Source organism: Thamnophis sirtalis, unplaced genomic scaffold, assembly GCF_051295495.1.
Source record: "Thamnophis sirtalis isolate CommonGarterSnake01/CBP01778 unplaced genomic scaffold, rThaSir2_p1.2 scaffold_2, whole genome shotgun sequence".
NCBI classification, from domain to species: Eukaryota; Metazoa; Chordata; class Lepidosauria; order Squamata; family Natricidae; genus Thamnophis; species Thamnophis sirtalis.
The window spans coordinates 160938528-161082706 of NW_028261382.1; the positions used below are offsets into that span (position 1 = coordinate 160938528).

At 37.3% G+C, this 144179-nt stretch overlaps 5 protein-coding genes across 6 annotated transcripts in view; 2 read left to right on the plus strand and 3 right to left on the minus strand.

Moving 5' to 3' along the window:
- Window positions 1–3541: 3541 nt before the first annotated feature.
- FBXO15 (F-box protein 15) lies at window positions 3542–22378 on the minus strand. The gene is made up of 10 exons (XM_087707322.1): window positions 22084–22378; window positions 18780–18887; window positions 16961–17065; window positions 15698–15943; window positions 15159–15368; window positions 14031–14160; window positions 11298–11377; window positions 8933–9078; window positions 6647–6771; window positions 3542–6099 (listed from the first exon to the last, which is right to left on the minus strand). Exons 1-10 carry the CDS (start codon window positions 22245–22247, stop codon window positions 5830–5832), a joined length of 1584 nt encoding a protein of 527 aa, XP_087563448.1. The 5' UTR covers window positions 22248–22378; the 3' UTR covers window positions 3542–5829.
- A 6868-nt stretch (window positions 22379–29246) lies between these two features.
- TIMM21 (translocase of inner mitochondrial membrane 21) lies at window positions 29247–45511 on the plus strand. Of its 2 annotated transcripts, XR_015695681.1 has the most exons (7): window positions 29247–29609; window positions 32327–32389; window positions 32486–32583; window positions 33690–33763; window positions 34928–35033; window positions 35618–35793; window positions 45177–45511. XR_015695681.1 is itself a non-coding variant. In XM_014065868.2 (6 exons), exons 1-6 carry the CDS (start codon window positions 29315–29317, stop codon window positions 35708–35710), a joined length of 729 nt encoding a protein of 242 aa, XP_013921343.2. In that variant the 5' UTR covers window positions 29247–29314; the 3' UTR covers window positions 35711–38232. The 2 variants fall into 2 exon arrangements, 1 of the variants encoding a protein (XP_013921343.2); XM_014065868.2 differs by lacking the exon at window positions 45177–45511 and having other exon boundaries at window positions 35618–38232.
- A 6461-nt stretch (window positions 45512–51972) lies between these two features.
- Window positions 51973–71772, minus strand: CYB5A (cytochrome b5 type A). Its single transcript, XM_087707323.1, has 6 exons — window positions 71487–71772; window positions 61107–61235; window positions 59771–59800; window positions 57407–57441; window positions 55195–56226; window positions 51973–52695 (listed from the first exon to the last, which is right to left on the minus strand). The coding sequence occupies exons 1-5, from the start codon at window positions 71634–71636 to the stop codon at window positions 56148–56150; spliced, it is 423 nt and encodes a 140-aa protein (XP_087563449.1). The 5' UTR covers window positions 71637–71772; the 3' UTR covers window positions 51973–52695; window positions 55195–56147.
- Window positions 71773–76105: 4333 nt separating this feature from the next.
- Window positions 76106–108146, plus strand: CUNH18orf63 (chromosome unknown C18orf63 homolog). Its single transcript, XM_087707324.1, has 13 exons — window positions 76106–76239; window positions 85010–85088; window positions 89319–89375; window positions 93164–93275; window positions 94242–94283; window positions 94641–94717; window positions 95789–95898; window positions 97005–97101; window positions 97205–97290; window positions 99087–99261; window positions 102665–102743; window positions 102850–103625; window positions 106996–108146. Exons 1-13 carry the CDS (start codon window positions 76106–76108, stop codon window positions 107053–107055), a joined length of 1884 nt encoding a protein of 627 aa, XP_087563450.1. The 3' UTR covers window positions 107056–108146.
- Window positions 108147–143249: 35103 nt separating this feature from the next.
- DIPK1C (divergent protein kinase domain 1C) overlaps window positions 143250–144179 on the minus strand; it is a 20642-nt gene continuing 19712 nt past the window's right edge. Inside the window, exon 4 of the mRNA XM_087707325.1 lies at window positions 143250–143584. Within this exon, the coding sequence (XP_087563451.1) occupies window positions 143330–143584 (255 nt within the window). The 3' untranslated portion in view covers window positions 143250–143329. The remainder of the gene's footprint in view (window positions 143585–144179) is intronic.

Consider the following 144179-nt stretch of genomic DNA (forward strand, 5'->3'; position numbering starts at 1 on the left):
TTCCACACTGCCTTTATATTTCTCTTTTCTTTTCTGTGCCTCTATTTTTGCTATGTATCTTTTCCTCTCAACCATTCACTCCTTGTGAAGGAAAAGCACCTTTTATTCTGCTGCTTTAACCTGTTCATTGGTGACTGCTGCGCCTTCTGAAACACACATCTCCTCCCCCACCTGTTTCAAGGTTGCAGATTTCTTGACACTTCTACCATGTTGACGTAGGGACAAGGCTCAAATCGACAGGGGCGAAGACAGTATCAGGTTCCTGCAATTTTTCTAACCAGCCTGCTATTCCACACGCTTTGTACTGTAAGGTATCATTAGGACAGCTGAGCTTGCCATAGATGGCAGAAAGTGCAGCAGATTTAATAACAAGCTTAGTACAATTTTTCCCAGGTTCCGCTAAAATGCACACAGAGGGCTTGCAGAGAATCTTTAAAAAGAGGCCAAGCCTAGTGATCTTGCTTCCTTCTTGTCACCTGAGAAATTCTCCCTTTCCATTAAAGTGAAAAGCTAGCCATTTTTCTGTTCATCAACCTTACCTGTACAATTCTTCAGGGACAATTGTAAAGTTCTAAAATCTGACTCTGATTTGACAAAGTTACTCATTGCATCTCGTTCTTTGACAAGCTGTGTGATCTTGGGATAACAATTCATTATCTTGCATTTAGCACAACCTGCTGAATCCAAAAGAGCCTTATGTTTTATGTAACACCAAACTCAGTCTGATGGGAGATACTGATTCATCCCCTTAACGTAGGGATGGGGGTAATTCATTATCATAAATCCAGAATAATTAGGAAATTTAAAAACAGGAAAAGGGCTGAGCCTGGGTAGTAAGAAATAAATGTGTTATTTTTATTAATACAAGTGATTTGAAAAGAAGGGGGGGGTGACTCTCAAAAGCAATTAGGCCAAACTACATATGTACAGTGATATGTACAGTAAGTTATAAAAAAAAATAAGTCAATCTCTTAATTAAGAATTTCTGAAAAGCTGTCAGTGGTTAAATAAGATTTTTCAATATGTATAAAAGTTAAAGTTTGTTTTTGAGGTGCTGCTAGAATGCTTTTATGTATGGAAGTCCAGATCATTTTGGTAGCTAACAGTGTCATTGCAGCTGCATTGCTGCAAAATGCTAATACACAATAAACCTTTAAAGCCAAAGCCAAAATGCATTGGAAGCAGATTACCAATAAATTTGTCTATACTTTTAAGATTTGCCTAGGAAGGCATGTGTTCAACTGCTCCATTAAGGTCATTTATTGTAGCAAAAATCAGTGACAGGCTCTTTTCATTTGCAGTCCAGAAGTTACAGAATTTCCTCCTAGAGCAGGGCTGTCAAACTCGCGGCCCGCAACCAGATGTGGGCCAAAACTCACTTGTCTTGGGTAGCAACAGAAATTTTGGGATCAGTTTTTGTGGTAAGTTGAGGACTACCTGTAGTGTGTTTCATAGATGTATATCCCACATTTCACTGAGAGCTCAAGGCAGCATACAAAGTGTTCCCTTCTGTCATCCTTGTTTGGTAGGTTGGGTTGAGAGTGAGTGACTGGCTCAAAAATTACCCAATGATTTTTTTGCAGCTAAGGTTAAACGAGAACCTACTATACATATCCTGATTTCTAGACCAGCATTTTCATGGACCTAGTCCAGACTGTTCATAGATCATCACTTCAATGGATATAGTCCGATTTATCTCTAGGCCAGCTACTTTGCTCTCAAAGACATAACGTAGACATTGTGAAAATCAGTTGCATCCAAAGAAACAATTACATTGAACAATACCATTTTACCAGTGGAACAAATATACAGGCTACCATTGAGGGTTGGGGCATATCTTTTGGAGAATAGATAGAAAATAGAGAGGAGTGATGCGGTGGCCTAGAGGTGGAACTCTCGTCCCACAGTCCGGAGGCTGTGAGATCGATCCTAAGTAGAGGCAGATATTTCTCTCTCTGGGCATTATAAGAATATATCTACTGAATATAACTCTGCATTGGCGACAGGAAGAGCATCAAGCCAGTAAAAACTTTGCTCCATTCACTTGCCCAGACTCAACCCCGCAAGAGATTATGGGGTCATTAAAAGGAGATGATGATGATAGAAGATAAAGAATCCTATTGCATAAATTTAAATGCACTCTCTTAACATTAGATGTGGTTCAATAAATAAAGACAAAATTCTTCTAAAGCAGAAATTTCCAATAGTGAAGGCCAATTAAGTAATCATCAGCTTCTGAAATGGAAATTTATATTATATATATGTGGCTGTAAGAAAGAAGCACACATATAATTAGGCACTCTGTAAAGTCAGAGTCAATCCTTTGAACATCAGGAACACATAATCCATTAACTGGCTTCCAAAAGATGGATGATTCATTTATTTGGCAAATAGTGAAGCCTGAGTTATATGGATGCTCTGTAGGGGATTGTAGTTGAAATGAACTTTTGATTAGTCATAATATCTCAAAGTGAATTTCCCACTTTAAAAAAATTGTACTTGCTGCTTAATAATATCAACAGAGTTGCTATGTTAATTTTTTTTTAAAAAAACAGGAAGGATGCATGGATTTTACTATTGCACATCTAATTGCAAACATGAGCTTAGACTTCCAACTGCCTTACCATACGTTAAGTAGCACAAATGTTGCATACAATGCAAAATAATTACACAAACGTTGTCCAGAAACTCTATTATTATAAACCTGGCTTAGCTGAAGGCTTTCCAGCAACTGCAAAGTAGACATAATTAGAAAACACTTAATTTCATACTCTGCTTAGACTTATGTGAAAATAAAAATCAATTCTCTGAATTTTTGCTTATCTGCCACTGAATGTTATCAGAGCTGTACAAGTAGTCCTCACTTAACAAATAGGGCCAGTAACTCCATCACTAAGTGGTACAGTTGCTGATGAAGTTCGTCCATCTTGTTTGAAGATGACCTTAACATCTAACAGGTTGTGGACTGTCCACAATGTGTTTGTAGGTGGCTGCTAAGGCCTACATGGTCACATGTTGGGCAGACATATGTGGGCATTGTTTTGCAGCATTTGCAGCTCTGGCTTTGCAGAGTGCTCACTTCTCTTGTGATATGGTTGTTATTTTGTCCTCAGATTGGCAGCCTTGGTGAATCAACGTCTAAGCAAGATATCAATGACTTGAGATTTTACTAGCTGCTTCTCCCTTGACGCCACTTGTCAGAAGTCAGCTGTAAAATGCATAAATGGTAATCACATGACCAGGGACACTATGATGAACACACAGGCCCACCAGTTCCAAAACACCTCATAAAATTACAATTTTCAGAGCCATCATAACTTTGAATGTTCAGTAAATAGGGAAGTCATTAAGAGCTACTTGTGCTGATCATATTCACTTAATTGCAAATACTTATTCAGCTGAATTATAGGCCAGCTGATATGGACCTATATTGTCAGATAGAGCTTCTTCATTATCTTGGGTCACTTGGGAAACTGTGATTCATCTTAATATTTGAAGTGCTATGAGGTAATGTGTCTCACAAAGCACGAAAACAGGACAAGTTGGTAATGTGATTTTATTTACTTCTGCCAGCCTTGGCACATTAATAATAGGAAAAGAACAGCATGCTTCAACAGGTAAGTGCAAAAATAATCAGTGTCCTTCCACAGAATTTCAATAGTTCATGGAATACAAGAAATCCTCTACTTTCTTCATGCAGAAAGGAAAACAAATTTATGGTACTCTTCTCTGTATTTCCAACTATAGTATATGCATTTGGCCAATTTCCCAGAAATCTGAGTTGCTGGAATGCATGAGAAAGCTGCCTACCCATGAATAAATATAAATTTTCACATATAAAAGAATGATAGTGGCATGGTACTGAAGTGTAGTGGCCAGGTGCTTTTTTCAAAAGCTGCAATTTGGATTATAGGTTTTGCTTCTATTTGGTCTAAGCAGCAAAAATCAAGATGAGGAACTTTACAGCGAGAGGTAAACTGGCTTATCAACTAACCAGATTTGTTCATAGGAATGACTTGTATAACTGGGAAAATGAAGCCTGTGTTGGAACTGTGAATAATTAAGATTGGGTTTCTCTGATAAGGTTGAATGTGAAATTTTACAGTGCTCCAGATCAATCAGTACGTGAGGTGGTCTCCACAAATGCAGAAAGTTTATCTTCCTGCTCTGCAGAGCTTCAGTATCTAGTGTTTAAAAGCAATTTTGCAATTTACAATTTGTCTTGCACTACAGATGAACTAAGTCAGCCTAATTCAACACTTGTTGTAAAATAGAATATAAATTGAGAGCAAACCCCACTCCCTATTAGCACTGATGATATTACCTAGATTGATGAATGAAACCTCTCCAAGAAAACAACCAAGCTCAGAGAGCACCCCTCATGTTGTAAGATTAGAATTCAACCACTCCTACTGATTTTTCACTAACTTATATGCAATATGATTCATCTTTTTAAAGTCTGTTTCTTAATTAACAATTAAAGCCTAAGGTATACTTCTCCGCCCAAAGCAAGATCATCCTTTCTCTTTCGACAGGGAATTACAGTGAAAACAACTGCTCTGTTGGGATTCCCAGAAGCAGTAGCTTTGAACATTTCTATTTTCATAAATCAAAGTTTAAAGGGTTGAACTAACCATACAAAGACCCAGGACCTTGTTTAGCTTCAGCCACAAAAACCTCCTAATGATTTTGAACTACTTTCTCTCTCAGCACAACCTACTTCATAAGGTTGTCATGATAAAGACAAACAGGAAAAGGAAATGGTGTGTGCTGTATCTTTTTGGTGTTGAAGTTATCTTTTTAGTTTAGTTTTTTTTTAAGTCTGTAAGTTAACATAATGGAATGGGGGGAAGATAGAAGATAACATAGAAACTTGGTAAACGGAGAAATAAGGAACAAATTGACTTTTATACAATACATGTAGTCCCTGACTTTATGACAACTGGGACCAGAATTTCCATTGCTAAGCATGATAGTTGTTAAATGAGTCCCACATGATTTTAAAACCTTTTTCGCCATGGTTGTTAATTGTTAATTGAATCTTTCAGTCATTAAGTGCATTCTCCCACTTTGCTTATTGGAAGCCAGCTTTTCCTTCTCCACACTGTTATACAGCATATCTCCCTTCTTTATGTGGAATATAACACAGAATGAGATTCCCTATGGTTTCAACGTCTGCTTCCATCAAACCTATTATCACACAATACACAAAGAGCTGAACTCCAATACAAAACAAAAGCTATAAATCTAACAAATAAATGTCATAGAAGAGAGATTTATATATAAACATACTCCCTCTATACATAATATAACATTCAAAGTTTATTATATTTTGCTTCATAACCTTCTATAGGTATTATTTTCCAAATAAAATTTTCATAGGGAACCATTTCTTAAATTGTGTGCTATAAGGACAAATAGAACAATTGGTATTAGCTATTTTATCCAGCAATTAATTTTAAACTCTAAATGAATAAATCAGTATATACAGGCATACATACCAGAATACTTGGTTTGTTTAAACACAGTCATATTAATTTCCCTTATATGGCTTCAAAATCTAGAAAATTTCCCTAACACGTGTGTAATGTTTTTAATGCAATGTGAAATTTTTTCAAACAATAACTCAAAGAGAGAACACCATTTATTTTACAACTATAAATAATCAAACTATAAGACTATCCCCAAAATAAAAGCTTTTCTTTTTAGTCAAACACAATGAAGAAAACCAATTTTTTTACAATGGGCATTTCTAACACATATTTTAGGGAGAAAAATAATTTAAAAAAGAATTATTCTTAAGAAAATCAGTAGTGCTAAAAAAAAAAATCAGTAATTTGTGCCAAAACAACTATTAACTTTCTGGGTGCTCAAATAAATGACTAGATTGACTATAAGGTACTCATTTGTTTCTTCCATCCATATTAATTCCATGTACACTTTTCCAGTTGAATCCTTATAATTCATACAATAACAAGGTCCCAGAAACTGATAGAGAGTATATTTTTTGACTGATAATTTCATGTCCACTGGAACACTAATGCACCAAAATGTTTTTTGTGAATCATCCAGAAGAGTCAGATCCATAATGAAACAATTCTGTAATACAGCAGAAAGAAAGAAAGAAAATCAGTATTATTGTCTGTCATTTCCATTCCAATGAAGAATGTAAAATCCTTTCCATAAAATACACCTTTAGCAGTTGTAGAAAATAATCAAAAAAATATCATGCTAGCTTTAAAAAATCTTTGCAACAAAATTATCAGGGAATAAGACAGATATATATATTTTTATAATTATAATTGTTGATTATACAGGACAGTGAAAATGTGAGTCTTATATTCTAGATTAGTAGGAAGTAACATTTTTTTAAAGTAACTATTATCATTCTTATAATGGATTCTTATAATCCATCAAATTTGTTTGCATTTCAAATCTATTCTGTATCAGAAAAATTGTATTCAAAATAACTGTATATTGTGGATTGTTGTTTTTTTAGGGTAATTTTGTAGAACTATAACTTTTATATAGTGTATGATGCATTTATTTACAGTAAAAGTACTGTTTTATACAGTACACTAGCCACATTAAAACTTGTTTTATAAGCAGAATCAACTATTTCCACAATTCAGTAATTGCAAATTACCTTGATAATGCCTTCAAATGCATCTGTCCTCCAAAACAATCCAATGTTTCCATCAAGAGGAAGATGTTGAGCTTCCTTTTTGTAACTGATTACTGTAAGCCTGAGATATCCATTTCTAATATATTCTGAAAATAAATTAAAACATAATTATATCATGTCATGGCTAATAATGATATGTTGAAAGAATATGTCAATTCTTTTTGTCTTTGCTCAGTAAGATTTATGCTACCTATAAATGAATGAGGAATATTTCCTAGGTTACAGTCATGGTCCATTGGAAAATGGAATAAACAGAGATTACAATACTATCAAAGGCAATAACAGTTTTGTTACTTTAATTTTTTTGATTTAATGACTAGCACTTTAAGGTACTACCATATTCTGTTATATGACTTAACGTTCTTGGGCTACCAAACTTTTTTTTTAATGCCATTTCATTTTAATTGTAATATTCTAAATTATTTGTTAGCCCTTTGTACTACTTGCCTTTCGTGACATCTATAGATCAGTAAGCAAATGTTTTTGGAGAACAAATTGTACAAGAAATACCATTAATCAAACCCAGATTGTGGCCAAAAATATCTTTTGTTTGATTTTCAGCAGAGGAAGCATCATACGGATGAGAAATAATAGACAAATATAAATGTGTACCCTATCATGAGATGCTAGAATTTTGTTGAGAAATACATTAAAAAATCAAGAACTGAAGCAGAATATAATTGCTAATGGTTTTGTTATTTACAGTTATTAGAAAGATTTCAGGTGGAGAGGAGTTTATGGTTTTGAACATTAGCTTAATTTTGAAATAGAATTGTGTAGAAATGAAGAGCATATAATTGTTAAAATGTATAAACTTACTGAAACTTTAAACAGAACAAGAAGTGAAAAAATGTATGACAAAGATTTGGTTATAATATACAGGTTGAAAAGTGACAAATGTGTGGCTGAAAGAACTGAAATTTGCACTGTTAAAATCTTAAAGATAATTTTTATAAAATGATGCATCATTGGTATATATAACCAAAGAAATTGTCTAGAATATATGAAGGCATTTCATTTTTTTTCTTGGAAAAATGAACAAGGAAGGGTATTTTATCATGTTTGGTAGATTTATAAAAGCTAGAAAATTTTGGATTCAAATACATACACTGATTTGGAGGATTTTAAAGATTAATATACAATTGAGATCAAGAGTCTGTATTTCAGAATTGATGAACAAACAATAGGGAAAAAATCATAGCATTTTGTTTTTGTACATGAGAACTGCAGTGAAATTGTTGTATGCAGAACGACAGAAATATTCAAAATTACCCACAATAGAGGAATGGTTGGTGAAGATGGGATTTGATGAAAAGGTCAGCTTGACTTCTTTGATTAAAGAAAATATACTATCTACATTTATTGCTGACTGGAAAACCCTTAAGGATTTTTGGCATAAAACAAGACAAAAGTGAATTTATGGTTTTATTATACAAATTATAGAACGAATAAAATCATGCTGTAACCTCAGAATAAGAGGTCAATTTATCATTTTACTTAAAACTACAGTAAACAAGAACAGAAGCCACTTTTTTGTATATTTTACTTTTTCTACGTATGTTTACTTTTTCCCTTTCTTGCACTTTTAGCTTTCTTTGATTTTTCTTTTTATTCTTATTTATATTTGTTTGTGTCAGCTTTTATCTTAATTTTTAAATATATATAAAAGAAATGTCATTAATCAACTTCAATGTGAATACATATTCTTTTTTGTGCTCCTCTACTGTACCTACTCAAAGCTTTAAGTGTCTTTGGCGGGCAATTACACTGAAGACTTTTAGAAGTTAAACTGAATGGTAATAATCATTATTCAAAAAATGTTTTCATAAATAAAGATTTGGCCTTGTACTATCATAGCTGGCTGTAATAGAAATCATAAAATTCTTCAAAATTAGTGCTAAGTTTTGTTAAAGATTTTGTATTTTCTTCTTCCTCATTTTCTTACATGCCATGTCTTTCTAGTTTGTAAGCTTTATCTCAGGAAAAAAATATTCTGTAAGCCAGGTAAACATTTAGACTGAAGACTACAATTAAATAAACAAACACACTTTCCTTTATTGGTTCACTGTATTTAACTCTGTTCTATACTGAAGTAGAAAAATCTAACAAAGAAAATTATTTATAAAAAAATACTGTATCTTTGCTGTAATGAGACTTATTGAGATTGCATGCTTATTTCTCTGAAAAGTAGTTTAAAAGCACTCCCCCCCCAAAGAAACATTAGCAAGTCTGCCGTTCAAGCAGTACCTTTTTTACAAAACAAACTGCGAAATGTACTACATATATAATTATTTCCTCTACTCTGTAAGTCAATATGCAGCTGATAGCCATGCAGGCCATACTCAGGATCAATATCATCTGGAATAGCCTTAATAGGGGCTCCATAATGTCTCCTGGAAAAAAATGGAGAAGATTGCATGTATAGGGCTTATAATGACTACATAAAATGTTAAATCATGAGCTTCACATGGGGAGAAGAGTTTTCAGTCCCATTTCTCAGATCTAGTTTCAGCTCTCAAATATTTTAATTTATATTGGGTTATCATCTGAGTACTCTTTAGCAATTAAACTATTAATTTAATATATAAAAATGAATCTCTTTGGGGGATTTAAAATACGTTTAACTAAAATTGTAAATGTCTTACTGTTTATACAATCTTATCTTATGATATGGTTGTGTAAACAGCTTATATAAACTCTTTATAAAATAGACTTTTGTGTTTCTTATTGACAATTGTTAAAACTTAGGTGGCAGGTGTTTGTTTATTTGAGTCTTAAAGTCCCAGATCACTTTAGTTTCTTCATTTTCTATTACTTTGTCTGTTTTATGATTCCACCAGATCTTTCTCACAGGCAAATGGTATTTCTTGCAGATATTCCTATCCTTGTTGCTAATTTGTCATGCTGTTGTTTATAATTCAGTCTATGTCATCTTCTTGTAGCAGCTAACCAGGTGATCCACTATTTCTTCAGCTTCTTTGCAGAAGCAGGATTTGCTACCTGTTCCTGTCTTCCCAATTCTTTGTATGTATTTGTTCTCAATGATTGATCTTGTGCAGCGAGAATTAAACCTTCTGTCTTTCTTCAACTTTCCTGCTCTTACGCAGTCAGATCATCTAGTTCAGGGGTGTCAAACTGACAGCCCGCGGGGCAGATGTGTCACATGCAGGCCATGCCCACTCCGCAAATGGGGAAAAAAATCACAAAAGATCACATGATGGCAATGGGATGCCATGAGTTTGACACCAGTGATCTAGTTATTTGCTTTTCCTGGTAGATTTTTATGTAATCACCATGAAATATTTTATCTTGCCATGTCTGTTCTGTTCTTCATTTAGTCTTTCATGTAAGCCAATGTCATCTCTCCAGTACTCAGTAAGCCTTCCTGTTGTATTAGCATCTTCTTCACTGTCCTTCAGATATTCTTTCAATACCCTTTTTTTCTTCTTCAACTATCTGCTATATTTGGAACATTTCTATTTCCCTTGGTAAGTAGAGCCTGTCAACATTGCTGTGTGGATGAAGAGCATGAGTCATAGTCATTGTTTTTCTTATCTTCCTATCCAAGGCTTTTAGTTCTGCTTGAACCCAGTCACTATTTCTAGCTGTGTATCTAATGACTGGAATTGCCCAGATGCTAATTGCCTCATTGGTATTTACTCTATTGAGTTTGAACTTTTAAGATATTCACTTTCATGGTGTATTCACTTCTAATCTTCCTCTTAATTTCAATGTTCTTGAAGTCAGTTTAAAGAATACCCAGGTATTTTTAGTGATTGTCTTCATCCAGACTCTTCATGTTATTTCTAGGCTTATTGATTCCTTTAGTTTTTACACACTCTATTGCTATTTATATTTCTGATGATGTTTTTTTCATAAAGCTTCAAATCATCCATGTAAAGGGGGTGGGACAGCCTGACATGTTTTTGATGCTTGATATCTATGGTCTGACTTATTGAGTATTGGTGACAGAAGAATCAGTGCAATGACAAACAGTAGCACTGATAGTAAGACTCTGAAAGATTGCTTCATTGATATTAACTGTTTCCAGTTGATCATCATTGATTAGAAACTGTCTTATTATGCCAATGATGATGATGATGATGATGATGATGATTATGAAGTCATATCTAATTTTGCTTCTCACAACTTAGGATGACTTCACGAGTTACATTAGCATCAGCTGAACAATGTTATTTGTTGTCCCACAATATACGTATATAGATATACACCAGAAAAGAATACAAGAAAACAATTGTTCATTCAAAGAGTAGCATAGCTACTCCAGATTAACACAATCTGAGAAAACCAAGTGGGATCTTAACCTAGCTTTTTTATATTACCACAAAAATACTTTAAGCCTTTGTTTTACATCTGGATACACTTTTTACTCCCATAATATTCCTCTCCACAAAGGTACAAATCTGCTGCTCTAATTTTCTCCAGCCAACAATATCCAAGAAGAGAACTAGTATGATGCTCTTCCAAACACTTGGAAAAGTGATATTACTAAAACAAATATTATTTTTCTTAGAACACATCTTTCTTTTCAGTTTTGAGAAGGATCTCAGATATGAGCATCTCTGTTAAAACAACTAAAATAAGTACTTACATTGTAGCAGAACCAAAAGTGCTTCTTTCAATGAGCTGGTGGTAATGAAGACTTGCCATAACAAAAGCAATCTCACCTTTCTACAAAATAATTACAAATAGCATACCTTTCAAGATTAAAGTATTTACCTTTCTTTAAGGTCTTTGATAAGTAAAATCCTTTTAAGACAACATAAAGGTATTTTAGTTCTAGTGTGATCACAATCTATTTCTGATGTTTTTTTTAAATTATACAACTACAGTATTAAAATAACAGTTTGCAGAGACTACATCATCATTTTAATGATCAGAAGCAAAGTTCCCAAAATAAGCCAGTTTAGTCCAAGTTATTCCATATATAATCAGATTCCACTTGAACCTGGAGTGTAATGAGATTCGAAAAAGTCAGGCTCTGTTGCTCATAGTTTTCAAAAGGATTCAATGAATTTTTTAGCAATATAGAGTTTACGGCAACTGTTTCATCAGCTGAAACAGGTACAGGGATTTTTGAGCTACTCACCTGTATAAATTATTTAAAGTGTTGTTTGGAACTGCAAAAGCTCCTTTTCCAGGAATTACCTATTCCACATTTTAGTCAGAGATGATAATTCCTCTTCCTGAATGCAGTAGGGCCAAATATCATGGTTGTGGTAGCAATGAATGGACTAAACTTTTCCATAAATTAAAGTTAGCTCATACAGCTCAGAGACTATTTAAGACAAGAGATTGGACAACAAGATAATGACATGGAGAATTTACTTAACTAAGGATATTCCTTACCCTGATATAACTAGAAATCCAAAATTTTGAGAGGGACTAATATGATTTGATTGTATCACTATCTCAAAGTTCACAATGATTTGAACCAGATCTTTTCATCACTAAATCAAATTTTACCCCACCTGGCTGTGGTATTTTAAATAAAATGTCAAAGTTTTATTTTTGGTGGAGCCATCAGAAATATAAATTATAGCAAATCAAAGCTAAAAAGTAACAAATAAGAGTCAGAGCTCTGTGGATGCCTACATATATGATTTTGAAGTAATGAAAATCTTTTCTAAAATTGGTGTGCTTCATCTCAAAATGTTGGTTTTGCCTGAATCTAAAATTTTTGTACAAAAAGAAAAATCCTATGAAAGAGAAACAGAAACCACTTTAAAATGATTAATTACTATCTATAAAGAAAAATCAAAATGATAAATACTAATTTTTGCGGTAATTTCCTACTTCTTCTTTAATCTAAATCATACTAAAAATATGAAGTTGTATTCATTATTCTATAATTCCAAAGCAACACAAGAGGGGTGAGCAACTTTATCAATTTTCAATATAAATAATAATTTAAGATTGTCACTGTATTGCAGTGTATCTCCCAGGACCAAAATATAGAAGTGTCCAAATGCTAATATAATGTTAAATTTATCAGTTTATTATCAATTTCTTAGATAATTGAATATTCTATTTCAGCAAATTTCTACTCCCATTACAATTCAGTTATCACTTTCCTTTGCTACATTCCTCACATATTTCATATAGAAGAATCTTAACTTGGCCAGAATTAGTAAATTACTTATAAAGCCAACAGCTGGTAGATCAGTATCTCCATAAAAAGTGACTTTTATATATTCTGATACAGAAATTGAACTGGTTTCATGTGTACAGCTATAATGCCTTCAATACAACAAATTCATAACATCAATTATTAAATGTTAATTGTTCAACTGAGCAGTCTGTTGTTTTTTCCTAGGTTATCACATTTTCAATAAGTTTTCTAAATTTTTAACACAAGCCAGACCTGATACAAATCATCTAGTATTTTATCTACGACATGATGTATTATTGGCCTTGGATCACAAATGAATAGATCTTTTTAGCTGAAAAAGTATCACACAAAACAGAAGTTTGTTTTGCATTCATTCTGATATATAGAATTTCATCCCTATTCATAAGAGGCTGAAAAATAAAGGCTGAAAAATAAAAGAAACATAGAAGCAGGAATATTTAATCAAGAAATAACTATCTACTTGGATGTAAATTAGAGTTTCTCAGGAATCTCAGGCAGTTCAAATCTCACCAGGCTCAAGGTTGACTCAGCTTTCTATCCTTCCAAGGTGGATAAAATGAGGACCCAGATTGTTAGGGGCAATATGCTGACTTTGTAAACCGCTTAGAGAGGGCACGGTGAAGCGGTATATAAGTCCAAGTGCTATTGCTATTACTATTCTGATCAATCCACAATATTTATTTTACATCATTTCTACACCATATCAATTAACTGACTCATGTAAAGCATCAAAAACATGAACTCAATAAATGTATGGCAATAGCATCCCTAAAAATTACGTCCAAAGACCCATCAAATGAGGATTGATTTTACTTTTCTTCTAAATGTTAACAGAAATTGTATTTCTATTTGTGGCAAACCACAGAGAAGGTGAATGTCCAGATCCTTACCCCTTTAGCTTCATTGGAGGAGAGGTACACAGCATGGCTCCCTTACTACCTAAACAAAGTCTACAAATGTATATAAACTCTTCCAAGGAATAAAGCAAGACCTAAATCACTGCTAATCAGCAAAACTAAATAATTAGTCTTATGGTAATTTTAAAAAATAGAACAAGTCAGCAAATATTAGCACAAACAGTTCTGTCATACAACATTTGCTACATTAACATACCAATTTTAATTGCTATGCATAAGCAGTAAAAACAAATACTTCCCCCAAAAAAGTTATTCATTGAAAAAACAATCTTACCTTCCAAAGACCCAGCATGAACCCTTGGTCAAAATGGTAGAGTTCAACAAGTGCATCACAACCAATCATTTTTGCATTTTCAGTCATGTTAGCCACCTTGTATTCAGAAACTAAAGAACGTTGCCATGGGCTTTAAGGATATTAAGTTAGTTAAACACAAAACGCCCAGTTAGTAATTGAAGTTCAACAATATTTCAACTTTTTAATGTGCAATTACTAGCAATAACGTAAACTAAAAGGAGTTGCAAATCCACTGATTTTCAATTAGTTTATAAGACAGGACTATATATTTATTTCTTTACATCCCACCCTCATACCATTCAAGGTGACATACATAACATTCTCTCTCTTTCCATTTTCTAACACAACCATCTTAGGTTATAATGTTGGGCTGAGAGAGAGTAACTGCTCCATAATTGGCCTGAAAATTTCTGAAGCTGAGGATAAACTATTCTAATCACTGTTAATCCAACCATTCTCCAATTCTCCCAAGAGCTTTTTATTAAGGGGCTATTATGGAACGGAAATTAACTTTCTTGTAATTTAAGGTGAGCAGTCTCTCACATCTTTATAAATAGATGTATCTCAATAGTACACTGTCCCAATAGTAAGACAAGAAACACACCAAATCAATAGAACAGAACATTTGTAGCTCAGGTTTCAACAATGGAGTCTTTCGTGCTCACTGAGCTTAGTGGTTTTCTTGCAGATGTTTCATTATCTAACTAGGTAACTTCATTAGGGCTAGAAGACCTTCTATTTCTGATGATATTACAGGTAATGAAAAGTCTTCAAAAAAACAACCAAATTCAGAGTGCACAAAGGATCCCCCAACCTACAGAAATTGATCATTAATAATACTTCCTTGGATATAGAAGGAATCATATTTCTGTCATATGATGCTGCATATGCACATCTTTTTGCTTCCCCTTTTTCTGCCCTAGCCAAAAATAGCAATCATGATGTTAAACAGTCTTAAATAGCATTCCGTTGATTTCCAATCTGATCACTACTTTCACTATTGTGCTGTTCATATAAGTTAAAATGCATCTACAGCATATTACACTAATAAATTAAAATTATATGGACAAAGATATAACTTAAAGAACAACTTTTAAATTAACTTACCCATTATTATTATGTACTTTATCCTCACCCAAAAGTACTGGGGTCACTCCAAATAACTGCAAAGTTGACAAGGTATCTAAGGGAGGCCATTTTTTATTATACCAATATACAGTAACAGACGTTTCATTAAAAGAAATGTCAGCCTGATCCATTTCATGTTCCTTTCCATTTTGATCCTTTAATAAGATTACCCATCTCAGAGCAGAGATTCTGTGATTGGAAAGGAAAAAGAAGCGTTGAAGGCTTTATACCATCCCTTTAATAAAGAAATAGCTTATCCAAATGTTTAACAATTACCACTATGTTTAATATATATACATTATTTCCCCACCAAGATAGGCTCTCTTCAACAAGATTTACATATATCTAACCATCTATATTATTCAACTGTAGGAATTTGTACTTCCGATCTTACAACTAAATATTAATCAGAAATAAATATCTTCCACGTTCCCCTAATTAACAGAAATTTATAAATAAAATATAAAGCTTTTAAATGTAACCTTTTATTAAAATCTTATTTGATTAACACTTCTTACTTGATAGCTTCTTTGGTTTTAAGTGGAAGACCAGTGTAAGTGTTAATTGGCTTAAGAAGCTGAATTACACTGGATCTTTGAGCAGCTATTTTTTTCATAAAGTACTCTCTTTTCCAGCATCTTGACTTGGCATCTTGCAATTCCGGAAAGCTCAGAGATGTGCAGTCTTTTTCCTGGTCAAATTTAGTTCTCCATACTTTTCTTTTAGGTAGAAAAGACTTAGAATATATTTTGAACCAGATAACACTATTGAAAACACACATACAAACATAAATACCATGACAGTTACCAAAATCATTACATAACAAAACTTAAAAATAAGTTAATATTCAGATATACATTCCAGTGATAAATTACTAACAGGATTCAATCATATATTTAAATTTAATGTAGGGAAGATCTCATTTAAGGCTGTGGGTGGGACAAATCCAGTGATATGCTGGAACTGGTTTACACCTACATATAAGAGCTAATTCCAACTTTATGGAATTTCACAAACTGATTGATAGCAGAGGTGACTCTTCCTATCTAGTATACTAATAAGCTGTCCTATGGCTAGCAACAAGGTTACAATAATGAGCCAACTGAGCTACATTAAGAATCCAGGTAATTTTTAAACATTTACCACTATGACACTTTACAAATCCATGTTTTAATTAAACCAATGGCAACATAATAACAATGAGCCAACACTTTTATAAGTATAGCCAATTTCATAATTTCAACTTCTTAGTTTTTTTGGTAAGTGCTGAAAAATTAAATACAATTTCCAAAAGATTTTATATTAACTAATCAATTTTTATCCTATCATTTTTTCTAGAAAAAAATCAATATAGCAAGTTGCTCTTCATACTTTAAAAAATACTTCAAATCTACAAAAACTTGCCTTAGTGAAAATAGGATGTTACTGTTTGCAAAAAGACTACTAATATATATAAAATAACTACAGAACCTCATATGCATATGTTGTTGTATTTATTTACAGTATCATGTTTAATCAAAATGGTCCTCACTGCAGTGAATGCGAAATAATATATAGTTTAAGACATTACACAATCAATTTTTGTTCATATAAACATTAGACAACTTGATTGGATAATGTCTTGAGTTATATATTCTTCTTCATTGCACTGAAACAGTGAAACCCTTTCTTTTTCCCTTATACATATTTCAAAGATTTTTATAATTTACATTATACTGATGTATACTGATTATACATTATGTATACATTATGTAGTAGCCATAGCCCATGCTATACCTTACTTGTCATTGGATAGATCATAAAAAAGCTTGCTCACACAGCCAATACACAGTAGAGATGCAACATCTAAGTAGGATAATATTTTCAGAAGTATTTCTGACGGTATGCTGCAGAAATGAACATGAGAAAATAATGTAGTAATTTGAGTAAAAATAATAGCCAGCAATATGTATTTTAAGGAATGTAATTTACAAATAAAATTGAAGATTCACATTACAACTTCATTAAATCAAACTAAAAATCTCAAAACCCACTAAGTCACCTACAAACATAAACTGAAGAAAACAGTTCTTCAAAGCATAGAAAACTTCTTATGCTCACGATATAAATTACAATATGTAATTTTGAATCATCTATTTAAAGGGCCTTTCTTTCAGCTTTCATAGATTATATCCACAAAGGCTTTGTACATAGATTATTGAATGATATTTTAACAATGATTGTAATAAAGAAAAATAGTTGGTAGGAACCTTGGAAAACACTGTATATGAAACCTGACCAAATTTCACTATACATATAATGCAAATATTCATATAATACGATATTATATAAACAGGTACACTTCTTTACTTCTGGCTAAGTATCATCAAGATGCTTCCTTCAAATATCTCAAGTTGAAATCAAATATCTCATGCTACTAAAGCCATGAACAGAAAAATATTCTGCATTTTGAAATTATTCTGAAAAATCACTATAATTGTATGCTATATAACAGTGATGGCTAATCTTTTTTCTAAAGGCGAGTGAAAACTGTGCACACATGTTATTGCGTGTGTGCCCCACCAACCTACATATGTGCATGTACGTGCGACCATACACACACGGGGGGGGGGGGGGAGTTTTCACCCTCTCCAGACTCCAGAGGCTTTCCTGAACCCTGGGGAGGGTGAAAATGGCCTCCCCGGCCCCCCGGAGGCCCTCTGGAAGCCCATTAGGCTTCTTTTTCACCCTCCCCAGGCTCTGGAGGCTTTCCTGAAGCCTGGGGAAGTCAAAAAACAGCCCAACAGGCCAAGGGGAAGTTTGGGAACAAACTTCTAGTTGGCCCATTGGGGCTGTTTTTTGCCCTCTCTAAGCTCCCGGCCTCCCCCGGCCCACCGGAAGGCCAAAAATCAGCTGAGGGCTGCCGTGCTGGCAAATACGGCTCCATGTGCCACCTGTGGCACATGTGCCATAGGTTTGCCATCACGGCTATATAAAAAGTGTAATGTAATTTCCCATTTTCTACCAAATAATGGTCCTAAAATAAAGAATATTTCAATTCTACTAGCTATATCAATTATTATTTATATTACATCCTATTAATTACAATTGGCATTCTTCCTTTGGATTGAATCAGTTTTGTTTATGGGACAATTTGTCAGTTTAAATCATCCACAATTATTCAAAATTCATCAAAAATAGAATCTTCTACCTTGAAAAAAGATAAATTAAAGATTCTTTCACCGAAACTAAAGCCAAATACTCTATAGTAAATATCAAGAGTTATTGATGAGTCAATGCCTTAAAAACTGATGTAATAAAAATACTGATGCTGCATTTGACATTTTCCTTCTTCTATGATAGAGTTCATGCATTGCACCAAGTCATAAATGAAGCTTTGTTCAGTTTTGGCTTTGTATATAGCTTGTTCATAAGTCTTGTTTTACCATGTTATGTGCCATATAAATTCAATCAATATGGTTTAATGGTATGCACAACCAGACCATCAAAATTACGATAATTATATCTTGGTTTACTTTTATGAGAGAATATAACAAATGAGATTTACATATCTGAGTGAATATTTTTCAGTTACTGCTGTAAAGTAAAAATGCATCTTACCTATCAAAATGTATTACAGATTTTGATTTATTTGGCTTCCTAAATTGCCAACTGCATATCTCTTTCATTTTCGAAAGCTGCATTATTGATGAGTATTCTGACTCAGCACTAGAAAAACAAACAAATACTTAATCTTAAAACTATTCTGACTCAAGTACTGTATAAATACTTACTATGCTTTGAAAAAATATTGGTAGGCCACTGCACATTTGAAAGACCCAAACAGGAACTCTCTTCCTTTGCCAATAACTTAGTCAAGCTTTCCCTACAGAATTATAAACGGTGGATAATTACTAGTTCTATGTGTTACATTGCCATTAAAAGTGAATAAAGGAAAAACCAAAAGAACATACTGTAGCAGTCCCTTATACAGAACATTGCTCATTTAAGGAACACAAAGTATATAAAACTGGAGACTCATTATGCTAAACAATAATATATTTCTTAAATTAATATGCCAATCATCTCACTATTGAGCAACTCTGGGTAACAATATAATTTATTTTGAATATAACTAAATTGAAATTAATGTTTTACTGAATAGTAAATACTGAATAAAATGCCCACTGGGGAAGCTGGATTCGCTTAACCACCATAGTGATTCACTTAATGACTGCTGTAAAAATTGTAGAAATCTGATCCGACTCAATTGACAACAGTCGAGTGGTCCTAAGTTGAGGACTACCTGTATGCAGTTCAACCATAGCTAAAGCAACCATGATTAATACCACATATGAATCCAATTGTACCAAATTCAGGTTTGTCTTGTCATAAACTTAACATTTAAGACATGAGACATCCCTCTGGAATGACCTCCCCGTGGAGATCCGGACCCTCACTACCCTCCCGGCCTTCCGCAAAGCCACCAAGTCCTGGCTGCTCCAGCAGGCCGGGGGGCTTGTGAAACACCCAGCCCCACGGAAACTGTGAATGTTGCATTTTTTAAAGTGTTGTCTTTGTCTAGTTATTTCCCCTTCCCTTGTCTATTGTGAGCCGCCCGGAGTCCTTCAGGAGTGGGCGGCATACAAGACAAATAAATACAAATACAAATATGAGAAATTTATTAAATCAGGATAAATTTCTTATTTGCTACATGGCTAACTTTTCATTTTAACTTATTTTTTCAAATGGTGCTGGTATCTGTCGACCCTTGTACATTAATCTAAATGTAATAATAGATTTATAATTTTAAAATGACACATTTAAACATTATTCAAGAATTTAATTTTCTAAACCAGATAGGAAATATAACTGGATGAGCTAATTCTGCTCATTTCCGTTCTCTCCTTTCACTAACCTGTCTCTTGTACTAATCATGTTGATGTATTATGTTTTTCTTTCTCCTTGTTTATTTTTCAATTATTTTACTTTTGCTTTGTTTAAACTTCCTTTTCATTTGTTTTTTATGGATGTGAAGTAGAGAGTAGAGAAGCCCCATGGCGAGACAGGCAAATAATTTTAATATTAATAACTCCATCAAACAGATAGGATATCTGCCTATCTCAGCTTCATGGACTTAATAACTAGATAGAAATGCCAAAATGGAACATTTGACTCACTATGCAACAAACCATAATAATAATAATTCTATTTTATTGGAAGGCTAACAGAATCTTCCAAGACTGAAGATACAATTTCCTGTCTCCATTTTTAATCACCTAATCAATTTCCATCTCTGGCCATTAAATGAGGGGACTCCTTCCTCTTTTCCCCTTTTCTGGAGGTCATTTCCACCTACTTTTACATTTATCCTTACAATGCTGATAAATCTCCTGGTTACTTACTCTGTCCTTTTTATTCTTAAAAAAAAAAATACAATTAAATCTTTAAAATTGCAGCACACCAGTTTCCAGTAGGGCAACCCTGCTAGCATAGTTACTTTTACAGTAAAGGTTTTCCATTAATTGCTAGTAAGTGTGTATCCCCAATTCAAAATGAAGATTATTACTTTTAGAGTTCTAAATAGTACAGCACTAGAATATAGCAATCAACACCTCACCGCAGCCAAATTTGCTTGTTTGATGCATTCATCTAGAGCAGGGGTGTCACACTTGCAGCCCTTGGGCCAGATGTGCCACACGCTAGCCATGCCCCTGCCTGGTTTAGCAAAGGGGTAAAAGTCATGATACATCATTTGACGATTCCGTGACAACGCGAGTTTGACACCCCTTATCTAGAGAAAGCCTGCTCAAAGTCACCACTCCTTGGGAGATGCATGGAGAGAGGACCAGAGGGCAGGGCTTCTCTGTAGTGGCTCCCATTCTATGGAATACATTCCATACACTCTACACATGCTCCCCTCCGTGTGACTGTGGGCTTCCACATCAAATTGTACATAATTGCACTGTGACCGGCTGTAACTTGAGGGCATATACTGGTCCAGTATCTGATTTTTTTCTCCAGCTAAACGATGCCATGTTTCAATGGTCAATTTGACTAGACTTTGGTCTTTAGGAATATAGATCTTTTTAACATTCATATTTTTCTGTGTTTTTAATCTAGGTGAAATGTAAATGAGGACCCAGATTGTTGGAGGCAATATACTCACCCTGTAAACCTTAGAGAGGGCTGTAAAGCAGTATATAAGTCTAAGTGCTATTGCCAATACATGTTTGCAAGCCCATGTACACTATGACACACACTAAATAAATTTGAAATATATATTTTTCTCCAAAAGTATATTCAGACCTTATTTTCTTGATATTTCAAGGTGGAAAAAAAGACCTAAAAGAGCTTCATTCCCATAAGATTTTGGACCTAGCTGATTCGTTAATATTGAATTTATTTCTGGTTCCAGAAGTAGTTTTTAATTTATATATCTTCTTTTGTGTGCAGGAGACAACCACAGAGGCTTCAGAACGGGTTCAGGCTATATAGTTACATATTTTAGAGGCCAATCTTGGGGACAACCATAGTTTACGTTTCTGGCAGTTTATACCCTTACACAACCAATAAAAGAAGAAAGCCACGAATGGAACCCAGGATCATAGCAATCCAGCGGTTTAAAACTAGCCACAAGCAGAAACTTGAGAGATGAAGTTCTCCACAGGGACGCCAAGAATTAAGGCGGCAATCCTCCACTAACCCAACCGCTCCCATACAGGTAGAGACTGTGTAAGTCTCTTTAACAGAGGCCCACGAAAGGTAGGCAAATTGGCGACAACTGTGGGCGACGGGAGACCTTTCCACAGGGACCGGGAGGCAAGAGCCACAGCGAGCAGCCTAAACGTTGCTCCGCGGTTAAGACCACCTCTTCAACTCGGCTTGCCCCGCCACCCGTCAGAACAAGCGCATTCGGGGTTACCCGTCTCCCGCTGAAGAAGTGACCGCCATGGAACTATCTCCGGCGGGCAGGATAAAGAGAGGTGGCGGTGAGGCGCCAATTCCCCGCCGAGCCTCGGCGGCAACCGACGAGCGCAGGAAGCCTAAGCTGTGCTGCCTCAGAATCCAACCGCGTCCGGTTGCCATAGAGACGGGCCTGCGGGAGGCAAGCTTTGGAAGCCGACGGGGTCGAAAGTGCACCGGCCTCCTCGTGGCCGGGATCTTAAGCCCAAACTTTTCGTCAACTCCCGGACGCGCTTTGCCTGGGAGGCGCTGGCTTTCCCGGCTTGCTTTTGGCCCTGTGGACAAAGGGCGTGGCGAGCAGGCCAAATGGGAAAGGAGCACACGTGATTTTCTTTCTTAAATTTCCACGCTGCTCCCTTCTCGCTCTCCCGATTTTCCGTTTAATTCTGAGGGTTTGCACTGCAGCCACAAAGGCAGAGTGCTTCTAGCAGAAGGAGGCGGGGAGGGGGGGGGGGAATCAGTAGGATCAGTGCATCGTTCTTAATACAGGTAGTCCTCGATTTTACAACGGTTCTTTTAGTTACCCCCCCCCCCCTACACACAAAGTTACAAGGGCACTGGAAAAAATGATTTATGACTGTTTTTCACAGTTTACTACCTTTGTAGTATGCTAGTGTGATCAAAATCCAGATGCTTGGCAACTGGTTCATACTTAGGACTGTTGCTGTGTCCCAAGGTCGTGATCATAGCAATAGCAATAGCTTTTAGACTTATATACCGCTTCATAGGGCGTTCAGCCCTCTCTAAGCAGTTTACAGAGTCAGCATATTGCCCCCAACAACAATCCGGGTCCTCATTTTACCCACCTCGGAAGGATGGAAGGCTGAGTCAACCCTGAGCCGGTGAGATTTGCACAGCCAAACTGCAGAACTGCAGTCAGCTGAAGTAGCCTGCAGTGCTGCATTTAACCACTGCGCCACCTTGCATCTTTTGCAACCTTCTGACAAAGACAACAGGGTAGCCAGATACACTTAACAATCGGGTTACTAACTTATCAACTGCAGTGATTCACTTAACAACTGTGGCAGGAAAGGTGAAACAGGGTGAAACTCACTGAATAAATGTTTCACTTAATAACATAAATTTTGGGCTCGTTTGGGGGCCTAAGTCAAGGACTCCATGTACTGTGATGTTCTGCATCACTCCTCAATTATTTATTTGCTAACCCTATTGCCTATGCCTATCCGCCAAACATGCAATGTATATGCCCTGGCCTGGTAGCATCTTCAGCAGTGCCCCAAGTCCTCCACCAAGAATGTTGCTTTCTGTTCATCCCAATTCTCTAGAGATCCAGCCTGATTGGTCTTCCTCCCCAATGCTGAGTTAAAAAATTATGTTCAATTTGTTTTTCAGCTGACAGAAATTATACTAGTATAAAATGTACTTCCTGGGTGCTGATGCCCACTTCTTGTTCTCAGTCACTGACTTAACAGTAATGAGTAAGTTGAGCAGATTTTATATATCTTGAGTCTGTCCTTGATTGGAATAAGTGAAAAACCACTACAGACACTCCTTACAACCACAGTTGAGACCAAAATTTATGTTGCTGAGGGATTTGTTAACAGAATTTTACCCCTTTTTACAACATTTAACAGTTCTTGAGTGAATCATTGCAGCTATTAACTTAGTAACATGGTTGTTAAGTGAATCTGGCTTCCCCATTGACTTTGCTAGTCAGAAGGTCACAAAAGGTAATCACATGACTCCAAGATACTACAACAGTCATAAATATGTGTCAGTTGCCAAGCATGTGAATTTTGATCACGTAACCATGGGAATGCTGCAATGGTGGTAAGGGTGAGAAATGGTCCTGTCACATTTTTCAGAACCATTGTAACTTCAAACAGTCACTAAATGAACTGTTATAAGTCGAGGACTACCTATATCCCCACATTTCTTAACATCAGCAACTTTAAGATGTGTGCACTTCAACTCCTAGAATTCCCCAGCCACCAGTTCTGGGAGCTGAAATCCATACATCTTAAAAGTTACTGAGGTTAAGAAATAGCAATAGCAATAGCAGTTAGACTTATATACCGCTTCATAGGGCTATCAGCTCTCTCTAAGCGGTTTACAGAGTCATCATATTGCCCCCAACAACAATCCGGGTACTCATTTTACCCACCTCGGAAGGATGGAAGGCTGAGTCAACTCTGAGCCAGTGAGATTTGAACAGCCGAACTGCAGAACTGCAGTCAGCTGAAGTACCCTGCAGTCCTGCATTTAACCACTGCACCACCTCGGCTACTACTCCAGCACTAATATAGCTAAGCAGACCTTAAGCCTCTTTCATGGACAAAGTTGAGAAGAAGATTAGATAACCATCTGTTCAAGATGATATAAAGACTCCTGCCCTGGGGGTTGAGGGGGTGTTAGAGTAGAAACATCAGAGATCCCTTACAACCCTATGATGCTATGAAGATAAAGCCGGGGGAATGGCAAAGCTAGGGGGAAACACCAATCATAGCACTATTTTGGACCCAGTGCAGGTGCCTGTCATGGATCCCTTAAAACAACTCTGCATACATTACTACAGCTGGTTCACGTGACAGCTTTTTTCCAAACATCAAAGGCCCTTTCAAGCAAAGACTGCTTGGAATTATGGGAACCACATTTATATTTATCTTCAATATCTAAAAAGGAACTAATAGACAATTATGCTGCTAACACTACAATATCGTTATTTTCTGATCTTTTGATTTGTCAAGCTCGGAAGAATTTTGAATGAAAAGTATATGACACTAAGGTTATGTGTGAGGAAAAGCTTTGTAAAAAACCGTTCAGGCATGTTATTTTCCCAACTCATGTAGTCCAGTAGAACTCTGTGTTTCTTTTGAAATGGTTCTGTACTTTGTATAGCAAACAAATCCATCTTTAAAGCAATTTAAAAGAACATTGTTAAACCCAAGCTCTCTTTCGTAGAATGAAATGCTGAAATACCACTAATAATGGCTTTACAATTTATGGGAGAAAGGTGATTTTTCTCATTAGTGACTTTAAACTTATAAAAGTCCAAGAAATATGAGCAATAATTATTTCAAATGCCGTTTGTAGGCTAAGATGCATTTCTTTTTAACTTAGGGCTTTCCAATTGCCTTGGACTTCAACCTATGACAATTTCCATACAGCTTAAACTGATAAGGAATCACAATTTAAAGGCTTTTGGGGTCAGGTTTGAAAAAATTTGTACTATAAAGATAATCCCCAGTTAGAACACTATGCCTATATGTGCAGTATTTGATGCTATTCTCTATTTTGAACTTGAATAACGCAAGCTATACAGATCTCAGGATTTTTTTTCTCTTAACCATAATGATCAAATTCCGCCAAAAGCTCCCCCTCTTATCATTTGAGCCCATGAACTGAAAGCTGGAACTTTACTCCTGTCCTATAATGTGTGTCGGCTCTATGGAAAACATCCCGCCTTGCATTTTGGGAATTGAAGTCCTTAATTTGTTTCCTCCGCAAATCATTGAGCCAGATCCGTATCTTCTGCAAACTATGGTACCCACATTCGTTTGCAAAACGTAAATGGTGTGGCGAGTAGCAAGTATCTGGGACTGTAAAGGTCGTGGCCGCCTTTGCTCGAATTCTTTCAACAAGTGAAAGCTGCAAAGAAAAACATGGCAATGGTTTGTTCAATGGCTACAGGCACTTTGCACCAAGAATAAACTGCAGAATGATGCCTCCAGCTGCTTGCATAGGACGCATGGGAGCTGGAATTGATTCCTGAGTGTTCTGCCTCGAGCGTTGTAGGGTTGCTCGGGGCATGCAGTTAACGCCACGCTTAGGAATCTCGTTCAGATCAAGTTTATTATCATGCATTCTTAATAGCAAAACTTACAGTTCAGTGTTAAGATACTTCTGACTTTCCATAATCTGTCCCATCATGTGGTGTAAAAAGATGATGCCAAGGATAGCTGGTATTTTTCTACAGAAAGGTTCTATGCAATTTCATCTTGCGGGCAAAGGTTGCTTTCATTGCTGCTCTGAAGGCTGATCATGTTTATTACTCTGTTTATTCGTGTTTGAGTTGCCTTGAAGTATTGGCTAGAATTCCTTTGCCTCGATGTTGAGGTTGCTATTTGCGGCTATTTGTGTTCCTGTCTCATTAGCTTGTGGGTTTGGTGATTGTCTCTGTTGTATCACATGTTGGCCATCTACATAGGCGTTGACATGTGCGTCTGGGTTTTCTTCTTCTAACTTTATAGGATCGTAGTTGTGGGAGGCACCATTAGCCTCCGCCTGAAGAGCCTTGGCTCGTCCTGTCCTTTCTACACCCTCCTGTTCAAGCTGAAGAAACTTGAGGCTGGCCTGAGCTTTTGCCATCTCTTCCTTTGCATTTGCACCCTTTTTGTCACATCAAGAGTTGCCATGATTACCGCAGCTTTGACTCATTCTTCTGCAGCTCTAGACACTCAGCTCTAGATGCCTGTGACATTTGGCTATGCTGTGAGACACTGGTGCCCGTTCGAGATCGGGTTGGCTTTGGGTAGAGGGATGAGGCCTCTTTGGAGATGTGGGAGGAAGTTGCATGTGACTGCTGAGATGGCACATGTGAACAATGAGACACCTCAGATATGGCCTGTGTATCCTTGGAACTAGATGAGGATGTCTTCTTTGGAGCATGAGATGAGGCTACATGTGACCACTGAGATGGTGCATGCAAACAATGGAACACTTCGGATCCGGCATTTGCTCCTGGTGTGTCTTTGAGACTAGACGAGGATACTTTCTTAGAAACATGAGAGGAAATCACATACAACTGCTGAGATGGTGTCTGCGAACAATGGGACACTTCGGATTCGCCCTTCTTGTCCGGTGCAATGTCCCTCTTCAGACTGGTTTTAATAAAGTCTTTGCTACTTCGAAATTGCCTTTTACGTTCTTTGTTTAACGTCTGAAGGTGCAGCATCTCCTTCTGTAGTTCTTCATCGTCATTTAGTTATAACTGGATGTCATTGAGGCAGTCTTCATAAACTGTCCATTGCATGAAGCGTTCATCCATGTCCTCATCTAATGAACAGAGATATTTGGGGGGTAACTCATCTTCAAGTTTGTTACAGAGTTGCTGCAACTTCTTCCAGCAATTCTCGTGCTTTTGATATAGCCTGACCCAATCCTCCAAGAGGTTCGACCCCTTAATCTGCATAGGCTTTCTATGCTGCCTCAGGTCATAGGCTATCTGAGGTGCTTCTGCCTTTTCTGAGTTTTGGACATCTAATTCTGAGCTTTGGACAACCAACTCTGAGCTTTGGACAGCCAATTCTGAGTCTGTGTTGGGTTCAGACATGGGGTTTGGCATGTCTGACCCTTCTGCCATGGCTGGAGAACATTCTATAACTAGGATTAGCTCAGGAAATTTCTTGAGTGTATTTTGAATTTTTGAGTTCAATTTACTTTTTTGGCAACTAGGGTGTATTGCAAGGCTTTGGAGATGCAGGCGGGGTCCACTTGTCGGCCACTAGGGTGTGTTGCAAAACTGTAGATGCAGGCACAGTCCACTTGTCAGCCACTAGGGTGCGTTGCAAGACTATAGATGCAGGCACAGTTCACTTGTCGGCCACTAGGGCGCGTTGCAAAATTGTGTAGATGCAGGCACAGTCCACTTGTCAGCCACTAAGGTGCTTTGCAAGACTGTGTAGATGCAGGCACAGTTCACTTGTCGGCCACTAGGGTGTGTTGCAAGTGTGTGTAGATGCAGGCGCAGTCCACTTTTCGACCACTAGGGTGCGTTGCATGCATTGGCTCGAAATACTGGACTGCAGTTTGTAGAGAAGCCACCAGAGGGCGCTGTTTGTGAGTAATGTTTGGAGTAACTGTTTTTTTCCCTTGTTGAGGGTTGTAAAGTCTCCAGTTTTGGAATTCCTAAGGGTCTTTACCCGGACTCAGAATCTGTGTTGGACCCTGCTAGCTTTTTGCCTCCTAAGGAGTTTGCCTTTTTCCAATAATTCATAAGCAATAGTCACAAAACAGCAAGATCATAACTTGCAGGCCCTTCAGCTGGACTGCATCTGCCTTGTGGCCATTTGACTACCAGATGGCTTTGCACACACAAAGTAAGCTGATGTTGGGATGGATGGGGACTCTTTATTGCCCCTCGTTCCAGGACAACTTATCAATAAAGTTCAAAGGACTTGGGAGGTCGGATCTGGGTTAGCTGACCTCTTACTTATTAAAATTCTGTTTCCATGCAGACTTTTCCATGAGGCTTTTACAACCACTTAAGGAGTAAGGCTTGGAATTTGCTTCGATTTATTGAAACAGGTTTTTCTTTCTTTGTTAGGCTGCTGCTTGCTTCCAAGCCACATGACTTTGACCTTAACAACAGCAGATTGGACTGGATAGGTTGGGAAGAGGGGGAGAGTGTCTGCTTTATTATGTGATTCTTAAGTCCCCTCTCCTGGAGCTCAATTAAAGGGAAACAAAGTCGATCTTGCTTTCAAACAGGGAGAGAGAGGAAACATGGTTTTCTAACTCTGCAGGATTTGCTTTCTCAGTACACCAGAGGAGAAACAAGAGTCCAGCCTATAAGGATTCTTCCACAAACAAAAACAGGCTTTTCAGAGCAGATTGAGCCAGTTAGATTGTAGAGGCTGTTTTTCTCATGCAACTCTTGGCCCCCTTTTAGCACATTTTCTTAATCACAACAAAGTCCTTCATCTCAGGAGAGTTAATCAGCCTTTCTCACTGAAACAGGATATTTCTCTTTGCTCCAAGAGTGGGTGGGGGAAATCCTGGCAGCTGTTCTCAGTTAAAATGCAGAGTTTGGGATTCAACTTCAACATCCTTTTTACTCGAGAGGAGCTCAAAATAACATCTTTTTACTGTTCTGCCTCCAGCGTTGTAGGCTTGCTCTGGATATGCAGTTAACTCCACGCTTAGGAATCTCATTCAGGTCAAGTTTATTATCAGGCATTCTTAATAGCAAAACTTACAGTTCAATGTTCAGTTCAGGCATTTAAACTGACCGGCTGTAATCGTTGCACACAGGCAGAATGCCCCAGTGGCCAATCAGAGACATAGATGTGATCACATGTCATGGAACTACATTTCCCATAAGGCAGTCTTTGCCTACATTTCCCAGGAGGTAGTTTCTTAAAGGAGACAGTTCTTAATTTCTACACTAGCTATCTACTGCTGGGGCAGCGCGCTGTGTCTTGAGGGGCAGAGACAGCTAGTAAATCATAATGCTTTCCATTTTTGTGCGAGGAATTTGCTGTAGCGACCAGCTCCTGAGATCTGCTGTGAAGCAGGCACTTGCACGACATAGGACAGCATTTCTAAACACTTGGGCATGGTCCAGAGTAGGGCAAGGACTCAGTCACGACCATGTCTTGAGTCCTGAGGTAGGCTATGATGTCATAAAGCGAAGCCTATGGGTCCTCCCGGCTGGACTGAGATCCGAAAAATCAGAGAATAGGAGCACTCAGCTGCCTGTGCAAAGTAGAAAAGGGGACGTTTCACCCTCAGCTGCTCAAAAAGGTAAGGAGGGAGAGAGACATTGCTTCTTACACTGATTAAAACACTCAGGACTGTAAAACTTTCTCTAAACCGCTGCAGCTTTCCGTGCTTCCGAATCTCTCTTTGTTGCTCTGCATGAAGGAAAAATGCGGCCCACCAAACGTTTTAGGAAATGGGAATGGGAGTCTCTTGCTATGGACAAATGGTCTTTGACTTTGGAGATTTCAACAGTTGAAGGGCAAACATTTGCCTGCTTCCTTGAAAAATATCTCCTTGGCCTAATATAGTCTTACAATCTCAGCCTGCAGGGCCAAATATAATAATTGCAGAAATGAACCTTGAGCAATTCTGGAGGGCATCATGTGGTTGCAGCAAACTGTGGAAAAGGGACAGGGATCTCCCAGCCAGTCAGATTTTGCAGAAATAGAAATATTAGTGTTCTTCATTTTGCTGGCATTTGTAGTTCAGCCATTATGCTGGCTGGAAAGTAGGTAAGCAATACTTTGAGGGCCAAAAGTAAAATACCTTGGCAGGCATAAGACCTGTTTCCATTCCTAAGTTGAATGTTTGGCAGAAGACAAAATTTACTGTCTGCACTATCTGTCTATTTCAAGTCACCTTGGGCACCTGATTTATTATCGGAGCAATGGGAAAGCAGCTTAACAGACTTGGATGTTGCTTTTGGATGGTGACAGAATTAGGAGAGGCATAGTAGTTTTATCCTAGTACAAAGGACAATTTAAAGTTAACTCATTTTTAGGCTAGGGACGAGCCTGTGTTCAATTGGCCTCATTCTTTGTCATTCTCCAGTGGTACTTGAGGCATCTCTTCCAGTATTTCATCTCACAGAGCTCCTCTAAAAAGCAAGCAACATTCCAAGTTCAGCAAATAATGAGAGATTTCGTGGAAGCAATGCCACCCAAGGCTGTTGTCCCATCCCAACTCAAGGCTAAGTTCACGATCAAATTGGTCTTTGGGGCAGAATGCTAATAGGTCTTGTCTTCCTAGTGGGAAGGGCAACATCAGCAAACTTTCATAGACCATGAAAACTGGTGATAATGTCCTTGACTACCACATCATGTTACAATTGCCTGAAGATAAAAAACAGATCTAACATCTTCCATGGAGCCTTCATGACAGGTCAAGTCTGTGTGGCCATAGTAGCCATGAATTCCTGAACTGCCGCAGTCTTTATGACATCTGGGACAGTTTGAAGTCACCAAGAACTGTTAACCTCGGCAACTCTGCTTCTAAGTTACCATCAGAGTCCGGCCGTTCAGACAAGAATCTCATTACACAGCAGGCAAGCTTGGTACAACAGTGTCAAATCCAGTATTGACCAGAGAGTCTCACATCCAATATGTGCAAAAGAGAACCTGTGAAAATCAAAGCTGCCCAGATAATAATTGCCACCCACCTTCTCCTCCTCTGGGAGCATGGCTATTGTCAGATTTGACACCCAGGCCTCAGTAATGAATGCCAAATCAGCTGTCTTGTGCACAGCAAGCCTATTGCCAACCTTTTCTTCAAAATAGCAACAATTGGAATCCAGGGCCATGCAGATCCAATGACTTGGAATTGAGATACAGATTAATTCTCAACAGAAGTAAAAACTATTTCTTCCTAATTAAGCAGTATTCCTTGGCATAAAGCTAACTGTTGTACTATTTATAATATATATACTTTACTGAGGGGTCCTTGGTGCTCTCTGAGCTTGCTTGTTTTCTTGAAAACATTTCATTACTTATTGGGTAACATCATCAGAGCTAGTTAGTAACATCAGAAATGATGTTACCTAGTTTGAGTAATGAAACATTTGCAAGAAAACAAGCCAGCTCAGAAAGAACCAAGGACCCTTCATTTCAACCCTGAGCTACAAACACTCTCCTTTATATATGTTTTACTATTTGTAAAATACATCTCACCTTGACTATTCCAGTTTTATATTTATTGGATTTTATTCTGGTTTTTATTGCTGTCACATACTTTGCTTTCTTTTTGTTTTTAGCTGGTCTATGACTTGTAATAGCATATCTCTCTAAATACACAAGCTCAAGAAACATTTTGATGGTCAGATTTAGCTTAGTGTATTTATGAAGTGAAAAACACAACAGTTGAATATTTTTCAATTAGTCAAAAACATGGGCCAAGCTGTGTCGAATTTTTAAAGAATAAACGTAAAGAATCATGCTAATGATGATTTACCTCTGCTGTTTTTAGAACTGTTAACTGGAATAAGTGTTTTCTTCTCCATCTTGTCTCTGTCATGAAAGTAAAGGGAGAAAATAGACATTGGCAGAGATTCAGTCAAAGATTTGACTAATCCAAAAGATTTTGTTGCCCCCATTAGTGGAACAACAAAATCCTTTCTATATAACAAATTAACCAAGAACTGTATCCACAAATCAAAATTAAACAACCATAGAAAGTTCCTGATCAAAAATCCATCGAAACTGATATATTCTTAACATTCTTGTGAAGAGAAAGCTCTTCCTGTCCCTTAGTTCAATAGCAAGATTACATTAAATTCTTAAAGACATGGAGAATGAAACAGCTGTTAATACATGTGATAGAATTAACAGTTTTAATGCTTTTCTTACTGTTCGCAAGATAAAAGCTATTAACATATGATTCTCAGAGGAAGCTCTAAGAGGCATTAATTTTAGACACTGCACTTTTTTATCTGGTACTTTATAGCTATCTTGTTTGTTGATTTCTTCTCTTTTTTTCTCTTTCAGTGAAAGAAGCAGGAAGAGACTTCACTTACTTGATAGTGGTGATCATCGGGATCGGTGTGACAGGTGATTGAAACAGGGAAAAAAATTCTAGTTTACAAGTGCTAATGGCTTTTTAGAAGACTTTTTGATTCATTGGCATCTGGTTTTATTCTCCTTCAGGTGGGTTATTCTATGTGATTTTTAAGGAATTATTCTCTTCTTCCAGTCCCAGTAAAATCTATGGAGACGCCTTGGAGAAATGCAGAGCTCACCCTGAGGTTAGTTTCCAAATTTCAATGAAAAAGATGTTGATTATAGAAAAAACTGCTCTTAATTTTTTTTAAAAAAAAACTTTTAACTGATCCTCAGAATCAATGAAACTTGGTTTGCTCATTATCACGTGAAAGATTCTTAAAGAGTTCTCTTTTCTTAAAGAGAACTCATTCTCAACATCTGAAAGTAGGATTGGCCATTCTTCTTCTGCCATACCAGAAACATTACATCATAGCATTTTCACAACACATCCGATATACATAATCTATCTAAAATGAGCCACAGGTTGTAGAAAGAATTCGTGACCCGTCAAAAGCGCGTTCCACAAAAGCGCGGTCGACGAAATCGCGTATGTGACGTCATCACAACGCGACGAAAAAGATCGAAAAATTGAAATAAAAATTAAATTACAGCAAGCCGATTCACATAAAGGTAAGGGTTAGGTTAGGGTTAGGGTTAGGTTAAGGGTTAGGGTTAGGGTTAGAGCGTTAGCGTTACGTTTAGCGTTAGGTTAAGGGTTAGCGTTAGGTTTTTCATTACGTTAAGGGTTAGGTTTAGGGTTAGGTTAAGGGTTAGGTTTAGGGTTAGGTTTGGGGGGGTTAGGGGAAGGTTTTAGCTTTATTTTTACATTTTTCGATCTTTTTCGTCGCGCTGTGATGACGTCACATACGCGCTTTCGTCGACCGCGATTTTGTCGTCCGCGGTTTTGTGGTAGAACCGAAAGAATTATCTGTGCCAACTGTTCCACTGTTCTTTTTTTCATGAATTGACATTTTCAATATTCTTCATAAATTCCAACATGGCTAATTAAATCATTCAACATCAAATGCAAGGAAACCCAAATTTTATATTTAAAAAATTACAGAGGGAAGACCACAGAAATTATGTAATTGCAATGGCAGGTAATGTTAGGCCAGCTGAAAAGCACAATAAAGCTCTTTCCCCAAAGAAGCATGTCCTCATTTTACTAAAATTTTGAAATCAGTATAGCAAAAAGATAAAAATTATGTCTGAGGGGAGATTATATAGCATTAGTAGTTATTCTGATGAAACTACTCATTAGTCCTGGATAGAAAGTGGATCACTAAACATGTTGTTTTCTTGTAACTAGGTAATAGGAATTTTTGGTGAACCCATAAAAGGCTATGGTGAAGCTACACGCCGTGGGAGAAGACAGTTGGTCAGGTATCTATTAATGGAACCCTTAATATTTCTCTTAAATGTTATTTTCTTGTTACTGTCTTTGATCTTGTTTTTACATTATTCAGCTCACTTGATTTTTCTTGTATTTCACTTGAAAAGTAGTAATTTAGCCTAACCTAAATTTACTCCTAACGAATGTAATAGTAATTAATAACAAATAATTTCTTAAGATAATTTCTTAGCAAGTATGCAAGCATTTGTTTTGTATTAATTATTGTCCATGTCAACTGATGCCGATATATGTCTTATATTGTTATGGTATAGATAGTCTTCAACTTAAGACTACAATTGAGCCCAAAATTTATGTTGCTAAGTGAGAAATTTGTTAAGTGACTTTTGCCCCATTTTACGACTTTTACTTGCCACATTTGTTAAGTGAATCACTTGAATTGTTAAATTAATAATGCAGTTAGTAAGTGAATTTTAACATTGACTAGAAGAGAAAGGGCATACTGAATTTGTGGATTTCCACTGCCTAAAAAAAATGAAATAACTTCATCTCTATATATTATTACTACTATTATTAGAATCTTGCAGGAAACCATTTTGGAACCGAAAAATCAGATTTTGTTTCCTTTTTTCAGTGTAAAAATCTGGTTTTGTTTTTCTTTCTCTTTAAATCGTATTTTATTCCAATTCCATTTTTAACTGTATTTTATCAAATGTCATTTTAAATTTATTTTATCAAATTTTAGTAATAATTTGTTTCTGGAACTTTGCACTTCGGTATGGCCCAAGGGCTAATCAATAAAGACCCAATGTAAAGACTCATTTTTTCTCTTTAAGCCTATTGTTTTCAATAATGCAATTTTTGCCTTAAGTACTTTAGAATGTAAGTTATGTATTTAGGATTTATATAATGACTAGGTAAGCAATTTTCTAGATATCTTAAATCTTAAACTTGTTTACATTGAAAGACAGCTCCAGGTTTACGACATTCCAACAGTGGAATCAAACATGTGTTATAGTATAGCTGAAGGGCAATGAATGACATTTTCAATGTGAAGACACGGAAGATTGCCTGGCAGATCTATTTGTCAGTTTCTTTAAATTAAGACCAAAAAAAATGCCGTATTCAAATTTTTATCCAGTTTGAAGAATTGATTTCTTAAGTTGGAAAAATATTTCTTTTGTGCTTTTCATCAGCCATATTGAGTTTGTAAAAGATGGATTGAAATACATGCGTCTAAAATTCTACATTGAGGGATCTGAAAAAGGAAAACAAGGAACTGTTCATCTTGAAGTCAAAGAGGTACAAAAACTCCAATAAAATATAGACCGTAATTTAATCCTGAATGGAAAGCCTCCAGCTTGTAGAAGTGTAAGTGGCAACTTCAAGCTCTTCCTCAGAGTTGCATACCATATAAACTGGGACATGACAGCATCATGTGTTAGAGTAGATTTACCTTAAAGGTGAAGATAGGGAATGTGAGAACTATTTCTTTTTTTATAAAAGCACTATGAGCGACCAGGATTTTAGCCTTTCAGCCCCTGAAATCCCAAACTCAGATAATCTGACCTTTATGACATGTAAGGATTCAGCCTTTAGGTCAAATTTATTTCCACATCTCTGATTTAATACTGCAGTTCTGCAGTTCGGCTGTTCAAATCTCACCGGCTCAGGGTTGACTCAGCCTTCCATCCTTCCGAGGTGGGTAAAATGAGGACCCGGATTGTTGTTGGGGGCGATATGCTGACTCTGTAAACCGCTTAGAGAGGGCTGAAAGCCCTATGAAGCGGTATATAAGTCTAACTGCTATTGCTATTGCTATTAAATTTCTCACATCTTCTCTTTCTTCTATTTTAACAGAAATTACCCTTCTTCTTTTTTAACAGAATCCTGAAAGTGGAAAATATGAATATCGTTATATATTTGTGGATATTGATAGCTACCCGAGAAGAATGATAATTGTTGAAGACAATAGATAGCGGAATGATTGAAAAAAGTCTTCCATTGCTGGGATACTTATTGATAATATGCAACGAACTGCAGAATAATAAATATGAAAAAGGTAATAAGGCACACTGCATCCTTACAGACTGTCAGTGGAACCAGTGGAACTATATATAATGAAGTTGCATAAATATTGGAAATACAGAATTATAAAAGTAATAGAAATACAAATAATTATGTTATTTTTATACAAAATTGGCAGGAGGTCCTCACTGCAGCAAATGTGTGATTCATCAAATATTGTAAATAAGTGAATTAGTTTTTATATATATGCAATCCAATAAGCAAACATCCATAAACTTCTAAATTTTTGAAATGAATATTTCTGTCTAAACTTGGATTTCATATCAAAGTTATAATAAATAAGATCTAAAATGTATTAAATAGTGTTCTTTTTAATAGTTTGTGTGCAAATGAAGATGATAATGTATTTTCCCCTCAAACATTAATTTAGAATATTAAGTAGCAAAATACTTTATAATAGAATATCTACTGGTTTCTGGTTTGATTTTGTTTCTTGGGAGGAGTTAGATTGAAATTAGCATACTATTAATTTTTTTTTTTGCATATTCCAGAAAAGCAGCCAATAGTGAAATGGCACCATCTTCATTTGCATCTTTGGCCATGGTCTTTCATTTGTTGAATCTTTGTCAGGAATATGTATGATCCTCTCAAATAAGCTATCATACAACAGGTCAATATCTATCTAGACAACAGCATTTACCCTATTTAACATGACAGGGATGATTACTAACTATAATGATAGCATAAAACTAGCTTTGGGTGAAGGATTTTCTCTTGGGTCAGTCATGTTGGTATTTAGGTAGCACTAACAGAATAGCATCCTGCTGTTCCGTTATAGTCATTCCAACTTTCTGTTAAGTTGTAACAAAGTCTCTCATATTCTAAGTTCTTCCAAGACTATATTGGAAATAATCTAATCTTGGTTATTAGATTATAATCTCCTAGAAAGATTATTGCTTTAGCAGTAATCAAATCTATATGGTATTTAGTATACTTACTTGGCTTCATTGAAGGTAAAGAATGTTGCCATCTGGTGGTTTTAAGGGAAATTGCACCAATTAATTTCTTTAACATCCTTTTCCATAGTTTATTTACATGTAGATCTTCCTTACCCAGTTAATGTATGCCTCAGTCATTGCATTGTTCAAAATTTAGAAAATGTTTAAATGTTTGAAAAATATGGGAGGGGGGAGAAGGGAAGGAAGGCTTGTACTTTCACATTAGATAATTAGAAATTTAGCACCTGACATTTTTTTCTGATTTTGTTTGCAATATGGCACTCTGATCACATTTAAAAGCCCTGTGTCCTGTTCTCTCCTCCCCCCCCCACCCCAAAGTCTCAAGGCAGCTTGCTAGTTGCAAAGACAATTTAACACAATTTAACAAAACACAGTTGAGCAGTGTCAAGTCTCAGCAACTGGTTTTTTAAAGCTTCAGGATGCCTATTGACTTCATGTACAGGAATAAAGAATACAATTCCACATGCTGAAATCTGTGATAGGCCCAATTTGAGATATGCAATAAGTTTCTAATTTTCAGGTAGTCTACATAACTGTAGGAAAAACATTTTTTAAAAAATGGAGTGCTCTGCAAAATCAAATACCGATTCAGAATGTAATTTTGCCCACTGACCACTTTGAGAACAATAACTCTTAATCCTAAAATGTAACCAGCCACAAAGGAGATCATAAACAAGTAAGCTGAAAATGTGTTTATAGATTGCCTAGACTAGCTGTTGTGGACAGAGCAGCACATGGAACAGTGGAAACCTGTCTAGTAGAGACTAGATATGTTTGCAGAAACATTCTTTCTCCTAAGCTGGAGGTTTCTTTTGTGTTAGTCAAGGTTTTTTGTTTCTTGCACACCTTTTCTTTCCTTGCCTCTTGCAAAACCACCCAGATTGGAAAAAAAGTCAGTGATGCTTTTGGATAAGGAGAAAAATTTCAGAAAGACTGCTTTCACTAAAGACTGCTTCCTTAAAACTCCCAGCATTTTGTTTCATATAAAGCTTTATAAAATATGCTATCCTGGCATTGTTTTGGGATTTTTATTTCCTTGTTTACATCTGTATAGCAAAATGGAACCCATTTTGAACTGAAACATAATGCCAAGCTATAAAAACAAAACACCATTTCAAAGGATTGGAGTTAATGTAGTTTTATTCACTCATAAAGTGAGAAAACCTGCCACTTCAGCATGTGTTCCTAATTCTACTAATATATGATGTAATATAATTGCAGGATATGATTTCATTACTAAATTGGTTGCCAAGAAACACATCACAATAGAATTAATTAGTTCTACTTTATTGGCATCCATTTCTCTCACACATGTGCATACACACATACGTTTCTGTATTTTTAAAAAGCAGCAGCTGTGTTTTATTAAAAAAGACTGCACAACTCTCAAAATTGTTAATTGGAAGAGTAACAAGCATCAAATAACATATACACATTTTAAAGTGACTAATTCATTTGTATCCATTGAAAAAATCCATTGACTAATAAAAAATAAAAATAAAAAAAATACTATCTTAGAAGACATAGTATTTACTTAGCATTGAAGAGATGAAATTTTCAGCTCCACTAAATTTTTTCATCAATGGGACTGCCAAAAGGCATTGTGATGTTAACCACCATTTCTATTTCCTTATCTTTCCAAAGTGATCTCTGAACACTTTTATTTCTGGCAATTCATAGTTGAAGGGTTTGATTGCAGCTCAGCTATTGTCAGAGACAATGATATATCTATTCAGTTGTGCCCAACTCATGGTGATTCTATGGACCAGGTCTCTCCCCATCTTCCAATCTGGCACTCATTCTATGCTCTGGCTAGTGCCAGCTTTTCAGAGAAAAAGGATACTCAACTATGGAGGAGATGTGAAGCTGTCAAGCAAGCATTCTTCTGCAGACAAAAGAAACTGGAGTCAGGAGGAGAGGTAATACAAGCATTTCTTCTGAAAGGAAATAGATCTCCCCCAAATTTGCCCAAGTCTGGGGTTTACAGCTGAAACCCATTTCTAGGGCAATTCCTCTTGCACCACAGGTAAATCAAAAGGAAAAATCAGTTCAGCTTTTGGAAAGTTTTAACATTTCAACAGAACTGAGACAAATGTGTGAGTGGCACAGCCTTCATGTGGAAGTGCAGTGAGAGGTGGTATTCAGCATTGTACTATAATTTGCTATGTCCAGAACCATGAATAAATGCTTCTTTGTGGGTTAGCGCTGGATTAAGTTTGCTTTTGATTAGTGAATAGAAGGAACATAATTTACTTAAAGTGACAATGTGGATGAATCTCAGATCAGTTTGTTTCTATCCAAGTAAACAACATTTACTTATCTAACATTAAGTCTACCTAAATAACACTGGGGGTGGGGGTGGGGCATTTTTCTATCAAATTCCTGCTTATAAAGTATTCTGCCAGAATAAGAAGAAGCAGCTTTTCATGTTTACGTTTGTTGTGATTGTGTTGTGGGTCAAGGGATGGAAATCTCTTGATTTCATGAAATACTGGCTTACCAATGTATTTTTACACTCAGCTAGAGTAAAGATAGGATTTAAAGATAGGATTTGTCTATCAAATTTATAGAGCTGCCCATCTCGCAGAGCGTGGATCTAGATAGTATCCAGTAAAAAGCAAATCATTTGAAAAGTTATTTTTAAAAAAAACATTCCACAATTCTGAGCTAGATTACTATGTGTGATTGGGGACACTTAAAGCTTATTTCTTCAGGCTAATGCTTTGCAAAATTGCATATTTTCATGCTTTTGAGAATTCTGGTTTGAGTAATAACTTTTTTCTAGGATCGCAGCTTTAGTATATTTTGATTTTCTTATATATTTATTTAGAAGGTAAACCCAAATTCAAAACCTATATGCTAGCTACTGTGATTGTTCTGTACTTGCGAGAAAGCAGATATTTGAAAATACATATGAAAGGCTTCACATACAAAGCTCTTTAATTTCAGTGATTGTAATATACTTCCAGATTCAAAGCTAGATTAACAAAGCTAGATCAAAGGCCAAAAATTATCCCTGGGATCTCACACACTGGAGCAGATTCTTAGGGAGAAAATGTGGCAAGAACAATTTATTGGACTTGCAACGTTCTCTGTTGGTTTCCCCATTGGCTTTGTTTGTGGGATGAAAATGAAAATAACGTGATATAGTCCTCTGAGACAGTATAATCATGATCTGGGCACCCAAAGCAACCATATCAATTTTATATGACTAACGTCACACTAATAACGGCTGGAACTGTGAGGACAATTTGGATATCCACTTCTTCAGCGCAGCCATAATTTTGAGCAGTCACTGAACAAAGGGATTACAGTTTCCTGTATTGTACATGGAGACAAGGAGGTCATATACTGGTAGTCCTCGACTTATGGCCATAGTTGAGCCCAAAATCTCCATTGCCAAGCAAAGATAGTTGTTAAGTGAGCTTTGCCCTATTGCATGATCTTCCTTAGAAGATCATAAATGGAGCAGTGACTAAGACACTGAGCTTGTCGTTCACAAATGTCGGCAGTTCGAATCCCTAGTGCCATGTAATGGAGTGAGCTCCCATTATTGTCCCAGCTTCTACCAACCTAGCAGTTCGAAAGGAAGTAGAAAAAATAGGAACCACCTTTGGTGGGAAGGTAACAGCTTTCTGTGCACCTTCAGCATTTAGTCATGCCAGCCACATGACCACGGAGATGTCTTCAGACAGCGCTGGCTCTTGGGCTTTGAAACAGAGATGAGCACTGCCCCCTAGAGTTAGGAATGACTAGCACATATGTGGGAGGGGAACCTTTGCCTTTATGATCTTCCTTGCCAAAGTTGTTTAGTGAATCACTGCAGATGTTGGTAACACAGTTGTTAAACTGCATGCAGCGGAAGTCTCAAAACCTCATTTTTGCTGGCAGAGGGCTTCAGGAGGCCGTAGCAGCTGAAAACGGCCCAGAAACCTGTTTTCGCTGGCAGAGTGCTCAGGACACCACAGGTGTCCCCGAGATGAGTGATGTCATGCTGGCCATGCCCCCTGCCGTGCCCAATCTGCACCCCTGAGGTCAGGGACAACCTTGATGTGCTCTTCAATGAAATCGAGTTTTTCAATCAATAAATCCACTGCATTTCTGAATTTTGTTATATTGTCTGATTCATTGCACACCGTCCAAATCTTAATTGATTGGCAGGGATGTCAAATAAAATAAATGGTTGGAAACATTCAATTACAACTGCAATTGAACTGCATCCAAATCTGCAGCTTTCCCATCAATACAAGTTGCACTTAGCTGCACCTTCGGCATGCGTTCATTTTGTCCTCATTGTAATCTAGGCCAGATTCTCTCAAGATTCATGATAGCTGCCAGAACACTGGAGAGAAAAAGAAATAAAATAAATCTTAGTAGTAACAAAAAGCATGGCCTAGCCTGTCTCCACGCGCCCATTTTCAGCCATTTGATTGATAGAAGCCATTTCAGCACGAAAACATATTTCACTGTTTCTACCACAATTTTATAGCACCTTACTTTTTACAAGAAGGGCATGCTGATGGACTGTCAGATCTCCTAGTATGGAAAGTCCATCATACACTTTTGGTCTTTCATTTAGGACAAATGTCAACACTTCGCCTGGAGACACTTACATATGGGAATTCATCATAACAACTCTTCGAGGATACTACCTTGGTTAATTTTATTTATTGTTCAAACAAACCTATTATGAAGAAGTGTGTTTTGACACAATCATCAGTCTTTAAGTTTGCTAGTTAGACACAGATTCTTCAGGTATCCCTGCATCACCAGTATTCAGCCAAAGTGCAATTACTTGAACCTTTTAATGATTTTGGGGAGCATTCATACACTCTTGAAGACAAACTAGAGTTGACAACTTGTATTTATGTGATCTATGTATATGTGGTGGTTATTGTGTTCCAAAGTTTTCCAATGGTTACAACCGAGTATAAAGCTAAAATTAATATAGCAATAAATAAATTAATAAATCTTTTTTCAAAGTATTTTGAGGCCTTTCTAAATGCTAAGAACAGTTAGCTCAATTGGACAGGACAGGAGACATATAAATTAGATTTTAATTTAATATCTACATTTGTTTAGCTGTTTTGATCTTGGTTGTGTTGGCAGTTAAAACCCAACCTTCTCCTAGAAAAATGAAATATTTTAGGATATACTAAAAAGGCACAATATTTCCCCTAAAAGAGAAGTAGAATCTCAGAAAAGCAGAAACTTAGCCCCCACCTTTGTCAATGGGCCATTAAGGTCCGAACCATTCTACATAACAAAGATCTACGTACCTCTTTCAGGAGGACCCATCTGGCAAACAGAAACTCACCACATGGCTCCTGGGAAGATTACATCAGCAAGGGTCAAACAAGCTTGGGTCTCAGGACAGCCTACAGAGTTAGCTAAGACCCCCGCCTCCTGGGAGTCTGACAGCCAATGGGATACATTTCTTGAACAGGAACAGGAAGCTTTTAAGGTAGGGTCCAAGAGAGGGCATAAAACCCAGGGACTCTCAGCATCTCTGCCCTTTTCTGTTCAGGAGCTCAAGTCATGTGATCCTGTCCATCATTAAACCATCTTTCCAAGCAGTCTCCATGTTTCCTGTGCCTTTTTCCCCACTTTGAACTGTATCCAGATGGATATTTCTTCCAACAGTTGCAAGGAAAGATTGGGTATAAATCAAATAGTCCTAATATTATGATGAGTAGGCATAACAGGAGTCAGTTTAATGCAGTGGTGGGTTTCAAAAATTGTTCGAACCTACTCTGTGGGTGTGGCCTCCTTTGTGGGAGTGGCTTTCCACCCATGTGACCGGATGGGAGTGGCTTGCCACCCATGTGAACGGATATGAAGATGCCGACGACACTTGTCAGAACCACCTTAAATGACCTCACACACAGCACTGGCATGCATAAGAATAGGATGTAAACTTGTTTTTTAAAAGGCATCTTTGGTTTGCGTTAAAACAACTTCAACACACGCAATGTTCTGATTGCACCACAAACGCAGTAGTCATCCTTACTTTCACAGAGGAACTGAGTTTTATAAATATGAGCATGATAGTGTAGAATAATCATATCCAAGGACCAGTGGTGGGTTTCAAAAAAATTTGGAACCTCTTCTGTAGGTGTGGCCTGCTTTCCGGGTCCACTGGTGGAACCTCTTCTAACCGGTTCGGTAGATTTGACGAACCAGTTCTACCGAATAGGTGCGAACTGGTAGGAACCCACCTCTGGTTTAATGGCTAGAGAACGTGGATTGGGAAAAATTACATTCATGCATTATAGGCCTGTACCTCTTTGTATATAATAGAACATGTTTTTCAACTTCAGCAATTTTTAAGCTGTGTGGACTTCAACTCCCAGAATTCCCCTGAGAGTGGAAGTCCACAGAGCTTAAAATTGCAAAGGCTAAGAAACTATGCGATAGAACCTCCTTCAACTGGATCTTAGAATAGGATGACATTAGTTTTGAAACTCTTAAGTGGGTGAGCCAAATTAATATACCAAGTTAAATGTAACAGGAGAAAATTACAATCCTCAGAGTTGCATTTAAAATTAAAGTCTATTTTAATTATAACTGATATCACAATGAAAAAGCAATATAAATATTTAACAATATGAGGAAATATTTGGTTGGGGTTTTTTAAATTTCAGATTGAAAAAAATCCCCAGGAGCCTCAGCCCGGTTATGTTAATCAAATACATTCTGTAAGTTAATGAGGAAATAATCATTTATGTATTTTAATGCACACCTGTTCCAACACAATATAAAGCAATACAGGTGTTTACACAACATCCCATTTAACTGGAAAGTATTTAAAAATTAATGGAAGCAGCAAACATTAAGGTTGATGAAGTCCTCTGGGAAAACCAGCATTAGCAACAGCTAACAACTAATATCGTTACCTCCTTGCAGTCCCGTGTAAGGAACCAATCTGTATCCCTCCAAGGATAAACAGCATTTCCCATCACTTGTTATCATTATCTCTACTGCCTAATGCAGGGGTGTCAAACTCAAGGCCCATGGACCGGATCTGACCTGTGAGGTGCTTAGATCTGGCCCTTGGGGCCGTCCTGGAAACAGCGAAGGACCGGCCCGCGGTGCCTCTGCCAGCTCCCAAGCTCCATTTCCGGCTGCGATGGCCTTCTGCAACCCTCTGCCAGCGAAAATGGTACTCGGGAGCCTGATTTTGCCTGGGCTATCACAGGCGCCTCCGAAGTGACATCGAGCAGACCATGCCCACTCTGGCCACCCCCACCCCCCTGAGGTCAAACACAACCCTGATGTGGCCTCAATGAAATCAAGTTTGACAGCCCTGGCCTAAGACTTTGGGGAGTTTGAATTCCCCAACTTCCAGTATGATCTGGGCAAACACAAAAGCCTCCCCCACAGCCAAAATAAAATAATTATGCATAAAAACTAGGAAAAATAAAATGTAAATATTGTGCATTGTAAAAAATGAAACAGTATTTCAGTCCCTGCTAAATAACCCTGCACTTTTCAAATGGAAGAGTGTATCAGTTCTACCATCTTGTCTTTGAAATTATCCAGCTTTTTCCTGTAAATATGTCCCAATGTCCATCATATGTCAGTGAAATGTAAGGATGATTGGAGGCACGCCCTTTGTTATGTGCATTCATGCAATGCATGGTAAACAGTTGTGGTTTCAGTCATGCAGCTGTGGACAACAGCTTGACTTTTTTGACAGCAGTCCTCGACTTATGACCACAATTGCACCCGTAATTTATGTTGCTAATCAAGACAATTAATTTTTGCTTCATTTTACAACCTTCCTTGCCACAGCTGTTAAGTGAATCCCTGCAATTGTTAAAATATAGTCACATCTTGTCTTGTTAAGTGAATCTTAATTATCTTGTTAAGTGAATCTGACTTCTGCCTTCCTCATTGACTTTGCTTGTCAGAAGGTCACCAAAGTTGATCATGTTACCTCAGGACACGGCGACTGTCAGTTACCAAGCATCCAAATTTTGATCATGTGTCCCTGGGCATTGTGCAACAGTCATAAAATTTGAAAAACTGTCACTTTTTCAGTGCCATTGTAACTTCAGTCACTAAATGAATAGTTGTGAGTTGAGGAATAGTTGTTGGCTGGGGAATTTTAGGAGTTGAAGCTCACACTTCTTAAACTAGTCAGGGCTGGGGAACACTGCCCCAGAATAAACCAAGTTCTTCCAGACTGAGAACTGCTATTCCTGTCAGTCCTACACAGTTTTGTCTCTGTCACGTTTGTTTGTTTGTTTGTTTTTTTTTTTTTTTTTTAGAAAATGTGCCTCGGTATAAAATATGGATATGCTTAGAGGTGGTTGAAAAAAATATATGAAAACGAGCAGAGATGCATTCATTTCGGATTACTCTTATTTCACAATTTCTGTTTTTCTTCTTTCAGATGAAGAACCACTACTTCCCTCCCCACAAGTCTGCATCTCTCACCATCTTTGGTTTTCATCCTATTTGCACAAAAAAAGACATAACGCCCAGGTGGCAGTAAATAAAGTAAAATCAAGCTGGGAAATTGTGGTGGCAGATGGATAAATTGTAGAAAAGAGACAGCCAGAATTGTGAAGCTGTTGTCAAGGTGTACAGACAGCAGCAAATTGTTTTTATAGCTGCAGATAAGAAAAACGAACTGGTATAAAAGAAAGCAATCGCAGAATTTACATTAAGGTTTAACCAGTTATTCCAGGGGTGTCAAACTCAAGGCCCACAGACTGGATTCAGCCTGTGGGGTGTTTAGATCTGACCCGCGGGGCTGGCCTGGAAACAGTAAAGGACTGGCCTGTGGTGCCTCTACTAGTGAAAATGGAGCTTTGGGGGGGGGGGCGTGCGCAGCGTGGGCAGTTTTCAGCCATGACGGCCTTCTGCAACCCTCCAGCAAAAATGGAGCTCGGATTTTCACTAGCAGTTTGTATGTCATGCCCACCATGGCCATGGCCACACACACACCAATCATGCCCCACCCTCCACACAACCTTCTAGCTCTCTGAGGTCAAACACAATCCTGATACAACCCTCAAAGAAATCAGGAGTTTAACACCCCTGATTTATTCCGTTCTGATAGGAAATATGAGAGCCAGTTTTAACTCTAGTAGTTAAGGCACCAGGCTAGAAAGCAAGAGACCTGGAGTTCAAATGCCTGCTTAGCCATGAAAGGCGCCTGGGTAACTTTGGACCAGCCCCTATCTTTCAGCCCAACCCACTTCAGAAGTTGTAGTTGTGGGGAAAATAAGTCTGATAGATACTACTAAAGTATCTCATACATACTCCAAAAAGGGAAAGATGCTTCTTGAGCAGAAAAATGCTTTTTCCTCCTATGAAGTCATTAACACCATAAACCACCCATTCTGTTCCGGGAATAGCGGGTGGAAGAACTGAGGCAAGACAGGATAATGTTTAGCTAAATCTTTATTAGTTCTAACAGCTCAACTAACAGTGACAGTTCAGCAACAGCTGATTCTCAGTCTGACAGCTCCTTTTATAGTCAGCTGTCAGACGGACAGCAAATCAGAACAAATCTCTCCTCCCGCTCCAATAGTGGACTGGAGTGAAGCCTTAATGCACAACACCACCATTATCTCAGACTACCTTATTTCATAAGATTCTTGTAAGGAGAAAACATAGGTAAACAATGCCAACTTCATTATACAATTATATGGCTGAGGAGGAGCATGGATAAAAGTCCCCAGCTGGGGAAGTTGGGTTGGTAAACACTCTTGAATTTCAAGAACTTGTCATAGACAAAATGCCTGGGTTAGTGACACAAAATCAATATGTAGCCCTGGATACCTCCATCAGAAGTTAATCCTCGATATACAAACATTTAGAGACCATTTGAAGTCACAACAGCACTGAAAAAAGTGACTTATGATCAATCCTCACACTTCTGACTGTTGCAACATCCTCATGGTCATGTGATCAAAATTCGGGCGCTTGGCAACCGGCATATATTTACCACAGTTGTAGCATCCAGGGGTCATATGATCACAATTTGAGGCCTTCCCACAGCAAGGTCAAGGGGGATGTGGGGGTGCATATTTGCTTAATAATGCAATTATTCACTTAGCAATAGCAAAAAAAAAAATAGAACCCATAAAATTGGTCACGATTCATTTAACAATCAAATAATGGAAATTCCAATTCTGGTCCTAAATCAAGTACTACCTTTGTCCTCATCCTGGTAGATCTATTTCACCTCAATTTTTCTTCTTGGTTATTCTTGGAACATAATATCCTTTTCTTGCCATCTGTTCCATTTCCATCCTTTCTTTTCCTACATAAAAGCCTACTATTATGAAAGGCATTGTTTTGTACTGCTAAAATTAGTTTAAAAATCATGTCGGCATAGAATGACAAAGAACTCTATATGACAGCCATTCTAGTCAAATCACAACATGCTTTCAAAATATCACACACTCTAGAGGACTTCTAGTTTACTCTATCACCAGGTTCAATTATTCCAAATTTATTCTCTTAAGGAAGGCATTAGAGACTGACCAGCTGCCATGCCAGTATCAAGGGAATAATAAAAAAAAATCCTTGGTTTTCTAGATTGAAAATGAAACAGTTGCAACTCCAATCATCTTAATTCAGATTCTGAAAGCTGATGTTGGACCAATGTACTGAGAAACTCCCACTTTTAATTCATTTAATTTCTCTGATGATTGCATAATTGTAATTTTGACAAGTATTCTTAGAAATGCTTAGTCTAGCTGGTATTTCAGCTTGATTAGTTAGTTATAAGACTTTTGGATCAGGCTGCAAATTTTTTCTGACTCTGAACTCTTGATACTGTGTTCTTGATCATGAGTTTACATGACACAGAGGATTTTAGTAGAAACTAAGTTTATGAAATTGCTGCTTCGAAGGACAAGTATATTTTGCTGTGGAATTTAATCTAATTAATGCAGCTAAACTAAGCACTTCTAAGAAATACTTGTAAAATTACAATTATTCAATCAGCAGAGAAATTAAATGAATTAAATGTGGGAGTTTTTCAGTACATTGCTCAAGCAGTGACAACGAATTCTGGGAGTTGTATTTCAAAATAATATGGCTTCAGGTTACCTTGATCTGCATTGTACTGCAAGCATATTATTCAAGCAAATCTAACCAGTTAGGACCTGGTGATATTCAATTATCTTCCTCATCAAATGCCCAAGCCTCTAGTCATTTGTAGGACAGAAATGTTCTTAACAATAAATGAATCTATTATTAATGTACTCTCTCACATATTTAAAAACCAATTTCTCAGTTAATACTATTCTTTTAAAAAGTGAAATCACTTTTTCGGTGGGAAGCTATTATTAGACTGTTTCTCTTTTCACCAGAAGATGAATAATCTTATTCTGCAATTATTGCCAAGACACATTTGCAAATATTGTTAAAAGTCTATCTAGAGTTCAGTAAAAAAAGAACTTTCTGCTTTTGAGAGTGCATATTCTTTTATAATTAAGTGTTTTCAAGCTTCATATGACTTTGAAGTGTTGCATATTAAGTATACATTTTGATGAGCTCCACAGTACTTTTCTAGCCTGAATGCAAACTAGAACCTAGTATGCATTCAGGCTAGAATGGCCCTAGTTTCTAGCAAACTAGAAAGTAGGGCCACATTTCTATTCTATCTCATTCTTAGGTTTTGGAAAAATGTTTAATAAAGAGCATCCAAAAATTGAAAACCAAATTTCAGTTCTTCAGCTGCATTTTTTTTAAAAAAGGGAGTCATGAACTGTGAACATATTCATACATCCAAGTAATATTATACCTTAGGCTGGGAATAATTGAGCTGTACATGCAAAACAAATGTTGAAAATTTACTTAAAACTTACTCATGACTATAATAAAAATGCTCTTGCCTTTTCAAAGTTGATTCTCTTCAAATGTGTTCCCAAAGAACTGTAGCTCCGAAAAGAAAGTAGACAAAATAGAGATTGCCTGTGTTTCTTCTTGGAATGTTTTTTATCCCATTACTGCATGTTTAATGGGGTTATGCTTTATGTAGTCAACTTTCTTGTCAAGTTATTTCAGAAAATATAGAATATAAAATATCAAATAAAACTTCTACATCCATTTGTGTAGTCATCCATTTATGTATTTGGCATATTAAAATGTATTTGGCTACGGCAAAGCAACACCATATTTTCCCCAAAATAAGACTTTATTTTAAGTCCCAAAATAAGCATTTATTTTTGGGGTGGTCTTATTTTTTTACACATACAGGAGGTAGCAAGCCCACTGGCCCTACCCTCTCCATCCCACCGCCTGCTTGCATGCTACTTCAATGACCCTTCCACGGTTAAGGGGCCGAGTAGCCATGCTGTAACCAGGGAAGGGGTCCCTTCTGTGCTGGCCATGCCCACCCCCTTCATTAGGGCTTATTTTTGGAGTATGGCACATATTAGGTTTTGTGTATTCCTGAACAAGGAATCACGAGCTGAGGTGGGAGGCAAGTCAACTAGGAAGTGTTTTTTGACAACCAGAAGCAACAGAACAACTCCGGTTTGACCGCTTTTTATATGGCAGCTGTCAAACAGGCAACCAATTAGAACTCGTACTTCTCCCACCCGAACACTCCATGCGTATTAACTAATGAGAGCCCAGATACTGTGCTGATTGACACCTGAGACACAACACTACTTCCCCCCCAAGACCGCACATGTGTAGTCCAAAGGTTATGCTGGCTTGCGCCGGATCCTTTCCAAGCATCGTAGACTAGGCCTGGCGTCGGCTCCGAAGTAGGAGAGGTTGCATTCGTAGTCGAGGATGGCCGGTGGCACTCACCTGGCCCTCCGGAAGAGTCCAATTGGAGCGCAGATGATGGACGTGAGTAGTCCGTTGTGGTGTCGGGTGTAGTGTTTGGCCTAGTGATCGGCGGTGGTGAGGAATTTGACCAGTAGGTGGTGCGCAGCGTGTCGTTCATTCCTCGGTGTTCTGCAGCGGTAGGGCCTGCAGGTGTCAATTCATCGGAGCCTGGATTTTCAGCGGCGTCCATGTCCATTGAAGCTTCTTGGTGGCGCAGCTGATCTATGTGTCGCCGCCATACCCCACCATCGCTCAGTTGGACCCTGTAAGAGCAGGGTCCTGTTATCTCCATTATTTCCCCGGGCACCCATTTTGGGGACCCTCCAAAATTTTGACCGAAAACCCAGTCCCCGATATTCAACCCCCGGGTGTTGTATTCTTTTAACGGGCCTTGACTGGTGACATAATTGGGGTGTATGTGATCCTGAGTTGTGCGGAGTCTCCTGCCCATTAGCAGCTCCGCTGGAGTTTTGTTAGTCAAAAGACAAGGGGTTGTATGTTGCCGTAACAAATAATGTGAAATTTTGTTCTGTAAATTACCTACTCTCATCCTTCCCAATGCTTCCTTGGCCGAGCGGATCGCCCAAGGAGGCTAAAAATGTCTGGAATGTGGCAGCCGTCCACTGTGGTCCATTATCCGTGACCACCATGTCCAGTAACCCATGGCATGCAAATATTTTTTTTAGCATCCTAATAGTAGCGTCTGCCGTGGTGGAGCCCATGGGCACCACCTCCACCCATTTGGAGAACGTGTCTACTACTAAAATCATGGTCCCTTGGATTGGGACAGCAAAATCCAGATGTAACCTGGACCAAGGGCAAGGTGAGGTCTCCCATTCTCTAGGCTCACCTATTGGCAGTACAGGGTGGGTAATTTGACACTGCGGACACTGGCCGACCCATGCCTGGATGGCCTCATCCAACTGTGGCCACCAGACTGCACTGTGGGCCAGTGCTTTCATATGAATTATGCCTGGGTGCCCCTCATGCAATCTCCTCAATATTTGGGTCCGCAGAGCTACCGGCACAACCCAGCTGCCCCATAGCAAACACCCTTTAAGTGCGGACAATTCCATCCACCTGCGATAATAGGGTAGGAAGTCCTCCATTATGTCATCTACAGGCCATCCCCTGCGCACATAGTCAAGGACTAGGGATAGTATCTTGTTGGTGCGATAACAGACTGCAATATCAGTAGCTATGAGCAGTAAGTTAATGTGTTCCATGGCTAGAACGGTGGATGTGGGTCCTGCACAGTGACCAGTGGGCAGCGACTTAACGTGTCAGCATGCCCTAGGCTCTTCCCTGGACGATACTCTAGGCGGTATGAATAAGAAGCTAGGAACTCTGACCAGCGCAACATATGCGGCAAGAGTATCTGTGGCGTCTGTCGGTCACCGGCCATAATGCCCAGAAGGGGCTTATGGTCTGTTACCAACAAGAACCAGCAGCCATACAAGTAATTGTGAAATTTTTTGACTCTCGCCACAGCCGCCAGCGCTTCCTTATCGTAATTACATTCGGTCGTCGACAAGGTATGCGAAAAGTAGGCAATAGGTACCTCAAGTCCATTAGGTAGTATGTGGGCTAAGACAGTGCCGATGCCATAGGGCGATGCATCACAAGTGAAGGTCAGCGGCAGTCGCTCATTATACTGTACGAGGACTGCCAATAACGTGAGAAGGGTCTTTACTGCTGCGAAAGCTTTCACTTCCCTAGCGCCCCAATGCCAACTCGCTGACCCATCCAGCAGACAGTGAAGCGGCTCTGCCACTGAAGCTTTATGGGAAGGAAAACCACGTAAAAGTTAAGCAGACCTAAGAATGCTTGGAGTTCACTCTTAGATTTAGGGGTAGGAGTATTGTGGATGGCATCCACCTTGGACTTGGTAGGATGGATCCCCTCAGCATTAATGCAGAACCCCAAGAACTCTACGGAGGGCACTCTCATGTGGCATTTACTCTTTTTTAAACATAGCCCGGCATTCCTAAAATGCTGTAACACAGCCCTCAATTTGCGGATGAGATCAGCCCCATCCTTTGCAGCCAGTAATGTATCATCAAAATATGGGACTACTCCATCTAGCCCTTGAACAGCCTTTCCATTAAACATTGGAAAATACCCAGGGCAAGTCAACCAGGAAGTATTTATTGACAACCAAAAGCAACAGAACACAACAACTCCGGTTTGACAGCAGTTGTCAAACCGGCAACCAATTAGAACTCGTACTTCTCCTGCCAGAACGCTCCATGTGTATTAACCAATGAAAGCCCAGATACTGTGCTGATTGACATCCGAGACACAATATTAGGACCCCCCCCAATTAGGATTGGGCTTATTTTCAGGGTGGGTCATATTTTTGGGGAAACACCGTATGAATTGTCAACTTCAGCAATGGTATTTCTTTTATTTATATACAGTATCACAGTTATATCCTGCCACAGTCATATACAGACTCTTATTAGCAATATTCTTGGAATTAATAACACCTTTAATTTTCAGAAAGAAAAAGTAATCTGTAAGTAGCAAGAGCAGTCATGATATTACATGATGACATTACAATACTTGAAAAGTTGTCAGTTCATAGCATTATCAAACCTTAAAATAAACCAAGTATTTGTGCCTTTTAAAAGAAGGAAAGTATCCAATTATTTAAATCTAGTTTTATAGAAAAACATTTTCCTTCCATCACTGTTGTTTAACTTTTAGTCCTACAAATTGCAATTTAAAAAAATCCAGATATCTTTTTGTTGCCCAAGATAACAAATTCAGATACTTTCATACAAATTATGGTCATTATAAACTCAAATTTTTAGAACATTTACTAGTGACAAAGTATATTGAATTATACAGAACAATGAAATAAGCAATTCCATGCTGTCTTGAATTACATTTTTAATATTGCTTAAAGCTTTTTAAAATACAATTTCATGGAACTTTGTTTTTATATATAACTAGAGCAAGATTATTTTATGCAGAAAGATGGAAAGATTTGGCAAGCATATTACAGGAGTAGTTGGTGAAGATAACAGAACTTGCTGAAATGGTCAAATTGATCTGTTTGATTAAAGATGTTTATTGATGACTGGAAACTCCTTATGGACTTTTTGCTTTAAAAAGGGGGGGAAATGAACATGTGCTATTGTTTTGACAATTAGATAGGACAGTTATAGAAAGAAGAATCATGATACAACTTTAGAGAAATAAATAAATCTACAATTGTACTTATAACTTATAACTACTGCAAAGATCAGACACCATTTCTATTCTAGTTTTCATCCATCTTTTTTTTCTTTTTGCACTTTAGTTTTCTCTTGTATTTATTCCTTTTTTCCTTCTTAATTTTAGTTTGTATCAATTTTTACTCATTTTTAAAACTGTCAATAACTTTCATTTGTCCTAGTGTCAGGGGACAATCACTTAAATATGAGCCAGGAATGTGCTGTAGCCACCAAAAAAGCCAATGCAGTCCTAGGCTACATTAATAGAGGGATAAAATCAAGATCACGTGAAGTGTTAGTACCACTTTATAATGCCTTAGTAAGACCACACTTGATATTGTATCCAGTTTTTGTTGCCACACTATAAAAAAGATGTTGAATCCAATCTCGCCTGGACTACTGTAATGCTCTCTACATGAGGCTGCCCTTGAAGAGCACCCGGAGACTTGCGCTGGTCCAGAATGCGGCCACATGGGTTGTCATGGGGGTACCTAGGTGCTCCCATGTTACACCCCTTTTAGGCGGACTGCACTGGTTACCGGTTGTTTTCCAGGTGCGATTCAAGGTGTTAATTATGATCTTTAAAGCGCTCCATGGCTTAGGCCCAGGGTACTTGCGAGATCGCCTACTGCCACCGGTAGCCTCCCACCGTCCAGTACGATCCCACAGAGTTGGCCTCCTCAGGGTGCTGGCGGCCAGGCAGTGTCGGCTGGCGGCCCCCAGGAGGAGAGCCTTCTCTGTGGGAGTACCTTCCCTTTGGAATGAGCTGCCCCCGGACCTTTGCATAGCCCCCGATCTCTGATCCTTCTGGCACGCCCTAAAAAGTTGACTTTTTCAGCAAGCCGGCCAGGCCTGAATATAATAAAATAAATTATTAATTTTAAATTGTCAATTTTAATTTAATCCTAAATTTGATGTAAATTGTCAATTGAAGGTTATTGGATTTCCTATTTAATCTTTTTTAACTTTTGTCATATGTGTTTTTATGTTGTATGCCACCCTGAGTCCTTTGGAAGAAGGGCGCCATATAAGTCCAATAAAACCAAACCAAACCAATCTGGGTTGGTCACCTGGATCATAGGTTTAATCTTCTGAGCTTTCAGATAAATGATAGGTTCCAGTAGAGAGAAGTTCCCTGAGGATAGGTTCCAGCAGGAGTCTAAAAGTTTGGAAGACAAAACCTCTGGCCCCAGTGACCGAACCATATTGGATTCTGCAACATTATCCTAGGACACATGTATTTGCCTTAATTCATAAAAGATGTTGAGACTCTATATAGAGTGCAGAGAAGAGCAACAAGATGATTAGGCAACTGGTGGCTAAAACACATGAAGAACGGTGCAGGAATTGGGTATATCTAGTTTAATAAAAAGGAGGACTAGGGTGACATCACAGCAATGTTCTAATCAAGGAGAGAACCAACCTAGAAGTAAGGAGAAATTTCCTGACAGTGAGAACTATTAAACAGTGGAACGGCTTGCCTTTAAAAGTTGTGGTGTTCCATTACTGGAGACTTTTAAGGACAGATTAGACAACCATTTGTCTGAAATGGTATAGGATCTTTTGCTTGAGCAGGGGATTAGACTAGAAGACCTCCAAGATTCCTTCCAACTGTTATTTCAAAACAATTTTACCAGCCTTTAGAAGAACAAATATAATCATTTGTCATTTTCAAAGCCTAATATAATTTATATTTAGTTAATTATAATCTATTCTAATCATAAACTCAAGGCTCTATTGTATGATTTTCTAGATCCATGGTAATTCAGTTTTAGGAATATTATAGAAGAGAACTCATCTTGGTCACCCCATGGGATAACCTGTAGCTGGGTAGGATGGGGAGAATATGACTCTTTTGGTCCTCATTGATCTCCCAGAATCTTTTGATACTATCAACCATGGTTACCTCTTACATAGAGCGGCAGTGCTTAGTTATGGGGATACTGTAAAATGGTGATTCCACTCATACTAGGAAGGCTACTTCCAAAACATGGTCTTCGGAAGTATTCTTCTGTCTCATTGTGGTTGGGTGACATAGTGTGTCCTCCAGGAATCCATGGAATCCTTCATGAATCCATTTTGTTGCCCATGCTCTTTAACACATACATGAAGCCATTGAGAAAAGTAATTCAGGGATGTGGGCTAAACATGGAAATGGGAAATGGGCCTAGGATAAGTGTCAATATTTTTGTAATATAATTATAATATTTTACCAAGGGAGCATGAACAGGTGCTAGAAATTAGGTATTTGCTTTCAGGTACTGAATTCTACAAGGCATGCAAATCTTATAGGAACATCTTACATATCATGAGTTACATAAATATAAGAACTCTAACAACACAGTATGTTTAAGCAGATAACTGAAATCCATACCCAGGGTAACTTACAATAGACTTTCCAAACTTCTTGATGGCAACACAAATAAGATGGAATCATTGGTACTTTTTTTTCTTTGTATACAGACACAAGAAAATGTTTTATTTCTTGCACACGTTTTTGAAGGGACACTATCCTGCTGTTTCATACCTGTACAACAATTTAATAAATCAAAGATCCATAATACAGCCAAGAACCATACAGCATAGTATATAAGCATTTTAAGATGAAGTTATTTAGATCGAGATTTGCTCTTGATTAATGTTCTCTGTGACCTACTGTTTAACGTATATATTTACCTCTATCTGACATTGTTTTCTTTTTTTTCTTCTGAAGTTCAATAGATGTTATATAAACAATGAGGACCACTGAAGATTTTATACCTATTATAAATCCTCTCTATCTTAAATCATTTAAGGATAACTAGTATTTTTTTACACAATGAAATATTTGGATCTACAGCAATATCCTTAACAAAACTGAAATTATTTTGAGTGTTTATCATTTCCATACTGAAAATTCTTTAAAAATGATACAGCTATACATCAAAGAAAATACATCAGAGTATAAACAATGACAAAGATGGAAAAATTTGCACAGACACAAACTTCCATCTAACTTATTTTTGTAAAAGAAGCCTAAATAATTCATTAGAAAGAATCAGACAAATTTTAAATAGTAAGAAACTGAATACTATGTGAGTGTTCTTAATTTTAAGAGAAGCATTTTAGCAACATGCGATTAAATGATAGACATGAAGATATAAAAGAAAAAAATATTAGCATTTGAAAACAAAATAGAAAAAGGCAGCATTATGTATTAAAACCATTTAATTCTGATATAAAGAGGAATGCACTTCTTTAAAGTTGGTTTTAAGATGCTGTCCTGATATGGCGCCCCTAGGTATATATTTCATTTTCTTGCCCAAAACAGAGTGTCCCATCATTACTTCTTACTACCGGGTTTACTCCGACATGTACAAGCGATACATAAGGGCCACAATGATAGCTGCTATTGCTGGAATCAACCAGTTGGTCCATGAACTGGAAAAAAACAAAACCCAAAACATTAGTTTTATACTATACCCACTAGTGATGAAATGTTTCAGAAGATATATTCATTTGCAGGTTGTCCTCATTTAACCACTGGTTGCTTAATGACCATTTTAAGTTACAATAGGCTCAAAACAAGTTACTTACGACCTTCAAAGTTACAACTGCCACACTCCCTCCCGCATTTCAAGTGGTTGGCCTAAGGTTCATTTTATGACTGCAGAATACCATGGTCATTTCTTAATTGCATTTACTTAATGATCAGGTGTTCACTTAATGACCCTGATGATTTGTTTTACAATGATCATAAAACAGTCATAATATCAAGACAGATCACACAGTGACCTGCTTAATGACTGCAATGACTTACAACCCAAATTATGGGCCCAATTGCAGTAGTTAAGCAAGGACTACCTGTATTTTCAATAATGGATTCTGAACACAGAAATAAATTACCTTGCTACCACATGGTTAGGCAAGCAGTGAGGCAATCTGCTTGGTAATAAAATAAATGCTTTATACAACTGAGTAAACATAATTAAGACTGTGTGTGTCCCAAGAAAAGGCAGATTTCTTGAGTTGAACTATATCATGGGTGGAAATGAAATGCAAAATAATAACAGTTTGGGGGTTTTACTTAAAAGTGACCACAAAAATATTCTTAGATATAATCCAATTCAAGAGATGTCTTCTGTTTAACAGTCTGAGCTGTTCAGGAAGATACAAGCCCAATAAATTCTTTTGTACTCTTACAAGTGTATACCTCTCAAAACATATCCAACATATATAGGAGGTCCCAAAAGGATTAGTGAAAGTTTCAGGAGTAATGATCAATATTAATCCCTGGACTGCAGCCATAAAGGCTACTTAAAGCATACTAGTTTTAAGTATCCTTCCTAGTTTTCCGAATATGATGATACATCTTACCTGAAGAGGATATGATATACAAGATAAACCATGGGAACTAACTTACTTACATAATAAAAACAATCATATTTAAGGAATTAATATAAATTACACACAAATTATTATAGACAAATCCCAGTTATAGTAACTTAGCAAAAATCAATCCTGACAACCCATTATTATCCCAATCTATTGTTAATAGAACTCGTGCTAAATTATATTAGAACACAGTACTATCGAATTGCAAATTGAATAAAAAATGTACCTGACGTTAGAGTCAACACTGGTAACATAATGGTCCTGAAAGACAAATACAGTTAGTCACAGACTTAAATGATTTCTAAGTTTCTCCTTTTTAATAGAAAAATACCTCATTTTTCAAATTACCCCAGGTTTACTCTTGTATCTTGTCCTACCTATTTTTAGATATCATTAAATATTGGTGCTCCCTAGTTAGTTAGAATTGTTAGAATTCCAATTAAATGAATTGTACAGCATTTTAAATGGGATCCAAATTAATTGTTTATGTTTTTAGGAGTTCCATTTGGAGCATTTTTACCCATGAAATTGGTCACACAATTCTACAAACATTCAATTTGGTTGCTAAAAACTTGAATCTGTCTGTTGAGTTAGATAAATGATTAACATTAAGTACTACATGTACATTCCATTTTCCTTCATAATGGAAAAAGCTGCTACAAAGAATGCTTGCCAATAAAGATCAATTCACTAACTTTTATTATGAAGTTTAAGCATTCACAGGAAACCAACCAACCAAAAGAACTACCCATTTTTGCTCATAAAATGTAGATAATAAAACAGATTTTTTTTTTGTATAGATGAACATCTTGGAGACTACTCAGTATTGACTGATGGTTACTTTACTGCTAAAAACTGGCAAATGTTTACATTAATTCAAATAATTTGAACATGCCCAATATTACCATATTTTGGTTTGAAATCTCAATTTTCAACTGATGAGTATTTTATTGGTTTTATTAAGGCTTAAGGAATTACGATTCTTCATAGAAACCGACTAGCCAAGTTAATCATACAACATCAATCAATATCTAATTGCAAGAATGGATTGCTCATATATGCTGTTTGCAGACAGATCAATTATTAGTATATCTTTCATTACACGGACTGGATAGAAGAATTTTTTATTCTTATTAAGCTAATTTGATAATACTTCCAGCAAATGCAGTTATTGCTATTTATTGCTATTATTTTTGATTATCTGGAGTTAACAACATCCTTCCTCAAACCTTTTTGCCAGGTCAGAGCTCACTTTTCTGACATTTGCCCAAGCACTTTTTCTGTGACAAGTTCTGTTGTTGTTAATTTAACCTTACTTGAATAAGATTCAGCAAATATACCTTAATATGCACAATATTTTTTTATACTTTGTTCAACATTATTAACTCCAAAAGAGTATATAGTCCAATGGGCAGCTGGCTTTGACTAATTTTTACTGAAACAGTCTACCTAGTCTAATAATATACCTGGTATAATTTAGGGGAGGAAATAGCTTTGACAGTATTACATCTGCAACGTTTAGAGAAGTACAGAAACCAGGAAACTGTGAATTAAGCCCAAATCCAGCTGGGTGACCTTGGATCAATCACTTCATCTTGTCCTTAAGCAGACAAGGACAAGCCATTTCTGAGAAACCTCAGCAGGGACTGCAGGGACCAGTCAAGGCAGTTACCAGGAATCAAAAAAATATTCTGCATTCATAAAGTTTAAGGTTCTATCCGTAATTCCTCCAAATAAATGATTCATGATATAATCTTTGATGGTGCCCTCCTCAAGGATATCTGAGGCTATTAGCTAATAGACCAACTGTAATTAATTCTACACCATCAGGCAATACAAGGCTGACTCACTGAGACAATGTTAAGCCATACGTACCGATTAACAATCTAGTGACTATCCTATAAAGGTAAAGGTTCGCCTCACACATATGTGCTAGTCATTCCCGACTCTAGGGGGCGGTGCTTATCTCCGTTTCAAAGCCGAAGAGCACTGTCTGAAGATGTCTCCGCGGTCATGAGGCCGGCATGACTAAATGCCAAAGGCACACAGAACGCTGTTACCTTCCCACCAAAGGTGGTTTCTATTTTTCTACTTGCATTTTTACATGCTTTCAAACTGCTAGGTTGGCAGAAGCTGGGACAAGTAACAGGAGCTCACCCTGTTACGCGGCGCTAGGGATTCGAACCGCCAAACTGCCAACCTTTCTGATAGACAAGCTCAGCGTCTTAGCCACTGAGCCACCGTGTCCCTCTGACTACATAATTCATTAAAGAATATTTGTTCAACTATTGATCTTCACCTAAACTCTTGGAAAGAATTTCACCACTATAATGAACAGACCTCCTCAATGTATAGAATGCTCCTACTTAAACTTTTGTGCATTCCACCCCAAACCCTCCAAAACAGTGAGATAAAGAGATATTACATTAGAAAACATTTGACTGGGCTGCTATTTGGCAAGGTTGCTGTGTCAACCTCGCCAAAATCTGAGATTCCTATAAGAAAATGTAGCCATAGCTGTATTTAGTATTTATTTAAAATGAAATGAAATGATGAAATGGGATTTGAAATTTGAAAGAGAAATGCTTACCGTTGGTTTTTCAACTTTTTCCCAATCATCCTGAAAGATATAAAACATTTTATTTTGTTAGATATCTAATCATTCATAAATCACTCTTGGTTATCTCTTCAAGAGATAAATCATAATCTTTCCTTTAAAAAAATAGGTAAGTGTTTATAGCACAGTATTGAACATAGTATAACACAGCTAATGCAAAGTGATATTAAAAGAATTAAAAGGTACAAAATCACGATGAAATATAAATTCTGCACAGATTTTCTACTGCCTTTGCAATAGCAAAAGCAGCAGTAACAGATATTATTTTGGAAGGTAAAGTGCTGAGTTATCATTTTAATAGAGACTGTTAAAATTAATTCTTGTACAGAATAAGGCGAGGGCTGTTTATATACTAAAGCTGTACTTTTCCAGAGAGAACCATTAATCAGCAGGAGGGCCCATTTACAAAGAATGTAGAATGAGAAATCAAAATATACATCTGTTTTACATATGTTAATTAATAATTTTATTTACATTTTCATGGGGGAGCCCTGCAATTTTGGAATAAACAGACCACAGTATTAAACCAAAGGATTAATAAACCTAACATAGCATTAGCAATAGAAAGACATTGCTCATTAATAATGTTCTCCTTCCCCCATGTCAGGTTACTCTGTTATTTGAATTTATAATATTTCATAATATATTTTGAATATAAAAGTACAATATAGAAATACGTTATAAAATATAACACTTCAATTATTGCACTTTAGGTAAAATGCATTATCCAACTGTGCCAGTATTTGCATCCAGCAAAATACTTTTGAACAATGATTGTAATTCCTGATAACAGGCTATGTAGTGACTGGGTAGTACAAAAATATCTGGAAGAATCTGGGTTACAGAAGAATGTTTTCAACAATTTTAACTTAGCAACTTTTATTGAAACATGAAAACTACAGATAGTCCTCAGCTTACAACAACAACGGAGCCCAAAATTACTGTTGCTAAGCAATACAGTTCTTAAGTGATTTTTTCAATCTTTCTTGCCACGGTTGTTCAGTGAATCCCTGGAATTGTTAAGTTAGTAACACGGTTGTTAAGTGAATCTGGCCTCCCTACTGACTTTGCTTGTCAGAAGGTTGCAAAAGGTGATCACATGACCCCAGGGCACTGCAACTATCATGCCTATGAATCAGGTGCCAAGTGCCTGAATTTTGATCACATGATCATGCAAAGTCGTAAATCTGAAAAATGGCCATGTTGCTTTTCTCAGTGCCACTGTAAATTTGAACAGTCACTAAATGAACTGTCTTAAGTCAAGGACTATCTGTATAAGAACATGAATATCCATGCTTTTTATACTTACTGGATGAAGCTCCCCTATAATAAACGTTTCTGACAATGCCCGGGCATCTGTAGAATGTCCAACATCTTCAAAACTTTCTGTTGCATCTCCGCCTGCTTGTTCCCTTAGGACTTCTTCTCCACCAGGATGCTGTTAAATAAAAGAAAGCATGAAGATTTCAATATATATATATATACTTTAGACTCAATAAACTTTGCTGTAACGTGCACTAGACAAACTGATCTATTTCGAGCATAATTTAACATTCTAGTATTTTAATGTACAATCTAAGTATAATCTTTATTGTCATTGTACTTAAATACAACAAAATTGGTTTTAACCTCACTAGTACAAAAGTATAACAGAAACAAAAAAAGAAAGAAAAAGAAAAAAAATAGCATGGAGTGATTGTGGTTGTATTTAAAAGCATCACAGTCCAAGGATAGAAACTATCTTTAAACCTGTTTGTTCGGCTATACTTTGATGTCTTCTGCCTGATGATAGAAGTGCAAAGAGACACCGACCACCGATACATCTCTGAGTATCTTCCTTACTCTGCTAAAGCAACGAGATCTGGCGATATCATCCAGTGGTGTCAGAGGGTAAGCAATGGTTTCTTGTGCCGAATTGATCACCCTTTGTAGTGCCTTCCTGTCCGCAGCTTTTAAACCAGCATACCATACTGCAATACATGAGGACACTTTCTATGGTGGACCGATAGAAAGAGGTCATCAGCCGTTGTTCCACCTGATTTTTTCGCAGGACTCTAAGGAAATGAAGTCTCTGTTGGGCCTTTCCAATCATCAGAGACGTGTTGTTTTTGGTGAGATCTTGACTAATAAGCACTCCCAAGAATTTAAAAGAGGAAACCCTCTCCACACAGCCCCCCTCGATATACAGTGGGGCAGGTTCCTCTCTGTGCTTCCGGAAATCTAGCAACATCTCCTTTGTCTTACTAGTATTTAGATGTAAGTTGTTTCTTGAGCACCATGCGGATACCTTCTGGACCTTCTGAAAACCAAGTTTCTTTTTTCCTGTTCAGTAATCAACTTTGATTTTTTTTCATAGTTCAGTACCACAGTATTACAACTCTTATAATTAAATAAAGTTAAATGCCCATTTAACCAAGCCATTATTTAGTCTCCAGATTTATTCATTCAATTTATGTCCACTGCAATTAAGGAGAATCTTGGTGGTTTGCAATTCATCCATAAACAACAGAATAAAATCTCCGCAGTCCCATAAATAAAAATAGCATTAACAAGATAAGGCAACACAATAAAACCTCCATAATACAGAGATAAAATGAAGATAAGCAGACAGCAGTTAATACATAAGCAATTACAAAGCAAATAAATTCAATCACAATACTTCATATTCCTAGTGCTCTATTGAATAATTCTGTTTTAATAACTTGCAGAAAATTAGCAATGTGGAAACTGATAAAATTTTCAGGGTGAAGTTATTCTAGAGCAGGAGCTTCTGTCTCCTTTATTTTAGAGAGAAGTAAATTAGCAATCTCTCATTAACAAATCTTTCCTATCACATATTAGTTAGCTGGCCCCAAACTATACTTGAAGATCATCCTGCAAGTATCTCAGTATCAAGCCACATAGAGCTTAAATGTTAAAACCCAGAGCACAAAATTTACATTCTCGAGCTGACCTTTACCAGCAAACAAATAGATATTACACTGTGGGTCAAAAGTATTTTCCAGATGGGTCTTCAAAGTCAGCCCGATATAAAGTGTAAATAAAATAATTCATAAAATAAAATGTAGTTAAAATATTTACAGAGAAATTATTAAGCAACTCTCACAGTATGATCCACTGTCTGTTTCCAGCATTCATCAAAAATGCATTTGCTGATAACAATATTCCTGGGAGGAAATCAAAATTACATGTTCATAAAAGCTCAACAGAAGAAGAAGAAAAAACCTGTGTTGGCTCAGCAAATGTATATCTGCAGTATAAATTGGAGGCTATTAGCTCAGGGTAGGAATTATTTTCCTATTTTGTATAAATATATTTGAGTTGTTGCTGTATGTAAGAGTTAAGAATTAGTTTCTTAGGGCAGAGATATCAACAACCAATAGTAACCCAGCTACAAAGTCAAAAGAGCAAGGCAAAAAAGCATATTAAACTGTGTGAAAACAAGGAAATTAAGCCAAATGAAAGAAAGACAGCTTAAAATTATAACCAATACATGATCTCTACATTCCATCGTAGTCTAATTTCACCAGCTGGCTAGCTTGTTGTTTTTCTATACTAGTATTACAGAAGCCTCTGGGAACAAAGTCCCCTTTCTTTATGGAAAAACAGTCAAGTGCATAGTATGGATTTTCACCTACAGGTAATCCTCAATTAACCATAATTCAGATTGGAATTTCAGTACTAAACAATAGTTATAGAGGACAATGACATGCAGCTTCATCACTTACTGACCAAAATCACAGCACTCCCCATTGCTGTCGTTAACCAAATACCCCTGTTAAACCCACCCTGATCCAAGTCATTCCCAGCTTGGTCCCTTCCAGCTCAGACTCTCAGTAAAGTTGGAATTTGCTTTTTCTTGACTGTCACTCACCTGCCTATCTCCTCCCCATCTATACCCTTTTGGCTGCTTCCCCCTCCCCCCCTGCCACCACCTTTCTCCACTGTCCAGCCTTGCCCCTTACGCTGCTGTACCAGTTAGAGGCTTCTTGTGCCAATGCAGCAGGGGTTTCTCTTGTGCCTCACCTGGGCTTCTATTTATGCATCATCCCGGGTCTCCTGCGAAAGAAGCTTCGTAAATAAAATATTACCCTGACTAGAAGAGTTCTTCTGCAATCGAGCATCCTGGACATTTTTCCATAATAGGCATCTTTTACAGAAGAAGGGTACAAATATATAGATCCTGGTTGGTACACAGAGGCCCTGGATGGAGCAAGATGCTCCCTATGCACCAGTGTGAATGGAGACCAACAGCTCCAGCTCAACCATAGTGAGACCAAGTGGCACCTGATTTCAGGATCCCCTGCTTCTGAGGACCTTCAATCTCCTGTTATAAAAAAGTTTGCACTGTCACAGACAGATCCTGTGAATTATCTGGGAGTCTTCCCAGACTCATGGCTCCTGTTTAAAGCCTTTGCAGTTTTGCATTGTACTCTGATCACAATAACTCATGCCTTAAATCAGTTCCCAAGTGGATTACTACAATGTGCTCTACATGGGGCTGCCCTTGAAGAGTATTTGGAAGCTTCAGCTGGTGCAAAACGCAGTGGGAGGACAATTTTAGATGACACCTCTGCTCTGTACCTCTCTGTGCTCCAGGCTACAATTTAAACCCTTCATGGTCTGGGACCAGGTTTATGGGACTGTTCATGCCTAGCGATATCTTCTGTTGCATTGTATTTTTCTAGATCATAAGAGGCACCTAGAGGACAAATCTTAAACTACCGTATTTTTGGAGTATAAGACTACCAGAGTATAAGACACACCATGATTTTGAAGAGGTACATTTTTAAAAAAAAAGTTTTTGCACTCTGCATGCCTCCCAAACGCTCTGCACATCTCTGCACAAAGGGGAGGGGCATGCAGAGCTTTGGTGGGCTTGTAGAGTGCTCCTGGGGGCTGGAGGCAAAAACGGCCCCTTTTTTGTTCCTCCCCAGCCCCCAGGAGCACTTTGCAAGCCTCCCAAACCCTCTGCACATCCATTTTTGCAAAGGGGGTGGGGTTTCAGTAGGCAAAAAATGCTGTATTCGGTGTATAAGATGCACCCAGTGTATTCAGTGTATAAGATGCACCCAGATTTTGAAGGGAAAAGGTGCATCTTATATTCTGAAAAATATCGTATATTGTTTACCTGAATTATAGCCTTCCTTCTGCTCCAATGAATCTAAGCCTGCATGAACAATGGCCAAAATGATGGAAAATGCAGTCTAGTATATCAGGACATGTCAGGAGGATAGCTGACATGTCCTGATATATACTCTGGCAAAGCCATGCGAGATCTCACCAATGTCAATCTAGAAGTGGACGATCAAAGGTGGGATACAGATGAGAACTCTTTCAAGGAGATGGGTAGTTCATAAATGCGAAAACAAAGTGTAGTATAAGACCTCTGTATATATCATAATTAAAAGCCTCTCAACTCTCATGAAACCCTACTTGTATTGCCCTCTCCAAATGTTAAGTGCAATCTTTGCCTATCAGAAACCTATTCAGTTCTGAATATTGCCCTAATTCAACTTTCAAGTATAGAAAATCTTGCAACATAGATATTTCAAACTGTCCTGGTCAAAGAATTAACAGTACTTCACATCCATAACAACAATGTACCTTGTTTTTGTTCTGTTCTTAGAGCTTTTTAATGCACTTTATAATTGATAACTAGTTTTATGCATTTATTTATTGATTTAGTTTTGATGTATGCTGCCTATAGTCACTTTTGGTGAGATGGGCAGCTTCATAAATTTAATAAATAAAATAAAATATTCCGTAAAATCTAAAAAAAACATTTTTATTGCTAACAGTAATTAAAATGTGAATTTTCAGATGTTATTTTTTCCCGAAACAAAACATTCAGGTTTAGAAAGTATAAAAAGCTTATGCACAATGACTAAGCAAAAAAGTAGATTAAAGATTATGCTTGGTGACCAATTCAAAAAAGGTTAAGAAAGTGCATCCAAAGAAGTTACACAAGACTGACATGTAAATATGAGAGGCAAATTCTGCCCTTGAATCAGTTCAGATAGTGAAACTCCCAAGAGAATGAAGCAACAGTATTAAGGGTAAATAACAGCCCAATGTGTTAAGATTTACTCTTAAATAACTGAATTTTTTTTTAAAACAAAACCTTAGTCTACTGAAGTTTACTTAAACATTTCGGAACCAAGAGTCATGGATGCCAAACGCTCAATATTTTAACAGAGTTTTGTAGCAGCTACTGCATTAATAATAAACACAAGCTTTTATTTTACTACAAGCCAGAGAAAATAAACTAAGGACTTATTTGCTCCCTATGCAATTTTCTTACACAGGGACTTTTTATTTTTTAAGAAAAAAACCCATTTGTTAAGGGATCTAAAATTAATCCAATTGTGTAATATTTTGCTCTACAAATAAAAGGTAAACATGTACTGTGCTGTTACATTGAACGTAATATCAAAAGTTTAGGTTTAACTTAGCCATTCAGTAGGCTTTAGATCAAGGGTGTCAAACTCAAATTTCATTGAGGGCTGCATCAGGGCTATGGTTGACCTCAGGGGTCCAGATTGGTGTGACTCACTGGGTAGGTGTGGCCAACTTGGTGGGTGGGTGTGGCCAGCTTGATGCCATTCCCCAAACTGCTGGCATGTTTCCTATTCGCATTGGGTAGAACAGGCCAAAGCTACATTGGTCCGATCTCTCCTCTTTGCATTGGGATCCAGGGTGGCCTCATGGGCCAGATCTGACTATATTGTGGGCTGGATGAGGTCTGCAGGCTTTGAGTTTTGACACCCCTGCTTTAGATGGAAATTTCTGGGGCTAAATTTAGAAACCCAAGTGGAATTAATTAAGTTTACAGGGGAATTTTGTCCTCCTTTAGGATTAACTATATACCAGCTTTCCCAAGCTGTATTACCAATGCATCGATTCCAATAAGGCAAAATATCTAGTAAGATCTATGGCGTAACTTTATGTTCGGGGGGGGGGGGGGGGAGTAAGTCATTAAAAACAGCCAAATATATAAATATATAAATTCTCACAAAGAATTGTTGGAAAAAATGTCCTTCTGGGTTCAGTTCCAAGTGGAAAAAAAGATATTGGAAACATGGAGGCTGCTTAGAAAGATGGTTTAATGGTGGACAGGACCATATGATTTGAGGTCCTGAACAGAAAACGTGATCACATGCTTCAAGATGTTGAGTGAAGAAAAAAAGAGAGCGAGATGCTGAAGATTCCTGGCTCGCTCTGGCCTTTGGTCCTGAGTTTGTATTCTGATTGGTTGTCAGAGTCCCATGGGGTCGTGCAGGGGCAACTCTTTAGGTTGGGCTTTGAGTCCAAGTTTGGTTGAGCATTGCTTCTTCCCAGGTGCCCTGTGGTGAGTTTCTGTAGAAGGCTAATCCTACCTGTGTTGTGTAGAATAGACTAATTCAGGCTTTTTAAATTGCCCATTGACAAATGTGGGGGCTATTAAGAGTGATTCCTGCCTAAAAACATGTTTTTCCATTTCTGATCCAGGGAACCATAATATTCTGCCTTTTCCATATTTCCCAGGATATTTCATTTTTCTAGGAGAGGGGTGGGGTTTAACTTCCTGCAGAATAAAAATACAATTAATTATAAGTATAATCTTTATTGTCATTGTACTTAAAAACGAAATTGGTTACTCAAAATATGTTCTACATGCGGTGCTCTGGAATTCAAAATCACTCACTCCATATACTTAGAGATAGCAAAGTATTTTTCTTCATAGGATAAACTATGTTTTCAAAATTAATGCACACATGAGCTATCCATTCATTCCGTACTACAATAGAAAGTTGTACAATTATTGGTTGTGATAAACCGTTGTTAAAAGCAGTAAGAAACGTGGAATCTATCTGACCCTATCTGAACCAGCCTTCTCTGGTTCAATATATGTAGGACAACTGCCAGAACTCCCCAGCCTTGGAAAGAATTTGGAAGTTTTCCCCAGCCTTGAAAGATTAGAAAGCCAACTCTAACATTTTGTTCAGAAAAAAAGCTGACACCAGGTTCAAAGACTGCATTTTGCAGCTGTCCGTCCCCCTCCTCCCCCCAATGCAAACTCCAAAAGTTAGTTCAAAAAGATTCGGAAACTAAGTTGTGGTTTGAATCAAAGATTACATTTTCTCAGGCCACCCTCACATGCAGCCATTAACTCAAGAACCAAATGCAAACTTTGGACTAAAAACACTTGTGCATTCCAGCTTCAAGACATGGTTTGCAATGCAGTACACTCTTTAGAAATGATTTAAGAGAAATGCTTTAATCCTCACACTGGAGTAGGATATCTTATTTGAAAAGTCCTGACTTTAACACTTCTACATCAGCCTAGAAAGAAAGCTATTACTTCCAAGAATTATATTAATTCTGAAGAGTGGATCCCTTAAAGCACCAGTATCTTTCTCTGGGGCTCTGGAAAAGCCTAAAGAAGCTTTAATAAACAAAAAAGACCTGCTGTACTCATCCAAGAATTGAAGTGTTTTCTCTTAATCAGTTGCCTTAATGAACTGCTTACCATAAGTTATTAAAGAAACTACAAAGACTGAGCTCAGATAATATAGTAAATAAAAATCAAGGAACAATGGAGATTAGAACCAATCTACAAATGCTATCATTAATTGTTGGTTTCTTTACTGGCATTTATATACTTCTAACTTCATAGTGATTCATAACAGTTCCCCACCCCCCAAAAAATGTTTTCAAATAACCAATGAATTAAAGTGTGCCTTCAACCCAATCCTGGAATCCAGTTAGGGATTTCATATTGTTCCTCAGGTTTATAGGTTTTGAAATATAATCCAAAGGAGAAGGCAAGATTTATAACCAAGAATAAAAATCCCGGATTTAAATGCAGAAAAGGGTTTTTCTTGAGAGACCTGCTAATGTATATACAGTATAAGCCGTAGGTATAGGAGTGTCAAACTCAAGGCCCGCGGGATGCTTAAATCTGGACCACAGGTCCAGCCTGGAAATAGCAAAGGATCGGCCTGTGGTGCTTCTGGCAGCCAAAATGGGGCACTGGGGAGCTGTGCGCAGCGCCCCCCATGCCCCATTTTGCCCTGCAGGATGCTGCAGGAAGCATCTGTCCAGGCTTCCCCCACTCCCCTGGCCATCCTGTGGAGAACTACAATGCTGATCCGACTCTCGAAGAAATCCAATTTGACACCCTTGTTCTAGGAGGATGCAACCTTGAAAGTTCTTCAAAATTACTATAATATTGTGAATTTTAATATGACAAAAGGAGCAAATGATTAAACACATTGGGGATTAAATGTATTTAAATGCATTTAACATAATTTTATTTTACTCGCAGTTACTGTGCATTAAAATTAAATTGAATTTTTATCCTTGACCTACTCATGATTACTTTGAAAAGCCAAAGGTATAATATTGTCTGACAGGGTCTAAAAGCCAGCAAGATGGCATCCAGTTCAATCCAGTTCTGTATAACTTTTCCTCAAATTCACCCAGCTTGTCCCAACCTTTTCCCTACATATCTTATACCAAATAACAGAGATTTCAAAGGTAAACATTTCTCTTTGGCAACTCTCTAACAACAACAAAAAAACCTAATTATACATGGACTGTATCATCTAAAATCTGCACATAAATATATATGCCAACAGTTTCCAAAGATGCTGATAATTCTATTGTACCTAGGATTTGTGTGGAAGATTTTCAGTATATTAGCACTGCTCACAACGTAGGTCTAGCATACAGGTAGTCTTTGACTTACAACTTCATTTAGTGACTGTTTAAAGTTACAACAGCACTGAAAAAAGTGACTTATGACTGTTTTTCACACTTACGACCATTCCAGCATACCCATAGACACAGGATGAAAATTCAGATGCTTGGCAACTGGTTCATATCTTTGACAGTGGGAGAAATTTGGGGTTATGTGATGACCTTTTGGAACCTTCTGAGAGACAAAGTCAAGGGGAAGCCAGATTTATTTAACAACTGTTTTACTAACTTAACTGCAATGATTCACTTAACAACCATGGAAAGGTCTTAAAATGGGGCAAAACTCACTTAACAAACATCTCACTTAGCAACATAAATTCTGGGCTCAATTGTTGAGGACTACTTGTAATAAGCTACTTGTAATAATCCACATATAAACTGATATATGCAGCTGTGAATTTACAATACATGATGTCAATGCTACAGTCTTTGAAACAAGATTATTCCATTCTTTCTTAACAATGCCATTAAATTGATCCATCTCAGCATGCATTTCTACGTTCTGAGCCTGGGGAGGGTGAAAATGATCTCCCCTGCCCCCCAAGAGGCCAGAAATGGGCCGTTTTCCAACTTCCGGAAGGCCTGTTTTTCGCCCTTCCCAGGTTCCAGAGGCTTTCTAGGAGCCTGAAGGTGGTGAAAAACGGCCCAACACTCAAACCGGAAGTTCAGAAGTTCCCTGAAGCCTCTGGAGGGTGAAAAACAGCCAAAAATCAAGGCCAAAAATCAGCTCGCGTGCCCTCAGAAATGGCTATGCATGCCACCTGTGGCACACATGCCATAGGTTCGCCATCACAGTCCTGTTATATACACCCAGTCCAAGATAAAAGCAAATGAGATAATCCTTTCTCTACTGTGAAATCTATTTCGCCATGATTAGATTTGAAATATGTTAGCAACTGTGTAGGTTTCTATGTATTAACTATTAGATAAGCAACATATATAATGCCACTGGCTTATTAATCTTACATATTTTAAATATGCATATTTGTATTGCAATTTGATAGCTTGAAGAGTATACAAACAAGTTTTAGATCTAACGAATGCAATAGTTCACACCAGGTAAAAAAGGGGAGTCTATTCATGTCCTCTACTTACCCAATAAATATAGTTTAACCTTGTAACTAATGCTGGGTAGGTAGCATAAACAAAAACAACATATTTGCATGTTATCCTGCAGATATTCACACATAGGCAAATACATTTCAGAATGAAACAGCTTGATAGCTACCATATATCTAATCTCAAACTTGTGAACAAATGGTATGTTTTGTCCAGCCTGAGTTTTTTATGCATTTTAGATTCATAATCACAATTATCATTTTCCCAATCTCCATCTTCCAGTATCTCTCTGCTATAATTATTAAAGATTAAATGCTTGTCCATGCATGTATTACTGCAAAATGATGACTTGTCCTTAATCTTCCATTACAAGAAACACATTGCTCAACCATTACCTATGAAGATCTGATAGGTGAGAGGTGCATTACTTAATGGCAGCAAACAAAGGATTTCATTTCATCATAGCCAATCCTAGAACCTTAGCAATCTTGCTTTTCTAAATTATATCAAACTGGTTCTTTCTGTAATTATCACTTTTATTCCACAAATATCCAATTTTAATTTCAATAAACAATATAATCTGTTGTTTAAAAAATACTGTTCTTTTTTACAGCGCACCTTGATGTACTTAAAGCAGCCACCACTAGACTGGTGTAATTTCCCAACTGAAGCTAAAGGTTATGTAAGTTTGAACTTTGGTCCAGGCAAAGCACAATTCTTCGCGAGCACCACTTTTCAGTAACCATGCAGAATCTTGAAAACCTTCCAAACCTAATCAGTTCCACCGTTAATTCTTTCCTACAACTTTAGCAGCACACAATAGCGGCCAGCCATCCTCTCTCCTAATCCCTTCTCCTCGTTTTCCAGCTCTTATATATATACTCACTTCTTCTAAAAACTTTGAGAGATCGTATATACGACGGTGTAAAATAATCCAAGTACTCTGGCTATGGTTGTGTTTCTGGACTTCCTCGAGCTTGTAATAGCAACCCCGCCACGGTTCTTTCTCGGTCTTGTCGCCGCTGGACTTCGTCATCGCCGCTTGGTTCGGTCCCCTTTTCGCCTTTTGCAACGCAAACTCAGACTTCGACGCGAAGCAGCGGCGGCAGCAAGCAGAGCGGCGGAACAGAAATGCGCAGTGACCTATGAGCCTCTCACCTCACGCAAGCGCAGATAAAGTCTTTACGTGAGCAACCTTTAAACTGCACGCACCGCCCTCTGCTCTTGAGGGGAGGGGGAAGATGGGGGCGGGGAAATAGCCTTTGTCGGCTTCTTATTGGTTGACTGGCTGCTGAGGCTGGGTTGGTTTTCTGAATCAACCCTCTGAGATTCCAAGAAACTCTTGCTTTCTTACGCCAGAAGGGGAGGGGCAGAGCAATTGACGAAAGTAATATAGAGATGAAATCTTGAAAAAATAGAAACAGACAGATGGTACAGAAAACGGAACACGGGGATGCGAATTATAAATTGTACTACAGATATTACTTCGACTGGGGAAACAAACTGCTTATTTGTCATCGAATGGCATTGTTAAATTGTTTTATGGTGTTGCAAAAAAAGATTTGCACGTTTGATATAATAATACTGATTGTTCAATGAGCATTTATGGTATATTAAAGTATATCCAAAGCCAGCTGCATTATCCACAAAAGATTATCGCTAATGAAGTAATTTTTGCTGAGATGTGGAATTCTTTGTGTTATTTCTAGTTGGGTATAATTTGGCTGTTCAAAGTTTATGTAAATTTGTGGTTTTATTCTAAACAGACAGATCCTTTCTCATACACCACTAAAACTTTTGTGTCTAGGCTGAACACCCGTGGTGGCATAGAAACACTTTATCATTATCTCTATATTTATTTACTTATTAAATTTATGATTTCCATCTAGTTAACAAGTGACTGGACAGCTTACAACATGATGCTTTCCAACACCACCATTTATATGACAAATATCTCACCATGGCCAGAGTTTTCATGGTTAAATGATAATTTGTTTAAACCAATCTTTCCTGATACTTAATTGCAATGTAAGTAGTAATGTTGAAATGTGGACGAACTATTACAGCACAAAGACTAATACAGTAATGGTTTTAATATCTTCTCAAATACAATTTTTAAAGCAGCAAATTCTCAGATAACAGAATTCAAGAGTAATAAATCAGGGACAAGAAAAAATAAAAGGCAAAAAGATGCAAAATCTGGTTTCACTTGATATTTTGAATGTTTCCCATATCAATTCCACTTTTTTTTGATGGACTAGGTGAATGAAATGGGTTGAGAAAACCCATTTATAAAACCTGAATGTAAATTCAGTGTAACTTCATTGTGGGACAGCAGAAAGTTTACAGTTTCAAACTTTTGGGGACAAATTTATGACATTTTAAAACAATTAACAGAGCTAAAAGTGTCTGCTCACATATAGTTACATTTTTTTGCAAAATACATAGCTTTGTTTAGTCCTTTATTTGAACTGCATAGGACACACAGGTGCAGTTTTGAACTAGAATTACCCATTTTATATATGCTAGAGTTTTCTGAAATCCTGATAATGCAATCAAGCTGAAAAATTAGTGGATTGTCAAAGAAGACATGAGAATATCAAAAATAGCTGTTTTGATTTCTTAAGAGGACCCCCCCCCCAATCTTCTATAGTTGGACAATATATGAGAGAACAAAGTTCAAAATAAACGTCTGAATAGTTAACTGCCCTATCAGTCAGGATGGTCAGAGATTACAGAAATTTTAAAAAATGTTTGAGTTTTTACAGAGACGCCTTATATTTATTTCCTTGTGGCACTAAAACAGCCTGTCCAGCAGTTCGACAGCAATTATGTAATCTACTGTACTGTCAAAATCAGATTTAAGATCTTTTTAAAAGGCTGGGACGTTTTCCCCTATACAAATCAGAAGGGAAAAGGTTGCGTAATTCCGCTTTCTGGCCCCAGCTCTGCCGTGCCTCGAGGCTGCCCCAATTGGGACTGAACGTTATCACGTGCTGGTGAACTTTGGACGGGCAGTTCAGCGGAATCCGGAGCTGCGTTACAAATCAGTGCTGAACTCTTACCCATTTGTACGTGGCACTGAATTGCACCACAGATACTTTTGCTAAATACATACATACATTTCCATACATTCGGTTTTGCTAAATCGCCATTCCTATCCGTGCGTACTTTTCCTCTCTCTTTGAGCGCCTCGGGCCATAACAGAAAAACGTGAAGTGCAAGGAAACAAAAAGAATGCGGAGAAAGGAAGAGTTAAGATCTGTAACTGAGAGAAGCTCCCCCTTTTTTTTTTTAGTCAGAAAGTCAAATCGACGACTTTCCCCGCGTGGTTTTCTCCTTCTCTGCGCCTTCGTCTTTCACTCCTGCCTCTGTCTTCATTGCCCACCTCCATTGTGCGCCATCCCAGGCGTAGCTCTTTCTCTCGCCTCACGACATTTTCCCGCGTTTTTTAAAAAGATAATCTGTTTCTTGTGTACATATTTTTCCCCAGCGCTTTTGGAGCTGGAAATAACGGTACAATAGCTTTCTCCGATTCCTAATTGAGATTGTTCTTCTGCGTTCCTCTGATCAACAAATATATTTTGAAGAAAAGGCGTCCAGCTTATCTTGTAGGAAGGGAAACAAAAGCTATGTGGCTTAGTTCCTGTTTTTCAGGTTTTCCCAGGCTGTCAGGTTTAGTCCTGAAGACAAAAAAAAAAGTTAAAACAAGTCTAAATTAGCAGTTCTAAGGTTACCATATTTTGTAATAATTGTTTGGAGAGAGAGAAGAAGAAAAAGAATTGAGTGCTTTTCATCACGTTTTTCTCTCACACTTCTGAGAAACAAAGATTCTTTCTGACATTCTAAGTATTTTGTTAACTTTTTAGATGAAATAATTATTTTAACAGAGTCAAATAAACTTTGCTTCAGTTTTTAAAATCTGTGTGGTAAGATCTACAGTTGAAACTTACGACTGAAAATGATAGTCATAAATATAGCGACTTCAACAGAAGCTATTTTTTATTTATTTATTTGTCCTCATGTTCTCCATCCAGCTGGCATAGCATGATCAAATATTGTTCAGTTTTTCAGATATCTAACTTGCTATCTCTTCCTGAGCATCCTTTGTCCTTGGTGCAGCACTTTCCTAATAAGTGTTGGGCTAGTTAACAAACTCAGCTTTGTGACCTTAATTAAATGATTAGTACTTTCCAGCCAATTGCACTACTGCCTGAAATTATAGGATCTTAATAAGTTATACCCTGAAGACTTTTGTTTCTTAAGAGGCCCTAACACATTTCTGTAATTGAAAAAACAGTCCTTTGTAGAACCTGGGGGCATTTACAACCATTTGCATGTTTACAACTGGCTTTCAACAAGCAGAGTCAATGAAGAAGCCAGCAGTAAAATTGCAACTCGGAGTCATGTGATGCTTAATAACCACAGCAGAACTGATGTCATAAAACCGAAATAATCACATGATGTCTCACTTAACCATGTTGCATGTGATGCAGTTGTTGCAATTGTGATTGTTAAGTGAAGACTACTTATACCTACACAGTACTGGTAGACTTTGACTTACAACAGGAATTGAGATTGGAATTTTCATCACTTAGTGTCACTATTATAAACTATGATGGCATCACTTAGCAACAGCAGTCCCTGCAGGCCCAGTTACCATTGTTAACCACAATGGTCATTAAGCAAGGCAACCTCCTGCTGGCTTCCCACAACCAAATCAATGGGTTACCATTAGTACTAGCTTTATGAATTGAAAAATAGGAGTTGCTTCTGAATAGTTAAAATATACTTTGAGCCATTTGCAAATAATTTCAAAATATCATATACTGAAGTACTAAATGAATTTATTAAAATGATCCAATTTAGGCATAGAATAAGATAACAAGAATATTTTGATCTGATTTTGATTTGGTTTGACTGATTAATTGAAGATAGAACATTTACATTTACTTTCATTTTATTTAAAATTCTCAATTAAAAGTACAGTGACAAAGTATTCTTCATAATTATATTTCATAGTGACATTCAAGTGAGAATGCATTCAAAAGCCATAATTTATTTACATTATAAGAATATACTTATAAGTACTCAGCCAATTTGGACAAGTATCTTGAATAGTTTTATTTAGAAAGTAAGAGAAATGAAGAAAACAGTAAATTGGAGTTACATTTCTGTGTTATATGCTGATGGGTCATTCTGGAGAGAAGGAAAAGAAAGTAGCATTTGGGATATTTTCTTTCATTTCATCTGAAATAACCTTCCGAGTTTAAAGAGGGAAGTTAATACAATTATACGTATGTTCCAGATATATAGACATCTTATGCTTTGAACATCATGTTTCATATTGATAACTACTACACTCAAACATCCAACTTCACTATCAAAGAGAATGACATTAAAATAACTTTCTAATAGTTTGAATTGTATCATATCTTTACAGCTTTTTATAATCATATTTTTATATTACAGATTGGATTACTTTCTCATGGTTAGCAAAACAAAATGAATGATGTTAGACGTCAGTCACTGTTTTTCAGTAGTCTGCCTGACCTGCAGAAGCTTTATGCTGTGAAGATTACATTGAGTTCTCAACTGGCAGCAACTGAAATTAGAACAGAACAATGGAAGATGTGCAAGTAAAATTCATAATAGATTCAGGTTTTTTTAAAATGTAAAATAGAGGATGACACATTGCTTATGTTTACCATACTTTGATTGAAAGCATTGTCAGCACAGAATCTGACTTAATTACACCCTTCTTCCTGAAATCTGACAGACATCTACCAGATGTCAGGCAGACCAGTGATGGTGAAACTATGACCCATGTGTCAAAGGTGACATGCCATGACACACCAGATTCACCAACACTTGAAAACAACTGTTTTTGAAAGCGTGCCCCTTTCTGTTATGGGGGTGATGCTGTGGAGGCCACATGAGAATGGGGTATACTCTTGTGCAGCCTCTAAACTCTCTGAAAATGAGTTTGTTTTACATATATTTAATTTTTATAATTATTGGACATTTCTTTATACAATACATAGTAACTCACATCATTGGTGTGTTTTTAATTAATATAAATTTTTTAAAAATGTTTCTCTTTTGTTTGGGATACATGTATGGGTGAGACAAGCCAGCAGAGTGAAGTTAGGCATTTTCCAAATACTTGACAAACCAAGTGCAAAAGATTCGCCATCACTGTCCTGAGAAGCCTTGAAAAGCTGGTTTTCACACAAGCACTGAAGTAGAGTGAGACTGAAGCCAATAAAGTTTTTGTTAAAGGGTGGGAGAAGTGTCACGTTCTGAGCATGCGCTAAAATAAAGAGTTTAAGCGGGAAGCGCTCGACACCCGATTGGCTGATCGTTTGACAGCTCCTGTATAAAAAGGGAGCTGTCCAAACAAGCAGCGCGCATTCCTGTCTATGAGCCGGTTCTGAAAGTCAGCCTGTTATTGTTAGGGAATAAAATTTGTTAGCCTTTATTCCCGTCTCCGCCTCAGTTCTTCTGGCTACCCACGGTCCTTTGGTACACACCACTGGTGACGAGGATGGGATTTGCCAACTGAGGTGTGAGTAGCTGAAGTCACTCGCTGAGTCACTAGAACCACGCTTTTCTTTCTAACCTGCCGCGACGAGACGTTGCTGATTCCCTGACAGGAATGGCCACGTTAAACTTCGCGCCATTCAATTATGGATCCGAGACGTGGGAGTCATACACCGCCCGTTTCGAATGCTTCCTGGTCGCTCACAACCTTACCGAGTTGACGGATGAGAGGAAATGCGCATTTTTCCTGTCAGTCTGCAGAACGGACTTGTTCCACACCGCCAGGGCTCTCACAGCCCCTGAACCTATCAAGGCCGTGCCATGGCCCGTCCTGATGGCAAAGCTGACGAGCCATTACGCACCGTCCCTGTCCAAAATAGCCCGTCGGCACACATTCCATCAACGCAGCCAAGCCGAGGGAGAGTCAGTCAGCGCCTATGTCGCCACCCTGAGATCGGCCGCCCTCCACTGCGAGTTCCGGGATCTTGATGAAGCCCTCCTCGACCGCCTGGTGTGTGGCCTCAGAGATCTCAAACTACAAAAGCGGTTGTTGACCAAGGCAGACCTCTCCTTCCAATCGGCATTCGATGAAGTTCGAGCTTCCGAAATGGCCACAGCATCCCTAGCTACCATTGCGAAGAGCCGGTCTACCTCGACCGCACAAACCGCCAATACCTTCAATACAGCTGCCGGTCTACCTGATACAGAGAGCGAGGAATCGGACGCTGAAGGACAAGAGGAGGACATTAACCGCCTTTATGAGGCGAACAGAAAGAGCTTACCACGCCGGAAGGGCGACCCTAAATCTGCATGCAGTGGGTGCGCAGGCAACCACGAGAGAGCTGAGTGCAGATTTAGGCAAGCCCTCTGCCAGCGGTGTGGCAGGAAGGGCTACATCGCTAGGTGTGCCGAGCCGCGCAGCCCATGTCCTCCTTCTCCTCAGAGTTCCAGGCCGATCGGTCCCGACAACCTCGAAACCGGACGGAGGGGCCCAAGAAGGCTAGGATGGACTGCCATGCCATCCTCCGGAACGCTAACCAGGGTCTCTCATGCCACAATCTTCAGAAAAAGATTCAGCTGACAGTCAACCTGGAAGGGAGGCCCTGCGAAATGGAGCTGGACACCGGCTCCGCAACATCCATAGTGTCTTGGAGCACGATTAAGCGCCTTTTGCCCCAACTGTCAAAGCGCCAATTACAAGACTGTAACCTGACATTACGGGACTATCAGGGCAACCTGATTCCAGTAATTGGCATGCGCAAGGTCAGGGTGCAGTTTAAGGGGTTCGATGGCCGGTTACCCCTCATCATAGTCGAGGGGCGGTTGCCCAGCCTTCTCGGCCTTGACTGGTTCCAGTCCCTCGGCCTTCAGATCAGCGGCATCCACCATCTAAGCACGTCGGCCCTAGACTGCCTGGTCAACGAGTTCCCTGCCGTGTTTGATGGCACATTAGGCAAATACACTGGCACACCCGTGTCATTCAACCTCGACCCGTCCGTGCAACCGGTGCGAATGAAGCCACGCTGAGTACCCATTGCACTCAAGCCGAAGGTGGACGCCGAGCTGGATAAGCTCGTGGCTCAAGGCGTCCTAGAGCCAGTGGACCATGCACGATGGGAAACACCCATCGTGTTACCAATCAAACCAGACGGCAGCGTGAGGATTTGCGCAGACTACCGCTGTTCTATCAACTGCGCTCTGCCCTCCAACGCGTACCCGGTACCAGTGGTTCAGCACCTTCTCCACACCTTGGGCGAGGGGTCTATCTTCGCAAAGCTCAACCTCGCCCTAGCGTACCAACAGCTAGTAGTGGACGATGAGGCAGCTGAGGCGCAGACAATCGTCACGCACCGGGGCGCATTCCGTTGCCGCAGATTGCAGTTTGGGGTTAGCATCGCCCCAGGACTTTTCCAAAGTTTGATGGAGTGGCTGCTCCAAGGATTCCGAGGCATCGTCCCCTCTTTTGACGACGTCCTCGTATCCGCAGCATCCCTTGATGAGCTCATGGCCCGCCTGCGAGAGGTTCTCCGGAAATTTCAACAAGTGGGGCTCAAAGTCAAAAGAGACAAGTGCCAGATCGTGGTGCCCCAGATAGAGTTCCTAGGGTTTTTCATTGATGGCCGCGGCATTCACCCCACGGCTGCCGTGGGGGAGAAGGAGGAGGCTCGCTCTTTGCTGTAGACCTGGGCGCTTGGCAGCTCCCATGATGCAAAGTGCCTCGCCACTCCCGATGCTGCCGCCCGCCAGCTGCCCCGGCCTGCTTCTCCAGGCTCCGCCGCTGGAAGTCCCGGATCGCCTCTGGGGGAAGGCTGGGTGAGAAGCGGAGCGAAGCGGCTTCCAGGGCGGGACCTTGCTGATGGCGGTGGCTTAATGAGCTGCCCCCGGGTTCCTGGCTGCGTTATCTGCCTAAATACCTGGTAGATAAACTCATTCTTCAGGCAAAGAAGATGAGAGAGAGATCCAGCTGGCAAGAGCTTTTCTTTGAAGTTTGCAGCTTTTTTCTTTGCTGCGAACGGAAGGGGGCGCTACCGAAGGCTGAATCACACCTCCGAGCCAGGAACTTCTGCCGTAACCACCACGGCGCAAAGTAAGGAACCCCCGCTTAGGACAATTTTTGATATATCTATTTCAGATTAATAGAAGCAGAGTCCGTACCCGAGAACTTTATCTGTCCCCCTTTTTTAAAAAAAAGGAAAAAAAAGAAAGAGCTTTCTTTGTGCATCGGGTTTCTAAAAAAATAAGCTCCTAAAATGGCGGATGCCACATTCTTAACTGTCCGACAGAGAGAAAGATCAAAGGAACAGCCAGATGGCATTCTCTGACTAATTAGTTTTGTTTCTTTGAAGACTTACCAAGATTTTTTTTTCTTATCAACTTTTAAAAGCTGTAAAAGCCTCCTTGTTAATATAGAGACATTCTAAACAGAGATGAATATGAATTGTTTCATTACAATGCTAAACTTTTGAAACTTGCTTTGTTACAATGCTCTTTTCTGAAACCTTTTGAAAAACTTCTAAGAACAAATAAGGGGGGGACCTAATACTTTCTTCTCTCGCAAACTACACAACGGGCCAGCAGAGTTTGAATAATTGTTGAATAATTGTTTGAAGAAAAGAAATAATGGCATCAAAATCGAAGTCGGGGAGACGTCCTTTTAGGAATACACCTCACGCACTTGGCACAAAGTTGCAGCTCTCACCCTCTATGCCCCCTACTGGAGATTTACTAACGAAAGAATTTTTTTTGAGACTCTTAGAGAATTTAGAGAGGAGATAAAGAAACTTAATGCAGACTTATGTGATAAGCTTGATACTAGGATTGCCAAAACAAAGGACGATATGGTGGGACTTGTAATTGTATTGACAGAATATGTTGCTGGAATGGAAGATAAGCTAGAGGTTCTTGAGGAAGCCAACACTAACTTGACATCCAAAATTGAAGTGATGCAACAAAAAGTTGAGAACGCAGAAAAACAAATTGTTATGATACACTACAAACAGATGGAGCTTGCATTAAGAGTCAGGGGGCTGCGTGAAAACGAACAGGAGAACTTGAAGCAGATTTTCTCAGAGGCCTTTAATCGTCTGGTGGGAAGACCGGGGATCAACTTTGACTGGCAGATCGAAAAAATTTATTGCATTAACTCTTGGGCGGCAAAAGAGCGACAACTTCCTCGAGATGTAATTATATATTTTACTACAAGAGAGTCTAGAAACGTGATACTACAAGAGTCTTATAATACCAGGCTACAAATTGGCGGACAGGACTTGATTGTTTTGAAAGAAATACCATCCCAAATGCTAAGAGCCAGGAGAGATTATGCTTTTCTAGTGGAAGAACTCAGAAACCGTCAGATACAGTATAGATGGGATGTGCCATTTGGCATTATAATTACATTTGATAAGCAAAAATATCGTCTCAACTCTGTATGGGAAGCCCAAGATTTTTATCACAAGACCCTGAAGGTGGGACACCCTGAATCATCTGGATCTGGAGAAAGATTACGAGAAGGACAAGATAAACAGCAAATCACACAACTAGCAGACAGAAAGCACCATTTCCTCCTTCCGGAAGGGCAAGGGACCAGAGAACAAGGACCTAGCCGTACGACTACCAGACAAATGGGAAAACAAGGCAGATTGCAACAACCTCAATAATCATCGGCCATTGATCAAGGAGTTATGTCTGAACTCTTTACAGAAGAGAAAGAAAATATTTTACTATTTCAAACAGTTCAAGAACGATATAACTTGTCTGCAAGAAATTCATATTAAATTAACTGATCCAAAATATCTGTTCAACCTCGAACTTGGTCAATATTTTGTGACCTCTGCTACGCAAAAGAAAAATGGTATAGTTGTATACTTAGGAAAAGACATTAAGGCTGAGTGAACTGAAGCAGATCCCTTTGGAAGATATATCGCATTAGACCTAATTCTAGAAGGGAAAAAGACTTGATGGACAACTTTGAATTTTATACAAATCACTAATGATTTATCTTCTAGGGTGAAGAAGACAAAGATTGCGGCGAGGGTTCTCTTGGATCATAACCCAGTCTGGACGGAATTGGGAAGGGTAGTGCAGGCAAGAAGGTCTTGGAAGTCGAATGGGAGTTTATTTTGATATGAAAAGTATATTAATGATTGTAAAAAGTTGCTATCTGAATACTTTGTTCTGAATATGAATAAGGGTATATTCAGGGAATTTGTAGGAGATGTAAGTAAAGCATATATGAGAGGAGTACTGATGAATACAAAAAATATATATAGACAGAAACAAGGGTAAAAACGAAAAGAGTTGGAAGAGGATACCAAAAGAAAAATTTGAAATGTATCTAAATTGTGTTATAGAGGAAGGAGGCACAAAGGGGACAAAATTAAGGGTTTAGAAACAGACAGATACTTAGATAAAGAGATAAGGCCCCTAGCTAGAGAAGAGTACAGGCAAAAGCTGAATCAACAAATAACTTCTGGGGAAAACCTGCAGGTAATTAAACAATTAAGATTAGGAACAATGTAAACTGCTTAAAGTTTGTGTAATGGTAAGAAGCTGAGTTCTACGCAGAGATTTTACTGACTTTTTTTCTTCTCTTTCTTTTTTCTTTTCTCCCTTTTTTTTTCTTTATTATTTTTCCCCCCCAACTTTCTTGGTTTTAATACATCTTAGACTGTGTTTGATAAAAAGCTATACCGTGTACGGGCTCTGGGAAGTCGGGAGGGGGGAAGGGAGGTGGGGTCATAGGGGGGAGGGAGGGAGGGGGGAAATATAGTATGTGCCAGATTTTAAAGTAACATGATTGCACTTGTATACTGTTGCTTTTTTTAATTTTAGTATAAAAATAAGCTGAATACATCGATAGATAGTAGAAATACACCAAAGCGAGGAGCAGAGGGAAAGAAGAGGGAGGGGTAGAGAGGGTGGGAGAGAGGATCGGAAGGAGGGTGAGATGGAAGGGAGGGGGAGAAAGGAGTGACAGAGGGGGAGGGGAAGTAGGAGAGGGGAATGTTGGAGGGGAGAAAGGAAAGTTGGAGGGGGGAGTAAGAAAGGGTGTATGGAGGGTTGAAGTGGTATATTGGTTTTGTATTTTGGGGAGTACAAGGATGGCTGTGTTTATTGCCCAATGTTATATGGCCCCAATCATGCACAGTATATATGTGACTGTATGAAATGAAAATGAAAAAATGAAAATAAAACATTTGAATAATGAGAAGCGGAGCGAAGCTTCTCCGCGGCCTCCTGGTGCTGCGCAGAGGCTCTCGCAGGAGCACGTGCCAGCGGCCGGCAGCCCGGAGCGGCCCCGGCTGCGAGACAAGGCAGCGCTTAAAGCAGCCACTGCCGCCACCACCACCCCTCCTTCGCCCGGCCCGCCTTTCAGTAGGTTCAGCATTAAACCTGGCTAATTGATTTACACTATATGCTATGTCGGGCCTTGACCAATTACTCAGATAAGATAAACTACCAATTAATGATTGATAAATACCCTTATCAAACACAGGGATTTTTACATCATCATGGCTAAATTCTAGTCCCATTGGAATTTTAGCTGGTTTACATAGTTCCATCCGAAACATTCTGAGTAGCTGGTTAATCTTCTTGGTTTGTGAGATTTTGTATCCTCCCCTAGTTTTATCTATCTTTAACCCAAGATATTGCCTAATCTCACAGAAAAAAATGCTAATGTCTATTTAGCTATGTCTACTTTGGCTATGTCTAGCAATGCACCAGTAAACCATGATTTGTGGGTTGTTGATAGTGGAGCATCACAGTGCATTGCTAGAGATAAAAAAAAAGGTTTGTAAAAATGACCACAAGCAAGGAACATTGTTGGCAAATGGATGGAAGGTGAAGGCGTCTGGTGAAAGTAATGCATGTTGTTCATTCCTAAATGAGCAGTTACCAATGCTATATGTACCTAACCTGAAATTCAACTTACTATCAGTTAGGGCTCTGGTTAACATTGGCTATGTGATAACCTTTAAGGGAGATATCTGTATAATTGAAAAGGAGGGTAACAGGGTTACTGCTACTTTAAAAAACGGTTTGTATGTTACACTGGATGGCCAGATGGCTAACACAGCTTATCATAATGTTAAACCCAGAGGTGGGTTCCTACCAGTTCGCACCTATTTGGTAGAACAGGTTCGTCAAATCTACTGAACCGGTTAGAAGAGGTTCTACCAGTGGACCCGGAAAGCAGGCCACACCTATAGAAGAGGTTACAAAAATTTTTGAAACCCACCACTGGTTAAACCCATGACGAAACCTCATGACGAATGCATACATTTACTACATAGAAGCATGGGGCACGTTAATTTCAAGATGCTGCAACAAACTGTTAAGTTAGCAGAAGGAATAATAGCAATAGCAATAGCAGTTAGACTTATATACCGCTTCATAGGGCTTTCAGCCCTCTCTAAGCGGTTTACAGAGTCAGCATATTGCCCCCAACAACAATCCGGGTCCTCATTTTACCCACCTCGGAAGGATGGAAGGCTGAGTCAACCCTGAGCCGGTGAGATTTGAACAGCCGAACTGCAGAACTGCAGTCAGCTGAAGTAGCCTGCAGTGCTGCATTTAACCACTGCGCCACCTCGGCTCCTACTAAAATAAAACTAAAACCATACTTAAACTGCAATGTTTGCAATCAGGAGAAAAGCAAAGTTACTCCAGAAAACAGACTGAATGGTTTTAAAACAAGGGAACCTCTGGAAGTTGTTTTTGCTGATATAATAGGACTTAAGAAACCCAGTTTGGGAGGTGCCTGTTATGTTTTGAGTATCATGGATCATTATTCCCAATATGGTTTCTGTTACTTAATGAAAAACAGTATGCTTTAAAGAAATAGGTACAACATTGTTACATGATTTATATATTGCCAACCCAACCATTAGATTATATTCCTAACATTTTTTTTTTTTTACTTTTGCTTATTTTCTATGTCTCATGATGTTTGCTTTCATTATTAGAAGATGTTTAAGCTGTTAAAGTTTTTTTTTAACTCTACTAAAAGGGTGTAGGTTTTTATCCTTTCAGAGATAAAACTTTGAGGACTGGAATGCTATCATTGTGATTATTAATTTGGCAGGCCAAGGGCCATTGATTTTAATGCTTGTGGAAGCATTCCAAACTTAAGAGGGTCAAGAAAAAAAGGTAGGCCAAATTAGTTTAATAGTAAATTAGTAAATAGTAAATTTAATATTTTGAATGATTATGTGTTTATTTTTATCACTTTCCTCTGTTGTCAAAGAAAAAATTGTTAGCAAGTTTTAAAAGAATCCGTTGAAGGTTTTGTGTCTTATATATACATCTTAATTAAAAAGTATATAATTATTAAGATTAGTGACAAGCTTTTAATATTTTACTTAGGCAACTCCTGCTGCTGTGTCAAGGTATAATTTCTTCGCCTGTTCCTGGAACATTGAATCAAATTTCAGTGATTATGACGGTCAGAAATACTTAATGTTATTAATTTAAAATAATAAGAGTTTCAGTTTATGCAGCTTAAAAATTTAAAGTCAATAGGAAGTTCTCACATACTCACATATGTCTCACATAGAGTGCTTTGTTTCAAAAATCATTTTTCCCCTTTTAGCCTACTGAAGGCAAGCAGATATATATATTTCACACCCTCAATTTATACTAAATTGATAAAAAGGGATCTAAGAACTTAACTATATTGATCATAACATATTTCATCTATTATAAAATACCCCTGATCAGCCTTTTGTTTTTCTTTATTCATCAACAGCAAACAATACTATTTTTGTTCTTCATCTGCCCTTTTAGTCTTCTCCCTTGTGTGTTAAATGTCTCCTGAATTTCATCTTGTTCTCTGTAAGTGAACAAAATGACTGGGTGGATTGATTTTATGTTAGTTTTATTTCTCAAATGCTGATTGCAGAAACATTTTGCTCAACTTCTGCAATTTAACCTATTAAGGAAAGAATATGTCTAACTTTGTCATGAAACCCAATCTTAATGTTTCTGATTGATTTCATAATCCCTGTTAATGTTAGGTTTGATTTCATCTAAAAATTGCATTACTCTTTTTATAGTAATGATATTAAGATTATAAACTTAATATTACTGTACTAATTATACTTTATAAGATTATACCGTAAAAACTAATACAAACTTGAAAAAAGGAAAAAAGAGCCAAAGATGCAAAAAAGAAAGGAAAATAGCGAAAGAGAAAAGGAAAATAAGACTATAGTAAAGGTAAAGAAAAGAAATATATAAAGAAGTGACTTCTCATCTATTCTCACAATAAATAAAAACAATTTTAGCAACTTATCGCCTCCTCTTAAAATACAACAGATGAGCTTTTCTTCCCATATTCCATCCCTTATCTATAAACAAATTCACAAAGCATGGTTATTTCAGTCTTGATGCCGGCTAAAGTCTATTAAGGGTTAGCGGAAAAAATAAAATCTATTTTAACTTTGATCAGATAAACCAACTTTATATTCCTTCCATTTCTTCTAACCATATTACTCTGTGTCCATTCAAATAATGTTGTAGAATTTGATATCTTCATTTTTTTCTTTGTTCTTATGAGTTTCTTCTAAACTTTAACAAACTGTTTTGTAAAACCAAATGTGTTCTTCCTCCATAACATATTTTACACATAAAGTTTCTGGCAGGCAGATATCACTTAACACCAGAGTCAATTTTTTTTTAAATATCCTTCATTATGTCCAATGTTAAAATATATTGCGTCATTCTGTAATTACTGGTCAACTTTGTGTTGTCCTTTAATTGTAATCTTTGGCTCCCTCTAGAGTCCAATTGTTTAAATCTTCTGTTTTTAAAAAATTCAAAACAAAAGCATTTTTCTATGGCAAGAATTCTTTATAATTAATTCAAAAAATAAATTTAGGGTACAAGGGTAATATTGGTACCCTTAGCTATTCGTAACTTTCTAAAATCAAAGTTTTAATTTCCTTTTTACTGTTCATTTGCTGTTTAAAAAAGTTTTTTTTTCAAAAACACTATTTTATTATATCACATTTTTTTTTGCAATCCATTGTTTTTATTTTTACAGTAAAAAAACCAATATTAACAAAAGTGATCTCATCCATTACATACAGCATGTCGTTTGATTACAAGTGTTTTTGCATCCATATTCTCAATTATATTTACAATCACAGATTTTTTATCTAGTATAACTAAATACCTCACTTCCATTGTACAATGTATATTCAATTACAATTAATATTTTTCCAATAAACCTAATTCCCTTACATTCTTGATTGTTTATATAGTAACAGTATACCTTTATATAATCACAGATCCCAATATGAAAGAGATTTACCAACCATTTATATTTGTATATCACAGTTTTCAATTATGTATAATTCCACCAATCAAGTATGCTTATGTTCATTATTGTCTTTGTACATCATACATTCAAACAAACATGTTATTCCTTCATTTTTCAATACGGTATTCTAAATAGTCACTTCATATATAGCATCCTGTAAATACTTTTTAACTCCTCCCTCTTCCACCTTCTCTTGTTCATAGAGCTTAGCATAGTAATCTTGTATATATATATATATATATATATATATATTCTCAGTGTTTCCATACTGAATTTGTCCTTGTTCATCTCTTAATTGGAATATTTGCTTCTCTTTTTTCAGTTTATATGCCAGCCATCTACCTGGTTTGTTTGCATTTTCAAAGTAATTCTGTTTAGCACCTCTAATTTTTTGTGCCAGTTCTTCCTTTTCCAGTAGATCCATTTTATATTTAATTATATCCATTTTTATTTTAACATCTTTTTTTTTGTGGTGATCTCTGTAACTCTCTTTCGAGTATTTTGTAGTCATTATCTAAAGCTTTATGCATTTGTCTTTTCTTTAAATTTCTCTTCCTTGTATAGTCTATTATCAGACCTCTAGTGACAGTCTTCATTGTATCCCAAAGATTCTGCATTGATGTATTTTCTTTCCTATTTTCTTTAAAGGAAAAGGCTAACTCTTTTTCCATTTTTTGTACAAAGTTTTTTTCTTTCAATATAGTTTTATTTAATGTCCATCTAGATCTTGTCCTTTGGCCTTTCCATTTAATTGTAATTGGATTGTGGTCCGCCCAAGTGCTTGCTCCAATCACAATTTCTTGTGCGTTGCAAATCAATTCTGCTGAAGCCCATATCATATCAATTCTGGAGAATAATTAATATCTATTTGAATAAAAAGTATATTGTTCTTTTTTAGCATTTCTTTCTTTCCATATATCTTTTAAATTTATTTCATCTATCATCCTGAAGAAAGATTTCGGAAGCATTTTTCTATTTAGCTTTGTTTTGTGTTTTTTGTAATCCTTGTTCTAGTTCACAATGCTATTGAAATCTCCCATCATACAAACATCAACATGGTCTAAGTCCAAGATTCTTTTATGCAATTTTTTATAAAATTCATCTTGTTTTTCATTAGGGGCATAGATTCCAATTAGGAGTGTTTTTTTGATATCCATAATTTCCACCATCAAAATTCTTGCCTCTTCATCTGCATAGATTAATTTTGCTGGAATATTATCTTTAATATAGAAGATCACTCCTATTTTCTTGCAATTCGCCAGTATTGAAAACATTTTCCCAAGCTTTGGTTGAGTTAGTAGGTGTTCATGTCTCTTTTGAATATGTACTTCTTATAGGCAGATTATGTCAAGTTTTAACTTTTCTAATTTATGAAATGTTTTCTTTCTTTTAATTGCTGAGTTAAGTCCATTAATATTGATTGTAATCATTTTTCTTTCCTACATATTTATACTTTATATACAGGGTTTATAGCTCTAGTAGATCTGGGTTCTCGTTGTTCTCTGTAGCTGTTTAAAAAAGTTAAGTTGTTATACTTGTAGTTGAAACTTAAAAAGGATTAAAGAAAACTCATCAGGTGCAATCAGACATGACCCAAAGGTTTATAATAGCTGAAAAGCAGTTAAGCAGCAATTTCCAAAAGTAATTAGAAAGGGTACATACTTAATGTCTGTTCAAAGGTCCAAAGGCAAACTACTTTTTTTTTTTCATTTATGTGGTATAGTTTTTCATTTAAGAGATTTTTTTTTTCTTATTTCTGAGGCTGTGGTAGTTAAAGGGTTGGAACCAGTGTTTGAGTTCCACTTTTTTAAATAGCTCTGTTGGTCACAGAGTTCTGAAGCAAATTAAAATTGAAATCATATAAGGTTGCCTTCAGTGGTTGGGTTATGACAGACAAATGGGGTGGGGGGTAGTGAAATCTCTCCTATGTGAATGTGCCCTGAATCTTATCACAACTTTGCATCAGTCAACTTATTTATATCAATAGTTCCTCCCTATTTTCCTGTTATTAAAGGCTATATTTTCTTAATTACAAATTTATATCTCAGAACCTCTGATTTGTCTCTATTGATTTCTTACATATTTTATTTAAGTTCTTTTTCAGACTAAATGCTCAGTGATTTTACATTTGGTTTCAATGTTTGACATGTTAACAGTAGTATTAAATGAGTTTCTTCTATTTAAGAAAATCTAAACAAAAAACTGCCAAGGGCCTGTCCTATAGTAGAAACAGTACCTTTCAATTGTATTTCCCAAAGAATTCATGTTTCAGAAGGATTTATTCAAAGAACAGGTAAAATACAAAAAAGTTTAAAAAGAAATATGCTTTAACTTATTTTTTGCTTGTTTTAGATACCCTTTTACAAATCAGGAACATTTCAAGCTTATATAGATAAACATGGAGCTACGGTAAGTGATGAACATTATTTATTCTGGTTGTTTTTCTGCATACAAGATGCATGTATCAGGGTGGGTTCCGGCAGGTACTACTGCCGGTTTGCTCATGGGCGTGCTTGATGTGCACTGCATGTGCATGCTCAGTGCAATAAAAATTGTTATGCACATGCGCAGAAGTGAAAAACAAGATGGTGGCACCTATGGCGCCCCCTGGAGAACCAGTTCGGGGACGTGGCAGGCCTGGGTCACTGCCGGTTCCAGCGACCCAGGCTGCCAAACTACTACCAGTTCGGCCAAACCGGTCCAAAGCAGTTGGAACCCACCACTGGGGTGTATATTGCTACAGGTTGGAAAATTACATTTTATTTACTAAAATTTGAAAAAAATGGAATGCTTGTTTATTGTAGTTGAGTTTTAGATATTTAAATTTCATTTTTATGACATTATGATATGGACATTTAATTCAGTACAATTCATACACTATACTGATGATATATTATTTATAAAATATTCTTCCACAAACTTGGCAATCTTTTCTGTATGAACTTCATCTGCCAGATTTCTTAGCAATTGACATGCTAACTGGACAATTGTAGGAATGAAATCTAAATATTTGGAAGCTGATCAAATTATGGAAAGTAGATATAAGTGGTGGCAGATCTGATGTGCAGGAATTCCAAGTTAATCTCTTAATCTACCTTAGAAATAATGTAATTATGTCACTATTTGACCAAAGGTGTTATGTCTTTGAGAGGAGGAATAACAATTAAAAAGGTGTGGGGAGCTTCTGGAAAACAATACTATTCTCATCCTTAAAATCATTACCTAAGCTTTTAAAGATGGCCTGAAACTGTGTTCCTGAAAATTGGCCATTGCAGGTATACTGGTATGGAGGGTTGGAAATTGAGTGATCGAGATATTATATGGTCCATGGCCATGAATTATCCAATCCTGAACTATAGGATCAAAGTGGATCTTTCTTTTTAAACTATGCTAATGTTGTAATAACAAAGTAGCAAAAATATTATTGAGTCTTTATAACTGAGTCAAACCTTGCAGAGAACTATGCAGTCAGGTTGATTGGTGAACAAGAGTATCCATGATAAACTAAAAATATATATCTTAGGCCATACACTCTATAGATGTTGACCAAGATTGTTTTACTGTAAATTTGGTGACATACATAAATGCAGTGGTAATTTTATGCTTCATGAATAAAAATATATGTCAATGAGCAGGATGTGAAAGCCTAATGGATCAATCAGAAAATAATAATATACATGTTTTTCTTCCAATTGTGGTAGAAAATGTGTATATCATTTTTTAAAAGAAGGAATTATAAGAAAGTAAGATGGGGAATACACTTTGAAAAGAGTGCACTTTGGGCTGGAAGCCATGAGTGAACTGTACAAATAGCTCACTGTATTTCTTATTGTGTGCATGCTTACTCTCTTTCTCTCCAATACAACTTGAGAGCTATTTATGACTCAGATTCAAAGTTCCGATGGTTGCCACCCCCCACAGTCACATGGCCGCACATGGGCAGTGGGCTATGTTTGTGATCATTTGCAGCATCTTGCGGTCACATAACCATGTTTTATTACATTTTTGCCAAAAACCAGCAGTTACTTCCTGTTTTAGGCAAAACCAGCTCCATATCAAACCATTGGTTAGTTTTATGACCACGGCAGTCACTTAGCAGCTACCACAAAAAAAGGTTGTAAAATAGGGCCATGTTGACTTACAGCCATAATGGGCAGGTTCCATTATGGTCATAACTCGAGGATTACCTGTAAGTAAGTGGTGCAGTGGTTAGAGTGCAGTACTGCAGCCACTTCAGCTGACTGCTAGCTGCAGTTTGGCGGTTCAAATCTCACCGGCTTAAGGTTGACTCAGCCTTCCATCCTTCCGAGGTGGGTGAAATGGGGACCCAGACTGTGGGGGCAATATGCTGACTCTGTAAACCGCTTAGAGAGGGCTGAAAGCCCTATAAAGCGGTATATAAGTCTAACTGCTATTGCTATTGCTATTAAGATGGTAGACAGCATCCTGAAAGTCTAAAGGAAGTGGGGGACAATTTCATCAATTTGCTTTCTGATAAGTGGTATTTTGTGTTCATCTGTGGCTCTCAAATCATGATCACCATATGAGACTGCTATATGTTTTAGATTTTATACTTTTTAATGTTCTGTTTATGTTCATTCCTCCAGTCATGGAATCTGCATAGGAGTAGCCTGACATAAATTGTATTACCCTGATTGTTGAGCTCTATTCTCCCTTAATAGCAAGGCTGGGAAATGGTGCGATCCTTATCAGTTGTAATGTAGCTCAAGCCATGAAAAACATTTAATGGATTCTCTTGGCTTTATTTTGCCTCCCACTGAATCTTATCTGCTTACCAGAAAAACAAGTATGTGATGGGACAAGCTAGGCAAGTGTAGGCAAGTGTCTGGAATGTGAGTTTTAGCTGTCTTTCAAGCTCTGCAAGTGACAAGTTGCAGATACTGAAATGTTCTGCACCTATGATTGGTTAATCAGGCTACTTTTTTAAAAGATGGCACATGCAACGACTAGTGACAGGACGCAGATAACACGGAGAGCTTGTGAAGATCATCTAGCATGTTGCAATACCTATCCTCCATGTCTGTAACCTCTCAATCAAGCTATTTCTGAATGAAGGTTTATGCTCTTTTGGAAAAATGCTAGCTCAATGTCCAAATTAAGCTGAATGGTGCCATGTCCTCTTATGACAGTGCCTGTAATCTCTGAGGATATTTGTTAGTATCCCAATTATTTGCACTAAGAGGAATATCCTTTGCCTCCTGATAAATGCTTGGTTCAGTGACTATTAATCTGCCTCAGTGTGTGTTTCAATATATGTGTACATGTATAGGTTTTGTGTTATGTATCTATAAATGTTTGATTTTTTTTTTAAACGTAAGTGCCCTAGCTCCTTTTTACCATCCACTTTGGGTATATCTGCCTTGCCTCTATCTACCAGAAATTAAGGTTAGGATGATAATCAGCTAAAATGTAACAAAGGTTCTTTTACTGGGCATATAACTCAAAGTAATTGTTTTAAATGTAAGGTATATATTTAAATCTGAATTCAGATTTGCATGAAAGGTTAGATAGTTTGATAATAATCTTTTGGCTGTCATGCCTGCAACTGCAATTTATTTCTCTGCAAAATATACTGAGGCACTGGAGTGAATTCATATTATTTATTAAACATTTTTCTTTGGATTGCATTCACCATATCATTAGCAAATTAGCTGCATTATGTTGGACCTAAATAAACAATCTGTACAGTAACTGATTTGCAAATGCCTTTTTCAGAAATATTCTATATATTAAAATCAGTGAAGCAGGTTATAAGACTAGAACAATCTCTGCCTGAAGGTCAGTCTAAATGCATTTTTGCTTAGTATATAATTACTATGACAGGAGAATAATATTGATTGAGACCAGTAGAGTGGAAGAGAGGATTTAACCTTTGCTCCCAATACAGCCCTAACTTTAAGTCTATTCCTATCTTGTTAATCATGAATGCAAATTACAGTCTCAATGGAACAACCAGCACGCTATCAGACTAAACTATCCTGTAAGGGTTATTTACTGAACAAAAAGCAGTAACGTGGTTATTATGTTTGACTCTTAACCATTGGAGAATACATTCTCCTCTGCTAGTTGGATTACATTTGATTAAATGTAAGGTATTCCATAATAATAATATTCAATTTCATAAGGAGGAAATTTTTGCAAAGAGAAAATACAATACAACTTGTTTTATTTATTAGGTAGGAATGCCAGAAAGAGTTACCCCAACTATCTTTCAAGTCTGCCTTTCTTATACTCTTAGAGCCAAACTTGCCCCTAACTGGAACCAAGCTGGTCACTTGTTGATACAAGGTAATTATTTGGAACTTATGATAGTGAAAATGTTTTTATAGTGTTAAATATTTTCTGCATGATGCATATATTTATTATTAGCTATAGTTGTTACAATATTGTTCAGTAAATCTGACTACAGGTAGTCCTCAACTTACAATGGTAATTGATCCTGCAATTATGATCGTAAGTCATGATGGTCATTAGGGTGGTTTATCAAGTGACTATGCCAATTTTATGTCCTTTATAGTGTCAACCGTTAAGTGAACACCATAGTTATTAAATGAATGTATTGTTCCCTGTGCATGTTATTTTTGTCAGAAATGATAAGTAAACACCAGCAAAAGCATCATAAATCATGATCTAATGTCCATGGGACACTGCTTATGGCTATAAATGTGGGTTGCTCGGTGATCACCCAAAATATGGTCACATGACCATAGGCCTGTATAATTTTAAGATCAGCCACTTCTACCTCCAATTCTTTATAACATCTGAAAAGTCCTCAAAACTGAAATATTTTATTTGTGTGTAATACATAATATTGCTTTATTTGTACGCAGTTATGGTCAACTCAAATATGTTTGGATACTGTTAAAATCTGCACTTTCCTCTTGAAATTGCAACCTAAATCTCTAATTAGATTAGCTAATATTGCTGAATTAGGTTATGATATGTTTTAGTTGGAGGAGAGTCTGGAGGCCAAAGATCTTTAAGCCTCTTTAAGAACTGATGGGACCATTCCCTCTCCCAAGGAGGAGTTAACTACTACCCAGAGCCAATCATGCTTCTCTCCCTGTGGCCATTTATCAAATAATACATAATAGTAATACATAATACATACATCTTTTATACATAAGGAACGTGTTGTGAAGCAAACACTACAGAAACAATGTATAACAAAATATAAACATATTTTCCTCATTATACATTGCTTTGGTATAGTTTTAACTGTGAATTATAATAAACCACTTTCATATTTTTAAGGGAGAAATTTTTTATCACAGATGGGAAAGCAAAATGCAGTTGGTAAGTACACTATGAATAAATATTTTTCTCACTCTTAAAGACCTGGAATTACCTTAGATATATTTTACACATACCCTGGGTTGGAAAAAAAGGAATGAAGAAAATCAATGGTATATCAGATGTAACGCACAGAGATTATCAGTTGAGCAACTGTTAGGCATATAAATTTATTTATCAAAACGTTTTATGATTGAAATCAAGACTGACACATCAATCGTTAAGTCACTTGGTCAGTCCTGTTTTAGAATTCAGTATAATTTTTGTCTTATGCACTTATGGGGAAAATATATGATTGCATAAGGTACATAAGGGATATATGAAAATGCTGTATACTGGACATTATGAATTTTATTTCAGTTGTGGATATTAGTGTATCCGAAACTCAACTTTGCATCAGTGTGGAAATATGCAGGATATGTTCATCACCACCTGAGGTACAGAAATAATATAACTTTTTACATTTGCATTTTATGGATGCTTGTGTATCTAGGGCTTCTTAAAATTCTTTTTCAGAATAAAACAATCAACAATTGTTAAGCAGTTCATCTCACTTTTTAATTTCTGTCTCTCCTCTTTTCTCCAAACTATATGTATTCTTGTGGTTTAAAGAATATGTATGTATGTATGTATGTATGTATGTATGTATGTATGTATGTATGTATGTATATACATTTTTCTTTAATAATTACATTATTAGGTGAATATTTGCCAAGAAAACAAGTATTTTTAATATATCTTTACATCTCTTAGATGCATACAAAAATTATCAGGCATAATTTTCATCTTACTGAAGAATTGTACTGGTGATTTCTGATATATCACTGAAATTTTAAATAAAGGTATCCAGGAATTGAGAGAGCTAATTAGGTGTAAAGTTTAAGGCATCAGTCCAGAAATCAGGAGAGTGTGAGTTCTAGTCTTACTTTAAGCCCAAAGCCAGCTGGATGACCTTCGGCCAGTAACTCATTCTCAGTCATTGTAAACAGGCATGGCAAACCACTTCTGAAATCTTGCCACAAAAACTGCTAATCCAGGCATATTCCAAGAGTCAACACTGACTTGAAGGGACCAAAAAAGAAAAGAAAAGAAAAAACCAACAACACAATCTATAGGTATATTTCTGACGATGACCACAATCAGGGTTTACTGGTTATTTTTAACTTATTAGAAAGAAAATGGGTAGTTTAATTTAAAAACATACGTTTTTCTTTTAATGCTATAATTTATTTTGATATGTGTATTATTGCAGTAAATTGTAAATCACAGATCCATACTGAGAATAATTTCAAAGTCTGAAAGGATTTAAATGACTGCTTTGTATTAAACAGGCATCCCTTAATTTTATAGCATGATTTTATGAAGGGATTTAGTAATTTCAGTTACAAATGTAATAACTAAAGCTTTTAATGAAAGTTTTTGTGCAATATTATTTTAACATACATTACATTTTATACTTTTATACTTAACCTTTCAAAAATTGCTGTATTCATTTTTTTCTATTTTAGCTTGAAGATTTTGATATTTCAACAAACATCATAAAGAACTTTAACAACGATACTACTGCAGTCATTTCAGAAGGTTCTATTTTAAGTAATTGGTGTTATGTTTTACCAAGGTGTGTTTTTCATATTTTACAAGGAATTGTATTAAGAGGAACTAAACTTTTCCTACAATATAATTTTATTACAGTAAAGGTATTAGTGATAGGAGCCACTAAGAAAAGTTTTTCATTCTCAGAATTTCATGAATATTTAGACTATTTTTAATACTTTTTTTTAAAAAAAAAACTACTTTGAGAAGTAACATAACAAAGCAAATATCTTATTTAAATTTGAACAGGTTTTTTGAAAACTCAGTATAATCTTTAGTTCTTTACACTTAATTCTAAATGACAAGTTGACACCTGTGAGCGAGGCTACCATACAGAAAAATTCCAGTTGTATGGTTTATTTTTTTGGATATTAAAAATGCCAGAACATCAGTCAAGCAACATATTTGGGAATTACAAAAGGGTTCCAGTAAACTGTATGCAGGTTTGGTTTTTAACAGCCTTGCCTCTACCAACTTCATTTCCAATGTGATATTACAATAGGACTTTTTCATTAGTTCTATGTGTAATACTAATGAGGGGCAGATGTTGGTATATCACTTGAGCCACGTTTCTGCTTTATTGGATTGGTGAAATGGAAATAGTCACTTTGTTATTTTATGGTATGTCTTTATAGACATATTTGAATAACAGGTCATTCCTCTTTTATGGAATTTTCCACGCAAGCAATCTCAATCCCATATTTTATAACTCTTAATCAGCCAGAACATTTGCAGTAATCTAGTAAATTATGATGCCCAACTGTTTTTAGAATTTGGTGTCCCTTTTAACGTTTACTTTAGGCTTTTGGATTGTTTAAATCCAGATGTGTCTACTCTTTTCAGATGCTAAATGCTGATTTATAAAAATAAACTATGTTAATATGTATGTATATAATTTTATCTTTACAAGTTTCTATTTCTATATATTTTATTCTGTGTCTACTTTTCCTCCTTATGTCTACCAGTATATTGCATTAAATAAGATATAGAATGTGACAAATTCAATTTCTTAGCTTATTTTAGGGTAATAGAAGCCCACATTTTTTAACCTAGTTTAAAATATCTGTTACATAATTATGGTTTCTACTGATTAATACTAATTTTCCAATAATCTTTTTGTATCTCTGCCAGTATGAAAATGGGTCAGATAATGAGTATCAGTCACTTAATTCCACCTGATTCTCCATTTCATTCATACAGTGATTTACAGTTACACTGGGAAAATCTGGTAAGGGTATACTTATGTTTTTTTTTATCATTCATTGATAAATAATAAATCAATTGACAAAATTATTGCTATGTATTATCTATTGTATATATTTTATCTTTAGTATGGCTACCATCTGCCAGAGGATTCCCAGACGTACTTCAGCATTTATTTTAAACTTATAGGAGAGCAATTCTTTACATATCCTTTATATGTTGTATTTGTTTGTGGGGCCTTCTTAGGAACATGAGCCATGATGAGCCAAGATTATAGTATTAAAATATGCTATTAAAATACTCTCTTACTGAATATTTGCTGTAAAGTTAAATAAATATTTGTCTCTTACCACATGAAAAATAAACATTTGTAGTCATAGTCATCTCTCATTTATGAGATAAATGTAAAATAAATCAATGCATTTCCAATATAAACTGAGTTTCTTAAAGCAGAATTCTGTGCTATAATTGTAAATTCTCTGCATTTTGTGTTTTCGCATATAGAAACCCATCTGCAGCCATTTTTCTTTAGAAGTTAGTGAAGTATAAATACCATCCATTTATTTATTTCTTCCAACTTTCTGCATCATGGTCAGTTTTAAACTAACTGGAAAGTTTTGCAAAACGCTTCAAAGTTTGTTTAGAGCAGGGCTATCAAGCTCGCAGACCGCAGACTGGATGCGTCACACACTGGCCACAGCCATGCCCGGTTTAGCAAAGGGGGGAAAAGTCCCGATACATCACATGACAATGCCGTGATGATGTGAGTTTGACACCCCTGGTTTAGAATATACAAGTCTGAAGGCAAACAATTAACTTTGGCTTAACTCTGATAAGTCTATATGGCTGTAGGTTTCATACCAAAGGTGGGTTCCTACAGGTTCGGACCGGTTTGGCTGGATACGTAGTAACTCGGAGGGACACATGACCATACCGGTTCTATCCTGGGAACCACCATCTTTATTTTCTGTTCTGCACATGCGCAGAACATTCTTAATTGAAAGAAAGTAATTTTCCCCTTTTTTTAATGATGTGCACATGCCAGTCCCAGAGAGGTCCCAGAAATGGGCCGTTTTTTGCAAAATGGGGGTGTTTTTGCCTTCCCCCAGCTTCCAGAATCATTCTGCAGGCTTCAGCAGGGCTGGGGGAAGGCAAAATGCCCCTGTTTTTGCAAAAAAGTGGCCTGTTTTCCATCCATTTTTTGCAAAAACGGGGGTGTTTTTGCTTTCCTCCAGCCCTATTGAAGCCTGCAGAGGACAAAAACTTTTTTTTCTTACTGGTTCGTTTGCAGGCATTTCCTTAGCTCTGGCGAGGCTGGAGGGGCTCCCCTTCAAAACTTTTCACCATCATTTCGGTGGGCATAGCTTGGTGAGGGGGTCATGTGACTGAGTGGGCGTGAGTGACATCAAGTTGGTCACGCCCACTCAGTCACATACCCCCCATCTAGCCACATCCACTGAACCGGTAGTGAAAAAAATTGAAACCCACCCCTTTTCATACCCTACCTCATCTGTATCTAATGATTTGCCATTATTATGGGCAGTTGCACAGTTAGCCAGAAGTTTAGATTACATTTGGCATTTCTGTCCACCTAGCAAGTCCTTCCTAAAAACCTAGGTTAGAGATATGTTGTTTAATTATACTAAAGGTATCATTGCAGGATGTAAGCTATTTCAAATAAAGCTGTCTTTGGCAATTGATTGATGGTGACTTTATCATCGTTGATGATATTCAATTGGTGCTTCAGATGTTTTAGGATCTTTCCCAAGGCACCTATTACTATTGATGCCATATTTGCTTCCTTGTGCCACAGTCATTCTACTTCTGTTTACTGGTTTCACTGCATCTTCTTTACCATCAGGTAATGTGCAGAAAGTACTAGTAGCAGATTTTACTCGCTGTCATGACTTTAATGAATCCCTATTGTTCAAGAAATTGTGTCTGATGCTTTTTAATATCAATTTGTCAAATTATTTATTTCATTCCTTAATACTGATTCAGATATCCTTCCAGTTGCATCAGAAGTCAGCCCATACAGTACTTTCCTAGAGCAGATTTAGAAGTTATTTTAAATTCTTTTGTTACTGATCTGAATGCTGTCATTCCTCATATATGTGGATTTCCTTTTAAGGTGACACAGAAAGCAATGTGTACTACAAACAATTTTATAATGGCATCTGTACAGGTAATATTGTGTATAACGTTTATTGGCATATACTTGATTAAACATTGAAATAGTCAATTATCTTCACTTTTCTCAATATATCTTTTCTAATGCTTTATTATGATAATTTAGAAGGCAGCTAAAGTGTGATAGTAAACATGTAGAGCAGACATAGTGATGTAACTGGTATATCTATAAATAGCTAAAATGATTCCTTAAGGACTAGCTAAATGCAAATTCTGATTACTATGCCACATATTTTTCTATAGAAACCTCCAGAATAAATTTAAAAAATGACTTCCTTGTAGAATTATGCACTAATTACTTCCAGATGGAGTTTTATACCAATATTATTATTTGATAGCAATCAGGCACAAGTCTAATCTAAATGAATAATAGAAATAAGGGAGAAAGAGCTGACAAAACTGTTTATTGGTATTTTGAGATGTTCCATAATAAGGCTAGATACTCAGTAATTTCTAAAAACTGCAGTTGAATTGTATCTTAAATCAGTTGGGTTTTCTTGTACCTATTAGCTGTTGATCACATTACACCTTAGCATTGCCTGTTCTCTACAGATGTGGCTCTGAGGTTTTACATAAGGGCTTTGTCTAAAGGTTTGTGCTTATACTTTATTTTCCATCCATTTTTAAAATCTCTACTGTATAAATATGAAATATAGTAAACCAAGATGGCTCTTGCTATTGATTTAGTTATTTAGAATGCATACATTGCCTAATATTTTTTTCAGTGATGGTCAAACATTAAAAAATAAAATAATATTCTCACCATGTTACAGTAATGGAAAAGAAAGAAAAAAGAAAGTTGGACGCATGAAAAGAAGCATTTAAGAATCTGTACTGTCTTTGGCTAGTAATTGAAGGCAGGTTATGCCTCTCTTCATTTATTTTAGTTCAAAAGCAATGAGTACTGTTTCTGGCACAAAAGTAAAAACAAGCTCCCTACACCTGACATTTTCTGGATGAGAGGTGGAATTTGATTACATCATTTTACATGACAATCTTCCAGGGAGGAAGGAAATATAACTAGCTTCCCATCTGTCCATAGTTAACAAAGAATTCTAGATACTTCTGGAAGAAATTCACCACACCAAGCAGTGATGAACAATGGAATTGATACTGAAGGTGCTATCAGTATGTAGATGGCATCTTGTCCCATCTTTACTATGAAAACAGATGCTGTATCATGCCCGGTCAGGTACTAGCTATATATCTGATCTGTGCTGAAACCTGAAATGAAAACATCAATGCATTCAATCTGAACAAGGCTAAAGGGGTTTAATTTACTCTGTTATCTTATTCAGAAATGCTTAACAATAGTATCTTTATTATATAGTGGAAACAAGGTAATTCATCTTAGAAAATATGTTTTCTATGATATAGCTGCTAGGTGTTATGTCAAAATTTCTCTATATCTTACTTTTGGTAATATAGCTTTATAGTGAAAAGTGCTGATACCAGCAAATTCAATGAAGCTAGAATGAATTATAGATAGTCCTTGACTTCCAACCATTAATTCAGCGATCATTTGAAATTATACCAGTTTTGAAAGATGGGATTTTGGACCTGTGCCTGAAGGCACAACCATTGCAGCAACCCTATTTTCTTTCCATTTATGCCCTTTTAGCCCTCTGATTCCCAGCTTTTGATTGCTTTTCCTGTTTCCTTTTTTTTTTGCGCAGTGTATACCCATCTCCATCCAGGATCTCTGTGCAAACAGGTGTTTGGGCATGCTGTGGCTTAAAGCTATTATTTCCTTTCCTTTCTTCTTTTTCAAAGTATGAAGCCTGCAAAGTGCAGCCCCTGTACCCTCTTTTCCTCTCTCCTATCCCTCTCTTCTTCCCTTAGCTCTCTCCTCTATTTCCCATTCTTCATCTCATTTACTTGATGTATTTCAGCTTCTGAGCAAGCTCCATTTTATGTTGATGGTATTTATAATTCCTTTTCAATATACATACTTAATTTTAACATGTATTCTCCCCTTTTTTTAAAACAATAGAACAAAAAAGTATGTGTATGTATGTATGTGTGTGTGTGTATGTATGTATGTATGTATGTATGTATGTATGTATGTGTATATGTATATGTATATGCATATTCAATGTACTTTTAAAACCCTCCCCACCCCAGCCTAATTTTGGCTGAGATGTACACCTGATTACAATTCCCAGTTATTCTCGTCATTATCTTTATATCCTTACATGTCCAGTTAGTGATTCTGTCTTTAAATCTCAATAGTTTCCCATTGTAGGTGTATTTCATGTTCCCTCTCAATCTTAGATTAGATTACCCTTAATTGTCTAAATGGCAATCCTCGCTGTTCAATATTCATTACAATTCTCTTAATCTATTATATAGAATAACAGCGGTAAACATCTCACTTTATTGATCATCTTAAAAATTCTATATATGTCCATGTTTATATTTTAACCCTTGCTTAGTTGTCCTTCTATTGTCATATTCAGTCAATTCACAACTCAGTTTAATTATCATATATGAAAGTGAATCACAGACCTCTGCTTTACAACCTCCTTGCAGGGGCAACTCTGTAGGCTGCCCTGAGCCTTGCTGAATGATGTAATCTTCCCAGGTGACATGTGGTGAGATGGGTAGAGGGCTAATCCTATCATGTCCTGAGGGCCATGTCTTAATCCCATCACCCTGGAGCTGAAGGGGTGGGGGTGGGAGCTGCAGGAAGCTGCTTTGTCTTTAAAAACATGTTTCTCCTTTTCTCATCCAGAGAAATATAATATTCTGCCGTTTTAATATTTCCTAGAATATTTCATTTTTCTAGGAGAGGGGTGAGTACTAACTTCCTACACCAGGAAAGAGGGAGTGAGAGTAAAGGAAGGCGCCAGGAAGGAAATTTATGTGACTTGGAACCTTCCCATTGACTTTGCTTGTGGGAAGCCATCAGGGAAGGTTGCAGATTGGCGATCGCATGACAGCAGAACATTGCAACCTGTCATAAATATGAACTGGTTGCCAAGCATCCATCCAAATTTTGTTCACCTGATCACAAAGGCACTTTGAGGAATAGCCATAAGTTCTTTCATTCAACACCTGTCGTTGACAGCAAAAGTCATTGAATGAATGGTTGTAACTCAAAGACTATCTATACAACTATCATTCCAATACAGTTGATTGGAATCGGATTATTGTTCACTTTCAGTCTCTCAGTAAAATGTATAGGTCCATTTGAATGGATTTTTATCTAGGGTCAATTTTTATGAGAAGATTATAGTATTTTATGTGCTACTAATATCTAGAAAATTACATTTCGTATTAATTTTCTGATATTGCATTACTCATTTATAATTGTTAATTCCAAAATATTTACATATAAAATCAGTTAGTGTTGTATAATGTGATTAAAATTGTTCTATTTGGTTCCTGTGTTTTAGAAAGCAAACTCTAAACCAGCCAACCTTACTGTAGGAAGGAACTGCAAGGTACCTTTGACTCAAGTAGTTCCAAAGAAAGGTATTTCAAACTTTAGGCATGTAATATAAATAATAGCCACAAGGTGGAGCTTAAAGTCAACCATCTGAAAACTGATATTTTCTTTAAATATTACATACTTCTGCAGATGATGAGCATGTTGGAGTAGGAAACAAAAAAAATATTGGACAACAGTGGAAAACATCAGAAAAACCTGGTTCAACATTGAAATCAAATGACGCCAAGAGAATCATACCCATTTTCAAAGGAAAGTTATTGCAAGGGGATAGGCAGTTCACTAAAAGAATCCATGAAAAGAAAAGAAAAAATGTTTCAAAAGATTTACCAAAACTAGTAACAGATCATGCAATTTCTAAATCAAATGTATTCAGTCCAAATGCAGATCAGATTAACAAATCACTACCTGATACATCATTTCAAAATGTTATAAATAAAAGTGTTTCTCAGAAGGTGAGAAAAAATATTAGAGCTAACAAATTTCTATTAAAAGAAGAAAATAAAGATGTTGGGTATCCATTAAACTTCCCTTTACTTAATGGAACAGTTTTAACGAAACATTCCAGTAAAACCAAAGCTACAAAGCTACATTTTTCTTTGATATCTGCTGATAACCAATCAAAGCATCACACAGCAAGCATCTCTCAGCTTTCGAATAAACCTGCACATCTCAGTGCTGGTCAAAATATTCTGTCGAAGAAAACTAATGAAATAGCTGAAGGAGCTTTTAGAGTATTTCAGAATCGGATACAAAATCCAATGAAGGAAACAAAAACAAATGCTTACAGATTAACCAGTTCAGGATTTGAAGGAGTGACAATATCCAATAAATCCAAAAGAAAAAGAGATTGGAAGGAATCAGTGTACTATCAAGACATCACTGAGACCTCAAACCCTCATCTGCAGGTATAGTAAATAAGATAGATGTCCATAACATGGCAGCCCAAGAACGTTTCATTATACCGATTTATGCAATTAGTAATAAAAAGCAAGCATGTGACTGCTGAGTTCCATGTATATACTTTTAGTATGTTACTCCTCATGCTTAACCAGAAATTTGTAATGACACTATTGCTTTTTCATATGAAACTGTGGTCTATATGTATCAAGTCAATTAATCAAATCAGATCTGAGATATACAGAGAGTGGGCATGGTGGCCTAATGGTGAAGACTCTCACCTTCCACTCGGAAGGTTGAAAGTTCAATCCTAGATAGCAGCAGATGTTTCCTCGAATGCAAAGAAATATGGGAACTCCACATGGCATCAGGAAGGGCATCCGGCCAGTAAGCACTCAGCTCCATCCAGTCGCCCTGACTCTATCCCGAATTAAGGGATTACAGGGTCATAAAAAGGGAGTATTTGAGCTATACAGAAAAGTTATGTATTGATTTTTCTTTAAACATTGGTCTGAACCAGATATTGATAATGCATTGGCAGTGAGCACCAGGATAGAAAACCTCCTGGCCTGTATATCATGAGAATCTCTGAGCTTCTTAAATTAAAAGTATTGATTTGTGCAATAGCACAATATAAAATTAACTCTTTGTTACCTTTCATGAAGTTCCTTTTATAGGTTATAAATGAATAAATCTTAGAAACTGACTTTAATAAGAATAGTTAATAGGAACTATAGGACATTAGATGGCAGAAAATATTAGTTGTTATAACCTTTGAAAATTGTATGTTTCTCACAAAAGCTAATTTAAAATATTATAACCTGCTGTACACTTCTTTTTAATTTTAGGATACATTTATTTCCATTATCAATCTTTCAAAGAAAAAAGTTCAAAGCAACTTAAAACCTTTTAATATTCAGAATCAATTTCAGGCCTAGGAACTAACTTGGAAAAATTATCAACTTTTCCAAATTTTTCTCTGAATTTCTATTGTCTTATATAGACACAAACAGAAACAGAGAAAGTGGTTGTTAGGAATATATTTTGTTTGTTTGAAAATCAACATTATATGAATTGATACTGATATGAATATGCAATCTAATGGCTGATATCCTAAAAACTGGTTGTAGAATTGAATATTTTAAGCTAGGAATGTAAAACTGGTACCATGTAGATATTTCAGTCTGATCACCATCAACCAGGATGATAAACAGCTGGAGGATTGCTCAAAACATTTGTAGTCCATCCCAGTTGTATAATCTGGGGGATGGCAAATAGCTCTCTGGATTTCTATTGCTGATCCTAAGGAAACTATTTCATGTTGCATAAGAATGAATGACCACAATAATTCATTTAAGTATTTAATGATTAATGTTATACATACTTCTGAATTTCAGTGTAAACGTCAAATATATTGACGTTTACACATATAACCATTTTAGATTGATATTGTCAAGTCATTGATATTCCAAATTTTGTTTATAAAACTATTTGGAAAATAATATTAGCATGCTGTTTCATACTGAATTGAAGTCTGCATTTTTTAAAAAGCTATAGAAATGTAAGATTAATAATAAAGACCCAGAAAGAGAGAGTGATAAAGCAATTGCATTCATCAAGAAAGCTGTAAACAAGATAAAGTGATAGTTAACTGTCACTTTACTTCATCTGGCACAGGAAGCATAATTATATAAGACATGCCCCACATCACAGTTACTACCCACAATCTCACAGTTCAGTGAAAGGGAGACATCTCGTTTTGGAAATTCAGCTTTCTCCTTACCCGGGGACCACCTATGCATTAAATTTCAAATTGCTTTCCTGCCCCATTATTCAAATTAGGTAGTGCTCAATGGTCCCTTCAAATTAGAGAGTATGGAGTAGCAGAGTTAAGTCTTATTGGTATATTGATGGCGTCCCATTCTAGAATTATGAGTGACCATGCCTGGAAGTTCCATGTAAATGCTAATATAACAGACAAGAATCCTGTGGAATAATATTAATTACTGGCCTAGATATTGAATCATTGTCACCCTCCCCCCAACCACCTTTTTATCAAGTCCCAACAAGAAAGACCAGGGCCACTGCAAAATAATTACCCCAAAGCCCAACACAACCAGACAGCTCAAGTTATCATGTTTGACCATAGCAAAAGATGCCAACATGTCCAATAGAACTAGCAGAATTACATTCCTTCTATATAGGTCATCTTTTGAGATAAACAAAGAAGACTCAGCCTCATACCCTGAGAGAAAGCCTGAAAGAAGTAGGTCCAGAAAATAATTTTGCAAAAATAAGTCTCAAAATCTTTTACTAAGCTATTTTCCCAAGAAAAGCAACCACATCATTTTGGATCAACCGGTCCAGGATGAATATTATTATGCATAGTAACGAATGAAATAAAATAGATTAAAACAAGACTAATTGAAAAATAGCTGTACAGCTTTTATAAATATTTGTTCACAAATATTCATATTCGCATTCCCTGTTCCATATTCTGATTTTGTGTTTTTTTATTTATATCCAAAAAGGCGAGGTTGTACACAAGCAACAAAAAGGATTTTTTTTTTAAAAAAAAACATACGTTTTTAAATATAGCTTTAAGCCTTGAGCACAGAAAATAATGTTGATCAGACTTTCCATTAAACGAATAAAGAGCCAGCTCATAAGAAGAAGAATATCAATCCAGTTTTGTAAATCTGGGTCAGCACAGTCTTTTTGTCTTTCCACTCTTCTTTTTTGCTCAATAAATTCAGAGATTTAAATAGGGATAAAATCCATTTTTTTTGGTTTATAATTCATCATGACATCCACATCTTTAAATCATATTACTCTTCCCAAAACTATTTTGGCATACATAAATCAAATGGGATGACAGTAGATCAGGTTCATATCACATAAGCAAATGTGCCTCACTATCAGCCTAATGAAATTCATAGCCATCTCCTTTTAAACTTTCTTTGACGTGTCCATTGAATATTATAAAATATTTTTGAATAAATCTTATCTTAAGGTAACAAGAAATGTAACAAGAAATATTCTTTAAGATTATTAAGTTTTGATTTGTTAGTATAGTATAAGGATCCCCCTACATAAATTTGAAAAAACCCAAAACTCATTTCACTGCTTTTTCAGCTTTTATTTTAGCTACATGGTTGTTGATAGTAAAACATTTAGTTTTATGCCTAAGATGTACTGGATACTTTGATTACTTTTTAAATCATAGCTTTTGATAGACAAATGAATGATAACAAGCCAACCATTATTGGAAAATCATATATGTATGTGTGTGTGTGTGTGTGTGTGTGTGTGTGTGTATTGGTTTCTTTAATTTCTTAAATATAATTTACTTTAATGCTTAATATATTGCATTGACAGGAAAAAGAACGAAGCTATGCAAAACCTAAGAAATCAAGAACCAGTAAATCATCAAAGTAGAAAAAAGATGCAAAAGAGAAAATAAGCAGCAGGTTTGTGAAAACTATGCATGAAAGGGTGGTGGTGGTGTTTTCATTTAAGACTTGAAGTATTTAATTCATATTGTGCTTTTCCTGTTTCATGATTGAATAATTTATGATTAGAAAATGGCCAAGTTCCAATTTCTTTCCCACAGCAGTCAAGAAACCATATACATTCAAACAGACAAATAAGTCTCCTATTCGTGCATAGAATCCAACTCATGCAACATAGTTATTCTATGTGTAAATTAAAATTACTGATTAAATTTCTAAGCTGCCAATAACGGATATTCTCTGAGCAAATACGGTAATACACATGCTTATGAAATGCATTGAAAATAATGGAAACAGTAAGGCAATAACCTCCACTATAGTTCTTATGTTCTGAATGTATATTTAGTATGACCAAACAGACTGCTATTATTCATATGCAGTGCTAACTGTAGCTTAGTTCTACATCCCAGCAGAAAGAAAACCATGAAGTGCTTGGTGCAGATATACAATTTTAATTCTATGCATTAAGAGGAAGAAAGAAATAGGATTCTGGTTTATTTTATTCAAATCCTGGCTTATCATTCAATTTAAACCAGGAATTATAATTATAATAAAATTGTAAACATATTGGTCATCTGTCAACTCCAATCTAAGGCAGCAATGACAGGAAAAGGTGAAGGACTGCAGGTGCAACAAGAGTTTTCCACTTTCACTCTAAAGCATATATTCAATTGTCAGCACATGTCATGAATTATGGTTTATTTACTATTTCCTAATGGGATGAAAAAAAACCTCCAATATTTGTTCACTCAACAAAAGTGATTTGAAATAGTGTTTTTTTTCTTGCTGTTGTTGAAAAGATAATTTTTTGTTAAAAGCATGAATTTAATTCTTAATACTTCCTTTAAAAGTTATTATTCAAACTGTTTTTATTAATTTTTGAAGATTTTGTTTCATATTTCCTCTGTCCTGTAAAGAAACCATACTTCTCTTATATAGACAAAACAATAGATTTATGTGATTATAAATCAAAATACACACTGCTCTTCAAAAGTTGTTACATAATTATTGTAGTTGATTTGTTCCTCTGAAAAGTAATAAAAGAACATTCTTGTGTACTTTCCTTCCTTTCTGTATCAATATACAATTCCTAATTTTGATTGGTATATATGATCATAAATGTGCAGTGTGCATCTATAATATATCAAGAGGTTATTCAAAGAAGTTATACATATGTAATAGTTATAAAAATGATAACTATATAGAGGGGAACCTAATTTAATTACCAGGTTTTTTTAGTGTATTCAAACTTAGGACAGTGCTGAATGGTGACCACGTGATGTCCTCACTTTATGAGGTCTGGGATTTCTTAACAACAACAACCTGGAAGTGCTGGAACTGCTGTTGCTAAATGACTTTATGACTGTGTCACTTAGCAACAGAAATTCCAGTTCCAATTGCCTTCATTAACTGAGGACTATCTGTAGTGTCCATTGTTAAAAGTCATATTTCACAATACAAAGCAAGTTCCTTTTTGCATATTAAGATCCATTTTTTACTAAATAGACTAAGGTAAAATACAGCCTATTTTGGCATGTACTTATATTCCTTGGCACGGAAATAGACAAGATGCCCACTTTGAATGTGTTGAAACAAAATTTTGAACAGTTTCTGCAAGAAATGCATTTATAATGCAGCAGAGACTAAGGTACTCTAAAATTATACTAAATACCATATTGTATTGATATACAGCTTAGCTTGTGTTGATTGGCTTAAATAATATGCATCTTGATTCTTTGGTGTATGAATCAAAAAATTGTAATCATGCTTTATTGTAAATTATATCTGAATTCTGATTAGCAGAAGTTGTTTAATTTAAAGGCTTTATAATAGGTAAAGTGAGAATAATTTGTCAGAATATTCTGCATGCATATATAATCTTATACATGTGTACTTTGAACAAGCATTTCTGAGTTGAAAAGGATTTATATTCCAAGATAAGTTTACAGATTTTTTACTTTTACCATTATACAGAACATGGTGTTTGGACAAGCTGAGTTATAGTTCTTCCTAAACATGTTAGTTTTCCCTAAAGATAGATTTTAATCCGAAGTAATATCTGCACATATAATTGTACGGTACCTTATATTAAAAATTGAGGTAACATCATGGTACTGTATTGGGGATGTTGACCTATGTCTGTTTTCCTCCATCCTAGCATTTTGTTGAAGCATTAGATCTGCAACTTCCAGAATTCCCGCTCAGCATGTCAATTAGCTAGCTAGCTAATTCATTTCTTTATTCTCATTTATATCCTGTCTTTTAGCTCACTCTTTTCCTGATTCCTCCCCACCTCCTCTCTCTCTGGGGATGCATGTGTATATACACTACAGCAGATTTACTGTATTACATACATGTTTATAGCAGATCTCAAAATTGTATACTGTATATATTGATACTGTATATGTATAGATTTAATTTGTGGATTGCACAATTTACAAAATCTTAAAATAATACACTAAGATGTGAATGAATTGTGAAATCGTAAGACAGCAAAAGACAAAACAGTGATAATGTCAAAAAAAGGCAGTGTCAGTGATAATAGAAACATTTTGTCATGAGTCCTATGGGAATAAGATATTATATAAATGTAGCAAATAAATACTGCCATTGTTAAATTAATATCTTCAATGTGATTAAAAGGATCCATAAAAGAATCTCAGCATTTTAGCATTGTTTAGTTCAAAGATAGTCATTCTGAAGTAAATTATGGATATTAAAGTATTATTATTATTATCATTATTATTATTAAAATCATTTAGTTTATTCCAATCAGATATTGCAGATCATTTCAATGACATGATTTTAAGTCAGTTATATATTAAATGCTGACCTGAAGATGGTCATTCTTAACATAAATAGTTTCCGTAATAATAATAATAGTTGAATGAGCCAAAGGTATGTTCTTAACAACAGGTAATCTTAGCCTTCCGTACATCCTGTTCAGGTCACTCTGAATCTTCCTCTGGAAAAGAATAGTTCAGAAATGATACAACTCTTAAGAGATTGTCTAAAAAGTATTTTGGCTACATGAATCGCCATATGGTTGGGCTCATCAAGCTGCTTTTGAACGTTCCTCTAAATTTTCTGATAGAGCTATTTTCCACAGAATTTCTTAAAAATTATGAATCCAAAAGAAATGAATTACAAGGACATTTTGCCTGCCATAATGCTGATCTCTTGTCATAGAAATTTAAAAGCATACAGTGATTCCAGAGGTCATCCTGATTCTTCATGTTTTAAGCAGATGAATAGAAATCATAATAGTTTAATATCACTGCCCAACAAATATCCTGCATTGTATTTGTAACATTTTTAAAACATGCACAAGGAGTTGAAAAGCTGACTTAACAAACAAAGAGAAATTGATTTGCTATAAGACAGGAGTGCTATTGAATCCTCTTCTTCTAGTCTACATACAGAAAAATTATCCCAATTTGGTTTACAATAGATAACTGCTATTGAAGGTCATGTCTCAAAAATCCCTCTCTATTGATGCAGTTCTCCACTATTCCAAATCAGCAATAAAATATCCTTTCCTAAACTCAGAAGAAATGTTAAGAGTCTGGATTTTAAAAAAAATCCAGAAATTTTCTTCTTAATATTACAATTGAAATTCACAACTATTTCCCCCTATTTTGAAGTTCGCGTTTCTAATGCAGTATATTCCAAAATGCTAAAAAAATAAGAAGAAATGTTGTATAAAGAATAGGCTTCTGGAGCTATGACCTTTTTTCTTACTTATATAGACTCTGCAGTGGAATCTTAATATAATCATGTTTTAAGTTGAATTTGGTAATTAGTTTCTTAAAGTCTGTACATTTATTCATGAGAACTCCATTCAATTTAGTTGCTCTTTATTTTGAATAGGATTGTGCTGGAGGGCATGTGTTACCTTTACTGTGCTATGCCTTGCTATACTACACTGCATCTAGATACCATGCTTTGCCCTATTGATGAAATCTTATCTGATTAAATGTAGAGTGTATTGGACTAATGTCAATATCTGCTGCTGAGATATTTAAGAATAAGATGACCAATAAATTTCAGAATGTGGAGGGAGGAAATCAGTGCACTACAATAATTGAAAACATGTGGGCATATTTCCAAACAATGTCAGGTGGAATGCATTTGCTCTATTAATCCTAGAAAAACAGACCTTCAATGCTATATCAAATATCTTTAAAAAGGCGAGTATGTGGTAGATTTGGGTACTTTATTCAGTTCAATTATTAAATAAAACAGAAATTGCCCCATTTTTTCTGCCTTGGTAATTAGAAAAAGTGTGTGGGGATGTGTGTGAGAGAGAGACAGCCTTGATCCATTAGCTTTTTTTTTTACAGCCTAATAAAAAGGCTGTCGGAAAACACAGTATCTGAAGACCTGGAAAAAGGTACTACACTTTATATTTTTGGCTAGGGTTCCCCTATTAGGGCTTACATCCTGTTTTAAAGAATAGTTCAGTCATCACTTCTTTACCTTTCCTGGAAGAAGAATTATATTTAAAGAATACTGCTTATTAGGTAGGCAGGCTTATTTTAAGTGGCAAAGGACTGTTCAGTTTTCAGCAATGCTTTGTCATTAGCTCTATTGGAACACCCATTGGTCTATTCTAAAAAGACAACTCTTGGAAAGATCCCTGGATTTTTGCAGTTGAACCGAAATATCAAATATTGTAAGAACTTCCATTATTTCAATGGATATTGCTGCTAAATTCACAAAGTAGAGTGTCATACATCACCTAATACATCGTAGTTTATTCAGAGCAGAAAAAGAAACAGTTCATTTATGCTTTAATGTGTTAAATAGATAAACTATATAAGAAGTTTGGAAAAGCTCCTCATGTACTGTAGAACAGTAAGATGGGGGAAGAATGCTGAAAATATGTTTCCTCATCAAAAATATCTACCCCTTTATTATGAACATACATGAACAATAAGGGCAGAACTTGTAGTGCAACACCTCTTTCCATTGGAGATTGCAAAAAACAACAACACTATAAGGTTCAGACCTTTATCCACCTGTCAGTGGGATAACCCTCCAAAACTGAAATTAAATGCAGTCAAATGGGGAGAAAGTGGCCAAAAGAAATCAGTTTGAAAATAGGTTAGATTCCCATGTGACAGGTCAATATCTTTCAAGAAATAATTCTTCTCTAAGTTCCCTAGAGTGGGCTACTCTAAAGCAGAAATTTTATTAAAGAAAAAATGCCCAAAGCAATGCTCAACATGCTTTCCTAAGCTTATTATTCTTTCCAACCTAATGGAAAGTTGGAAGGAAATGTGTCTGATGACGTTCAGAATTCTGTCTGTCAGTCTGCGTCTGAATAACTCTGAAGACTACAGGATAAAGACACCAGTGAAAGTCCAAAATGAAGAGAGAGCAGAAATGCACAGAGTAATGCGATATGCAGCAGAAAAAAAAACCCCGCATTCCTAGTAAAATAGTTGGGGAAAACAATCCCAAAGTCAGGCTTTATATGCTTTTTTTGTTTGTTTGTACTGACCTTGTAGTATCTAAAATATACAGTACATATAATATTCCTTATATATTATACCCTGTAAACAACATGCAGAGAAATGGGCAGGTTTTTAATCATTTAATTCACATGAAATTGTACAATAAAGATAGGAACCACAACAGGAGAAAATGCAATTAAAATACCATTTAGAAAGTAACCTAGAATAGGTTTTTTTAAAATGCAAAAATATATTCATTGTCAAGAATACCTCTACATTTTCACAAAATGATTGTGTCTCCTATGGTGTATTACACTATAGGGAAGGGATTTTGAAATATGCAGAGGTTGTAAGCGAATTTTAGGCTGACACAACTGAGAGAGCAGGGATATACTGTATTCTTCTCAATCTCTACCTGCACCTGCAGAGATCAGCGATGATCCACAGAAAAAAAAATGATGGAGAGGCTAAAGCATACTGAGTCCAAGGACAAAACTATACAGAGTCACATATTACAAACCCAGGTTGCTCAGAGGAACAAATTCTGGCAGCATCCTGATGACCCTGTGATAAAACTCGAATCTAAGAGCGAGAGGCGCTGGGATTATGCTTGCTTGGTTTTTCTTTGACAGAGTCATCTCTCTGCCAGTAATTTCCAGAAAGGAGGATACAAATGCACAGAAGACAAATATAACAAGGGAACTTGGGTAAAGGAGGGAAGGGTGGTGGAAATGGTTACAAAATGTCTCCAATCCATTAGTTTTGAGGAATATGCACCAGCTGCACCAATATATAAATTAATTTGCATGGTTTTGTCTCCATGATCCATATTTCATCATCATTATTTATTATATATAATTTAATTAGTATTTATTACTATTCTTATCACCATTATCATGTCACCACATAATGAAGGTATGACATGTTTTTATGTCTGCATAAACATTTAACATATGGGACACGGTGGCTCAGTGGCTAAGATGCGGAGCTTGTCGATCAGAAAGGTTGGCAGTTAGGCGGTTTAAATCCCTAGTGCCGCATAACAGAGTGAGCTCCCATTACTTGTCCCAGCTTCTGCCAACCTAGCAGTTAGGTTGCACCTAAAAATGCAAGTATAAAAATAGGGACCACTTTGGTGGGAAGGTAACAGCGTTCCGTGTGCTTTCGGCATTTAGTCATTCCGGCCACATGAACATGGAGATGTCTTCGGACAGTGCTGGCTCTTCGGTTTTGAAACAGAGATGAGCACCGCCCCCTAGAGTCAGGAACGACCAGCACATATGTGCGAGGGGAACTTTTACCTTACCTAAACATTTCCATCCACCCCTGCCTTGGTCCCTCTGTCATGTTACTGTCCCTAATGGATAGTCAAGCTGATTTTCTGTCTTGCCCCTTTGATAGCAAAACTTTCTCTTTTGTAATTTTGAGCTTCTTGAATCCCACAGAGATAGGGAGATTGGGATTGCAGTTTTGGTCATGCCTTTTGTAAAAGCAAGGATCCTGCAAGTATCACATGTACACCATTACTGGGAAGATCAACTTATATGCAAATTTAAATTAACACAACATGGAAAATTGGAGTTGCCCTGAATTTTTCTCTGTCTCTGTATAGGGAATATGTCTTCCCTATACATTCTTCCTTTGAGAAAGGGATTCTCATAAATTTATTAGGACTGTGCCAGCTGGTGACTTCCAATATGGCATCCAGTATTTCTATAATGGGGTAGTGTGATGGTGGTGGTGATGTATCATGCAAGTTATAATTTTATTAGATCAAAATACCACAACTTTTGGGAATCCCTGCTTTAGATGCTCCCTTCTCAAGGCTTAGCTAGGACCCACTAATTGATATTTCTGCTAGAAATGAATTGAAATATCTACTATTAATTGCTAAATCAAACAACATTAAAAGGGGGGTGGAACTGAACTTTGATATGGCCAAATGTACTTTCAAAATGTACTTTTTAATATCACATATTTATTCTGAAGCCTCTTAAAATAGATGACATCCTAAAATACAATAGAGAACTGTTTCTCTATTGCATAGTTCCTAATGTTGCTCGAGGGGAAAGCTGAGCCAAAGTTTATGTCATATGAAACTATTATGAATGCTTAATGCAACATATTAAAGTGAATTCTCAGCACAATAGTAAAGCTTCCTTTTTAATATAATGTGCAAAGCCATTTCCCTCTTACACTGAAGACAAAGACAGAGCTCATCAATCATTATTTCTTATTGCATAAAGAAAGAATAAAATATTTATAACAATTTTAATTATTAATATTGTTTATTTTCTTAATTAAATGGTTTAAGCTAGTTTGGCAGCTCAGTGAAAGCAGAAAAGTCAGATGCTCTGTGTATCAGACAATATTTGATAGATACCGGTATATATAGAGGCGGGGGGGGGGGTTTGAACTCACTAAAAAGTAAATCATGTCGACTAGGAGTTTTTCCAGATTCAGAATTTTTGGAAAACATCAGTTAATTCAGCATGTAAGACTTTATTTCTGAAAATCAAATCTATCACTATTATTTATCTTCCATTAGTATCCAGTATAAATTGTTGCACTCTTCACTATAAGTCCTGTTTTTGAACAAACTGTAGTTCAAACATTTTAATTTGTTGCTAATTAATGTGAAAATCATTTGTTTGGAACATTATACAAATATTGCATTTGGTATTCTTCTTTTCTGGCCCCACCATTAGACACTGGTGCAGAGCAAGATCAGCATTCCCTAGGTCTTGTAGACAATCGTGCAATTGGCACTTCATGGTGGGCTACACCTTCTTATGACTAACCTGGTGTGATATCAAGACACACAACATTCTCTATCATACTCCCAAATTCATAGCTGCTTCCCCTCCAAGAGACTAGATATGGCTGCCTTTAGAGCTCATACTAGCCAATAATCCGGTGTTGCCCGGGTATTTATTTATAGGGGGGAAATGTCCAGACTGAACATAATTTCTAAAGTTGTATTTTCCCACTTATCAGAGGGAGCCCCCTTGTGGAGTACTGTAAAGCCGTTACCATGGCAACTTCACTGCTCTGTATACTAGAAGCCATTTTACAGCAGTACAGTAGAAACCATTTTAATGCACAACAGGCTGTATCTTAACAGAGCACACACCCCAAGAAGTTTTAGGGGTGTCTTATCCCCACAGTATTTGTTTCCAGAAGGTAAGTCATCTGTTACCAATTTTCATTGAAATTGCTACCATGTTTCCCCCAAAATAAGGCAGGGTCTTATTTTCTTTTTATCCACAAAATATGGCTTAGGCCTTATTATGAGGGGAGGGTTTATTGTTTTGGGGTTGCCAGGCGGCTGTTCTCTTCCGAGCAGGCTTCCAAAGAGCCGGGCACAGCCTCATGGGCCTCAATGCTTTTTCGGCGGCTTCCAAACCAAGTCTTCCAGCAGTGGCCACTCTGGGCATACACTCTGTAGTTGTACGCTCTGCCGACATCTGGCTCACAACCATAGAGTGTATGCCCAGAGCGGCCACTGCTGGAAGACTCGGATTGGAAGCCACTGAAAAAGCCATGCTGGGATGGTGGTGGCGGCGGCAGCAGAGGTGCCCTGGCTCTGCAGGGAGAGCTGGGCCAGGGCATCGTGAGGCTGGGAGGCGCGCAAGCAGGAGAGGAACAGCTGCTCATGCAACCCCCCTCTCCAGCTGTGCAGAGTGCCTTTCACTGGCATTTTGAAGGCACCAAGCTGCGAGAGCCGGGCGGTGGCGAACAGGCGCTCACGTGGCTTGGTGATACCCCTAAGTCAGTGAATGGCACTGTGCCCAACTGGAAAGGGAGTTTGCCGGGTAGCTGCTCGTGAGCGTGGCCGCTTCATGGCTGTTGTGTTGCACTGCTGCGACAGCACAACCCATGAGGCTGTCTTTGGGAGCCCGCTTGCAAGAGAGCAGCCGCCCAGCAACCCCCCTCTTCAGCTGGGCACAGCGCTGCTCAACCTAGCGGTATCTCGAAGATGCCAAGCAATGCGATCACCTTTGCCTCCCCCCTGGTTCCCGCCGCTTGGCACCTTCGGGATACTGCTAGGTTGGTGAGCGGTGCTCTGCCTGGCCGGAGGTGGGGGATTGTCCAAGGGCCTTATTTGCGGGGGAGGGCTTATATTTTTGACCACCAGAAAAATATGGCATGGCCTTATTATCAGGACATGTCGTATTTTTGGGGAAACATGGTAGAAGCGTTCCAGAGTTATGCTAGAACATACACACACACAGCCGTTTTTATATATTTAGATTTTAGATCCGTTTGTAATCATGCAATCACCCCAAAAATCTGGTTTATCAGTTTGTCTCCTAGTTGTGGACTTTTGTTTTTTCTGAAGAAATGTACATTTTCCCACATTTAACTATAAATTGATTCTACAGATATTTTGGTTTCAGGATCTGCAATGTGTCAAAGACTGTTGATCTGTTAAATATATTACAACAATTCAACTCCCAGTCTTTACAAATGGCATTGTTTTAATTCTGTGAGCTGATTTTGGAGGACTCTGCCTTGGAAAGCAGAGAAATATTCCAGAAGTAAATAAAGTAAACAATGTCTACTTTTCAGGATTTATATCAATTTAAATAATTCTCAAAATATATTGCTTATTTGATCCCCATGCATATTTTTTAAAAAAAGACATTCAGGGATGAGTAAACATATGCATGTTCCAAATGAAATCACATGCCCTCTTCAAGTAATTCAAGCAACAATAGGAGCCAATAGAGTTTGCCAAACTTCTCCCTAAGAATATTAATTCTCTAAAACCAATTTTTCTGCTAACTGTTCAGGGTCTTTAATGAATCTGAGGTACCAGCTGTTCTTGGTGTAGTTTCGATAAACATGATATTTCAACTTCCAGTGAAGAAATTACTTTTATTTGGCCCTTTTATTGAAGATTCTGGAAGCTTAATTCATAAAGTAATTTAGTACACTAAAAAAATCAAATATCTGTTAAGTAGCTTGTGATCTGAGCTATGGAACAATTACGCCTTCTTACTGCAATTTTCTTGACCAATACTTCTTTCCTCTTTGTGTCATGAATCACCATCTGTTTACCTCTTTTTGTATCCTCTGTGAGTTATTCTCAGGATTTTACTATCAGAAGTAATTAATGCATATGGATTTCTGTGAAAGAGAGAAAATTACTGTCAGTATGCTTTTTGAATTTTGCATTAATATTATCCAGGATAATCATGCTGGTCTAATAGTTAAGGCACCAGGCTAGAAAGTGGGAGGCTGAATTCTAGTCCCACCTTACCCATGAAAGTTGGTTGGATGACCTTGAGCCAGTCTCTCTCCTCCCTCCCTCCCCCCCCTCTCTTTCTCTTCCCACCCCACCTCACAGAGTTATAATTGTGGGGATATTGTAGTTATATAGGATATATTTTCTGCCTTGAGTTATTTGTAGAAATAATAAAGGCAGGATACAAATAAATAAAAACAAATTCTCAAAGAGAAGCCTAACATTTAAATATCATATAAATTGTTCCTGTCCATGTCTGGAATATTTGATTTCCCCTCTTTATATATACTTCAAAGTTGCCACATGCTACATGGGTTGCAAAACTTCAGAAGACCAGTAAGTGGCAGCAAAGAGTTTTAAATATCTCTTTACTACCATCTCCTAGTCATCTAGAGCATTGCAGTCTAAATCTGATGAACCTAATATAATTGCCACTGTTGATTTAGAAGAAGTGCCTGCCTTATGCTGTGCTGTACCAAAACATTTACTGTATTTATTTTCCATCCTCCCCTGCCCCTCATTTGTTACGGCTATATTAAGGATAGGAGAAAAGCAAATGATGCATTCCACCCCCTCTGTCCTTCACTTCCCATCTACCCCAGTCCTTACCTAAAACCAGAACTCCAATGTGTGATTGATTATATGTCATTACATTGGTAATGATTCTTGGAGACCACACAGATGGACCTTCTCTAATATGACCTTTCTCCAGATCTTTAAACTGTAATGGTATATGAGAATGAACTTGGGAGACAGGAGGAATATCTGCAGCCTAGGCAACAATTTGGTAAAAGGCAGCTCAATTCACAAGTGGAGGAAAAGGTACTTTTCCTAGTTTTCCAGAGACTAAAAAGAGAGGAGAGTAAAAAATGATTTATGTCCCGCAAGATTCTGTTTAATGTAACCTCACAATACAGATGGTGCTTATGTTCCTGGTTGTTCTTCTTTTGGAAAACTCTGATGAGCTAATTTCTGTCTTGCAAGACTGAAAAATTTCTGGCATAGGCTATACTTAAGAGCCATTATTAGTTCATGAAACACTCTGGAATGTGCATCTCACAGACCCTTGGACTGTATCCTGCCAACAGTTTCTTTAATCATTTTGACTGCCACTACTTAGAACTTATTTGCAGGCAAGCTCACATAGGATTGGGACTTTGTTGAAATGTGGATATATTTTCATCCTGATGCTATCTGTAATTGCTTAAACCAGAAGTACAGGCCTAGCAACCTAATTTTTCTTTATAACTGAATGATTGGTTGAAAGAGGACATATGAAGAGTAAGCATGTCAGTTTTTGAATACTGCTTCAACAGTGATGAGTGCCAGAGGAGCTTAAAATGAAAAATGAATCCAGGTTTGTTAGTAATGAGTTCACTCGGCTGCTGAAGCCTCTTTTGCAATATCCAAAAGTGATTATTAGAGAGGAAAGAAAGATACATAGTGAAGAAGAAAAAAGAACAAAAAATCAACATTATTGTGAAAAGGTCAATTGGTAATGAATATAAATATTTCTAGCATTAGGAAACATTAATATTTATCAGCATGCAATTTAATTCCATTTGTCTGAACCAATAACCTTTAAATTAATGCAAGTATGATAGAAGGCATATCCAAATTTCCTCTTTAAGCTAATTCTATCCTGTAAGGTAGGTCTGCTTAAAATAGTCCTGACCAGACTAAGATATTTTGGCAAGTATTTCACTCCAAACAGCAATCTTTTATGTCTTTCCATTGGGTTAGGTGTGTTTGTGTGTGTGTGTGTGTGTGTGTTGTGCCTGTGTACATATGAGTATGCACACATGTACAAGGTAAATTATATTTATATGCAGAGTGTTTATTAAGAGTTAAGGTACAGTAAAGATCATAGCCCCCTACTCAAGCAGGAGATTCTATACCATTTCAAACAAGTGACTATCCAGTGTCTTCTTAAAGACCTCCAGTGATGAAGCACTCACAACTTCTAAAGGCAAGCTGTTCCACTGGTTAATTGTCCTCACTCCTCAATTCAGGTTGGTTTTCCTTGATTAGTTTCCATCCATTGTTTCTTGCTCTCAGGTACTTTGAAAAATAAATTGACCCTCTCCTCTTTGCGGCAACTTCTCAAATACTGGAATACTGCTTTCATGTCGCCCCTAGTCTTTCTTTTCTCTAGACTAGCCAAACCCAAATCCTGCAACCATTCTTCATATGTTTTAGTCTCCAGGCCTTTAATCACCTTAGCTGTTCTTCTTTGCACTTTTTCTAAAGTTTCAACATCTTTTTTGTAATGAGATGACCAAAACTGGATGTAGCATTCCAGGTGTGGTCTTACTAAGGCTTGATAAAGCGATATTAATACTTAACATGATTTTGATTCTATGCCTCTGTTTATACAACCAAGGATTGTATTAGGTTTTTTTGGCTGCTGCCGCACACTACTGATTAATTGTTAAGTGATTGTCCCCTAAGACTCCAAGGTCCCTCTCACAATTACTGTTTTTGAGCCAGATTTCACCTAATCAGTACTTGCATCTATGGTTTTTCCTGGCCAGGTGTATAACCTTGTTTTTCTCCACATTAAATTTCATTTTGTTGGCTAGGGCCCATTGTTCAAGTCTGTCAAGATCCTGAGCTTATCTTCTGAGATGTTGGCTATTCCTGCCAACTTAGTATCATCTGCAAGTTTGATGAGTTCCCCTTCTATTCCTTCATCTAAGTCATTTATGAAGATATTGAAAAGTACTGGGCCTAAGACAGATCCTTGTGGTAGCAGATGCTTATTTCCCTCCATGTACAGTAGTTGTAGTGCCATTAAGGACTACTTGTAGAGTACAGTTTGTCAGCCAGTTACAAATCCATCTTGTGATGATGCTGCCTATCCCATACTTTTTAGCTTACCAAGAAGTACCCCATTTCCCCCAAAATAAGCCCTCCACAGATAATAAGTCCAATTGAGTTTTTGAGCACATGCACTAAAATAAGCCCTCTCCCAAAATATTGCAACACAGCAGCAGCCATGAGGTGATCATGCTCACCTCATGGCTGCACCTCAAAAATAATAAGACCTCCCCAAAAATAAGGGCAAATGCTTATTGGGGGGAGGTCAAAAGAAAATAAGCCCCTCTCTTATTTTCAGGGAAACACAGTAGGCTGTGGTCAACTTTGTCAAATGCCTTGCTAATATATACAAATATACAATAACCACAGCATTCTGATGGTTTACTAATTTAGTCCCTTTGTCAAAGAATGAAATAAGATTGATTGGCATGATCTGTTTTACCAAACTCATGCTGGCTACTATATATAACTTTATTTGTTTCTAGATGTTCACAGATTTATTTTTTAATTATTTTTTCCAGTATCTTCTCAGGTATTACGTTAGGCTAATTAGTCTCCTAAGTCTGCCCCCCCCTTTTTTTGAAGATGAGAACCACATCATTCTAATGATTAGATTCCTATAAGTGATACAGTATGAACATTTAATTTTTCTATTTCTATGATTTAGTTCCTTCCATTCCATCCCAAACTAATTCAAGTGAGCTAAAAAAACCATACAGAATTGTAATGGAAGAATAAGATTTAATCAGTTCAAATGCAAGAATTAATAACTTTAATGTAAACAAAAACTGACACTCATGACACTGAGTGATTTCAGCAAACAAACCAATTAAAATTCCAGAAGCTTGCTTAAATAAAAATTTATATTGTTAAGTAGAGATGACCTATTGTGCCTGCCTTTGCGATTAATTCTAGGGGTTAGAAAACCCTGTGGGCATCCAGAGGGGAAGGTCAGTGTCAATGTCATTATAATTGAAGTCCCACTCCTTTTATATGTTCATGCAAGGAAGAAGATCTCGATCGCAATGCCATGCTTGTCTTGCAAATGTTGACTCTCTATCCCTGGGGGTCAACACTACTGGAATGCCTTCTCCTATATTTGTACATGTTCCTCCAATAGTCATAAGTCAGAGAAAGATGCTTATTTCACATAACTTAAGGCAGTTTTGGCTCATCCTTTTAATGAAGCAGAATATATTAGCAATTTATTTTACCCAATGATCACAATCTCAGACACAAGGTAGTGTTCCTGGTCGCATGATCCAAAATGTCAAAGGATACATTGACTGTAAAAAAAATAGTCTTTCATTAGGTAATATATAATTCTTCCAAGATAAGTTTTTCCTGTGAAATTCATGATCCCCAAAAATGTTTTATTATCTTTAAAGGCAAAATCACAAGCATGATGCAGCAAAATTAAATCATGATTCAATTGAAATTGATTTATTATTAGAATATTTTTCAATATAGCATTTTGAGAAGACAGCAAGAAAAAGTAATAAATTTCTGAAAGAAAAAAAATTGAAACAGGGCCAAATCCATCATAGTAGGGTTAGTTATTAAGGCTGACAGCCAATAAAGAAATTGGAGTGGATTCAGATTTAATCATACTTAGTTTAAACCTCCTGAAATCAATGAAACATAAGTAAACTGTGGTACACTGGAAGTTCAAACATTACTGTATGTAGATTTTTGCAAAAAGACAGCATACTTGGCAATAATAATAAAGTCATGGTGAGTCAATTTGTAGTAGAATAACCAGGTCAGGCCACTTGGCAAGAAGATTTTAAAATGTGCTCAGAACAGCCCAAGTTCATTTTGAACTAAAATATCCTCAACAATCACTTATCTTGTGCAAATACTTAAACTTAGTCAAACCTGGGGTAATATTTAAACCTTAAGCTACTAAGCCGGATTGCAAAACTCCAAACATTCACTAGATGGTGACCAAGAGTTAGAAATTTCTGCACTATAGGCTGTGAACTAGTGATTGTCCAGATTTTTGCATTCCAAACTAGCCCAATCTACACTCCAAGAAAAAAAATATGTGTAAGGTCCCAGGTATTTCCCGAGACATTGAGATACCAAAGAGAGTGAGACTCGATATGAGGCTTGCAAAAGTATCAGCTTTTTATTTTGGCCAAAGCAAAAAGAATCTGTGTGAAACTATTTTCAAAACACACAGGCAAAAAGCATGTAAGGAATAGCCACACCTCTGCAATAGTGGCCCAGAGTATTATACCCATTTTTACACTGTTAGAGGCAAAGTTTACCCAATCAGAGACAAAGGTTTGTTACCAAAGTGGATCTTTATCTTCAAAGATTTCTTTGTTCAGCCCGCCCCTCTCTGTCCCCCTTATCTATGGAGCATTCCTATAGCCCTCTGTGTGTGAGGGGTGTGTGTGTTAGGGTTAGGGTTATTGTTTATTCAGCAGAATGCTTTCAGGTAACTCCCTGCTCTGGTACTGTCTGTGAAGCAGGAAACTCCCTACTCTGGTTCCTTTATCTATGGGGGCTGATATTCCTGGGTAATGCTTTCCTTTATATTTTGAAGGATGTACTTAGCTTTGAAGCAAAGATACAGAAGCAAGACACAGAAGTGAGATAACAAGCTTTGCACTAATGCCAACCATTATGCATGCTACAATTTGCTAAGCTAGAATTAATTCCTAACAACTAATTTCTGACAGTATACAATAATATAAGCAAAAGCCAATAACAAAGCTCAATTACTAACAAATGATTTCTTGCAGTATATCATATCAGAAGCAAACAGTAAATATTGGTCTGATCACTAACATATATAGTAGCATAAGCAATTCAAAACAAAACAAGTAGCCATTATTAATTTGATCACTTTGCTCCTTCAATAGTGTAACTAAAAAAATTCACTAAGATCTAGTAGCATAGAACACACTTCCCAAATACTGATTATACTCAAGCTCCTGTTGTCTGCTAATCAGGAAGAGCCATTGATGCAATCAAGCCTTATCAGTACTCACTTGATACATGGGCTCATGGGATACCATGCACTTTCCCTAAGAGAGTAGGTAGGGACTCTGGGTTCTCAAAAACAGTGACTTTTGACTCATTTGTTTTGCCTGTGTACTGGAAGACCCATTAATAAAGAGGCCATTGACAATGTCAGTCTTCTCAACCTCAGCAATTCTAAGCTGTGTAGATATAATTCCATGCTGGAGAACCCTGGAAGTTGAAGTCTACACAGCTTAAAGTTGCTGAAGTTGAGAAATAATAGATTTGGTTGAACTTATTACTCAAATTTTGCCTTACAGTTGCTCACTCAGCAAGTGGATTTTTATGAGCTTTTTTTTCGTACTTGCAAGAGACATCAAGCCATCCAGCCGTAATTTGCTGGTTTCTCTGAATTTACATTCATCAAGCCTCAGATACTTAGCAAGCCTTAGATATACTACCATATCTTTTGTTAGCAGAATTTCACATTTCTTTAAGGTCAAATGTATGCATCTAGATGCTCTGATTTCTTAATCTGTTAATATTCAATTGATCCCTTTTCTAATTTAGTATCCTCCAGATAGTTTGGAGATACTTATTTGGAGATACTGATGGATATATATCTTATTGGGCCAAATAAAGTCTGAAGAGCAAGAGCAACACAAACCACATTTGCCTCTCTTTTTATTTACAACAAGAAGCTCTATATTGATTCTGCTAAGGTGTATGGTACCTGAAAGACACCGTGTGAAAGATTTGAGGCTTACTAGAGAGAGGGGGAAAAAATCTTTAAAAATGGCCAACGTGGGAGCTGTCAGAGTAAATGATTAAAGGACATGGAAAGGAGCCAGAGAAAACAATGGAAAGAAACTAGAGGTTTTCAGAGATTTATTGCTTCAAAAAGTTATGCATTCCTTTCATATTGGTGTTTAAAAGTTGTCTTTGGCCTTTATTGCACAGTAATCACATTGCCATTGAAAACTGCTGATATAAAATAAGTAACGCCTTTGTTAGCATTTAGTAGCAAAATCCTTTTTATTTTATTTTTCTTTAATAAACAGTAACGGTTCAGCAAGAACTTTATGGAGAGAAATGCCACAATAAAATAATGTCTGTTTTATATTAGATTTTGAGGATCAGCACAAGCAGAGCTTGTCTGGCTAGAGGCTTCCCCACAGCAAGGTTTCATCAGTCTGTGCAGAGATTGTGATGGCATTGCTTTTCAGCATGGCAAGTAGGCCAAACAGAGGGTATGCGGTGTCTTGGCAACCACACTTGGCGATGATTTATGGGTCTTTTGTTTGCTTAAATGCATGAGTTAGAGAAAGCCAGAGAAACAATTGGCTCCTGCTGTGTTTTAGACCACATGATGCTTCCTTCTTTCCCTCTTGTTATTGTTGGGTATAAAAAAACAACCACAACAAGTACTTTGGAAAATATAATATAGCTTTGGCCTTGTAATTTGGAATGCATCTAAAGGAATTAGTAGAAATATGGTAATGTGGAGCACTGGAATTACAGGGGTGGGTAGGTATAGGAACTGAAATAAATATGTGTGTTTGCACAAATCTGCATACATGGATTTCTTCTCCACCAATAAGAGTTAGTTTTGCTAGAACTTTGGGGAAAATGACTCTATTGGAGAAATGTCTATCTGGGTTCGGTTCCAAGTGGGGAGAAAGACGCTGGAAACATGGAGGCTATTTGGGAAGATGGTTTAATGGTGTACAGGACTAAAGTAGAATAAAATGTGAATTAAAATATCAGGGACAGTTAGAAGCTTGCTTAAAGGGACAGGGAAATGTCATCAGCCTCTAACCACAAGATGTTCTAGCCAACGTCCCTATGTCAAAAGTCCAAACCACAAGGTTCAGATAAAGTTCATTAATGACACGTAGTCCATACCTGTAACAAAAGGAGAAGTAAGACCCTCATCTACGTATAAGGCTCCCCCCCAAAAAATAACCAATAAGAAATGAGTTAAGTATTTTCGTGTTGTGCTGCTTATGAGAATTTATAAGAACGCGTGCTTTGATAATGAAGGTTGTTTAGAATTTGCAATGTTAGCGATTTTGCTAGCTTTCTGAACCTGGCAGCCAAATAAACTTTTCCTGTATCCTGACAAGTCTAATGCCTGCCATTTTCTGCAACAGGACCACATGGTTTGAGGTCCTGGGCAAAATGAACACATGGGTGTGTGTGAGAGAGATTTATACCTCTGTTGGGCTTTGAACTTGGCAAGAAATGTATCCTGATTGGTTGTCAGACTCCCATGGGGCATGCAGGGGTAGCTTTGTAGGTCTCAGGCTTGAGTCTCAGGCTTGATTGAATCTTGATGGGTGATGTAATCTTTTCAGGTGTCATGTGGTGAGATAGGTAGAGGGTTAATCCTATTATGTCCTGAGGGTGAAGATCTTTTGTGTTGTAGATAAGCTGGCCAAGCCTTTCTGGGGCTATTCACAAAGGTGGGGGCTGCTTTCCAAGACCATGTTTCTCCTTTTCTCATCCAGGAAGGTATAATATTCTGATTTTTTAATATTTCCTAGAATATTTCATTCTTCTAGGAGAGGGGTAGGTGCTAACTTCCTACAACTCTAATGGTAAGAGTAGTTCACTATTGGTACCAGTGCTGGGAATCAGCCAGAATCTGAACAGTCATCTTCTGAAGATGTTCTCACTCTGAATCTCCTACATTGGGTATTGGATGAGATAGCCTTCAATATTACTTCTACATTTACAAGTCTATGACTTTTAGCTTCATAAATCACAAGATTGTGGAATGGCTCAAAAGGCGAAAGAGTGCAGAATAGAGTGAAATTGGAAGGATGCCATTTTCATTTAAATATTTAAATAATTTAAATAGAATAGAATACTTTATTGGCCAAGTGTGATTGGACACACAAGGAATTTGTCTCCGGTGCATAAGATCTCAATGTATATAGAAACAAGAAAGTAATATAATCATAAAATACCAATAGGAGAAGATAGTATAAAAGATAAGAAGGAAAATAGTAATCCAGCCACACTATATTAAATGCAAATAATATCATTCACATTATGTTTCTTTATCTTTCTGTCATATTAAAAATTGTAATCCAGAAGCCACTTTTAAAAAAGATATGGGGCTATCCAAGTCTTTGAAGAAGCTGCTATGGCCAGAGCAGAGGTGGTATTCAGCCAGTTCTCTCCAGTTCGGATGAACCGGTAGCGGCGGCTGCGTGAGGCTCTTCCCACCCACCCCGACATAATGTGCGAGCACTGCACACGTGCGTAATGCGCATGCTGATATTTTTTAACTGGTAGGGAAGGTAAGTGAATCCCACCGCTGGGCCTGTACAAACTGTACAATTGGTTGCCCAAATATTTTGCCACGCCTAGTATTATTGTGTTAATTGGTTCATGAAGATCTATTCAAATTATTGCTGCTTTCCCCCCCCCCCCTAACACTGTGGGTAGCTTACATCTTCACAACAGAATGAATTGTGTAACCAGTGGGCTCTGTTTGAAATCCTTTTGAAGCCTGAGATTAAATGCATAATATTCATCTTGTAACTCTGATAAGAATGTACATACAGATGGAGAGAGAGAGAGAGAGACAGAGAGAGGGAGTGAGTGAGTGAGTGAGTGAGATGATCTTGAAATTCTTGTGGTTTCCTACAAAAATAAATTCCATTACATCCAAATCCTTGCCAAGTCATGAAGTAAACTGGGTGGCCTTGGGCTCCTTCATTTGCTGCAAGTAACAGAGATACTTAGAGAATAAGTGTTACAGAAAGACTTTCTACACTACAAAGTGATGTGTGTGTGTGTGTATATAATATTTCCAAAGAAACATTGTTTAATGTCCTCATTCTGAAGAGAGAGAGAGAGAGAGAGAGAAAAGCCCTTTGGAGTCTTTTTCAAGTACAAAGTGATCTGGTTATTTCTTTCAAACACTTTTTAGAGAAGCTGGAGGCAGGGATAGGGGAGGGGTAGAAAACTTTTGAAACTCGTTAAATTAATGTTTAAGGATATCATCCACATACAATTCAACTGAATGGCATTTCTTCAACTGATTATAAGACTTGCACATGGAGTTACACTTCAATGCTAAGAAGATTTGTATGTGCAAGTCAAAGGCCAATTAACTTCAGTAAGATTAATGGAAATTAATCATTCTGATTTAAGAAACATATCCATGCATGGAAACAATCCAGTGTGCTGATATAGATACAAAAATTGAAGTGTAGCTTAAAAGGTTTAAGGCTGCAAACCTAGTCTACTTATCTAGAGGGTTCACACCATTATATTTAGTGGCATTTACTTTTGAGGATTATCTTGTTGAAATTTGAGCTATGAAACAGGAATTTCCTTACTGAAATTTCAGCTCTGCCATTAATTGTTAAAAGTAGTAGCAGTATTATCTTACTGAGTATTACAGATACCTCTTTTGACAGAGTTGGCTAACAACAGTTTTATTTTAGGTGTGCCACTGAAATCTCAGCAGGTAACTGCTGATAATGGGGAAATACTCAGTGTTTATGTAATTTTCACTGAGTTCTTCTTTCAAGGTTAAATGCATTCTAATTAAAGGTAAAGGTTAGCATTAGGGTTTCCCCTGTCCAAGTGTGTCCGAGTCTAGGGGTTAGTGCTCATCTCTGTTTCTTAGCCAAGGGGGGCTGCATTGTCTGATGACATTTTCCATGATTATGGCCAGCATGACTATACACTGAGGCTCACAGAACAATGTTATCTTTCCACCAACATGGTACCTATTTATCTACTTGCATTTGTATGTTTTCAAGTTGCTAGGTGGGCAGGAGCTGGAGCAAGTAATGGGAGCTCACCCCACCGCACAGCACATGGGTCTGAAACTCAGCTTTCTTGCTGACAAACTCAATCTGTAACTACTGAGTCATCACGCCCCCCTCCCCGCATTCTAATTACATTATTCTTTTCATTAACAGTGGTGAGTCCCATGGCATAAAAAGCAAAAATAAGTAAATAAACTATAGATTACTGTACATGTTCTTGCACAGACAATCATACACAAATCCTAGAAAACACAATAGAGAAGTGAGAAAAAATTGCTGACCCTTGGTCCTTCATAGAACATTTGCAGGAAGAGTTTGGTTTGATCTGGCTGTAAGAGCAAACAGATATGTTGGCTAAAATACATTGATCAGGCCATTCTACTTATATCTCCTAGGCAAGATTTTAAACCTTTTGTAGACCTAAACCTAAACACAATGGACCTGAGTAGAACCATTTTTAAACAACCAGAGAACTATGGATAAACATAAGACTATTTAGGTAAAGGTAAAGGTTCCCCTCGCATATATGTGCTAGTCGTTCTCGACTCTAGGGAGTGGTGCTCATCTCTGTTTCATAGCCGAAGAGCCAGCACTGTCCGAAGACATCTCTGTGGTCATGTGGCTGGCATGACTAAATGCCGAAGGCACATGGAATGTTGTTACCTTCACACCAAAGGTGGTCTCTATTTTTCTTCTTGCATTTTTACATGCTTTTGAACTGCTAGGTTGACAGAAGCTGGGACAAGTAACTGGAGCTCACTCTGTTACATGGCACTAAGGATTTGAACCGCCGAACTGCTGACCTTTCTGATCCACAAGCTCAGCGTCTTAGCCACTGAGCCATCGTGTACTTTTAGTTCACAACAAATTGTGTAGATCCTTTCCATGGACACATACTTTTATGCTAAATCAGTTCCCTTAAATAACTGCTGCTTTTAGACTTGTCAAAGAGATGCATTTTTCTTTAACCAATGATTTGTCCCAGAAACTAGGAATTATTTCAGTTCATAGGAGGATATGAAGAAAACACAGTATGTAACAAAAAATATTGTCACATTTAGAATGCAGACATTGAATAACACAATATTTAATCCATCAATTTTTAGAAGACTTCTGAGGAGGTGATATGATGAACCACTGAAGCTTGGAGAATTATACAAGCTGATTTCATGCAGAGAAAAGGGGTGGGTTGTTAAGACTATTGTCATTCCTCTTGCAGCATGTGGGAAGGGAAATCCACTAATGCTTTTCATACCAAAAAGTTCTCTAAGATGCTGCTGGAAGGTGACACCAACACATCTAGATATACTGTATGTAATGCACTGTGTTTTGAGCAACCAAGGTCATCAATCAAATTTGTACATTGATACTTGATTCTGCCCTTTCAAGAACACAATTTTCACTATTCTTCTTTAGGAACTTCAAAGTGGGCAAGCTGAGCACCATCAAAAGGTGGGAATTTAGGCAGGTTCTGGAAATATATGCTATAGGTATAAGCATCCGGATCTCTCAATTCCTAGCAAATAAATGGAGAAGAAATGGAGGTAGTAACAGATTTTATTTTCTTGGGCTCCAAGATCACCACAGATGGAGACTACAGCAAAGAAATTAAAAGATGCTTGCTCCTGGAGAGGAAAGCTGTGGCAAATCTAGACAGCATACTAAAAAGCAGAGACATCAACCTGCCAACAAAAGTGCATATAGTCAAGGCTATGGTTTTCCCAGTTGCAATGTATGGCTGTGAAAGTTAGACCATAAGAAAGACTGAGTGCCAAAGAATTGAGGCCTTTGAACTATGGTGCCAGAGAAAACTCCTGCGAATTCCTTGGACTACAAACCAGTCAGTCCTAGAGGAGATCAACCCTGGCTGTTCTTTAGAAGACCAGATCCTGAAGATGAAATTCAAATACTTTGGCCACCTAATGAGAAGGAAGGACTCAGTGGAGAAGAGCCTAATGCTGGGAAAGATTGAGGGCAAAAGAAGAATGGGACGGCAGAGAATGAGGTGGCTGGATGGAGTCACCGAAGCAGTCAGTGTGAGCTTAAATGGACTCCAGAGGATGGTAGAGGACAGGAAGGCCTGGAGGAACATTGTCCATGGGGTTGCGATGGGTTGGACATGACTTCGCAACTAACAACAATAATAAGCAAACATGGCTGGTACTGCTATTTTTGCTGTGTCAGCCCAACCTTCTTTGTGATCCACCAACATACCATAGTTTCCTCACGCAGGAAAAGAAATACTAGGACTTATTATCTATCTGGATCTTAATCTTTCAGGGATTCCACTTAGGATCTTGCATTAGAATGTATATTGTACAGGAGATCTAGCTTCTCCATATTTCATAATCTTACTTTGTGAAAAATGAAATTATATTTCAAATACAAAGTAAGAGGCTTTCCATTGAGAGGTACAATATCTCTGCCAGGTATGTCATGATGCAGCTCTTCAGGCATGTTCTCCACTCTAATTGCATATATTAGCAAGCATGCCAACGAGGGAATTCTGGAAGTTCAACTCCACACATCTTAAAGCTGCCAAGTTTGAGAAACACTGTATTAGGCACATACAATCTTTGAGAAAGTCCCTTTGAAATAATTGGAATTTCGCAAGTCAGCTTTTCCCATTTGTATTCACTCTTATCCTTCCACTTTCATCTGTCTTATTTTCATCAGCCTCTAATTCCTGTCCCCTATTGCCACTTCCAGTTTGCCATGTTTTCATTATATCTTTTGTGGACAGAACTGTCTTCCTTCTTCTCTTTTTCCCTTTTCCTAATTACAGTGACTTATCTTGGATCAGGCTATAACTCCGAGAACCAGATTTGCTTGTTAAAAGCACATAATGATTATAGAAGTTTAATTTTATATTTCATAATAAGGCTATTTTGTATCCTTGAAAATATGCTCACCAAATATCAAAATACGTCAGCATTAATTGCATGTGAGTTCTGTTTTCTGGCTGGATTTTAAATACTACTGGTGGTATGCCATGATTGGCTACAGAATCAGTTGGAATCTGTTTTCTGTTTTGGCAGAAGCTGTGGGGTTTTCCTGGGGCTTCCACTGAGCTAGGCAGGAGTGTTTAACGCTGATACCAGTACGGGAATGAACAAGGACCAACTAAATATAAAGCAGGCAGATCCATGCATTTAAAATGTGTTAATTACAGATTATCTAGGTTAGTAGGCTTAGCTTTAAATACAGTAAGAAAATATAGCAAAAGTATGCAGAAAAGTGCTAATCAATTCATGCAGGATTTTTTTCCTTCTCAGTTGCATTTTCCCACCAATTAAAAACAATTCTGAAACTTAAACTTGCGTGAGAATAAAAGTACTTGGAAGGAAAAAATTGCACACTATATACTGTAAGTATATATACTGTAAGTGGGGTGAAGTAGAATATCTTATATTTTCAAATACCTCCAGCTGCTCTGGCCGGAGGTGTTTGAAAGAAGGCCATTTAATACCTTTCTACATCACCTGGGTTATTGTGCAAAGTTTAAAGGGACAGGGGCATTCCTCATTCATAGATCTAGGTGCCAAAGCTGTAGGCAAGCACAAGAGGCATAACTGTCATCACCAGAAAGTTGTACTGGGGAGCTCAGGCAACAGTAACAGTCTAAATGTTGGCAGATGCTGATACCAGCCATACATGTCCACCTGCAGATCCTTTAGCTGTGTAAAAATAGACTCCCATATCTTTTACATGACTGAGAAAGCTTCAGACTGAATATTCTTGCAATCGTTTTTTTTAAATGTTTCAGGACCAGGGAAGGGAATCATTTAACTCTTATGATTGGCACCTAACACTTAGTCTTCCCTTTCAAGTGCATAATTTTCCTCTTGGGACTGATTTCGACTCTGAAATGTCACAGTTTAAATATTTGACCTAAAGTAGGATTAAACATTCTTATTTCTGTAACACTATGCATAATAAAAGTTCTGAAGAAATGCTGTTTTCATTAGTCCTGATGAAAACACCACTCATTAATATATATTGAAGAATAAAAGAATAAAAGGCAATGTGTGAAGAAATATAGTGATATTTGGGTTAGGTTTTGTTTTTCTCTGGGCTTAGTAGGAGACATGTAGTGTAGGATGATCATCCTCATTTCAATCCAAAAACCTTAGAAAATAAATGCTCCTTAATCTCATCACTAACTAATATAAAGAAACGCTTCTTAAGCCTAAACTCTCATTCTAGCCAGGAATAGGTGAAGCATTCTAACTACAAGATAGACTTATCCTTCTTGTCCTTGGCAAACTCCAGTGGGATGAGACCTTTGAAAACAAGATGCTTAATTATAGTTCAGAGCCAGGCTTAGCTAGTCAGAAACTTCCATGCTTGTCAGTCCTTCAAAGTAAATAAGGCGATGAAACCAATACCAATAGTTCAATACTACTTTTATTGTAAAGCCAGGGTTGAAATCCATTTACCTTTGCTACCAGTTCAGTAGCAATGTGAGGACCTTCTGCGCATGCACAGTGCATCAAAATGACATCTGGACTGGAGCCTGTTACCGAGCGCGCCTGCAAAGGTGAGTAGAACAGCAAAGGGGGAATCCGCTGTGCCACACAATTTGGATTAGCTAGAAAGCAGGATTTATAAATTGCACGGCACAGCTGATCATCGGAAAAACTGGTTCGCCAAAAACTGGTAGCATTTTTTTACTACCGGTTCAGGCGAACAAATGGCACCGCCTGGAGAACTGGTTTGGCGGCGTGGCAGGCCTGGGTTGCTGCCGGTTCCAGCTGCCAAACCACTACCGGTTCAGTCGAACCGGTCCAAACCGATAGGAACCCACCACTGTTTCTCTTCTTTTTTTTTCTTCCGTGTGCCCTGTATGTTCTGTGATTCACCTGATGATGCTCCTGTTTGCCTGACTATCTTATTTGCTGTAATATAGATGTGAAATAAATTTATATAAAACTACAAGTTTATGTGAGCATCGCTGCGTTCATTTGGATACGGGCTGAGCAACTCCCTGACAGAAATGCACTCCAATGCATTTCTGGGTGGATGGTGCATATTTGCTGGCTTTGAAGTGGGTCTACCTGCAATCATTTCTTTGGGGTTTCCTGACTGACAGAAGGGATGTCAGGTCTTTGTTTTAGTTATTGTTTGCTTTAATATTCTTTAATTGCTATTTTACATTATTTTCTTTTGCTGCCTTGAAATAAAGCCTTAGGTCAGGACTGTCAAACTCGTGGCCTGAGAGCCAGATATGTCACACCTTACTGCCCTTCCAGCCTTCCTCAAAGCAACTAAGACCTGGCTGTTCCGGCAGGCCTGGGGCTGTTGAATTCTCCAGCCCCATCCTATGTTATGACTGTTGCTGAATTTTTAATTGTTGTTTTTATTTTTGTACCCCCCTTCCCTTCTTATTGTTAGCCGCCCTGAGTCTTCCGGGAATAGGGCGGCATACAAGCTAAATAAAACTCTAAACACACGCTGGCCACGCCATGCCTGGTTTAGCAAAGGGGAGGGAATCATGATACATCACGTGACGACAACATGAGTTTGACATCCCTGCCTTAGGTACTCATACTGGTGCTTTCATTGCTTCTGAATCTAAAGTAGCGGTCTCCAAACCTGACAACTTGTGGACTTCAACTCCCAGAATTCTCCAGCCAGCTGAAGAATTCTGGGAGCTGAAGTCCACAAGTCTTAAAGTTGCCAAGTTTGAAGACCTCTGATCTAAAGGAACCTCTGATCCAACCTGGCTGGGGACAGCAATATGCAAGGTATGGGTGTTCTTTACATGTCTTTGTGTCCTTGGTATCTACAGTGTCAATGAGTTGGAAGGAAGGCTATCCTCAACCATCAAATACGAATTGGTTTTAACAATCCCATAACAAAGGAAGCAGTGGATTTGCCATATTTTTCTTTCAAAGGGAAACAAATCAAAAGCCACTTGAGAGGAAATTAAATTTATGGAGAATGAATGTCATATTTTATACAGCTGTGTGAGAACAAGGGAGCATAAGAAATGATTAATCCCAGGGGAATTGAACAAAAGTCTTTCAGCCAATCTTTTGACAGCTTTCATATTAAGAGTGGGCTATTATTCAGAAAGATGTCACATAAGCTCATTTTGGAGGACAATAATGATATACATACTCTGATTTGTAACATCTTTTCTTTTTTTAAAAAACGCTGTTTTCTTCAGCCACAACAATGATTCCCTGCTATCAAAAATCACATTAGTTTTAGACGAGCATTGTTTTCTCCTGTCAATCACTCAGAACTTAAATGTCAAGTATGGAACTTCAGCCACCCTGTAATAATGAAAATAATGTGGGTGTGATTTTGCAACAAGGTCAGGTTGTGTAATCCACTTATGTGCATCCAAATGAGATAAGTGTGGGGAGGAGGTTAAAACAAGATTGCTGTTGACTGGGAAATTTATGTTTGAAATGTTTCACTTAAAAGTTCATAGAGCAGTTTGAGACAAAAATATTCATTGCCCAACCAGTTTATATTCCAATATAATAATAACATCTATAACATTCAATGAGTGAACAAAAAGTGGAATATAAAACATCATACCAGATTAAGGATGTATGAGAAGAATTCAGAAAAAATAGCCACACCCAGCTCCAAATCCAGTATGGATTCAAAGACCATTTTGACATCAAAACAAAACAACGTTTGCCAAAAGCACCAAAACCTGGTTCAATGACTGTGGGATTACTGTGCTTGATTCACCAGCAAACTTACCTGACCTGACCCCATAGAGAATCTATGGGGCACTGCCAAGAGAAAGATGAGAGACATGAGACTGAACAATGCAGAAGAGCTGAAGGCCGCTATTGAAGCATTCTGGTTTTCCATAACATCTCAGCAGTGCCACAGGCTGATAGCTTCCATGCCATGCCACGTTGAGGCAGTAATTGCTGCAAAAGGGGCCCAAACCAAGTACTGAATATATATGCATGCTTATATTTTTCAGAGGTCTGATATTGTTCGATGTACAATCCTTGTTTTATTGATTGCATGTAATATTCTAATTTTCTGAGATGGTGGATTTGGAGTTTTCATGAGCTATACGCCATAATCATCACAATTATGACAAATCACGGCTTGAACTATCTTGCTTTGCATGTAATGAGTCTTACCTCATATATTAGTTTCACCTTTTAAGTTGCATTACTGAAATAAATGAACTTTGGCATGATATTTTAATTTTTTGAGTTTCATCTGCATTTCCACAATTGTTTCATCAGTAACTCTGTATACATCTGATTGGGACCTACTGTAATAGGGAAATAGCCTGTGATTTTTTCTTTTGAGAAATGCAATTGATTTCTTCATGCTTCATCTGAAAAGCCACAGCTGTTGTATTAACAGAGGTAAACACAAGCATAGGAAAACTCAAGCGGAGAAAGAAAAAAATTGGCTCTGGCCTGATGAGATAGCAGGAACAGAAAACAAGGAAAGGGATAGCCTTGGATGCCAAATTAACTCTACTAGTTCCCTCCCCTCCACTCCTAGCTGGGGATCTCCCCTAATTCATATCTATACAGTTTCTATGGTCTGGGGAAAAAATCTGGCCATTGCTGGCTCAAGCCTGAAACTCTCTAAGAGATTATAGTGAGATAAAGGATTGTTGGTTTACTTTGATATTAGCTCTATATGCCATAGAGCTAAACCCAGGTTATTGAATAAATTACAGTTGCCTGGGTTTGCACAAAACTTTATGCCAGATATACAGCAGATGTAACACCACTTCCGTGTGACCTTCATTGGTTACCAATGTGTTTCTGGGTGCGATTCAAAGTATTGGTGGTTTCCTTTAAAGGCCTACATGCTTGAGACTAGGATACCTGTGGGATAAACTTTTTCCAAGAATCTCTATTGGTCAGAGGTCATATTCAGCCAGCTCAGACTGGTTCGAGCAAACCAGTAGTTGGTGATCCAACTGCCCTGGCTCTATGATGTGCTATGTAGCCATGTTTTCAAAACCGTGCACATGCGTGTAAGCAGAATACGCTAGCAAAGCACACACATTGAAGGCTGCGCACATGCACAGAAGGCACCCATGTTCACAAAGAGAGCATGCACATGCATGATGAATCGGTGGTAAACTTCTGTGAAACCCACCTCTGCTACTGATCCAACCAGTTCTAACAGTATGGACATGTTGCAGATCCTGTCAGCCAAAGAGTCTTGGTTGGCAGGGAGTAGAAGACAGCCCTTTTCTGCAGTAGCCCCTGATCTATGGAAATTTGTCTCTTCAAAGATTGGAATGACCCTCAAATCTGTTAACCCAGGGATGTCCAAACTTGGGAACTTTAAGTCTTGTGCACTTCAACTCCCAGGGTTAATCTTTTGTAAGGTCTGAAAAGCCTGACTATGAGGTTCCTGAGCCTAGGGTGCTGAATGTATTAAGGATCCTGTTTCCTGGCTGCCTTGCAAACTGACCATGTGTCTAGGTTACTAGGTATTTTGGAGGTTTCTACTGTTTTTATTGTTTTAAAATATTTTTAGTATTTTCATTGTAATATATGTTTTGAATGGTAAGCCACCCAAAGTCATTGACCAAGATGTGTGACTCTAGAAAATGAATGAATGGAGAAAGGACGGAAGGCAACTTTTCAGGAGCCACATGTAAGGCTTCTGAAAGGGCCAAGGATCACAAGTAGGTGAGGTGATGATGCAAAAGCTAGGATTTGGAGAATAAAATGGGGAAAATTAAAAAAAAGTATGGGGGCACTTAACTTATAATTGATGTGTTTTCCAATTTGAAATAGCAAAAATGATAACACTGAATTTTAGTAGCTGTAGTTACAGTGTGCTCAAAGTCCAAGGGAGGTAAAAACCTCTAACAGTTTGGCCCCTTGAATTAATTCATTATCCTCACCTTCAGAGATTAAAGAAGATGAGAGGAAGGAGGACATCATTTAAGGAAGTTAGAACCTCATCACTATATTATTTGGGATATTTCAGCTCATTTTTTCTTTAGCAGAAAGAAACAGGAGAGTGTGAATCTGGCTCAGAACCTAGTTCTGGCAGCTATTAGGTCTTTCTTTGCCCAAAAATGGGTGCAGTGCCAGGGAAACTAATCCCATTTCAAGAAATAATTCCAACTGTGTGAAAAGTGTGATAAATGTCCTTTCCTCAGCCAAATGTGCCCCCGAAGTGCCTGCAGTTGCTTGTTAATTTTCCATTAGGCAATAGGTCAGCAACAGAAAATTCTGGGGTTTTGTTTTCTCAAATCAGACTGTATACCTACAACCTTTTAAACTTAAGCTTGCTATTCAAAAATGTAAGGTGTAACAATTTTATTTCTGAGCTATGATAATATGAAATCCGACAGCAGACTAAACATAACTGGCAATTTTTATTTGTTTGCAAATAACTTAACCGTTGTTGTCAGGTTAACTGTGACTCTTGGCAAATGCCTAGACAAAACCCTGTGGTTTCCTTGGCAATAATTTCAGGAGTGGTTTGCCATCGTCACCTTCCTAGAACAGAGAGAGAATGACTGGCCCACGGTCATCCATTTGGCTATGTTAGGACTAGAATTGATGATTGCTCCGTTTTTAATTCAGCATCTTTAACCTTTGTGTCAAACTGGCTTTCTCACTAGCCGTACTTTATTTCAAAGTTTCATTGGATCATCTGTAAACATTAAGTATATTTCAGAACGTTATTAATGACTTCCATTCCTTTTGTTTGAAATGCACATTATTCATTCACTTTGCCATAGACAGTTATCCAAGGAAGGTATCCTAAGCTTTTACTTATGATGAAGCAAGAAGGAAAACATGTTCCAGTATTTTTATTGCCTATTTCCTCATAAATATATCTCATTTTGACTTACAGATAAATCAGCTAGGATTGCAGCCTTCTAAGTAATGGCACAGAACTATCATTTGCTCTTTTAAAATTTTGGTTTAAGGCTTCGGAACTAGGGGGGAAAACGTTTGTTTCATTTCATTTATGATGATGTTATAGAAAGAAAAAAAGGAAGCTCCACTTGACTTAAGTATTTTTTTTCAGGCTGCAATCCAGGGGTGAAATCCAGCAGGTTCTGGAGAACCGGTAGTGGAAATTTTGAGTAGTTCGGAGAACCGGCAAATGCCACCTCTGGCTGGCCCCAGAATTGGGTGGGAATGGAGATTTTGCAGTATCCTTCCCCTGCCACGCCCACCAAGCCACACCCACAGAACTGGTAGTAAGAAAATTTGAATTTCACCACTGCTGCAATCCTGTCCATATTTATCTGAAAGTACTTGGGTTTTGTTTGCATATCAAAGCATGATACAAACCCCACCAAACAGGCTAACTCAGTAACTAGGTCAGGGCTGTCAAACTCACGGCCCATGGGCCAGATGCATCACACGCTGGCCACACCCATGCCCAGCTTAGCGAAGGGGGGGAAGTCCCGATATATCACGTGATGCTCCCGTGACAATGTGAGTTTGACACCCCTGAACTAGGTGAAGCATGTTTTGTGACACACAGGTAGTCCTTGACTTACAACACTTTGTTTAGGAACTGTTCGAAGTTATGGCACTGAAAAAGTGACTTGTGACCATTTTTCACACTTATGACCATTGCTGTGGTCATGAGATCAAAATTCAGACACTTGGCAACTAACTCATATTTATGACAGTTGAAGTGTCCCGGGATCAGGTGGATCACTTTTTCTGACCTTCTTGCAAGGGAAGTCAATGGGGAAGCCAGCCCCAACAACCATATTACTAATTTAACATCTGCAGTGATTCATTTAACAAATATGGCAAGAAAGGTCATAAAAAGGGGGCAAAGCTCACTTAATAAATGTCTTACTTAGCAACCAGAAATTTTGGGCTCAATTTAAGTCGAGGACTGTACAGATAGACCTTGACTTACGACCACTCATATAGTGGCCATTCAAAGTTAAAACAGACTCAAAAGTTTGTCAAGTTTGACCCATCCTTGAAATTATGGCTGCAAGACACACACACCCTCCACAGCCATGTGATTGCATTTCATGCTTCTTTGGTGACTGACTCGCATTTACAACCAGTTGCAGATTCCCAAGGTCACATACTGTATATTTCAGAGTTTAAGTCGCACCTTTTTCCCTCAAAAAAGACAGTGAAAATCTGGGTGCATCTTATACACTGAATACAGCATTTTTTGCCTCCCAAAACCTCGCCCACTTCACCAAAATGGCCTTGCATAGCCTTTAGGAAGCTTCCAGAGTTCTTCTGGGGCCTGAGGAATCAGAAATGAACGGAAAACTGGCTGTTTTTACCTCATTCCCCCCCCCCCGCCTCCTAAAGGCTATGCATGCCCCTTTTTTCACGAAAAAGAGCCCGTTTTTGGGAGGTCTGTAGAATGCAAAAACTTTTTTTAAAAATTTGCCTCTTCAAAATCTTAGCGCGTCTTATACTCCAAAAATTTTGGTAATTATATTGTGTGACTTTTTGCCACAAAACCCCTTTGGATTAGTTAGTCAGATTCACTACCACGATTTGCTTAATGGCTCTCATAAAAATGGTCATAAAATTGAGTGAACTCACATGGTGAATCAACTTACAACTGCAATAAATTATGACCAAACCTCTGGGGTCAGTCATCATGAATTATTTTTATTTCGATTGTAAGATAGGGATCAGAATCCCATCATGCCCTTTCCCCTCTCTTAATAGGACAGTCTGTGTTATAAACAGTTTCTTTTTTTAAAAAAAAGTATGTTGTGCCTTCCTTCAGAGCGGCTAAAAGTCCAAGTTGCTTCAGGCACAGAACCATAATCCAATCTTATCATTTCTTCATTTATTTATCATATTTGTGTAGCTGCCCATCTTACATGAAATGGACTTTGGGCAATGTACAACACTTAATTAAAAAAATACATTAAAGAGTCACACTTTTAAAAAATAATAACTATAAAAAGGCACATAAACAAGAGGAGATGACCAGTCCTAATAAGAAAAGCAGAACTTGGGGGAATTGTTGAGAGGATGGAGTTAATTTTACTTCTGGTGGGTAGAATCCCATAAGGAAGGTGCATTGGGAGAGAAGGTCCATCTCCTTGGGCAGCCAGATATAAATCCCTGGCAGATGGGACCCATGGCATGGCTTCTATGCCAGATCTGACAGGGTGAGCAGGTACATTCAAAGGAAAGCGGTCTCCATGCCATGAAAGGCTTTTAAGGTCAAAACAAGCACTGCGAATTGGATGTAGAAGTAGACAGGCAACTAATCCAACTCATGAAGCAGAGGTGTAATTTTACTGCTCTTACCATATAATTGCTCCCACTACTGTAAGTTGCATCTGCGGAGGTTTCCAGATACTCTTCAAGAGCAGCCCCCTTGTAGAACACATTATAGAAATCCAAAAGGAAGGTGACTAGGGCAAGAGGCATTGTGAGTAGATTTTCCCCACTTTAGTCAACCAGGAAGCACATGGATCTAAAGAGCAGGTGGCTGGCTCACAGCCCTAAGGACCTAGTCCACTTCCACAGGTCCAGTAGGTTCATACCATTCCCAGGTTCATACCATTCCCAAGGCTTCTCCATCAGATCTGCAACAAACCCAGTGTTGAATGGAGAATGAATCTGAACAATTTCATCGACAGGGCTGGGAAATGTTTTCCACAAAAGGTTCTCTGATCCACCCTTACCCAGAAAAGCTTGCATCACCCAAAAGAGGGTCACAATATGTGGACACAAGAAGAGCAGAGGAGCAATGATGCTTCACCATCCTTATTATCAATATACTGTATATGGTCAATATATCACTATGGTGGTGCCATGCCAAAAATGAAAGATAGTAGCATACTATGGAGTCTGGGTTGATTCATCCTCAGCATTCCTTAACGGAGCTATCAGATTAGGGATGCAAAAACTAGACAAACATACCCAATAGTCTCTATTGATCATCAGGACTTTTGCAGCCCAGATGTGTGAAAAACTGCTGCAGAAGCAAGAAAGCAGTTACATTTAGTCTGAAAGATAGGTGTCAAGCTGCAGTTCATTTTGCTGACACAATCCTTTAAGTCAAGGGTGTCAAACTGGATTTCTTTGAGGGCTGGATCAGCATTGTAGTTCTCCTCTGCAGGCCGGGAGGGGGGGCAGGACAAAACAGGGCACGGGGGGGTCCATGCGTGGCCCCACTGTGCCTCATTTTCACTCTCTATGGCCTCCTGCAGCACTTTGTTGCCCATTTTTTGGCCCATTTTCTGTCGGTTTTTGGCCCGAGTGCTGCAGGAGACCACTGAGTGTGAAAATGAGGCACAGTGTGTGTGTGTTCACCCAGCCCATTTTAGCCATCAGAGGCACCAGGGGCCGGTCCTTTGATATTTCCAGGCCAGTCCCGGAGGACGGATTCAAGCATCCTGCAGGATGGATCCAGCCCACAGGCCTTGAGTTGACACCCCTGCTCTAAGTGAATACTTCACGGTTACACTTTCTCCAACATAATTTCCATTGTCCCTCCTTTTGGTCATCTGCAAACTGCAGATTTTAGGGCAACAGAAAATGTGGTTTGCATCTTTGCGGATGTCTTTCTAGTTGCTGTTGTTAACAATGGTTTTTAATTTACGGGATATGTCAACCCTGCTATTTGCAATTCATTCAATTCAGTCACACTGTAGTTTAACACACTGGGTGGACATTGCTTTTGTGGAATGTGCAATTCCACAAAGGATTGGGTTCAAATAAGAGGAAAAATATAAGTGGGAGAATTATGAATAAGGAGGATCCAACTTCATCACAGGGGTTAATTTTAAAAACCACTTGAAAAAGATTTGTCAGATTTGTGCTAAAAGTTATTTCACTTATGGCCTGCAAACTGGGAAAGAATGATGATGTTGAAGAAAATAAGAAATTGGCAGGGATGTTAGAGAGAGAACGAGAACCCAGTGTTTTATCATTGGGTATTAGCACTGAGTTTTGGTCCCAACCAATGTCATGCCATCCTGTTAACCGTAAGAGACTGCAGCCATAAAAAAGTCGGTTCTGATTTAAAGCTATCCTTGGATTACAATCTAGCAAACAGTGTCAAATATATGTATTTGTCCTTCATAAATTGCTAGTTAATTCCATCAGTGTTACAGCATCACTCAAGAGAACATAACTTGCGGGTCCAGATATAACAACAATATGACGTTGCATTTATTCTCTATTCCATTTCCATCACTAAACTTGGTTAATATAAAATAATTTGACCTAATTATGAGCAACAAGAAGGCTGTAACTGATAAATTTATTTAAAAACTGCTGTTTGTTAAAATATGATCCATTATCTTTGCAAAGATCTTCATTAAACATGTTTATTAAACACCCAGCCATTTCCCCAACTATTCATTTTAGAACGAAAATTAAATTACTAAGATGTTCTATTTTTCTCCTCCCTTAAACACTTTGAAATGTAAATGATTGAGTCTTGTATTAGTTTGGCTGATATTACTGCTTTCCCTATTTCAGAAAGAATTCATAGAGCTAAACCTCAATTTAATGGCCCATTTGAGGAAAGGAGGATATATTTGTTCCTCCCAATGCCTGATAAATACAAAAGTACATCTTCACAGTGATTGGCATCACTTACATAATGACATCATTATGCAAATGACATAAAGTGTTGCATCATAAAATCAAGATAAAATTTGTGTAAATTAAAATAAACAAATTATGTGCAATAGACTTCTGTTATTTTAGGGGAGCTGTCCGGTCCACTGTATCCAAAGTCTACTGAATGTAAGTCTGTTAAATCAGGATTTCATTAATTAATTCATACATACATACATACATACATACATACATACATACATACATACATACATACACACACACACACACACACACATACATACACAAACACACACACACTCAGTTGTGGTTTTCAAAATATAGTAAAATAAAAAGTAGAAAATAATTTAATTCAGCAACAGCAATGAGAAAAAAGCTATGTTTCCTGGGTAACCATAACTGATGAATGTGCTAGACTAGATTTCTGAAGTTCTTTTTGGCTGACTTGGAGCAAGTAGTACAGCTGAGAAAGAGAATTTGCAGAATGGCTCTGGATGTTGGAAATATCCTTGATCCTTGGTTGTGCACAATCATGCACAGCCTCTTGTAACTGCAGCTGCATGGGAAAGGAAACGGCTGATCCTCCGAGGTTTAGAGTGAACCAGGGGCGAAATATTTTATCACAGATGACCTATTGAAAAAGAAGGAAAACAGAGTCTTGTACTGAAGAATCACATGAGTTGTTCAGTCGTGTTGCACTTTGCAATTTATGGATGTGTTTTTTATTTATTTGTTAAGGCTCCTATGCTGCTAAATTCCCATTGGCTCTATATGGCTCAAAGAGCTTCACAATAAGGGCTATAAAATAAAAATCTGACACATAAACACTACACAGACCATGGCAGGGCCGTTTTGTAATGAGATCTTGGCTCAGAGCAATTTTTATACAAGTGACTCACTCTGCTTGGGCAGAGAAAAATCTATGCACTGTGTGGCAAAGGAAATAACCAGCAACCAGACCTCCACCCAAGGATTTGGTTGTGGCTCCCAGCCCCATTGGTGGCCAATGTGATCAGTCTCAGGGTTTGGTTTTTTGTTTTTTGTTTTGCTTTACTGGGGACTTGAAGGTTTCATGGGCAACTTAAAGCTGTGGAGCAGTGGTGAAATGTAAAATTTTTTGCCATCGGTTGTCTGGGCGTGGCTTGCTGGGGGAGGGGTTTCATGTGAATGGGTGGGCACGGCCAACTTTTTTTAATTTTTAAAGCATTTTTTACTATCTATGCACC

What these genes read in the sequence shown, in the direction of transcription:
- FBXO15 (XM_087707322.1), bottom strand. Translation starts at nt 22,247, where the DNA reads ATGGCAACCGGACGCGGTTGGATTCTGAGGCAGCACAGCTTAGGCTTC. An exon ending in TATGATCTATCCAATGACAA is followed by an intron (nt 15,944 to 16,960) that starts GTAAGGTATAGC and finishes TGTTTTCAATAG; the next exon opens with TGTTATCTGGTTCAAAATAT. An exon ending in TCATGCTGGGTCTTTGGAAG is followed by an intron (nt 11,378 to 14,030) that starts GTAAGATTGTTT and finishes ATTATTTTGTAG; the next exon opens with AAAGGTGAGATTGCTTTTGT.
- TIMM21 (XM_014065868.2), top strand. Translation starts at nt 29,315, where the DNA reads ATGCTTTCCATTTTTGTGCGAGGAATTTGCTGTAGCGACCAGCTCCTG. An exon ending in GGGAGAAGACAGTTGGTCAG is followed by an intron (nt 33,764 to 34,927) that starts GTATCTATTAAT and finishes GCTTTTCATCAG; the next exon opens with CCATATTGAGTTTGTAAAAG. An exon ending in TTCATCTTGAAGTCAAAGAG is followed by an intron (nt 35,034 to 35,617) that starts GTACAAAAACTC and finishes CTTTTTTAACAG; the next exon opens with AATCCTGAAAGTGGAAAATA.
- CYB5A (XM_087707323.1), bottom strand. Translation starts at nt 71,636, where the DNA reads ATGACGAAGTCCAGCGGCGACAAGACCGAGAAAGAACCGTGGCGGGGT. An exon ending in TCTCAAAGTTTTTAGAAGAA is followed by an intron (nt 61,236 to 71,486) that starts GTGAGTATATAT and finishes TTTATTTAACAG; the next exon opens with CATCCTGGTGGAGAAGAAGT. An exon ending in AAAAAGTTGAAAAACCAACG is followed by an intron (nt 57,442 to 59,770) that starts GTAAGCATTTCT and finishes TTTGTCTTTCAG; the next exon opens with GACCATTATGTTACCAGTGT.
- CUNH18orf63 (XM_087707324.1), top strand. Translation starts at nt 76,106, where the DNA reads ATGAATGATGTTAGACGTCAGTCACTGTTTTTCAGTAGTCTGCCTGAC. An exon ending in GGGAAAGCAAAATGCAGTTG is followed by an intron (nt 94,284 to 94,640) that starts GTAAGTACACTA and finishes ATTTTATTTCAG; the next exon opens with TTGTGGATATTAGTGTATCC. An exon ending in TGGTGTTATGTTTTACCAAG is followed by an intron (nt 95,899 to 97,004) that starts GTGTGTTTTTCA and finishes TATCTCTGCCAG; the next exon opens with TATGAAAATGGGTCAGATAA.